This window comes from Lampetra planeri, chromosome 31 (assembly GCF_965212315.1).
Source record: "Lampetra planeri chromosome 31, kcLamPlan1.2.h2, whole genome shotgun sequence".
Taxonomy (NCBI): domain Eukaryota; kingdom Metazoa; phylum Chordata; class Hyperoartia; order Petromyzontiformes; family Petromyzontidae; genus Lampetra; species Lampetra planeri.
Genome location: NC_136137.1, coordinates 10,408,394 through 10,550,172, shown reverse-complemented (window position 1 = coordinate 10,550,172; position 141,779 = coordinate 10,408,394). Strand labels below are relative to the sequence as shown.

General features: G+C 48.9%; 9 protein-coding genes across 23 annotated transcripts in view; 4 read left to right on the top strand and 5 right to left on the bottom strand.

Annotated features, from left to right (window-relative positions):
• The window catches only part of LOC144729025 (angiotensin-converting enzyme-like), a 59,262-nt gene extending 9,931 nt beyond the window's left edge, over positions 1–49,331 (bottom strand). The window contains exons 1-18 of the mRNA XM_078608857.1: positions 48,920–49,331; positions 47,400–47,564; positions 46,540–46,639; positions 42,410–42,553; positions 41,335–41,526; positions 41,046–41,143; positions 38,945–39,117; positions 37,943–38,169; positions 36,006–36,153; positions 35,001–35,099; positions 32,920–33,042; positions 31,100–31,311; positions 14,448–14,584; positions 12,358–12,516; positions 10,573–10,657; positions 8,770–8,913; positions 7,973–8,164; positions 6,623–6,720 (exon numbers count right to left, since the gene is read on the bottom strand). Coding sequence (XP_078464983.1) covers positions 6,623–6,720; positions 7,973–8,164; positions 8,770–8,913; positions 10,573–10,657; positions 12,358–12,516; positions 14,448–14,584; positions 31,100–31,311; positions 32,920–33,042; positions 35,001–35,099; positions 36,006–36,153; positions 37,943–38,169; positions 38,945–39,117; positions 41,046–41,143; positions 41,335–41,526; positions 42,410–42,553; positions 46,540–46,639; positions 47,400–47,564; positions 48,920–49,162 — 2,739 coding nt within the window. The 5' untranslated portion in view covers positions 49,163–49,331. The remainder of the gene's footprint in view (positions 1–6,622; positions 6,721–7,972; positions 8,165–8,769; positions 8,914–10,572; positions 10,658–12,357; positions 12,517–14,447; positions 14,585–31,099; positions 31,312–32,919; positions 33,043–35,000; positions 35,100–36,005; positions 36,154–37,942; positions 38,170–38,944; positions 39,118–41,045; positions 41,144–41,334; positions 41,527–42,409; positions 42,554–46,539; positions 46,640–47,399; positions 47,565–48,919) is intronic.
• Positions 49,332–53,064: 3,733 nt separating this feature from the next.
• On the bottom strand, positions 53,065–63,327 carry C31HXorf38 (chromosome 31 CXorf38 homolog). The gene is made up of 8 exons (XM_078609287.1): positions 62,982–63,327; positions 59,705–59,839; positions 58,945–59,073; positions 58,019–58,168; positions 57,306–57,503; positions 56,567–56,708; positions 56,123–56,263; positions 53,065–55,258 (listed from the first exon to the last, which is right to left on the bottom strand). The coding sequence occupies exons 1-8, from the start codon at positions 63,174–63,176 to the stop codon at positions 55,203–55,205; spliced, it is 1,146 nt and encodes a 381-aa protein (XP_078465413.1). The 5' UTR covers positions 63,177–63,327; the 3' UTR covers positions 53,065–55,202.
• A 3,411-nt stretch (positions 63,328–66,738) lies between these two features.
• RPL15 (ribosomal protein L15) lies at positions 66,739–70,646 on the top strand. Of its 4 annotated transcripts, none has more exons than XM_078609283.1 (4): positions 66,739–66,823; positions 68,468–68,649; positions 69,281–69,417; positions 70,117–70,646. In XM_078609283.1, exons 2-4 carry the CDS (start codon positions 68,478–68,480, stop codon positions 70,420–70,422), a joined length of 615 nt encoding a protein of 204 aa, XP_078465409.1. In that variant the 5' UTR covers positions 66,739–66,823; positions 68,468–68,477; the 3' UTR covers positions 70,423–70,646. The 4 variants fall into 4 exon arrangements, with proteins under 4 accessions (XP_078465409.1, XP_078465410.1, XP_078465411.1 ...); XM_078609284.1 differs by having other exon boundaries at positions 66,796–66,931; XM_078609285.1 differs by having other exon boundaries at positions 66,804–67,019.
• A 4,935-nt stretch (positions 70,647–75,581) lies between these two features.
• On the top strand, positions 75,582–81,276 carry LOC144729211 (uncharacterized). 2 transcript variants are annotated; one of them, XM_078609277.1, is made up of 6 exons: positions 75,583–75,941; positions 76,477–76,581; positions 77,627–78,135; positions 78,603–78,731; positions 79,175–79,264; positions 79,371–81,276. In XM_078609277.1, the coding sequence occupies exons 3-6, from the start codon at positions 77,649–77,651 to the stop codon at positions 80,264–80,266; spliced, it is 1,602 nt and encodes a 533-aa protein (XP_078465403.1). In that variant the 5' UTR covers positions 75,583–75,941; positions 76,477–76,581; positions 77,627–77,648; the 3' UTR covers positions 80,267–81,276. The 2 variants fall into 2 exon arrangements, with proteins under 2 accessions (XP_078465404.1, XP_078465403.1); XM_078609278.1 differs by lacking the exon at positions 76,477–76,581 and having other exon boundaries at positions 75,582–75,941.
• Positions 81,277–83,727: 2,451 nt separating this feature from the next.
• Positions 83,728–89,298, bottom strand: LOC144729212 (anterior gradient protein 3-like). Of its 3 annotated transcripts, XM_078609279.1 has the most exons (9): positions 88,927–89,298; positions 88,315–88,406; positions 87,070–87,177; positions 86,199–86,262; positions 85,810–85,862; positions 85,277–85,353; positions 84,964–85,027; positions 84,695–84,778; positions 83,728–84,218 (listed from the first exon to the last, which is right to left on the bottom strand). In XM_078609279.1, the coding sequence occupies exons 3-9, from the start codon at positions 87,167–87,169 to the stop codon at positions 84,169–84,171; spliced, it is 492 nt and encodes a 163-aa protein (XP_078465405.1). In that variant the 5' UTR covers positions 87,170–87,177; positions 88,315–88,406; positions 88,927–89,298; the 3' UTR covers positions 83,728–84,168. The 3 variants fall into 3 exon arrangements, with proteins under 3 accessions (XP_078465405.1, XP_078465407.1, XP_078465408.1); XM_078609281.1 differs by lacking the exon at positions 88,927–89,298 and having other exon boundaries at positions 87,757–88,320; XM_078609282.1 differs by lacking the exons at positions 88,315–88,406; positions 88,927–89,298 and adding an exon at positions 87,551–87,661.
• A 7,276-nt stretch (positions 89,299–96,574) lies between these two features.
• On the top strand, positions 96,575–99,849 carry CYBA (cytochrome b-245 alpha chain). 2 transcript variants are annotated; one of them, XM_078609275.1, is made up of 2 exons: positions 96,575–96,652; positions 98,148–99,849. In XM_078609275.1, the coding sequence occupies exon 2, from the start codon at positions 98,172–98,174 to the stop codon at positions 98,712–98,714; it is 543 nt and encodes a 180-aa protein (XP_078465401.1). In that variant the 5' UTR covers positions 96,575–96,652; positions 98,148–98,171; the 3' UTR covers positions 98,715–99,849. The 2 variants fall into 2 exon arrangements, with proteins under 2 accessions (XP_078465401.1, XP_078465402.1); XM_078609276.1 differs by having other exon boundaries at positions 96,628–96,705.
• On the bottom strand, positions 99,771–111,335 carry GTF3C3 (general transcription factor IIIC subunit 3). 2 transcript variants are annotated; one of them, XM_078609273.1, is made up of 18 exons: positions 111,114–111,335; positions 109,926–110,034; positions 108,729–108,898; positions 108,441–108,564; positions 107,729–107,920; positions 106,825–106,990; positions 105,682–105,829; positions 105,459–105,519; positions 105,179–105,279; positions 104,429–104,600; positions 103,507–103,706; positions 102,879–102,980; positions 102,567–102,696; positions 101,644–101,869; positions 101,321–101,511; positions 101,072–101,196; positions 100,484–100,636; positions 99,771–100,230 (listed from the first exon to the last, which is right to left on the bottom strand). In XM_078609273.1, the coding sequence occupies exons 1-18, from the start codon at positions 111,198–111,200 to the stop codon at positions 100,108–100,110; spliced, it is 2,580 nt and encodes an 859-aa protein (XP_078465399.1). In that variant the 5' UTR covers positions 111,201–111,335; the 3' UTR covers positions 99,771–100,107. The 2 variants fall into 2 exon arrangements, with proteins under 2 accessions (XP_078465399.1, XP_078465400.1); XM_078609274.1 differs by having other exon boundaries at positions 111,117–111,335.
• A 564-nt stretch (positions 111,336–111,899) lies between these two features.
• LOC144729208 (bifunctional coenzyme A synthase-like) lies at positions 111,900–129,775 on the top strand. Of its 5 annotated transcripts, none has more exons than XM_078609268.1 (10): positions 111,901–112,048; positions 114,431–115,138; positions 116,199–116,413; positions 125,211–125,342; positions 125,777–125,966; positions 126,776–126,840; positions 127,347–127,431; positions 127,761–127,858; positions 128,269–128,415; positions 129,391–129,775. In XM_078609268.1, the coding sequence occupies exons 2-10, from the start codon at positions 114,439–114,441 to the stop codon at positions 129,433–129,435; spliced, it is 1,677 nt and encodes a 558-aa protein (XP_078465394.1). In that variant the 5' UTR covers positions 111,901–112,048; positions 114,431–114,438; the 3' UTR covers positions 129,436–129,775. The 5 variants fall into 5 exon arrangements, 4 of the variants coding, with proteins under 4 accessions (XP_078465394.1, XP_078465395.1, XP_078465398.1 ...); XM_078609269.1 differs by having other exon boundaries at positions 111,904–112,015; XM_078609272.1 differs by having other exon boundaries at positions 111,919–112,019.
• On the bottom strand, positions 116,006–124,487 carry LOC144729206 (uncharacterized). 3 transcript variants are annotated; one of them, XM_078609265.1, is made up of 5 exons: positions 124,351–124,487; positions 120,537–121,173; positions 119,894–120,061; positions 118,673–118,947; positions 116,006–118,373 (listed from the first exon to the last, which is right to left on the bottom strand). In XM_078609265.1, the coding sequence occupies exons 2-5, from the start codon at positions 121,079–121,081 to the stop codon at positions 116,842–116,844; spliced, it is 2,520 nt and encodes an 839-aa protein (XP_078465391.1). In that variant the 5' UTR covers positions 121,082–121,173; positions 124,351–124,487; the 3' UTR covers positions 116,006–116,841. The 3 variants fall into 3 exon arrangements, with proteins under 3 accessions (XP_078465391.1, XP_078465392.1, XP_078465393.1); XM_078609266.1 differs by lacking the exon at positions 124,351–124,487 and having other exon boundaries at positions 120,537–123,271; XM_078609267.1 differs by having other exon boundaries at positions 118,279–118,947.
• Positions 129,776–141,779: the final 12,004 nt, after the last annotated feature.

Sequence of the window (141,779 nt, the reverse complement as noted above, 5' to 3'; positions counted from 1 at the left end):
AAGCCTCCTGAATACTTACTACATCTGGGGTCAGAAGTAAACGTTCAACGATGGACACACGAGGGACGACACGTACCAGGGAGTCGGAGATGGAGGACACCGCGGCCGAATCGCCACCAGAGATGGCCGAGGTCGGCTCGGAGCAGCCGGGGCCGAGTACACCCGCGCTGCTACGACAGGAAGGGGGGGATGCGTCGGCCGAGGGACTTCAGCTGGCTCACTCCCGCCTGGCGGAGCTGCTGTACGCTGCGGCCGCCGCGTTGGAGGAGATCACGCGGCTGGGGGCTGGAGGGGCTGCGCGGGACGACGACGGCAGCCGACGCGCGGCGACAATTCCCGCACCCCGACGCGGCTCGCGGTTAAATTTCCCGCCATCACTACAGTGCGAGCAGAGGGCGGGGCCGGCCCGCGTCAGGTGACTGCTGAGGGCCAAGCACAAGCCGTGACATCATCAACACCGGCCAGCGCGTCAACAACGGAGGGACCGGCGATGCCATGCTCGCAGCCCGCCCACACTGTAACGTCTGCTGGGAACGACGGAGCGCGATCCGCAGCCACGGACGTCGCGTTACAGCAGCGACTGCCGCCTCTCAAAGAATTTGTGGGCGCGGACGGAGACTGGGGCGGCTTCAAAAGGCGGTTCATCGCCCATCAGGAGATGGCGAACTGGACGGACGCCGAAGCACTACGCGCGCTGCCGGCGATGCTGGACAATGACGCCCTGGCTACTCTCACCTCGGCGCCTAAAGAAAAGCGCGCCACGCTGCACTTGGCGCTGCAGCTGCTGTCAGCTGTCTATGGCCCGCCTTCTGACTGCAGGCAGCTGTTCCACGATCGTCATCGGGGCGCCAACGAATTGCCCCTGGCCTTCCGGACGGCTCTCCTGGCCCTGGCGAAAGCAGCTTTCCCGCGGATGGACGAGGAGGGAGTGGACGCTATGGTGGCTGAAAAGCTGCTGCTACTCGCGGATGAGCTGGACGTCGCCGTCTTGGCTCAAGACGACGCAGAGATGTCGTCCTTGCTGGTCGCGCGCCACATCACGGGGGCTTGCGGTCCCTGCGTCGCAAGGCCGCCAAGGGGGTGGCCGGCCATGCCATGGCGGCCACCACCCTCCCATCGGAGGAGGTCTGCGGGGTGGAGCGGCGGGGGGAATGGAGATCGGCGGCACCACAGGCTCGGAATGGACCGAGCCGCCAGGAGCAGCCCAGGCCATCTGGGGCGCTCACACGCTGCTACAACTGTGGCCTTCAAGGCCACGTTGCTTCAGGATGCCGGGCTCCCCGTCAGCGCGGGGCGACACCTCGTCAGGACGCCGCACCGTCTCCACCCAAGCTCCAGCAGAGAAATACGGCGAGTCGTGGCACCTCACACGTTTGGCCCATGCACACATCCGACACACACTCACGCGCTCAACCGAACAGGGCTCGCAAATCGACGGACATTGCGTCCGATTGTTCTGAAATGCGGCGAGCGCTCCAACCGGGTCAGTGGTCGGAGCTCGCCCATCGTGTCGTTGCAGCGTCGGCGGGATCGTCGGTCGTGGTCGGTCATATTGATGGGGTAGAGGTGCGGATTTTAATTGACACAGGAGCGTCGGCGACCATTATATCTGATTTGATTTATAACATTCTTCCCGTTCAAAGTCGTCCCTTGCTCCCCGTTGACGTGCCATGCTATGCTGCTAACGGGGGCTCGCTAGGCATCATTGGCCAAATCCGCGCCAAAATATGCATTGGAGACATTAAATTATCCGGCCCTGTTTTGGTTTCCTCCTCACTGGCGGTTCAGTGCCTGTTGGGGACGGATTTCTTGGCCAAAATGCCCATTCGTATCTTGATCGACCAGGGGTGCATCGAGCTCCCGTCGGGTCGACGCGTAATGTTTTTGTCTTCCCCCGCCACGGAGCGTCAGGCATTTGTGACCGTGCAGGCGCTCGTGGCAAAAACTGTGCGCGTACCCCCGGGGGCTCAGATGCTCGTCCCTCTTAGGTTGCGTCGGCCGTTTGCGGAGGGGGTTGCGGATCGGGGGGTCTTGTTGGGACCATCTTGGGCCGGGGTCAATGGCCCCGATTTACTAGCGGCTCAGACCATGGTGAAAGGGGATGGGGACCCCTTCATTGCAGTCCTTAATGTAGGATCGCGAACGGCCGTGGTTCCTCAAGGGACCGTGCTTGCACACGCAACGCGGCACCCTATGAGGAACCACTCGTGGGTCAGGTAACCACCGATCCTCCGTCACGACCGCATTCGGACTCTGATGACGGATGGCTGGATGCACTTTGCGCGGGATCAGTGGACCTGTCCGACTCGCAGCGTGCGCAGCTGCGAGTTCTCCTGAAAGAATTTGCCGACGTTTTTAGTCAACACAAATTTGATATTGGTTGTACTAAATTGCTGCGACACCATATTGACACGGGTGACAGCGCGCCAATCCGCCAAAATCCCTTTCGGCTGAGTCCCGCCGAAAAGGATCATGTCAAATCGGCCGTTGATGACATGCTAGCCGCCGATATCATTTCCCCTTCCAACAGCCCGTGGGGCGCGCCGATCGTTTTGGTGAAAAAACACGACGGCTCACTGCGGTTTTGTGTCGACTTTCGGCGATTGAACAAAATTTCTGTGGCAGATGCATACCCGCTTCCTCGAATGGATGAGTCGCTCGATGCCTTGGCGGGGGCGCGATTCTTTTCCACCCTGGATTTACTTTCTGGGTTCTGGCAGCTTCCTCTGGATGACGAATCCAAACCTAAGACCGCTTTTCGTACATCGCAAGGTCTCTTCCAATTTAACCGCTTGCCGATGGGCTTACATTCTGCGCCGGCAACTTTTCAGCGGTTAATGGAACTGGTCTTGGCAGGCTTGCAATGGGGTTCGTGTTTAATTTACTTGGACGATGTCATCGTCTTTAGCAAATCCTTCGAGGAACACCTCCAGAGGTTGCGTGCTGTTTTTCTCAAAATGTGGGCTGCCAATTTAAAATTTAAACCGCAGAAGTGCCATTTGCTCCGCGAATCCGTGCGGTATTTGGGTCACATTGTTGGGCGCTCGGGGATATCCACTGATTCTGCCAAAACGGAATGCGTCAGCTCCTGGCCGATTCCCACCTCGGTGAGAGAGGTCAGGAGTTTCATTGGGTTCGCGTCGTACTACCGACGGTTTGTGGCTGACTTCGCTACGATCGCGAAACCATTGCATGCCTTGACGTCCAAGGGAGTCAGGTTTCATTGGGGGCCGGAGGAGGAGGCTGCTTTTCACGCCCTCCGGAATGCCCTGGTGGGGGCTCCGCCATTGAATTACCCCGATTTCTCACAACCCTTCTTGCTCGATACAGACGCAAGTAACACAGGCATTGGGGGCGTGCTGTCCCAGCTCATTGGGGGCGTAGAGCATGTGGTGGCTTACGGTAGTCGGGTACTGTCTCCGGCGGAACAACGGTACTGCGTTACCCATCGGGAATTATTGTCAATTGTTTATTTCATTCAGCAGTACCGCCCGTATCTGTACGGTCGGCGTTTCACCGTCCGTACAGATCATGCGGCTCTACAGTACGCCCTGCGGGTTCAACAACCATCGGGCCAGTTGTCTCGATGGTTGGAGATTCTCCAAGACTACGACTTTGTCACCACATATCGTAAGGGCGTCCGCCACACGAACGCTGACGCCCTGTCGCGGTTGCCACCCACTTCGGAGTGCACTTGCCTCTTGGGTTCGGGGCGTTGTAGGCCCCCGAACGTGACCACCGATTCGGTCCTCGTGGCCACCGCCGATGCGCCTTCGGCTTCGGGTCCTATCGAGCAAGAAGGGAGGGATTCGTTGCTGGGGTTGTCGGTCGTGGAGTGGGGACGCCTCCAAATGGAGGACACCTCCCTCCTCGCTCTGAGCCGTTGCACCGGGGGGGTTGGTCAGGGGGTGGCGAACGTTGACTCGTGGGGGTTGTTCCAGGGTCTTTTAATGCACTGAGACGGAAAATCCCGCCGCCAACGGCTCGTGGTGCCTGCAGCATTAAGGGGTAAGGTGGTATGGGCTGCTCATGAGCGGCTCCTGCACTTCGGGGTTCACAAGACCTTTGCCACGCTCCAGCTCGATTTCTTTTGGCCGGGCATGGCAAAGGACGTGGGGGATCTCCTGGGGTCGTGCACGCAATGCGCGCAGCGGAAGCCACCAGCAAGGGGGTCCAACCCTCCGCTGCAGTCCATAAAGGTTTCCCGGGTTAACGAGCTCATTGCTCTAGATATTCTCGGGCCATTTCCCGCTACACCCAGGGGAAATAGGTATTTATTGACAGGGGTCGAATACTTCACGAGAGGGCCTATGGCCTGGCCCCTGGCCAACCAGTCGGCAGCAGCCATCGCGGAGGCCTTTGTCCAGGGCTATGTCCTCGACAAGGGTGCTCCGGAACGGCTGCTGACTGACCAGGGTAAGAATTTTTCGGGGAAACTCCTCCGCGAGGTGTGCGACCTCTTGGGTACGGAGAAAATTCGGACCTCCCCATATCACCCACAAACTGACGGGATGGTGGAACGGCTGCATCGGACTATCACGTCCATGCTGTCCCAGCAGGTATCGGAATCCCAGACAGATTGGGACCTTCGCATTGCCGGTGTGTTGCAAGCCTACAGGATGGCTCCCCATGCGGCCACCGGATTTTCCCCTTTCTTTTTAATGTATGGCCGCGAGGCTAACCCCCCTGTGACGACCCAGCTGAAGCTCTCGGCGCCTCAGGCGAAGTCTACATTGTCCGAACACGTTAAATTTAACATCGGCAAATTATCTGAGGCGCGGGAAGCGGCCGTGCAAAATTCTGAACTCCGCCAGAAGGCGAACGAGAGGCTTCGGCTGGGGCGGATACATGTGTTCAAATGGAAACCAGGGGACAGGGCATGGTTGCACTGTCCCCAGGTGCCGCTGGCGACCTCGTCAAAGTTGGTACGGCCGTGGCGGGGGCTCGTGGAGGTCGTACAGGTCTTGCGGCCGCAATGTGTACGTGTCAAATGGGGGAGGCGTCGGTGGTACGTGCACCCCTCAAGGTTGAAACCGTTCATTGCGCCGCCCCGTGGTTCGCACACACACACGCATGGCCAAACGTGTGAGGGGTCCGCCGACTCCCCGACGTCGCTGCTCTCGCCTAACCTGACATCAACTGTTCCATCTCCAGGTGCAACTGGAGTGACGGGTCCATGACCGCCAACCCCCCCCGGGGGGGTCGGGGGTCACTCGGCAGCGAAACCAGACTCTCTCGCACCCGGACCGTCAACAACTGCCACTGAGGGTGCCGGGACGGGCCCTTGTGACGGGCCCGCCGCGAGAACGCGCGCCAAAACGCGCAGACTATTGTGAGGTCGGCCGTTGGGGGGCCTTTGCGGACGAGGGGGGGAGGCGTCCGGAGCGCGTGTATATATGTTGGTTTTGCGGAATGGGGTATTTATTCGGGGGGGTGCGCCGGGTTATTTTTTTTCTTCCTCCTGTTTTCTGTTGTTGTTGTTATGGTTGTCATTGTTCTTGTTAAAATTACGCGAGGCACACACGGTTTTGGGGAGGGATGCACCTTTATTCTGATTTTGTTGCAGCCGGGGACGGCTGCGAGCTGTACAGGGGGGGGTGATGTACAGGTGTAATTGTGTATGGGCGCGGATGGCTAACAAACACAAGGGGCGTGGTTAGAGCCGTACACAGAGGAGGTGCTCACACCAACGTCCGCACCTGCATCCCCCACGGGCCCCTCCCAGGGGCCGAGTACTATAAAAGGTGGTGAGCCGGAGGGCTCGAGGTCGAGTATCAGCTTAAACCAGCGAAGACTGAAGACCAGCTAGAATAGGCCCCGGAGCTCCCCTGGCTCGCTGTCCTTGTCAGGGCCGACCAGGGCAAGCCGGTGGCGTGGCCCCGAGAGCCCAGACTGACGTTCTTATAAGAGCCGGTCTGGAGACTCAGGGTGCCGGGATCCCAGCTTGACCAGGGCTGGGATAGGTAGCCTCCCCTAGCTCCGTAGTGGAGGACTTGGGCTTAGGTTAGCGGGGTTAGATGTTGTGTCTCCCTGTTAGCCGAGTGAAGGGGACAATACCCCCTTAAGTACTGTGTGTACCCGTTACTGTGCACAAGTTGGTGTTAATAAATAAGTGTGCCTCCGACCCCGTCGTCAAAGCCTCCTGAATACTTACTACACCTGCGGTCGGAATGCAAACAAAAAACACAACTCTGATAAATGTATGCACTGTCCTTGAAATTGATTGGTCATCTGGTCCAACACCATGTGAGACTAGGCTCTAAGGAAAGCTGTCTCGGGTGTGGACCAATCAATTTCAAGGACAGTGCAGACATTATCAGAGTTGTGTTTTTTGTTTGCATTCCGACCGCAGGTATTGTGGTCAATGCAAACATGACTCCTTGTAAAAAAAGGTGTCTGTTTTGTTGCCAGATAAAAGGGTAAAAAAACTATTTTCATATTTTGCTACTGGCAAAGGAGGTTCCAATGGTGCATTGAGGAAAGGTCCCGCTTTCCTCAATGGTTGGTGTTCAACTTTAGATAATTGAGCTAGATTCCGGAAGCGACCTGGGTGGGGGGCTCTCCTGGGTGGGGGGGGCTCTTGGGTGGGGGAGGGGCTCTGCTGGGGGGGGGGTTTCCTTGCCTTGCTCTGCATGGCTGGCGTGGCGTCCACGGCCGGCGCGTCTGGGTACGGCGTGACGACGTCGTACACGTTGCTCCAGCTCTGAGCCCACACGTTACCTGGGCACACGCGTGGCGCAGCGCGGTGTGAGGATCACGGTGGTGGCGTGAGCGGGAACGGATCGGTTCACCCCGGACCTTGATCCAACTGCTCGAGCCATGAATAGGAAGACTAACGTAAGGGCACGGATCTCCGACTTGTATTATTATGATTAACATGCTGTGCCGGATTAAGCTAGTGCAGAGCCTGTAGCATATGTTATAAATGGGCCCTAAATGTAAAATAAAATAATAATATTAAAACACAAATGTTTAACTTGCATACTAAAGTAATTGTACTTTTTCATTTGCTATACAGCCAGATAATACAACAAATCGCTAACCTTAAAAACCCAGTCATTCATAAAAGTTGAAGGCAGGATAGTACTATAGTAATCCATCTAGTGCAGAATCACTGAACCGGAATTGACAGCTTGAAAGCATTTGGCGTGGGGCCCTTGAAAGGGCAGGGCCGTAGCTACATATGTAGCTACTTGTGCTACTGGGATAATCCGGCACTGTTAACATGCTCGTTTTACCCAGAAAAAACCTCTCTGAGTCTGGATACTCTTTTTGAGGAGGGTCCTACCAATATTTTGCAGTAGGGGTAATGCTGCTATGTCTAATCCCAAGAGAGCAATTTGTATTTCGTTTCAGCTTTGGTAGGAACCCAAAGATCATGGGAGGAAACCCACGCAGAGCAGGGGGAGAACACGCAAATTCCACACAGAGAGGAATCGAACCCAGGCCCCTTCTTGCTGTGGGGCGCGAGTGTCACGACTGCATGCCACCACGCTGCTGTCATCCCGGGTTCCTTGAGACAACATCACGGGAAGGGGGCGTGTCGACAGCACGGAGCTACTAGGCCAAGATCACACTGCCACAGAGAAGAGCAAGGGGTGACTGGGAGAAAGCACATTCTCACTGGGATGTACTATTTTTTATTTACTCATTTTATTTTACCAGGTTAAGGCCCCACTGAGCTATACGAAGCGACCTGGACATCACAAATGATAGATCAACGAATTGGGCTTATCACGTGGAAATGTATAGCAGCCAAATACTCTAAACGCGTGATGTCGATTCTAAATTGTAGAAGGAAAAACCGGAGGACCCGGAGAAAAATCCACGCGCCCGCGGGAAGAGAGACACACAGACTCCGAATATACAGCAGCAGGCGTCAGGATCGACATCGAACCCACGACCTCCTGCATACCAGGCGAGGTAGTTAACATCTACATCTCCTCGCCACAGTGCCGCGGAGCAAACCCACCGAGCAGGTGTGCGGGAATGGGGCCGCGTAGGTTGACGAGCCGCTCCCCGTAGCGCCGGTGCAGCCTGCGCCGCACGTAGGCGTGCATGTGCAGGTAGAGGGGCCGCAGCTCATCGTACAGGCGCTCCAGGTCCGCCTCGAACGTCTCGGTCTCGTAGACGGAGCGCCACATCTCGCCGCCGTCACGGTAGCCTGACGGCACACGAACACGGCGTCACGGTGCCCAGCGCGACGCTCGCCGTGTCCATCACGAGCGCGCACAAAGGGGCACGACGCCGTGTCGGGCTAACGATTAGTCGTCCGTTCCTTCGCTCGTGATGGGCGCGCCGAATCGTGTGCGTGGGAACGTGTGGTATTTTATTTGTATACGCTGTACGCAAATAGGTTCACCGACCCCTGCAGCCACGAGAGGCGCTGTGAAAAAAAATCTGGAACCGCAACCCTGATAATGACAATTTATCAGTTGCCGTGGACGTGATTTATTACGCCATTAAATTAACAAAAAAGCGCCTCTTGTGTGGCTTACATGACTGGGCTGTTAAAGTGACATCAAGAGTGGTTCTGTGATGTCATCCTCTGGGGCCATTATCTAACACAGGCGGGTGCACGGCTCACTGCAACAGGTCCGAGTGGATATTTCTTCATCTCGTTATGTGGCTGACAGTTAGAATGTAATGCGGGGTGGGGGGGGGGGTAGCGAAAAAATTAAACAAGAAATGAAATCACGAAAGGAAAGCAAAGCCAATGTCGTTGTACATCGTGGTACTTTTTCCACCGTGAATTTAAATCACTCGAACCGTTGAGCCGGGCGGCCTCGTTGCTCAGCTCCACGTAGCGCGTGAAGTCGCTCCTCATCTTGCGCCCGGAAGCATTGCGCCATCCCTCCCAGTACCAGAGCAGCTCCTCGTGGTCCTGCGACTTGGCCATGGTGGCCGTGATGTCTGCTCACACACGGCAGGGGGCACGGTCGGACGGGCACGCGGACAGGTGAGGCACACGGTCAGAAGGGCACGTGCACAGACGGGCACGCGGACAGAGTGATCTAATGAGAATGGGAGGTTCATGGGTCCTTCCAAGGAAAACCCCAAGTCATCGTGAGTGCGCGCTCCGACCACTGTGTTGTGTTTCTCAACATCAAAACTTTCGCGAAATCGAAGTAGAAATCCAGCGGCCGCCCACAACAGGCACTTTCTCAGCCCTGCGGACTCAAAGGGAAACTCATCCCAGCTCGCTCGCTCAAATGAGGAACACCCGTCGGGCAGGACAACAAAGGCAGTGGTGCCTCCGTGCCAGATGTCGAGCCACGTCTTACTCTGGCCCGCCGCGCGCTTCCTTCCCCGCTCCGCACGTGCCGCACACGCACCACAGATCCCAGACCCTCCTCCCGGCACCGCGTCCCCTCCTCTCGCTGTCTCTCGTTCCGTGCGCCCCCCCCCCCATGCCCCCGTGCAGTCGTGAGCGGCGACATCCTCGCGGTGCTCATCGAAGAGCGGAAAGCCGCACCCCCCCCGACTCCTCCGTCGTGCCATGTGACCACCACATCGTGTGCACGGTGCTCTCGGCTTCCTTCGTTTCCCGTCGTGGTGAGCTGTTTCGTCGCTGACAGAAAGCGTCGGATTTGAATGACGCGGCAGCGTTGCCAAGCTGGGTGATGAAAACGGCAGGATCGCGAGTTTTAAGACGTCTTGACCGGACATCAATTTCGAGAGCGAGCCCGTGCACGAAGAAAGTCGTTTCATCAATTTAGAAGTCATCCCGTGTTAATGGGGTTTAAAAGCTGGCAGCTTTCTGCTTAAATTGGTAGGGCTGGCAAGCATGCAATGAGACCCATTGTGGAGCAATCCAACACAAACTAAACAACTATTAAAAAACTGTAAACGAGAAAAAGTGAAACTATTTTTTTTTATTTTACCAGGTAATGCCCACTGAGCTATGTAGCTCTTTTTCAGAGACGATCTGGCCACAAATGATTGCTCAGCGAAGTGGCTTATCACGTGGACATTTATAGCAGCCAAATACTCTAAACGCGTGATTGTTTCTAAATGTGGAGGGAAAAACTGGGGGACCCGGATAAAAATCCAAGCGACCACAGGGAGAGAGAGAAAGACGCAAACTCCAAAAATACAGCAGCAGGCGTCAGGGTCAGGATCTAACCAACGACCTCCTGTATACCAGGTGAGGCAGTTAATATCTCCTAGCCACCGTGATGATGATGAGAGAGAGAGACACGCAAACTCCAAATATACAGGAGCAGGTGTCAGGGTCTGGATCGAACCACTTGACCGTCTGTATCCCAGGCGAGGTAGTTGACATCTCCTAGCCACCATGATAATGATGAGAGAGAGAGAGACACGCAAACTCCAAATATACAGGAGCAGGCGTCAGGTTCGGGATCGAACGCCTCGACCGTCTGTATCCCAGGCGAGGGAGTTAACATCTCCTCGCCACTGTGGCACCCCAAACACAGCTTTAATCACATTCATCCAGCCCTGACCCATTCACAGAATTAATGACTCGTTACCGAGCACTGACCACAGTTGGCGTGAGGCGTCGTGGTACGGGTCATGTTAGTGTCTGCCAGCCCAGCCAGGGTGCCTTACCTGGGTCCAAGGGATGGCATTTCTCTTCCCGACAAACTTCCGCAACGCTGTACGTCATCGCCATCCTCGTCGTGATCTCATTGTACTGCGAGCACACAGTGGTGGCGGTGCATGTGATTATAATAATTAATTTTTAAAAACACATTCATTCATTACTTATTATTGCGTTCCGTCCGTAGACATCGCGGATTCAGCATCAGCTTTCTCTGTTTGCCATCAATACGCGCCATCTGCCTAACAATGGGAGGCAATGATCCCGTCACACTATTCGGAGGGGAAATAAAAGAGTAGGTCATCACGGTCCAAATGTGAAATTACGACACCGCAAATGACTGCATTGGGGAAAATGCCACGGCAATCCTCGGCCGCTCCTGCGAAAGCCTGGCGAGATACTCCTGATAAAGACTTGAGTGAGGGCGAGCCATTGCTGTGTAAACATGTAACCGTGACTTCATCAAATAAACTTTCAATAAGTAATATTAAAAAAATATTTTTTTTAAACACGCTTTAATGAAATGTACCATACGAGTAATGGCAGAACTCCACGACTCCAGGAAGTGGCCCCGAGGTTTGCCATAACGTAAGGGGCCGTGGTGATTTACAGACGTCAGTTGAGCGTGGACAATTAGACCCAAGCCGAAACATAACATATAAAAAATATTGTTTAAAATTTTTTTTTTTATGATATAATATAGTATTGTCATCAGTATGACATATGTATACCAAGTTTACAGTCGATATCATATTGGGAAGTGCGTTAAAATGAGTTAAAATATTTGAGGATACGACAACACCAGAGTTAATAGAAAGCATGTAAAAATATTGTATAAAAATACATATTTTTATGATAGAATATAGTATTGTCATCAGTAAGATATAAGTATACAAAGTTTGCAGTCGATACCACATTGGGAATTGTGTAAAAATGTAGTTACAAGATTTGAGGATACAACAACGACAACAACAACAGACAGTGAGCTAAATAAAAGCGTGTAATAATAATAAAAACAACCATTCCTTTGGATGTTGATTAACTGTGAGAAGCCAAGTAAACGTACTGCAGATTATCTGTATACGCTTAGATTAATATGTGGTGCCTACATAATGTTTAATGATGTATGTACCTTGTGTTAATCTAAGAGTGTATGTACATTATAGTTACATACATTATGTAATGTATGTATGTACGTTAGAATGTACTTACGTCATATATGTACATTGTGTTAATCTAAGAGTATTATAACTGTAAATAACCCAACTACTAATAGGTAGCCATTTTAATTTATATGACGACATTAAGCCCTCTTTGGTCTTCGCATCTGATAGGCTCACAGTGATGACATCACCTTCACCCCTCTATTTAAGACCGAAACGGGAGGAATTCTCCACATCTATGGCTGTCGCCTGATGAGGCTGGTTGCAATTACCAGCGAAACGTACCCAAATCGGAATTGTTGTGGGTTTACTCTCCAACACACAAGCGGTGTGCTGAACTAGTAACTAATTGGCACGTTTTGTTCACGTGACGAACCTTACTAATTGGCTGTGTCGGGTGGTGGCGGCTTTAATGACACATTCATATTTACGCGATCTTTCCCCAAAAAAACCCTATATTATGGTTAACATTGGTTGCGAAAGCCTACGTGTCAAACAAATCAAATTCAATGCAATTAATATTCGATTGCGCTTTGGGCATCAATGCAGCAGTTTGCTGAGAGCGCTCTACGAATGAGGACGAGGACGACGAGCAGGAGGGAGGACGCTGTGCCCACCGGGCGGACTCACCTCGTCGAGCTTGTCAACGGGCAGGGCGGCGACGCCGATTTGACCGATCCTCTTGAGCTGCCGCTTGATGCCCTCGTCCCGGAAGTTGCGCCAGTCGTAGCCCTTGGCCCTGAGTCCGTACTCCACCGAGTGGTTGGCCACCTGTAGGCTGGTCAGTTGCTGCGCGAGGCGACACCGCGCGCACGCCACGACATGTCAGCCGTGAAGTAATGGTAATCGTAACGCCCTCTATCCAACACTGGGAAGTTTGGCCAAATTCCATGAATGGGGTTTTTTTTTTCCACAATAGAGATTTTTTTGGGGGGTTCACATCGGTGTGTAAATGTGGTGGGTTTACTCTCCAACACGCCGGTGTACTGAACTAGTAATGAATTGGAATGTTTTGATTACGTGACGAACCTCACTAATTGGCTGTGTCGGGTGGTGGCGGGTTTCAACGAAACATTTATATTTCCGCGATCTAACCCAAAAAAAACCTCTATCATGGGTAATATCGGGCGCGAAAGCCTCCTCCGTGTTGAACGGGTATTTTTTTATCTTCATGAGGGAGAAAAGTAGAGTGCCCATGGGGATAGCACTCGGAAGGTCCACACAGATAAATGCAAAAATCCATTATCCGTACTGTCGTTTCCCGGCAACCACGCAGCCCAGCGATGTTGATAGCCGCGCAAGTCCGTGTGATCGATGGACACTCGGGTTGTACCACCACGTGTTGTTCGACACACAACGCCGGGAGCTTCTCCAGGAACTCCAGGAACTGAATTGACGCCGTGACAACCCAAGATCACATCAGAGAGCTACACGGTCAGAAACGCCTTAGCTGTTGTAAATGAACCCACCACGCCCAGGTCAGTGTCCCCTTCAGAGGCAATCCTTTGTATCTAGCCAGGCGGTGGTGATCATGCACGTGGCCTGTAATCCAGCACTGTGGAGGCGAGGGCTGATGGATCGCACAAACGTGGGCGCCGAAGTGCTATAACTCTGGCTCGCCAGAAGGCAGGATGGCACAAATGCAGTCTGGTCTCCGATAACGCGGTAGCTGCGTTCCTCAAGTACGCCGCGTTATGGGAAAACCGCGTTGTTATTATTAATCATATATAATACAGGGCAAAGCACAGTCTGCTATAACACGTGAGATGCGTACGCATCCTGATTTGAAGCTTTCGTGACTGCAGGAATCCATACTCTCTGGTTCTTTCCGTAAAGTCACGTAGGTAGAAAAATAAAATAAAATTATATATCACGACGTTTCGATCACAACACAAGCGATCGTCCTCAGTCTGTGTTCTTCCTGGTTCAGCAGTTCTACTGCTGGATTATTTTTCCGCCTGAGGACGATTGCTTGTGTTGTGATCGAAACATCGTGATATAATATTATTTTACTTTTCTACCTCCGTGACTTCACCGAAAGAACCAAAGAGTATGCGTACGCATGCTGAACAAAGACTGAGGTGCGTGGGTGGCATCCAGAAGCATCCAGCAGCATCCCACCTTGTGCGATGCCACGCTTATTCCTAATCGCGCGACATAGTTATGTTCATTCAGTCGAGTTATATCCAATTCGCATCCGCGTTATAAAACACGTGTTCCCCAATACATTCATCACGTTACATATCTAATTCGCGCTATAAAAACACGCGTGACAGGGGAACAGACTGCACGGATTCCACCTGCCGTCTATGAGCATTTCCTGCGCGCACGCGCAGCTTGTCTCCAGGTCCAAATGCTCACTCGTTGGCAGCGCTTGGCCAAATGTTGGGTGCCGGCTGCCTTCCCGCCCGCCCGTGGTCCCCGCAACTCTGAGTTGCCCTCTCCCCCCGAGAGCGAGCAAATACTGTGCGGCCCGTGCATTACGAGTCGATAAATTACGATTTGACGCCAAAGACCCATCTCTACGGAGTTGCGACGAGACGCCCGCCCTGCCGCCCGTCGCAAGGAGGCCCCCCGTCGTTCATCTGGCGCGAGTGCTCGTGGGCGTGCGTCGAGCCGCGTCCGCGTGGGTGCGTGCGTGGTCTGGTGGGGCCCCCACGAGGAGGACACCGCTGCGGTCAGGGGCCTCGCGCGGGGCGCTGGCCTGCGCCGGTTCGCACCACGAGCTGCTCGTTCTCCTTCGTGATGTTGGTGTTGAGAGCCCACGAGGCCTCGGAGAACGCGTTCCACTGTTTCTCGGCGGTCGCGCTGAACTCCTCGAGCAGCGCCGCCGCCTGACGCTCGTCCACGTTCTTGTCTGCGCGCCACAACAAGGACGAGGTCGCTGAGCCGGGCAGACTCGGACGATATTAAACCATGGCCTTCAGGACTCACAGGTTCATTCTAAGCAACCACCGCAGGTCCCGATGCGTACAAGCCAAGTCGCGTGGTTTAACCGGGTAAGAACTCGAGAGACCAGGAAATGCAAGAGTGACCCGGGTCACTAAAATGACAAAAGCCCAACAAATAAAGTACGGCAATAACGACGTGTTTGTGACATTGCGCCATTTCAATGTGGCACCCCCAGTGGCAGCTCTCCCTGTGCGCAGAAGGTGGCTCAGCACCTGGCATGCCGGTGGGGGGGGGCGGGGGGCGTGTTGTGTATTAGCCTTCTTCCAAAATTGAGATTAATAATATTTGATGATATTTTTATATATTATCTTTTTACTTGTTTTTATATAATGAATGAAAACACCCCAAAGCACAGCAGACTGCAAAACACCAGGTGTCACTAAGTAATGGACTGGAGGAGGGCTAGGATGGCAGAATTTGCAACCTTGCTTCAAGGAAGGAGGGGGCCTGATGAACGGGCATATGTCACCCGTGCAGGCGGCAGAGACAGTGGGAGAGTCAGCCAGACATAATTAAGGCAAAAAGCCAACCATCCTGCATGGTTTTAAGGAATTAAATTATTAAATCCAGGGTGAGTGGTCAAATGAAGTGGGTCAGCAACGCTGTGTGCACAGGGGAGGGAGCTGATTAACAACCCTGCACGGCTGTGAGGGGGCCTTTGACCTGAAATTAAGAATAACACTCCCAGAGCAGAAGGTTGGATGGCCACAGTGAGACGAATAAGAGCGTTGTATATCAAGGATGCAGACTCAGCTGAACGGCGAGGCTGCGGGGGTCACCAAAAGTTCGTGTTCGCCTAGTTAAGTCGAAAAGCTCAATTATTCTGTATTGCTATTACAGTAACGTTAAAGTCAGAATTTAACAACAGGGTAGGCTAAAGTTATTGATATTCACACCCACTCCAATTAAACCAGGCCACAAGTTACGCCTACTGAACCATCACCATCATTAAGTCAATATGAAATGTTATTTCCATACGTTAATATACAACTCGACCCAAAGCATATGACAATCAGAACCTTCCTAAGTCAAAATTGAATCGCACCCAGACAGGAGCGAATAGTCGATATAAGGTTGAAGAGGGAAGGAAATTAAGAGCACGGCGAACTGCAAACGTAAGCAAAAAAGCCGGGAACAACACACCAGCCAGCAACAGCGAGTCGGGCTTCGACAGGCCATAAAAGTAGGAATGATAACTCCCGGGGTCAGGGGACATCAGAAAAAGCAAGCAGACAAAAACCAGAACTGACTCCAAGGTTCAACCGCCCTCACCTACAAGGAGTGACGGAAATTAATGAGGCCTTGAGTTAACGGCGTCAGCCGGACAGCAACAACAACGGCGAGCAGAGACAGAGTGAGGCAAAAACCTGCGAGGCTATGAAATGCAACTTCATGTCAGTAAAGCCCTGACCAAGTTAAGTTAAAAACATCACAATACATAATATCGTACATAACATCAATGTGAACGCTATTCACCGTCAACTATATTCCGCTTATATAACCATGCAGACACCAAGGAATACGAATTCCTAGGATCAAGAAACTTACCCCTTAACCTAAGATATCGGAAATAAATTAATAATAATAAGCCTGTGCATGAAAAGACAAAAGTAAAACTTATGAAAAGCCAGGATAGCGGGATAAATCACCACCAGGTCGAAATAAAATACATAATAAAAGAGCGATGTTAAACCCAGGGTCGGAGAGAAAGGGAGATCCCGGCCGTCTTTGTATCCCCGCAGCGCGGGATGGGAGTGTGTATGTGCTCGGGGAGGCACCTCCACTTGGGTCAAGCACCACGATGGGAAACGACACACCTTAGGCTACATACAGAATCATAACTGGGAAATGGTAAGGGACAAATGTTAATTTAAAACTTTTTAACCATGTCTTTGTGTGCTGTGAGGATCGGAGGGAGTGTGCCCCTCCCTCCAGGTCGTGCAACACGGACAGAGACGCCTGTGAGACGATTTGTAACGTCTGTGTTTTGGTTCATGAAGAAGGCCAGACAAGAGATAATATTGCACCCAGACAGAGAGACGACTTCGAGGCAATTTGTAACATCTGATTGTTTGCTCATGGATTTTATGGAGGGAGTATGACAACGGAAAATACCGTGGGTGATGCACACAAGGACACACGGACGTACGGACACACACATGAACACACCTACACACGGACAGATCCTGACACAGTAAATCAAAAGAAAACCCCGCCTTGTGGGCAGGACCCAAAGGGATTTTTCGGCATAAAAGAAAGGACTCTGAGCATTGGAAACCAGTTCGACCAGGAGAGTCAACTCATCACGAGTGCGACCAACGGGTCGACTCATGAGCGAGCTCGACCGGAAGGGTCGGCTCGACTCATCAGCCGAGTTCGACCAGAAGGGTCAACTCACCAGCCGAGTTCGACCAGAAGGGTCAACTCACCAGCCGAGCTCGACCAGCGGGTCGGCTCGACTCATCTTCAGCTCGACCGAGCGGGTCGACTCAAGGGCGAGCTGCGACTAACGGGTCAGCTCGACTCTTCAGCTTCTGGGACTCAGCCGAGTTCAGATGGCTCTCGGGGCTCGACTCAAGCGGCTCCCCGTCTCCTCTGCAGGCGGGCAAGACCCGCTTGACAGCTCAACTCGGCCGCGACAGCCCAACCTCTGCCGAGTCGGAGGTCCCTCTGCTGGCCGCCAGCGTCGCGGTTTGGCGACGAGGTGACGACCCAACACTGCACGCCAGGAGCGAGCTGTGGGCACCACCTACCGACCGAGCATCCAAACCAAATTCCCCACGGCGACAGAGGAGCGACTAATACGTATGACGCGCACCGCCCCCTCACCACACGACCACCAGGCGTCTGTTTGACATAAAGAACCGACTCCGAACACTGACTATTGAAGACAACTCTTACCACTCAAACCCACTCGAACCCATAAGCCGTCCGTGGCTGTGAAGAGAACACTAGAGACCGAGTGATGGCCATCCGTCGTTTATAAGAGTATTCGTAATTTTATCTTTAATATTTAGTGGGCTGTACTCTTAATCGCATAAATTCCCAACAGATCCATCAATACGAATTGATTCTTGGCACCTCCTTCCGCCGAGCCACGCTCACGTGGGGAGTGGTGGCCGTGAACCAGATCCTTATCAGGTGATCTGGCCCCCAATTAGTAAATTTGATATAAGATAACGATCTTCGGAAAAGGAGCACCGTCGCAGGCCTTTACTCCGAGCCATTCTGCTGTCAGATAACCTGCCGATGTATCTGTTGAGATTGGTGCCTTTAAGAATAATAACTGTTTTGATTGTGTTTTTTTTTATCGCCGTATAATCTTTCAAGTATCTTTCAGTCATAATCGCCGCGCGTACTCGCATCCTATCAATAAGGAGCACTGTACTGCGTGAACAATATTGAGTAATCATTCATTAACGTTAAGGTTTTTCTTAGCATAGTATTTGCATGTTTTAACGACTCTCTCTCTCACTAACAACCATCGCGTTATGCGGGATCCATGTGCCGTTGTCAAAGTGAAATCAGACAATCATCGATGATACTGTATTGATGCCGTGTTGACGTTCCGGGATTGAGAGTTCGCATACTATATCATAGTTGAAGTTGAATTAGTAATAAATTGATTAATACAGAAGTGGTTGTGTGATTCTTTCCTGAAGTCTATGCATAAGATCTGCTTCTGCGTTGAGATCTGAACTTGGTGACCTTAATAAACACACTAACACATACTCAGTAAATGTTAAATCGATAACGGGGTGAACCGGGGACCTAAAGATAAGCGAGAATGAGACGAACCTAGACAACGATGCCCAGTTAATCTAAGTTAATCTTGCATACTTACACCACACCTGCATAACTGCATACGATTAATTGCCTTATTCCGATCAATAACCCACCCTCGTCACCGAGGCGGGGTCTGGTTATCATAACGACTTGCATTATCATAATTCCACCCACTCGCATAATTACTACGATTACCTCTCGAATTGGCATAATTAAATGTGCATAATTACATAAAATTAACATATTTCCGGATAATTACACATTTGGCCAAATTTCATTTGATTACTATTATTTTCACTGAATATTCATAACCCACATATACAACATAATAATTTCACCCACGCACGCATACAACACATCAAAATTTTCATACCCAACATATACAACATAATGGGGGCTCGTCCGGGATTTCTCGCAGACAGTTTGTGCATGAATTCAGGAACGAATCACTGTTGTGTTAATCAAAGTGTTGTGAACTAACGTTGCCTTGTGATTATGAACGGGGGTATACACGCGCTCTGAAGGGAAATACCAGAGTAGCAGAGTATAACAAAGACAGCTGGGCTGAAATTATTTGCTCGAGTTGAACTGACGCATCCTGTGATACAATTGTTTATATGTGCGCTGAAGGGGAATTCTAGAGTAACTCACGCCGCACATGAGATGTTAGAATTAAGATACACTCTTAAGTCTATTAACCACACTACGTAATAGAGATGGCGCAGGATCCACAACGTTCTGAGGTTGACACACCAACGCATAACACTGATACAGAGTGGACCTCTGAGGAGGAGATGGAATCTATGGAAAAACAATATCGGGAATTTGTGTTAAAACGTACTGGACGGACTGCTAGCCAGCAGACGGAGCAGAGAGATATATGGGAGGGGTGCCATACAGAAGATGTTAAAGCCCATAGAAGGAAACTACTTAAGGACGTGATGAAATGTGGCAAAGCCAAACGTGACGTAAAAATTGCAGAAATAGCGAGGGTAGACTCGTACCTCCTCGCACAGACAGACAGAGAAAGATTATGGAATGAGGAAAAATTTGAAAGGGAAAGACAAGAGAAACTGTCCTTAATGGTGCAGGTAGAGCGTCTGCACGCCCTCATGAGAGAGAAAGAATCCGCACTAAATGCACCAGTGAAACACCCAGACGCTGATACACAGAACACATACGGGAGTAACAATTTACCACACTCCGAGCCACGTGGACGTAGCCCAGGGCCAGATCCCACAATGAGTATGGCTACTGTGCAAAGCAATTTTGATGAAGTAACACCCTCGCAAATCGAGGAGAGAGAAGAGGAAATAATAATACAAACGGGAAAACATGAGGCCGACCACACCAACGTTAGAGAGAGACAAATAATTAACCCTAAGTCATCAGGATACACTGTAATGATAGGGCGGAAAAGGGCGGAGCTGGTGCAAGACGGGAAACATGACATAAACAGCACACCAGGCAGACGCACGCTACGCAAGTATGACCGACATGATGCAGAGGACAGGGACAGCTCACCAGAGAAACGCACCTCGCACAAACACGACCAACATGACACAGATGACAGACACAGCTCACCAGAGAGACACACCTCACGCAAACATGACAGACACAGCTCACCAGAGAGACACACCTCACGCAAACATGACCGACATGATGCAGATGACAGACACAGCTTACCAGAGAGACGCACCTCACGTAAACATGACAGACACAGCTCACCAGAGAGACACACCTCACGCAAACATGACCGACATGATGCAGATGACAGACACAGCTCACCAGAGAGACGCACCTCACGTAAACATGACAGACACAGCTCACCAGAGAGACACACCTCACACAAACATGACCGACATGATGCAGATGACAGACACAGCTCACCAGAGAGACGCACCTCACGTAAACATGACAGACACAGCTCACCAGAGAGACACACCTCACGCAAACATGACCGACATGATGCAGATGACAGACACCGCTCATCAGAGAGACACACCTCACGCAAACATGACCGACATGATGCAGATGACAGACACAGCTCACCAGAGAGACGCACCTCACGTAAACATTATCAACACGACAGGGGTAACAGAGAGAGTTCACCAGAGGGACGCATGACACGTAAATATCACCCACGCAAAATCACCCGCACCACAGATGACAGAGACAGGAATCCCGATAACCATGAAGCACGAGACAAACGTAAATACAACACCTCACCTAGCAGGCACCACACACGTAGTAGGCAGCATGAAGGTCAAGGACAAAAACACTCACCACATAGACACCGCTCAAGGAGATCACGCACACCAACCCACAAACACGAATCACAAGACCCACATAAGGAAAACAAGAGACACAGACACGGGAAACATGACAACAGGGATAGTGGAGACAAGGGTAGCTCAAGTGAGCACTCCTCAGGAACCGACACCACTGATGACGAACAACACACTTTTAACAGTAAGACACTAAAACTAATGGACAAAGCACTCGTGAGAATTCCCTACTTCGATCCACATAACAAGAACAGGGACATACACACTTACATAGCTACGGTAGAACAGGAGGCTAAGATCCGGGGTCTGGGTAAATCAGCAGAAAAGGCATGTTTATTATCAAGGAGCCTACATGAACCCGCCAGACCATGGGTAGCCTCCCTGCCAAATAGGGTGAAGAGTGACTTTAAACAATTGAGCCGAGCAGTAGTTAAGAGATTTGGGGAATACTTCACACTGTCCGAAGGATTGAACGCGGCAAAGTTGATGACCCAGCGAGTAGACGAAGACCCACGAGATTATCTCCTACGCCTTAAGAAAGCATATTACGCAGGAGACGGGGACAATGCCCAGGGAGATAAGACAGTTTTAAAAGTGATGTTCTTTCAATCATTGAGACCTGAAATAGTGAGAATAGTAGGAATGATGTTGGACCCCGAGACTGCCTCCCTACGCCAGATTGAAAGCAAGGCCCACACGGCCTGGGTGAACGGACGGAAAACCACTAGCATAGCCAAAACCCACATCGTCACCAGAGATAAAGAATGCCTCGATCTGGAGGGAAGCGAATCTCCAAGGAATAATATTAGCGCCACACGGGGTGGACATGAATTCCCCCAGGAGAGGGCGCCTAACCCAATAGAATCAACACCCGTCTACAACACGCTGAACAACGTTCCACGTGGGGGGAGGGACGAGTCAAGGGGAACCTGGCACCCACAGCCGCCACCACCATGGAATGCAGGAGAGGGCGGAGGCTGGAATTATGGAGGAGGAAGAGCGAGTGACGGGCCATACCTACCCCGCGGAGGCCGACGCCCATTAAACCAGTCACCATATCGTCCCCCACTGCCGCCTCCACTAACAATAGAGCATAGACCACCGTTAGCTAACAGGAATCGATATGCTCACCACATTAGGATGGAAAAAGAGCTCCTAGGGAGTATGAAGACTCCCATGCAAATAGCAAAGGGAAGAATACCAACTATACCCACACAGGAGGAGGACACACCCAGCGCAAAGGTAGCCCAAGTGAACGTAGGGAAGACAAGAAGCCCCGAAGCAATCACCGAAGTGGTACCAGAGGGAAAAGGGTACCATCTGGGGGAATTGATTCCCGTAGGACCAGTCGGACGAGTCCACGTGGAAGTAATACTGCAAGATACCCTGACCAGCCAGGGCCTTTGTGATACTGGAGCAGAAATATCCATGATATCCAGAGAATTATTTGACGAACTCCAGACTGCCCTCCAGAGGAAGAATGAAACACTACAGATGATGCCAAGTAACCTTACCTACTCAGGATGTGAAGGGACCCACATGCGACCATTGGGCAAAGTTATGACGAAGTTGACGTTCAACAAAATCAACATGAACCATCCCCTATATGTCGTACGGAGCCCCGGAAAAGAGTTGATCATTGGGATAGAACTACTGAATCGCCTGAAACCCATTATGAACCTTGAATCCCGACAAATTTGGGCACAGTCAATGCCGGAGCAACAAAGGGACTCAGAAGATGAAGACGTTATGAGAGACTCCACGGGAATCCAAGTGATAACACAAGAGCTCAACGACCTATCAACGACAACCAGGAACGAAGACGAGCTCCCAGCAGGAGTTCGGATCACTCAGCTAATGACTAACAGACTGAGAGAAGACCGAAAGGAAGCCGACTTAGAGTCAGTATCACCAAATGACCGTCCCCTCATGGAGTATATACCGCCCCCTGGAGGCCAAACCGACGAACTGCAAACTGATGAAGGAGAACACAAGGGCAAGAGCGTATTACCCTCGGATGAAGCCAAGGCAACTCAACCGATAGTAACGCAAAAGGAACTTTCAACCGAGCCGCCCGAAACCACGAAGGCCTTGGACCCAGACCCAGGACAAGGAGTCTCCCTAATAGAAGAACAAATCGAACAACAAATTGAAGCAGCAGACGCCCTCGAGAACGACACTCAACGAAATGAGCTTCGTCAACTGCTCCACAAATACCACTCCCTGTTCTCAGAAGACCCCTATGATTGCGGCAAAACCGACCTACACGTGGTATCTATTCCCACACTGGAAGGAGCGCCAGCGGTATATGTGAAACAATACAAGATTCCACTGGCTGCCTACGAATCCATCCAAGAAACCTTGGAGAACCTACTCAAGAAGAATATAATTCGAGAATGCAACTCAACCTACAACTCACCAATTTGGCCTGTATTGAAACCCACAGGCAAGTGGCGACTCACCATCGACTATAGGCAACTCAACAAAACGGTTCCCCTATCTCGATGGCCAATGGCAGAAATCGACCAGAATCTCAACCAAATAAAAGGCGCAAAAATTCTCACCACCATGGATCTATCAAATGGCTTCTGGACCATGCCCGTGAAAGAAGCGGATCAATACAAGTTGGCATTTACATTCAATGGAATACAGTATACTTGGAACCGATGTCCATTTGGATACTCAAATTCACCTGCGGACTTTAACATATTCTAGATTTGAAGCTTTCGTGACTGCAAGGAATCATCTTCTTAGGTTCTTTCGGTAAAGTCACGTAGAAAGTAAAATAAAAATAAAAAACAAAAATCACGACGTTTCGGAGGCAACACAAGTCTCCGTCATCAGGTGGGACCGTCACAGCCAGATTAGCTGTATCAAGTGGTAAAGTCACGTAGAAAGTAAAATAAAATAAAAACAGCTGATACAGCTAATCTGGCTGTGACGGTCCCACCTGATGACGGAGACTTGTGTTGCCTCCGAAACGTCGTGATTTTTGTTTTTATTTTATTTTACTTTCTACGTGACTTTACCGAAAGAACCTAAGAAGATTTAACATATTCCTACACAAGGCAATGGACGACGCAAAAGAGCGAGGTACCATCGTCTATGTCGACGATATACTGGTCAAGGACTCCTCCTGGGAAGAACACCTCGAGAGCCTCCAGCATACCCTCGAGCAGTTAAAGGAAGCAGGCGCAAAGATTTCAATACAAAAAGGACAGTGGGCACGCAAGAGGGTGGACTACCTCGGGCTCCAGGTCGGCACTGAGGGACTGTTACCCCAAACCAAAAGACTTGGAGCCCTCCTCGCACTCAAATCGCCCACCACAGTCACGACCCTTCGGAGCTTCTTAGGGATTTGCAACTACCTTCGACAGTTCGTGGACGACTACGCAGGAATCGTTCGACCCTTAGTCAAACTACTGCAAAAAGACGAACCATGGGAGTGGGGACAGGAACAGGAAGCCGCAGAAAAAGAATTAAAACGACAGATCACAGAGGCATCCTGCCTAGCATACCCAGAGAAAGGGAAAGAATACTACCTGGAGACCGCATACTCAGATCATAGTATCAGCTCGGTACTGTACCAGAGACAGGAAGCAGAGAAACGAGTTATTGCCTATGCCAGCAAAGCCCTCCGGGGAGTGGAGATGAAGTTCTCTGAGTGTGAGAAGGCGATATTTGGAAACATCTGGGCCATACAACATTTTCGGAACTTGTTAAACGGAGAGAAGATCATCCTGGAAACGAATCATGAATCCTTGGCGTACCTCAACAGTAAGAAGATTCGAAAGGGCCGCGTAACCAGCAGCCGAATAGCCAGCTGGGCACTGACACTCCAAGGCCTACCAATCACAGTGAAATACGCAAAAAACAAGAAAAGTCCAATGGCCCAAGGTCTTGCCGATTTACATGATTGTACCTTTGACAGCGTAGAAGCAGAGGACGTAAAGATACCTCCGGAGGACAACAGGTACTTGCCCTTCAGGAAGGAAACATGTTCCGACCTACCAGTGGTATACATCGATGGATGCTCCAAGATGAAGGAGAACAAGCTTCACGCTGGGTCAGGAGTCATTTGGGAAACTGGCCCACTCACAGGGATTCAAGAGGGATTTCAGCTGGGACCAAAGTCAAACCAGTATGCAGAATTGGTCGGGGTATACATCGCTGTCCAAATGGCATCCGATAACCAAATACGGACCATGGTGGTGTGCACTGATTCCAACTACGTACAGCACAGCTTCCTGCACCACCTACCCATATGGAAAAAAAACGGGATGAAGAACCATAGGAATAAACCAATTCACCATCGAGAACTATTCGAGGCCATAGATAAGATGGTTCAGAACAAGGATATGAAGATATTTTGGAAGAAAGTCAAAGGGCACTCCAAGATACCTGGTCAAGAGAAAACTGGGAACGACCAAGCAGATGCCATAGCAAAGGAGGGAAGCCTGGAAGGCACCCCGTGGAAGCTAGAAGACCAAACCGACAGAGACGGACAACAAGAGTCGACGAACCAAGACATCGCCGTGATAAGACTGGTCACAAGAAGTGGGAAGAACCCGGCAGAAGCTGGAACCAGAGCCCAATTGAACAGTGCCCAGCCTTCCGAAGACCTGATCAGAATGCAACAAGAGGACGAAACACTAAAGACACTCGCCGATCATATCCAAGATCCAGCAGGAAAACCAATCACTACTGACAACTTGAATGACAATAAAGAGCTCGAGATCATGCATAGCCAAATCAAAAGGTTCTCAATGCGAAAAGGGCTACTGGTATACACAAACGAAAAAGACGGTCGACCTAGATGGGTAGTCCCCTCTCAATATCGAGAAATAATGTTACAACACGCCCACAATGAACCGTGCAGCGGCCACCGATGCGAGGTGAATACGGGACAGATGCTGCGACAGGTGGCCTACTGGCCAAAAATGGGGGAAGACATACACAAACATGTGTCCAACTGTCTCGTGTGTGGTAAGTACCAGCCAACGACCTCACAGCATAGGGCACCCCTACAGAGGAGGGGAACAGATTATCCTTGGTCCAACCTACAAATCGACTGGATAGGACCTGTCAACCGATCAACCAAAGGGAACAAGTACATGCTAACTGTGACCTGTGCATTCTCTAAATGGACAGAGTGTTTACCAGCACCCAACAACACCGCGGAAACGACCGCTATCCTACTGATCAACCAAATATTCAGTAGATGGGGCCTACCGTCAACGATCGATTCAGACAAAGGAAGCCACTTCACAGCCGAGGTCATCACAGAAGTGTGGAAGATGTTGGGAGTAAAAAGACAATTACATGTCGCATACCATCCACAATCCTCAGGACAGGTGGAAAGAGCCAACAGGACCATCGTGAGCCTCCTAAAGAAATATGTGTCTACCACGGGCCGCGACTGGGATACGAAACTACCCCTAGTCTTGATGGCCATGCGAGCCACACCCAACCGAGCTACAGGCAGGACACCCTTCGAGATCATGACAGGGAGGCTAATGACCCTCCCAGTACACCTGTTATATGTCCCAGCGGAGGACGAGACCCCGACGGCAATGACGCCAACTGAATACCTGACGGGACTCAATAGTCACCTACAGAGCACATTCGCTATGGTCAGGGACCAGTTGCAAGTAGAGGCTCAGGGGAGCAAAGCATACTATGACCAAAAAGCCAGCCACGCAGAATACCAGCTAGGAGACCAGGTGTGGTACCTCAATTACGAGAAAAGAAAACAGAAGTGCAGGAAATTCCTGCCTTCCTGGACAGGACCACACGAGGTTGTTGACAAAATGTCCCCAGTCGTATATCAGCTAAAAATCACAAAGACAGGAAGAGAGCAGCAATACAAGTGGGTGCACATCAACCAAATCAAACCGTACCCTGTGCTGGTGGAGCAAGATGAGGAATAAAGGTGGAAAAAGGGGGGGGGGGGGAACTAAACCAATGGGCATATCACACTACAATAATGTGTAACATGTTTTCCAGGAAATGGCAGCCCTCCTGCTCACGCTCCTGCTAACGTACCTTGCCAAGCTAGCAGGGATAGAGCCAAGGCCTGATGATGCCACCCAAGAATAACCGTAGAAACTATCTTTTTAACGATGTCTCCTATAACACGTAGTCAATAGAATAATTTCTCCCTCCCTTATCGTTTTACGTTCCTTTAGAAATTTTTCTTTTTCCTCTCTTGTCACATATAATCATGTTAAGTTGTGACACGTACGCGCGCGTTGTAAGGAAATAGCAGCAAAACTTGAGGACAATCGATGGTTCATGATGGAAGAAGGGTATACATTTTTTTTAAAAATAACCCGTGGCCATTTGACCACTGGCCATTTTTAAAAGGGCGGAATGTTGTGTATTAGCCTTCTTCCAAAATTGAGATTAATAATATTTGATGATATTTTTATATATTATCTTTTTACTTGTTTTTATATAATGAATGAAAACACCCCAAAGCACAGCAGACTGCAAAACACCAGGTGTCACTAAGTAATGGACTGGAGGAGGGCTAGGATGGCAGAATTTGCAACCTTGCTTCAAGGAAGGAGGGGGCCTGATGAACGGGCATATGTCACCCGTGCAGGCGGCAGAGACAGTGGGAGAGTCAGCCAGACATAATTAAGGCAAAAAGCCAACCATCCTGCATGGTTTTAAGGAATTAAATTATTAAATCCAGGGTGAGTGGTCAAATGAAGTGGGTCAGCAACGCTGTGTGCACAGGGGAGGGAGCTGATTAACAACCCTGCACGGCTGTGAGGGGGCCTTTGACCTGAAATTAAGAATAACACTCCCAGAGCAGAAGGTTGGATGGCCACAGTGAGACGAATAAGAGCGTTGTATATCAAGGATGCAGACTCAGCTGAACGGCGAGGCTGCGGGGGTCACCAAAAGTTCGTGTTCGCCTAGTTAAGTCGAAAAGCTCAATTATTCTGTATTGCTATTAAAGTAACGTTAAAGTCAGAATTTAACAACAGGGTAGGCTAAAGTTATTGATATTCACACCCACTCCAATTAAACCAGGCCACAAGTTACGCCTACTGAACCATCACCATCATTAAGTCAATATGAAATGTTATTTCCATACGTTAATATACAACTCGACCCAAAGCATATGACAATCAGAACCTTCCTAAGTCAAAATTGAATCGCACCCAGACAGGAGCGAATAGTCGATATAAGGTTGAAGAGGGAAGGAAATTAAGAGCACGGCGAACTGCAAACGTAAGCAAAAAAGCCGGGAACAACACACCAGCCAGCAACAGCGAGTCGGGCTTCGACAGGCCATAAAAGTAGGAATGATAACTCCCGGGGTCAGGGGACATCAGAAAAAGCAAGCAGACAAAAACCAGAACTGACTCCAAGGTTCAACCGCCCTCACCTACAAGGAGTGACGGAAATTAATGAGGCCTTGAGTTAACGGCGTCAGCCGGACAGCAACAACAACGGCGAGCAGAGACAGAGTGAGGCAAAAACCTGCGAGGCTATGAAATGCAACTTCATGTCAGTAAAGCCCTGACCAAGTTAAGTTAAAAACATCACAATACATAATATCGTACATAACATCAATGTTAACGCTATTCACCGTCAACTATATTCCGCTTATATAACCATGCAGACACCAAGGAATACGAATTCCTAGGATCAAGAAACTTACCCCTTAACCTAAGATATCGGAAATAAATTAATAATAATAAGCCTGTGCATGAAAAGACAAAAGTAAAACTTATGAAAAGCCAGGATAGCGGGATAAATCACCACCAGGTCGAAATAAAATACATAATAAAAGAGCGATGTTAAACCCAGGGTCGGAGAGAAAGGGAGATCCCGGCCGTCTTTGTATCCCCGCAGCGCGGGATGGGAGTGTGTATGTGCTCGGGGAGGCACCTCCACTTGGGTCAAGCACCACGATGGGAAACGACACACCTTAGGCTACATACAGAATCATAACTGGGAAATGGTAAGGGACAAATGTTAATTTAAAACTTTTTAACCATGTATTTGTGTGCTGTGAGGATCGGAGGGAGTGTGCCCCTCCCTCCAGGTCGTGCAACACGGACAGAGACGCCTGTGAGACGATTTGTAACGTCTGTGTTTTGGTTCATGAAGAAGGCCAGACAAGAGATAATATTGCACCCAGACAGAGAGACGACTTCGAGGCAATTTGTAACATCTGATTGTTTGCTCATGGATTTTATGGAGGGAGTATGACAACGGAAAATACCGTGGGTGATGCACACAAGGACACACGGACGTACGGACACACACATGAACACACCTACACACGGACAGATCCTGACACAGTAAATCAAAAGAAAACCCCGCCTTGTGGGCAGGACCCAAAGGGATTTTTCGGCATAAAAGAAAGGACTCTGAGCATTGGAAACCAGTTCGACCAGGAGAGTCAACTCATCACGAGTGCGACCAACGGGTCGACTCATGAGCGAGCTCGACCGGAAGGGTCGGCTCGACTCATCAGCCGAGTTCGACCAGAAGGGTCAACTCACCAGCCGAGTTCGACCAGAAGGGTCAACTCACCAGCCGAGCTCGACCAGCGGGTCGGCTCGACTCATCTTCAGCTCGACCGAGCGGGTCGACTCAAGGGCGAGCTGCGACTAACGGGTCGGCTCGACTCTGCAGCTTCTGGGACTCAGCCGAGTTCAGACGGCTCTCGGGGCTCGACTCAAGCGGCTCCCCGTCTCCTCTGCAGGCGGGCAAGACCCGCTTGACAGCTCAACTCGGCCGCGACAGCCCAACCTCTGCCGAGTCGGAGGTCCCTCTGCTGGCCGCCAGCGTCGCGGTTTGGCGACGAGGTGACGACCCAACACTGCACGCCAGGAGCGAGCTGTGGGCGCCACCTACCGACCGAGCATCCAAACCAAATTCCCCACGGCGACAGAGGAGCGACTAATACGTATGACGCGCACCGCCCCCTCACCACACGACCACCAGGCGTCTGTTTGACATAAAGAACCGACTCCGAACACTGACTATTGAAGACAACTCTTACCACTCAAACCCACTCGAACCCATAAGCCGTCCGTGGCTGTGAAGAGAACACTAGAGACCGAGTGATGGCCATCCGTCGTTTATAAGAGTATTCGTAATTTTATCTTTAATATTTAGTGGGCTGTACTCTTAATCGCATAAATTCCCAACAGATCCATCAATACGAATTGATTCTTGGCACCTCCTTCCGCCGAGCCACGCTCACGTGGGGAGTGGTGGCCGTGAACCAGATCCTTATCAGGTGATCTGGTCCCCAATTAGTAAATTTGATATAAGATAACGATCTTCGGAAAAGGAGCACCGTCGCAGGCCTTTACTCCGAGCCATTCTGCTGTCAGATAACCTGCCGATGTATCTGTTGAGATTGGTGCCTTTAAGAATAATAACTGTTTTGATTGTGTTTTTTTTATCACCGTATAATCTTTCAAGTATCTTTCAGTCATAATCGCCGCGCGTACTCGCATCCTATCAATAAGGAGCACTGTACTGCGTGAACAATATTGAGTAATCATTCATTAACGTTAAGGTTTTTCTTAGCATAGTATTTGCATGTTTTAACGACTCTCTCTCTCACTAACAACCATCGCGTTATGCGGGATCCATGTGCCGTTGTCAAAGTGAAATCAGACAATCATCGATGATACTGTATTGATGCCGTGTTGACGTTCCGGGATTGAGAGTTCGCATACTATATCATAGTTGAAGTTGAATTAGTAATAAATTGATTAATACAGAAGTGGTTGTGTGATTCTTTCCTGAAGTCTATGCATAAGATCTGCTTCTGCGTTGAGATCTGAACTTGGTGACCTTAATAAACACACTAACACATACTCAGTAAATGTTAAATCGATAACGGGGTGAACCGGGGACCTAAAGATAAGCGAGAATGAGACGAACCTAGACAACGATGCCCAGTTAATCTAAGTTAATCTTGCATACTTACACCACACCTGCATAACTGCATACGATTAATTGCCTTATTCCGATCAATAACCCACCCTCGTCACCGAGGCGGGGTCTGGTTATCATAACGACTTGCATTATCATAATTCCACCCACTCGCATAATTACTACGATTACCTCTCGAATTGGCATAATTAAATGTGCATAATTACATAAAATTAACATATTTCCGGATAATTACACATTTGGCCAAATTTCATTTGATTACTATTATTTTCACTGAATATTCATAACCCACATATACAACATAATAATTTCACCCACGCACGCATACAACACATCAAAATTTTCATACCCAACATATACAACAGGCGGAATGATTGCTGGGTGTGCACAGAAGTTCGGGGACCAACCCAGGCTCCCGGGGTAGTCGTCCGGCACGGGGGGTCTCCAGTCGTAGTCGGGCCAACCGAGCACGTCCCCGTTGCGAGCGTTCTCCTCCCGGAGCCACTCCACCAGCGGCTGGAAGTACTTCACGAGCGGCAGGGCACTCAAGGCCTCGGCGCCGGTCGCCTCGCGCAGCGCCTCGGGCCACGGGCGGCTGGAGCCCGCCTGCAGGGTTCGCCTGGGCGCGTTGCGCGGAGACAAAGGTGGCTCTGTATAGCCTTTAGCAGACTCGTCGGCGGACGCGAACGCTTGTTAGCGAACGCCCTACGACGGCGGGACGGTGCGTCACGCACCGAGGGGCCGGTGTGGTCACCAGCCATGCAACAGCCACCCCTGTCTCCCTGCTCCTGTCGTTTAGCCACTGCGGCAGCCAAGTTATTATTGTTTGGTATGGCAGGTGAGTTGATCTGGGCGAGGCTCAGAACTGGTTAGGGCATCACTTGTTAGCTGTGTTGTGAATCGATCCCGGTTCACCCGGCACGCTAACCACTCTCCGGCACACACACGCACACACGCGCAACGACAAAGGGATCGACCCGTGTAGCCCGCACAGGCCGTTGGGGCAAGTGCTGTTAGCGAGGAACCCTATAAGACAATTACGCAGGCGCGCATTCACAGAAAAACACAAATCACTAAACGATTTGTTTTGTGACACAGCGTAAGTCGCGAGTCTCAGAGCGCTTTACATCAAACGTCTCATCTCAACCATTTGAAAGGGGCAAACCCCCCCCCCCTCCACCCCGAGTGGCAGGTTTCCCTGTGGGCACGCAAGGTGGATGCAGGGAATGCTGGGGCTGGACTCTGCGCTACCAAATCTCCCTTTGGCTGCCCGAGTTCACTGTGATCATGGTGGGGGGAGGGGGGCCCCAACTCCCCGCCCCCCCCCCCCCCCCCACAACAACAGCTCTACCGTTCCCACCCCAGCTAGAGCCGGGCTCTGGGGCGTGCGGAGGCATCGCAGGTGCGTTCCTCGCTACGCCGCGAGCCGGGGAGACAGCGACGACGTGGCAGAGGTGGTGGGGCCCCACGCTAGACGGGCCAAGCTCATCGGATTCCTCCTCCAATATAAAAAAAAAATTCAGATTCTGAAGGAAAAACTAATTCTGATTCTCATTAACACGGGAAATGGTCTCGTGCGCGAGATGAAGAGGCTGCGCGGTTTGCAGAGTGGGGAAGCCACGCCATGGCCACCTCCGCCTCGTTCATGCGGGGCCCCCTTGTGTCCTGCACGTGCAGCTACAGCTTCTCCTCCACGAAGCGACCGCCGGTCTTAACCGATTCATTATGGTCATGCACGAGAGTTGTCTCACAGCCGACAGTGTTAACAGTACAAAACTGACAGCCAGAAATGTTTCTTTTACCAGATAAGGCCTACCACTGAGATATGAAGTTTTTTTTCAAAAGCAACCTGGCTATCACAAATAGTAGTTCAACGAAGTGGCTTATCACGTGGAATGTATAGCAGCCAAATACTCGAAACGCTTGATTCTAAATTGTGGAGGGCAAAGCCTGAGGACCCGGAGAAAAATCCACGCGACTAGGGAGAGAGACACGCAAACTCCAAATATACAGCAGCAGGCGTCAGGGTCGGGATCGAACCCACGCGCTCCTGCGAGATGTTAACCCCCGTGACCTGCATGGCATTGGAAGGCCGTCGCCCCCATGTCCTGCGTGTCTGCGTGGGTGAGCGACCCGCTCCTCGTGCACCCGCATTGGCAAGGCTCGCTATGCGGTGTGCGCGTGTGTGTGTGGGGCGTGCGGCATGATGAAGACGACGACGACGCACGCGAGCAGGCTGCCGGCCTCCACGGAGCCGTGGATGTCGCACGTGTGCAGGGGCCCCGCGTGCCCCGCGGCCGTGCACAGCGCCTCGTGCAGCTGGAACTGGAGGATGAAGCTCACGAAGTACCTGCGCGCGGGCGGGACGGCAGGGACACCGCGGTCTCCAACTGCTGTCGGGCGCGTCGTTGGCACACCGATTGGCGTCGGCTTTATCGTCATTGCCACGACCATCGCCGTGATTGGCGTCACAGAGCTTCTGAGGATTGAAGAGGCTCTGTGACTCCACGCCAGGTGACCGTGCGTGTGCCGGTGGATTCACCGAGGAGCTGGAATGTGCCGGCAGTGACTTCATCATCGGCGCTTTCTCCACCACACGGGCGCGCGCGTGCTTCCGGGACATCGTTGCCAAATTGCCTGTGCAGTTGAGTGATCAATGAATCATCAATGATCAATTAATCCACCTGCACGTGGCACCTGAGACGACCAAATCAATCCGGGGTGGCATTTATAGCCTCCTCGGAGACCACCTGTGATACTTTGACGTTGAAAAAAACTGACAGAGATCAGATATTGACATTTAAATTGTATCGCAATTATAGAAGGAGGCTGCATCGAAGCTGGACCCAATGAGTGACCAACGTAGAAGAGAATGGTGGCACATAGAAGAAGACAACCTGATGATGCAGGCAGTGATGAGAAGGAAAGTGGCAGTATTTGGACACATGTGTAGGATGGACAATACCAGGAACATTAAAAGTGTTTCATGGAACCTCCTTTGCCAGTATAAAAATATAAGAATAGGGTTTCCCCTTTCTGGCAATAAAACAGTTGTGTTAAGATGTAAAAACACCAAACTGAAACCTTTAGCAAGGAATCATGTCTGCATTCACCACATATACTTGTAGTGAAAATACAAATAAGAAAACATGCTCTGACAGTATATGCATTGCAAACCTATTCTTATATTTTATTAAAAGTGTTGTTATTCGGAATAAGTAATATTTCAAAAATACTTTTTTTAAACACGCTTTAATGAAATGTACCGTACGAGTAATGGCAGAACTCCACGACTCCAGGAAGTGGCCCCGAGGCTTGCCATAATGTAAGCGACCGTGGTGATTTACAGCCAACGTCAGTTGAGCGTGGACAATTAGACCCAAGCCGAAACATAACATGTAAAAAAGATTGTTTACAAATATATTTTTTTTCAATGATAGAATATAGTATTGTCATCAGTATGACATAAGTATACCAAGTTTGCAGTCGATACGACATTGGGAAGTGGGTAAGAATTGAGTTACAAGATTTGAAGATACGACAACAACAACAGACCGAGTGAGTTTATAAAAAGCGTGTTAAAGAATGTTTTAAAATGTGTTTTTTTTATTTGTATGATAGAATATAGTATTATCATCAGTATGACATAAGTATACCAAGTTTGCAGTCGATACAACATTGGGAAGTGGGTAAAAATTTAGTTACAAGATTTGAGGATCAACAGACAGAGTGAGTTAATTCTCGATTTGAAGTTTTCGTGACTGCAAGGATCCATACTCTTTGGTTTTTTCGGTAAAGTCACGTAGATAAAAAAATTAATAAATTAAAATGAAAACAAATAAATGAAATCACGACGTTTCGGAAGCAACACAAGCAACCGTCATCAGGTGTGACTGCTCCAGCAAAATTACTTCAGTAATTTTCAGGTGTGATAGCTCAGTCACACCTGATGACGGTTGCTTGTGTTGCTTCCGAAACGTCGTGATTTAATTCATTTGTTTTCATTTTTATTTATTTTAATTTTACCTACGTGACTTTACCGAAAAAACCAAACAGTAGAGTGAGTTATATAAAAGCGTGTAAAATAAAAATGGAAGGAAGCGGACAGAGAAAAAGACCTGAACAGAGAATGGCTGGACGACTACATCACAAGAGATTGGTGATGTGGCCACTACTTGAGCATACTGACACAAGACAGAGAGGAAAGTGGAAACAAATGACGAAATGTGCAGTGCCCACCTACGGGGGCTGTCTGCCCAGGCAGCGTGATGAGCATGACGACAGAGCTCACTGGGAGCGCCGCGTTACCTGATGTAGGGGGAATTTGCCGCAACGTGGTATTTGGCACCGGCATCGAAGTCCTCCTCGGTCCTGGGGACCCCGGGGCAAATCCCCTGGTACTTGGTCCTGCAAGATGAGCGAGCGCATTCGGGGGGAGAGGGGCTCAAAAGTGACCCCCACGTCGTTCCACGGCGGTGGCGTGGTGACGTCCTCACCGCTTGAGACAACCACCAGCCCAGCGGGGGGTTGTGTCTACACGACACAGAGCCGAGTGGGACAATTAACTGGGCCCTCCATTCCAACACTCTGCACGGAGGACTGGAGGGAGGAACAAGGGACGACTGCCACCTTAGAAGGTGGTCGTACGTCATGGACCATTTTTAACAATTTGCCAACCACTATTCTTGACGTACATTGCATTTAACATTGATTCCACACTTCATTTGTATACTGTCAACGTCGTTTTGCCGAAAGGAGCGACTCTGTGTGTGTCACAGCGGAGACAGTTTATGTCTCACACACCCCCCCAACTACCAGTTCCGTGAGCCCGCGCAAACTCCACCACCGACTAAAATAAGTCTTTTTTTTACTTTTTAAAAACACGCTTTTGTGAAATGTACCAGTAATGGAAGAACTCCACGACTCCTGGAAGTGGCCCCGAAGCTTGCCATAACGTAATGGACCGTGGGCAATTACAGCCAATGTCAGTTGACCGTGGACAATTAGACCCAAGCCGAAACATAACATATAAAAAATAATGTTTAAAACTATATATTTTTTATGACAGAACATAGTATTGTCATCAGTATGACGTGAGTATACCAAGTTTGCAGTCGATACCACATTGGGAAGTGGGTTCAAATTGAGTTACAAGATTTGAGGATACAACAACGACAACAACGACAACAGACAGAGTGAGTTAAATGAAAGCGTGTAAACACAACGACCGAGGGAGACGCGTGGGAGGGCCTCCTACCCAGTGACGCCCACCCTGTGGGACCTGATGCCCCCCCCCCCACTCTCCCACCCTACCTGAGGTGCCACCAGTCCTGGTTGTAGCGCTCGGGAGGGGTGTGCCCACTGAACACGTCCCAGCGCCACTGGTCGACGAGGAACCCGAACGGCAGGAAGGCGATCTTCCCCAGCGCCATCCACAGCAGGAAGTTGATGTCGCTCTCTGCTTGCGCAGGGCCGAGATCAGGACTCGTCAGGTCAGGATGTGTCACATTAGGACTCATCAGATTGTGACTCGTCAAGCCAACCAGTGCCAAGGTTCAGCTCCATCTGCTTTTCTATGAGGCCCTTTTTACGATATGTTATCATTTTATACGATACTAGCTTTACTATCCGGCTTAGCCCGGGACTTGGATTCTTGTCTTGGATTAATAGACGGCCTACGCGGAGGGTGGGGGTGCGTGACGTCAGCAGGCACACTGCGTGACGCTGCCGCATGCGGGTGACATCACAGATGTGACGTCACCGCTCACTTGCCGTGAAAAATATATCCATTATTGCCCCCCCCCCCTCCCCAAATACAAAAGTCAATTTTTATACTTTTTGCATTGTATACAGTCTGGAAGCTACCCACATGCCAAATTTCAAGTTTCTTGCATGTTGGGAAGCATGCTAAACATCTCTAACAGACACACATTCACAAATTTCCCTTTCATATATATGTGATATGTTATAAATATGTTATCATTCACAATATGTAGTAATTTTTTTACAATATGTTATACATGTTCCATCACGTCGTGGTTACTAATACATAACTTTCCCATAGCTTTGTACTTTTTTCCCATTTTTATTTCATTGTTTTTGTGCTTTACTTCGCACCTTGGATTAAGGCGCTATATAAATCTACATAAGATAAGCCTGCCAGACGTGTTCTAATCATCACAACGTTATAATCCACAGCACGTATCGATGGCAGTCGCGAAATAAATCATTGGTTACCCGAACTACCAAAATCACATCATATAAACACGTGCCGTCAATTACTCCAGAAGAGCTTTGCGCCGCTGAGAGGAACATCGGACATTCGAAACTGGCCAGCCACACCATCTCACTCCGCTGACCACCGCAAACCTCTGCATCCTACAGGGCATGCCCAATAATCTGCTTATCTTACCTAGAACCATCGGGCCGAGCGGTGTTTCTCTGTAAGCCGCATCATCATCTGGAACTTTCTCCCAACGCACATTTGCAGGATCCAAGCACCATCCACCGTCAAGCAGCGACTCAATGCTCTCCTGTTCAGGGCCTTACCAGTTCTATCTCTCACCTGTCCAGGCTCTCACCTGTCCAGTCTCTCACCTGTCCAGGCTCTTACCTGTTCAATCTTTCTCCTATTCAGGCTCTCACCTGTCAAACCTCTCACCTGCTCAGGCTCTCACCTGGCCAGGCTGTCACCTGTTCAGGCTCTCAGCTATCCAGACAGACGTATTTGGGACTTGGAGCTATGACTCCGCGCCTCCGAGTTCGCGATCGAACATTGCCTCTGATTCTTCAAATGTGTGGTCATCATGAATCGTGTTTATTAACATTATTACAGTTGGTTCTCAAGTCAGGTGAGTTGATGGGCTCAGCCCGGTCATTAAATACTGCACACGAAAAATAGTTCTGCACTTGATTTGATTAAATGCCAACTCTGAAAATAAAATGTATCAGTTTGACTGTCATGCAACCAACATTGATCTCAAATGCAGAGCGGGTGGTAAAGTGACCTCTGGCATGCGAACCAGCGGTCACTTCAAGGAATCTCAGAAGTAGCTCTGTCACAGCCACTTCTGTGGGCCATTAAAGAGGGTTGCATTGCTCTGCGCGAGTTTCGAATGGATACTCCTTCTCACGACATGACACGTATAGCATAACTTGCAGAAAATTGGGAGGGGAAAAAAACTAAAGATTGGCACAGACCAGAAACATCGGGCCGTTGCTTTCCGCACGCCACGAGTGAATACGCTTGCCTGGATCCTCGACGTAGCTGGGCTCCAACAGCCCGATCTTCTTCAGGTGACGCGGCGTGGCCACGGACAGCGCCATGACGTCGCCGATGGCCTCGTGGAAGCCCGGGTTGGCTCCGCGCCGGAACGGCACGGGCTGCTCCTTGTACTGCAGGAAGTACTGCACGTGGCCCATCTCGTGGTGCGCCCTCACAAGGTCGGTCATCGTCACCGACGTGCACTGCTTGATCCTGCGGAGACGGAAGCCACGCGTGGCCTGGCTCACGGTGGTTGGAGTGGCCGGGTGGCGGTGATGGAGCGGCGGTGCGATGGATGAGTGTGGCTGAATGAGTGAATATTTCATGTAAAGACAAATTACAGATTGACTTTCAGCAGATATATATAGAGAATGCGTGTAATTGTCCGATAGCCATGATGTTTATTTACATTGGCAAAGGAAGTGATGTGTTTTCCTCCAGTTTTAACCCATTTGTGATGTCGGCATACTGAGACAGAATCTATTCGCGATGCTCACGAAGCTTTACATTTTAAAGAACGGCATGCAGAAGGAGATATCACAGAACTTCTTCTGAAATCCTTTCAACTGACCTCTATACCACCTGGTCTGCCACAGATACATTTTGGTTGCATGATAGTCAAAAATATATATTTTGAATCGTTAGAAATGGAATAAAGCCACAGTGGAAAGCCATATCCAGTTTGTTGGCGTTTTTTCGTGATGTTATTGGTGACCAGGCCGGGACCATCAGCTCACTGCGCTTGAGAAGCTCAGAGTGGAGTGACTGCGCTTGAGAAGCTGTGTGCGGCTCTGAGCCACCCGCTGTGGAACAGCTGGTGCCAGGTTGGCCCGGCAAGGCTACCGTGGAAACTCTGGGCTGAGCCCACTTTCCCGATTCGAAAGAGCCGATGAGAGCTCCATTTCCCAGTTGGTCGTGGGGAAAGCGGCATCAATTAATTCGGCAGCGCATGACGCGGCACCGGAGTACGTGGTGCCCCGGCACTCACCTGAAGTCCTTGCGGTTGTAGAAGTCCCAGGCGGAGGCGTGGCACACGACCTCGCGCCCGTCCGCGGGCTTCTCCAGCATGGAGCCGTTCCAGAACTCGGGGGGCATCTCCATGAGGCCCAGCGAGGTGAAGAACTCCTCCGAGACGCGGAACATGTGCGTGGCGTTCCACCCCTGAGCCGCCCGAGTGAGGGGGCGGGAGGACAGCAGCCTCGGGTCACTCCACGGTGGCGAGATATTGACTACCTCGCCTGGTAGACAGCAGGTCGGGGGTTAGATTCCAACCCTGACGCCTGATGTATATTTGTAATTTGCCTGCGTGGATGTGGTCGCGTGGATTCTTCTCTGGTTTTTCCCTCTATGTTTAGAATCGGCACGCGTTTCGAGCGACTGGCTGCTATAAATGTCCACGTGATAAGCCACTTCGCTGAGCTATCATTCGTGGCCAGGTCGCTTCTGAAAAAGATCTATATTGCAGTTCAGTGGGCCTTACCTGGTTAAGTAAAAAGAGTTTAGTTTCGTGCCGCTTGAGGCGTGTGGTGGCAGCCTCTCCGTGGTCCAGTGCGAAGCTGGCGCTTAGATAGAGGGCTTTGCGATTCACCCCTCCAGTGGTTGGATGAATATCCAATGATTCGTGATCATCTTTTTTATTGCAAGAAAATACAGCCATAAATGTAACCTTGGAATGCAGTGTTCACTTCACTCATGTCATCCAACAAAATAATAAACTCTTCCACATGATTTGACGTGCTCGTTGTGGGTCCAAGCGTCGATTTCGTTTGACGATCCGACCGACTGTAACAGGCCGAATCCCCCAAGAGACGAAGGCCGATGTGTACGGCTCTCGCAGCGGCACCGGAGTGGGGCCCGCGTGCCCGCGTCCAGGCCGCAGCGTCCCTGACGATGCAGACCGTGCGTCTACTGCTGATCTCTCCTCATAAGCAACGGCGTGGAGATGGGTGGCTCGTGCAATCTTGAGACTCCACCCCCGCTCCTACCACCACCCCTTCATGGGGAGCGCCATGGTGGCGAGATGTCAACTACCTCGCCTGGTATGCAGGAGGTCGTGGGTTCGATCCCAACCCTGATGCTTGCATATTTGGAGTTTGCGTGTTGTCTCTGCCCATGGTCGCGTGTATTTTTCTCCGGGTCCTCCGGGTTTTCCCTCCACATTTAGAATCAACATCACACGTTTAGAGTATTTGGCTGCTATACATTGCCACGTGATGATGATAAGCCACTTCGTTGAGCTATCATTTGTGGCCAGGTCACTTCCGAAAAAGAGATACGTTGCTCAGCGGGCCTTATTTGGTAGAAAAGAAATAAAGACGAAAGAATAAACCTTATGATCAAATCACCTGAGGAAGCTAAGCAAATGTTGAGCCTGGATAGGACTTAGATGGGTGACCACCATGCATGACACAGCTGTTATTGGGATATACGCTGTCAGCGGAGGTCAGTGCAGCATAAACCATTATTGTACTGTACTATGCTTCAGCATCTATGATCTCCGCCTTCGTCAGCCTGCGCTGACCAACGTGGTGAAGCATCGTCAAATAACGCCCAATACCCACACAGCATGGAAGGGCCCTCATCCAGCAGTGCATTGTGAAAATGGGCTCGACATATATAGAGTCTGTTCTCCGATAACGCCGCGATTATTTCATAACGCGAATTGAATATAACGAGATGAATGAATTAAGGGAACACTTTTTTTTAAAATATAAAATGCAGATGCGAATTGGATCTAACGCGATTGAGTGAACAGAACTACGTCACAGCGCGAGTAGGAATAAGCGGTTGTACGGCTGCCTTGGCGTAGCATCGCACAAGGTATTGGGATGCTGCTGGATGCTTCTAGAGGCTACCCACGCGCCTCAGTCTTTGTTCAGCCTGCGTACGCATCACACATGTTATTGCGGACTGTGCTTCACCCCTATATTGTATATTATTTATTATAATGCGGTTTTTCCCGTAACGTTCTTCGGGAGCGCAACTACCACCGAGTTATGGGAGAACTGACTGTACATCAAAAAGAAAAGGTGTCCTGGAATTCGGCGGAGCAGGCACTCTGCCAGGAGGGAGAAAGGATAACGCTCTACCTGCTGCACCATGGCGCTGGTGACGTCCACGCTGGTCTTGCCGGGGTAGGGCATCACCAAGTCGTAGATGCCTTGCCACTGCTGGGCCCACATGTCACCTGGGGTAATGGTGGGTGAGGGAAGGTCAACAGGGGGATCGAGAGGGAGTCTGTGCACTGCAGGAGAGGGCTCCACACGACCACGGTGGGGAGAGAGACGCAAACTCCAAATATACAGCAGCAGGCGTCAGGATCGACATCGAACCCACGACCTCCTGCGTACCAGGCGAGGTCGCTAACATCTCACCCACCGAGCAGGTGTGCGGGAATGGGGCCGCGCAGGTTGACGAGCCGCTCCCCGTAGCGCCGGTGCAGCCTGCGCCGCACGTAGGCGTGCATGTGCAGGTAGAGGGGCCGCAGCTCGTCGTACAGGCGCTCCAGGTCCGCCCGGAACGTCTCCGTCTCGTAGACGGAGCGCCAGAAATCGCCCGTGTCCGCGAAGCCTGCAAATGGTACGTACCGCAGAGACAGTCTGTCCCCCCCCCACCCACCCAAAAGTGACCACGTAAAGCCCCCCGAGGTCCAGGGTGACAAGAGGTGATAATGGCTACAACCGTGCTGATGAATCCTAACAAAGATGAAACCGGAGTACGATTGACTCATTGACCTGCTGCTCCTGCTGCTGTCTAAAATGATAAGGCCACGGATTTTTACTTTTGAGTTGGTGGACGTAACACAACGCCCTGTGCGGTATGGACACGCAGTCCAGCAATGTCACCTGACGTGCAAAAAAACTGGTAACGGCCAAACATCCCGATACTGAAATGTGACCTGGAAATTACTCAACGGGGATCATACATGGCAGCAAAATCGCCCCCCCCCCCTACCGCACAAAGTTGGTATAACACTCCTGACATAAGAATGCCAGACACGACGGGAGGACCGATCTAACAGTCACAAGACGCGCCACGTGCCAAGTGCCACAAGTGGCTCAGGGCACGCAGTATCTTATCGAGGATTTCAAAAGAGCGCTTTTGTCAAAGCGCTTTACAAGAATTAACAATGGACCATCAGTTACTGGCTGACGGGGAAAGGGAATGGGATTTGAGTGCTGGGGAGGGGAAGGCAAGGGAGGATGATGAGAGGGAAAGAGAAGGACGAGGTTAGGAAGGGGGAGGATGTAAAAGGCGTTTAAGACGAGGACAGGAAGTAGTCGGGGGATCAAGTTGCTGCTGGCTACCAACAAGTCCGCCGCGGGTTACGGCGCGGCATCGAATCCGCTCTGTGCACCCCGCGGCTATCGAGCGGCGAAGCTGCGCAGGTCACCTCCGAATGGGGGTCGGGGGGGGACACGGCGCCGTAGGGGAGCGGGGGGGGGCACCGTACCGTCGGCACGCGACGCCTCGTTGCTGAGCTGGACGAAGCGCGCGTACGGAGCGCGGAGGGGGCGTCCCACGGAACTGCGCCACCCCTCCCAGTAGTAGAGCAGCTGCGTGTAGCTTCGCGATGTGGCCATGATGTCGTCGAGTTCTGAGCGACCACCGCAGACAGCGTGACCTCAGTTTAACGCGGAGTAGTAGTAGGCTTTCGCGACCAATATCGTCCGTAATAAAGGGGGATTTTTTTTCGTTGGGTTAGATCGCGTAAATACAGGGACACCTCTACCTATGAACATTTTACTTACGAACTTTCAGAGATACGGACAAACCTGTCCGTATGTCAAGTTGCCTGTTCGGATTGCGAGTCGTAAGTTCAGATGGCAGTGGTGGCATCTACATCTGCAGAACATGAAGAACCAGTGGCATCTACATCTACAGGAGATTATACAACTAGCCATTCCCCGTGTTTAGTGTGCACGCCGTACAACATGTTTGGAATCGCCAGGAGTAAAACAAATCGACTTACAAACAGACCTCTGGAACCTAACTCATTCGTAAGAAGAGGAGTACCTGTATACATGTCATTAAAGCCGCCACCTGTCCGACACAGTCAATTCGTAAGGTTTGTCGCGTTAACAAAACATGCAACATCGCCCCCTACTGTGAAAAAATCTTGGCAAGAACCCTCCAGCGAGAATGAGTGGAGACTCGGTGCCAATTAGTTAGATCTCCGTAACTCCCCGGTGTGTTGGAGAGTACACCCACAACATGTACAATTCGAGTACGACGTTTCGCTGGTGATAACAAAATCAGCCTCATCGGGCGACAGGCAAAGTTGTGAAGAAAGTCCTCCTGCCTCGGTCTTAAATAGAGGGGGGTAAATGTGATGTCATCACTGTGGATCTATCAGGTGCGAAAACCACAGAGGGGTTATTGTCGTCATATAAGTTACAATAGATCATGTTAATCTGAGAAAATGCATTACCTATTATTGGTTGGGTTATTCGACAAAAGCTCAGCCCACGAGCACTTTACGTTGATTAATGTGTGATTAAATCTTGACTTAAAGCTTTCGTGACTGCAGGAATTCATATTATGTGGGTCTTTCGGTAAAGTCACGTAGATAGGTTCAAATTAATTAAAATAAAATAAAAACGTTAAATAAACAAAAAAACGTCGTAGTTTTTTGTTTCTTTTATTTTTTATTAATTTGAACCTATCTAGGTGACTTTACCGAAAGACCCAAAGAATATAATGTGTGATTCATAATAGAGCTAGGCCACAATAATTATCTGAACAATTGTGTGTCTTTAAGAACCCTCCACCACCGACAGCCAATCAAATGTCATCGCCACGTGTATAGGCGTTGACACGCCAGTTATTATTTCGGTCCACCGGTAAAATTGAAGAACAATCTTCATGACCAAATGTAGCAAACAGACACTACGGCGTTTCGCTTGAATAAGCATCACCAGGACAAGATGCAAGAAGTAACTATTTTTTATCTTGAAAAATCTCTTGATGAATGTTGAAGGTCAACGTTTGAGATGTGGTTTAGTTATTGCCCAGGCGTCGACTGTATTTTTTGAATCATGAAACCTTTCACCTGGATGGAACATCTCATTTACAAGGGTGTACAGAGTGTCAAGTGAGACACCCACCCAAAGCAAACTCGTAATGATGGCGCATTTACGCACGCACACTTTCAATCCTGAACGTATGCCGTTTGAATTTATACAATGAGCATCACATCCAGTTGAACACGTAGACTAATAAATAAATGACGTATTTGTTTTTGGGTTAGGTCACATGTTAGTTTTAGGATAAAATTAATGTCAATAGCCCTCCACCACTTAACACGGCTGTCACGTTTACAAAGATATCGATTACACGTGTCACTGTATTGATCAAATTGTGACCAATAAAGCTCCTTCTACATTTGACGTTTTCGTGACTGCAAGGATCCATACTTTTTGGTTCTTTCGATGACGGAAGCTTGTGTTGTCTCCGAAACGTCGTGATTTAGTTATTTTATATTTTATTTTCACCTACGTGACTTTACCGAAAGAACCAAAGAGTAATAAAGCTCCTCTTCCCTGGTGGCCTGAGACCCACCGGTGGCTTGGGGCTTTTGGTGGAGGGCCAATGACTAAAACTACCACGTGGCCTAAACCCCAAAAAAAAACGCGGATCATTGCATTTGCTACGAGAATGTACGTTTTAAGTAAAAAAAATATATAAACATTGCGGTAAGCACTCGCACTGGAACTGCTGTGGATTGTATTTTATCTTTTTTTATGCAGTGGTCAACTTGCCAACATCTTCTTTGGCTCATGGTCTCGTTTGAATTAGATTCCGTATTCTCTCAATCGAGGACACCACAATTAGAAGGGTTTAGTTATCTTGCCTTTGATCGTTGTCACGCTGCACTTCTGAATACGTTTGTTTTTTTTATTTTATAAAGCACAATATAAACGATAATGAAAATGTTACGGGACCTTTTTTGCCAACATCAATGTATGAAAAATAAGAATAGGTGTTACCCTTTCTGGAAATAAAACAGGTGTTAAGATGTTCAAACACCAAATAGAAACCTTTAGCAAAGAATCAAGTTCGCATTAACCCCACGTATTTCCTTACGTTTTGTTTTTCCACAGATTTGTGAGTTATTTTACTTGACTGGATGGCCAGCACATTGACGGTAGCATGATTTGAATCTGTAGAGGCAATGTACGGATATTTTGAAAATAAAAAAGGTTGTTTGTGGCCCCTGGCCCAAATTCCACTGTAGTGTAAAATCCATTTAATGTAACAATTGTGGCTTCCAGTCAAAGATGGCATGCATGGTCTCCTGAGCTAAGGCTGACTGCACCATTCCATAAACCGGGGCTGCCTGCCTGCTGTTCGACATCATTGCGCTCATTATCCTTTGGTTTCCATGCCACGAAAAAAATATGCTCACGAGAATTGCAATAATTACTGCACCCTAATCAGCATCATTTACGGGCCAAATGTCATTTGGTTAATGGGCAAGCACAGTGCAGCTGACAACCATCATGGGCGGTATTGCGACAGTGTGCGCCTCATTGGATATTCTCTCTCGAGCCGTTTTGAAACCGCCCTGCCAGCGGGCCTGAGATGCTTTCGCTACCCGTAAGAAGACTCACAATCTTCTAGATCGGAGGCCCTCCCTGAGACGCCAGGAATGGTCATAGCCTCGCTCTTAGCCACAGTCGACAATGTCAGTCAAAACAATGGGCATTCAGGACTATTGGCTAGCCATGGAACAAAGATGGTCACTGCATCGCGCGCTTTCAGACGCGCTTATGTGGCCGTCTGGAACGCTCTTCCTTCCTATATTAGGATGCCACTGGAGCTATGCACTTTTAAATCGAGATTGAAAACAAATTTCTTGAGAACTGCTTTTTGTTTTTAGTTTGTTGTCCTTCCCTGCATTTCCAATTAGCACGGTTGGCTACGTACAGTGCAAAAGAAGTTCAGCATACATGCATACAGATGATCCAAAATGAGCCGAATCTCGTTTTATTCCTGAAGATAATCAGGGCTGAGTCTGCATAGTTCTTGGATGGGCGACCACCACGCATAAAGAAATAGGGCTTACGTTGTCAGCAGAGGGCAGCGCAGAGGGCAGTGCCCTTCGTGGGGAAGTATGGTCAAAAAACCCCCTTTACCCGCACGGTGTGGTGAGGACCTCGTCCAGCAGGGGATTGACAAAAGGGGCCGTACATGAACGATGATGAAGAGGATGACGGAGCAGTGGGTTTGAAACCCCAGCTGCTGGTGTTCACACAGGGCCGTATGTTGGCCAGCGGTAGCACCGGTCCTCAGTGCCAATTTTCTCGCTCGTTATTTTGCGGAATGCTGCTGGGGTCTGGCATGGAATTGTGGTTTTTGGCGTAAGGCACCACCACTCGAGGACAAGCAAGAACCATCCATCGTAATCATCATCATCATAAATCATTGTACCCGATACTCCTGTAACCATATAAGGACAAAACATGTATCAGGAGGACAAAATAAGGCGAGATGACAGTGGCTTGCTGTCATCATTCCCGGAACAGCATTCCAGGCTGTTGCAGCTGAATTTAGGTGGTGGTGGTGGTGGTGGTGCTTCACCTGGCTCCAAGGGGAAGCAGTCAGGCCCTGAGCTGTGGCCCGGCTTGCACACCGCCCCTGTGCTGTGCGTCGTCTGCATCTGCAGAATGACCCGGTTCAGCTGCACGACAAACAGCGACGAGAGCGGTGAGAGTTAATTTTGTTTGTTTGTCATCGAGACGCCTTCCTCTCCGGGGCGTCTCTGAGCGCTTGACACGCTGACTAAGTGGCTTACCTGACATCTCAACACATTCGAAAGGGCATGCCCGCTTGGCAGCCGTCCCTGTGTGACGTAAGGCGACGCAGCACCTGGTCCGTAAGCGGGGCATTCGTGTGCCAGTAGGGGGCGATTTTGTCTCAGTGCAATCTCATTTGAGTAGAAATCCACATTCGTTGCCGTTAGACCAAAGTTTTCAGATTTGCGGAATATTTTACAAATTTGCGAATAAACGGACTCTCATCGCCGGATGATTTCACTCATCCACGGTGAATTAAACAATAATTTTATCTCATCTTAACGTCATTTATATAACACCTTAGCCCAAGGCGCTTTCCAGATAATTAAGAACGGTACATATGAATGTAATGGTGAAGATGAGGTGATTAAAATAGATTAGATGAAGCAATGGGGCAAATCTGTGCTGCGTGAATTCGGTGAAAGGCAAAACTGATGGCAGTCAATGATGATGAATGGATTGAAAAAAAGGACAACGAGTGATTGCCATATCTTGAGAATATGCCGACGGAACAGCGCCAGTGGTGGTTATGAAGGGGTGGGGATGTGGGGGTGCAGCCTAGGGACACACAGGAGCAGCGTGCAGCGTGGAGACACACGGTGACACGCGGTGACACGTGGCCACTCGTGTGCTGTGCAGAGTGACCTCCTCTCTGGCCGCGGGGTCGAGGTTGGCACTGCCCAAGATCCTCATCTCCCTGAGTAAGCGCCTGAGGTCGTCGGGGAAGCCGTCCCTGATGTCGTCGTACAGGTACTTGGTCTTCTCGCCCCACGCTTCGGTGAACTCCTGCATCTTCAGCCTGGCCTCCACCTGGTGGCGATCGATCATTTTAATGGGCAGCGCTCCCCGCGAGAGAAGCCCCAAGTTGTGCGGACGTAAAGCTCTCTAAGCCATGCAGACGCAGGTCACCCGCCCCTGAGGTTTGGTTACACAAACGATCCAGACCGATGTCACCTGAGCGATGATTGAACATTGCGCAAAATTTGACGCGTCTACTGTATTGTAAGGAATGTGACCTATAATTGGTTGTACATTGAGCGCTAATTGAATATTGTATATTAATTATGTCATTGCACGTTGTACCATCAATGTAATTGTACATTGTTTGTCCGTTGCAAGTTCATGAGAAACATAAGCGCCAAGTCTAACGTGGGTTATTATTTTTAGAATATGCTTAACTCTTCGCTTTAATGCACAACGCACGATAACTTGCTATTTGTACACTTCATTTACTACACAAGGGGCTCAAGGAACTCGGGGGAAACGAGGGGCTACGGGGAAGACGAGGAACTCAGGGACGCGGAGACTCAGAATCTGAATATTTATTGATACTGGAGGAATCCGATGAGCTTTCAAGCTCCTTTTTGTGCAGATGTCCAGTAGCGACGGGTCAGAGAGTTACAACAACAAACAATGCAATACATTTTGACTTAAAGCTTTCGTGACTGCAGGGATTCATCTTCTTAGTTCTTTCGGTAAAGTCACGTAGAAGGGAAGTAATAAAATAATATAAATATAGAAGGGAAGTAATAATAATAATAAAATATAAATATAAAACATTTATATTATTGTATTACTTCCCTTCTACGTGACTTTACCGAAAGAACCAAGAATAACAATACAATAGCCGATTAAAATGCAAAGTATAGGAAAGTTAAGAAATCACTAAAATATATATTTTACCAGGTGACCCCCACTGAGCTATTAACTTATTTTTCAGAAACGACCTGGCCACAAATTACAGCTCAACGAAGTGACGAACATCACGTGAGAAAGTTTAAAGCAGCTCTAAACGTATTCTTGGGTCTTTCGGCAAAGTCACGTAGATAGGTTCAAAGAAAATAAGCAAACATAACAGAAAACTACGAGGTTTCGATCTCAACGTAAGCGGTCGTTTTAACCTGAAGACGACCGCTTGCTTTGCGATCGAAACGTCGTAGTTTTCTGTTAATTTCGATTATTTTCTTTGAACCTATCTCCGTGACTTTGCCGAAAGACCCAAGAATATGAATTCCTGCAGTCACGAAAGCTTGAAGCCCTAAGCGCTCTATCCGCAACAACTCAGAGACACAAGTTGACGCAGGGCCCATGGACAAGAGGCAAACGTGGAGACACGACAGAGGGCGAGAGGTCAGGGTCGTGCAGTGGAGATCGTGCAGCGGTACCAGTCGCTCCAGGTTGTCGGCGGTCATGTTGGTGCTGTGACCCCAGGCGGCAAGGACTGCTCGCTCCAGCACCAGCTCGGCCGCGGCGCTGTGCGCCTGCACGAAGCTCCTCGCCCCGCTCTCGTTCCGGCCAAACTCCTCGTCGGGCAGAGGCAGCTGCTGGGCTCGGCTCGGCTGCACGAGCTTCTCGACCACCGCCAACACTGCCATCACCACCACCACCACCATCGGCACCTTCGCCATAGCCAGCGGCCCGCTGCGCTTGGGAGGCTCGCCGTGGATGAGGTGACCACGGGGAGTCACGGGACACTGGGCCACCTCTTCTGCGCCGAGTTCCTGGGTTGACCGGAACGCTCCCTGTGCCCGTGATGCCTCGCCGAGCGGTGCCCTTAAGTGGTTAATGATCAATTAGCGCCGCGCCTCTTTGTGAGCGGGGCTCCCGTGATGGACGGGGCGAGCAGGTGCCGTGGGACGCGCCGAGCTATTCTGGGTCCCGTGCGCAGGCGGAGAGGAGCAGGAGGAGGAGGTCGAGGAGGGAGACTTGGTGCAGAAGGGGCCTCTGGAGCCGCGCCCCCAATGGGAAGGGGATGGGCACGTCCGCGGTGGACGTGAGACGGTGGAGGTGACGATACCGATGCTGGTGATGGCGGTGAAGGCGATGGTGATCATCATCATATTCTTAGGTTTTTTCACTTGATACAGCTATCGTGCTGTGACGGTTCCACCTGAAGACGGAAGCTTGTGTTGCCTCCGAAACGTCGTGATTTTTATTTTTATTTTACTTTTATTAATTTTAATTTTTTACCTACGTGACTTTACCGAAAAAACCTAAGAGTATGAATCCTTGCAGTCACGAAAGCTTCAAATCCATCATCATCATGATTGGTGGTGCCGATGATCATGGCGATGGTGGTTGTGACCCTGATAGTCGTGGTGGTGATAGAGGGTGGTGGCGCGGTCATTAACACGCTGCGCTACGAACCCGGCGACCCGAGTTTGATTCCCGCTCACGGCCAATACCAGTGACGACGATCTGAACCGGTCCTGGGCCTCCCCTAGGTCGACTCAGCCTAAAATTAGTACCTAGTACGGTGTGTAAACATCACCACTGGGGAGACAAAGGCGGCCGGGCGTGGTGTTGGCCACCCACCCCGCTCGTGTTCCGTGCCGGCCTTCATAGGTGCTCGCTAACAGCACTTGCCCCAACAGCCTGTGAAGGCTATCCGGGTGAACTTTGCCTTTGGTGGTGATGGTGCCGGTCATCACGACGGTGATGTTGAACGACGGTCTTCCCTTCTCTCCCGTATCCTCTTGCCCGGGTGTGGAGGGGAGGCCCGCACGCGGGAGCGTTGACCAAGAAGAGAGAAGACGCTCACATCCTCGGGCGCGTTGGCGTCGGTAGCCCAGTCGCGTTTCTCGTCACCCGACAGGGATATTAAAGCGAGAAGAAGAATCCTTTGCCTGTAACGTCTGGCAACTTCGCCAGCACGAGTTAAGCAAAGCCTGACTCTGCTGATGAGGCACTGTGTCTCGCCACCGATTCCAGAGGTTGCTTGTACTGACTGAACCAATCAATGCCTGCTGACATGATGCACTCCCAGAAGGAGCGATGGGTTGCGTAAGGAATACTTTTAATTCTATATTCGTTTTTCTTGGCACTCGTTCCCATTCGCAAGGCCCTGTCCGCACGCGCTCCGGGTGTCCTGGGTGCCACCGAGGACGTCTCGGTCCCGGGGTTTCACGCTGCTCGGCTGTGATTGCATTTCACGCGAGAGGACACAGCCATATGGGAGGGGGGGGGCTGTTTAAAACAGCTTTGTTGTTGCAAATAGGACACTTGAGCGCACATTTAGATCTGTTGTGCGTGTGTCGTGACAATGTCCATCACAGCTGCGATCGGCGCAAAACGTGTGGTTCAAAAAGCTCTGCCATTCGAGACATCTCGATCACGCTCATTCTAAAAACTCTGCCGATGCCGTCTCGCGTATACGTTAAGCTATAATCGGCGTTGTTTGCATGGATATTCTGTTCGGTATTTTTGGCATTTGAAGAGGTATTTGGCTCACGGATATTTCGCCAATGCGTGCGACACCCAAAATATCCACGCGTTCGTGGAAGTGGCGGTATTTTTACAGCGCGGACACCGCGGGTGAATTGTCACCCAGCCTCTACCCCGCAGCAAGGCCGTGACCCCACAGCAACACCGTGACCCCACACTCACCAGAACCCCACAAGCCTGATCCTGACCCCAAAGGCAGACCGTGACCCCACAGCCAGACCGTGACCCCACACTCACCAGAACCCTACAATCCTGATCGTGACCCCACAGGCAGACCGTGACCCCACAGGCAGACCGTGATTCCACAGCTCCACTGTAACCCGCACTGGGGCTGTCTCTGCCACTCTCTGCAATCCACAATTTGACTCAATAATCTAACGTATGTTGAACGTCTTTCGCACAATATGTCGCGAATTGTGCTAATTGGGGGTGCGGTGGCAGGATAACAAACTAAACATTAAAAAATCTGTTCTACAGAAATGAGTTTTCAATCTGGATTTAAGCGTGCACAGCTCCAGTGGTTTCCTAGTAACGGAAAGAAGAGCGTTCCAGACGGCCGCAGAAGCACATCTGAAAGCGCGCGATGCAGTCACCGTCTTTGCTCAATGGTTAGCCAAAAGCCGCTGCGAGGATGACCGTAGTTTGCGTGGTGGTTAATGCTCCTTGACGAGATCAGCAAGGTACTGTGGTTCATTAGTGGCAAGCACTTTGTGTGCAAGGAGCGTGACCTCATAATACAGGGTGCTTCAAACAAATGTTAACACTTCTGAGAATTTGCAATAATAATACCACGAGAAATGTGCTGCCTACGGGCTCTGGAGGCCACCTGAAAAGGATTCCAGGCACGTGTTGACAATGATGACTTTTTGAAGCTATTAACATACATTTGTTATATGTGTTAACTTTTTTTTGAAGCAACCTGTATATTCGTTCGGCAACCGGTAGCCAATGCAGGTCAGCGAGCGTTGGACGGATATTGTCGGATCTTGCAGTGCCCGTCACGACACGTGCCAGATGATTTTGTACACGCTGCAAAGCTTGGTGTCATGTTTTTGGCAGACATCCCATCGAGTAGTGAGTTGCAATAATCGAGCCTTGTCGAAAATATGCCACACGTCACCGTGTTGTCTATGTACGCCTGTCATAGCAGGCAATACACAACGATCACACACGTATGTTTTCATCATTAAGTTCCGTTTTCCAAAAGCTCTGCAATCTGCTCTCATCCATATCTTGAATTCATGATGATCCCAGTCCACCTCCCACAAATGTCCTGGGTTGTTTTCCAGTTGTAACCCTCTGACAGAGGATGCCTATTGTCTAGCCAACATGCTATGCATGACAAGGTCATGGCAATTACAACTTTGTTCACATTTTTCTTGAGGTTCACTTTACAGCGTCATTAAATATTAACCATTTTAAAATATGAACGTTTTTCGCGAAGTATTAACCGTCCTAGATTGGCTGATAAGTCATTATATCAATGGAAATGAACAGCAGAGCATGCATTATTGTACTGATATGAAATGTCGAATTTCCCCTTCCTCACTTCGTTTTCCTTTAAGACCACCTATGAGTTGAACGTGATTGCTGCAACACAGAACGACCATTGCTTCAGTAAACTTTTGAACACTGAGTAAAAAAAAAAGTATTCTCTCCAGTTACTTTTAATTGTCACTTGAGCAGCACCGAACACATTTCTAGCAAGTACATCCTGGTTTGCTCTGTTCTGTTCCAGTTTTTATAATTAGCAACACATCAATTCAACTGCAATGCATTAGAGGCGAACATGATATGAGTGTGGGGAGTACGTCCCTCTGCAATAAACATTTACAGTGCCATAAACATTAAACCTATGTAGGTGTGATGAACAAGCCATTATTTTGTTAGTGTACTGGGCAAAGCAAACTCATTAATGCTTATTAACATTTAATATTTGGCAGCTAATTTTTGCCCAAAAACTACAGTTCTGGGTATTGGCACTGGTAAGCCATGTGGTAAGCTTTGTAGCAATGTGGTCAAGTTTTTTTTATACCTGAAAACACTGGAGGTCGAATCGACAGACGTAGCCTTTAAAACACAAGCATTCAACAACGACGTCCCATTTATTTTAAAAGTCAGCAGACATACGGGTTACAAACGCGCCGTGCGCCCAGCATGGCACAACTATTAAAGCTACAGTTCGAATGCACTTCATCACACGGGATGACATCAAAGGGCCGGTTTAATATGTTGCATCCAACACCAGAAACCTCGGGGGCAGCCACTGCCTCTCCCATGCCCAGGGGCCCTTGCATTTGCATGACGAGGACACGTGGCATTGTTTGGCTTCTGTCACAAACCAACGCATTATTACGGGCACAACTGGATAAAAATGTCAGTTTGGCCACAGCCCTTATCAAACCCGTTTTTAAAAAAACGTGCGGTTAGGAGTATTTCGCTGCTCTAAATTTCCAAAAGCTCAGCCACAATTCGTTGAGCTTATCATTTGTGGCCTTGTCGCTTCTGAAACAGAGCTGTGTTGCTCAGGCGGGCCTTAACCTAGTTAAATTAAAAAAAAACCTTCAATAGTTTAGTTTAATGGTTTAAAAAGTTGTTTAAAAGCCGCAATGAAAATTACTCTTTCCTACATAATCATCACGGTAATGTCGGTCAAATCTGCCGTGTTGGGGAACTCCTACTGGCAGATTAACACGTTGCTAAGCCAATTTGACTCCAGCCTGGACCGGTGCAGCCAGAAGAACTGAACTCTGTGCCTCTGTGCATTCACCGACATTTCTGTACAGAGTTATGCTGGCAGCACGTGGCTTCAATGCGATACACACACTCGCCATCGCGCGTTGGGAGGAGCAATTATGCATCTACAAGAGCAACTAACAGGCGGTCTCATTAGCCGGCTTCGTGATATGACATTGCTCATACAGAGAATACAGCTTGTTTTTTTATTACATCCAGTATTATACTTTCGTTTGAATACCTTACATGGAAAACAAACAACCCATTGCAATATTTGAACAGGAAGTGCGATATAAAAGTTTGTATTATAAATTGCATTTTCTACGAGGGAAGCTTGGCTACTTAAGCGGTTGGGTGGACAGGTATTAATGTACGTTCTTTGTTGAAAATACCACAGTGGTGATTTAAAAAAAGAACATTAATACCTTAAAAGAATACAGTACAAAAACACACCTCATGTGCAATGTAGATAACTCGTACCTCTTTTCCACTGCACACCTGTGCCACGCCATTGCTGTGCTCAGTGAGCCCAGCGCGGCTCCAGAAGCAACAGGTACATTTTTTTACCGCATTATACGACCGGTGCCGCTGACGTCACAAACGATTGCCTACGCCCCTGGCTCTGCTGCCCCCCCCCCCCCCGCCGAGCTCGAGCCAGATTCAGATGTCTTGTGAGGCCAGTTGGGCCGGCAAATATCCAGTGGGAAACTACCCATACCTTGAGGGCCCCCCCCGCCCCAAGCGCTGGCATGGACCGGATGTGCCAGTTGAAAAGGGGTTTCAGTTCGTGCAGGGCGTGTGTGGATAGGAGGCTGCCGAGTAGGTGTGCAGGTTGTGGGGCGTTGCCAAGTGTGCAGGGTGTTGTGTGCCTCGATAAATCGTGCTCCACCAGAGCTCGGTAGCGGCAACGCTTGCACACAACTGCTCAGTAAAATCCACCCCTTGCGTTGTTTTATAGTGTAAAATTACGTACTCTGCATTCATCTTTTGAAGGGAAATAATTATTTTCAAAATTATAAAAATGTTTTTAAAAAACCCCACTACACTGCATTATTTGGAATGTATTTTTGTAAACATTACACAGTTACGTGTAAACAAGCGTGAATATAAAAAATCAAAGACTGCTAAAAATGACATTATTGATTCAATCCAATGCTTGAAATATACACTTCACGATCACCCTTCCCCTTCCCAATGTCACGTGATTATATCACACATACGTCGTACAAAAGTGGCCTCATCATTGTCGGGATGGAGCTAAGTAAATGCGAGTAATGGAATTTACAAAGCACTCCGGTTTCATCGCGAAGAAAAGTCTTTCGCCACGAATTGGAAGCCTAATGCAGAAGACGTCTCTCGCGCGGAGTGGGGGAGGTTTTTCACCGATTGTAGACGGGCCAAAGCCGAACCTTGGCCGTCCCCGTGGGAAACGACCCCCCCCACCCCCGGCCCCCGGCGCCCACCGAAGCGAAATGATGTGGTGCCACTTCACTTCTTTACACCGTCGGCCTCCGAACTTGCAGGTTCCAGTTCCTGACCCGTTTCTAAACAAAAAAATAAGACATCAACCACGACCGCAGTGAGAAGCATTTTGCACGTAAACCCTGGCTTCACGCCAGCAATTGTACATCACCAAAATTACGAATGCAGTTGAACATAAATTTCGATTTAAAGCTTTCGTGACTGCAGGGATTCATCTTCTTGGTTCTTTCGGTAAAGTCACGTAGAAGGAAAATAATAAAATAATAAAAATAAAACATAATAAAATAATTCTCACGACGTTTCGGCCACAATGCGAGCAGCCGTCTTCAGGTGGAAAACAGGTCTTCTCGACAGATCTGTTCTCCACCTGAAGACAGTTGAACATAGTTTAACGCGCGTACTTTAATCAACGTGACAGACAGTTCCTCGACTGTGCATTGTTACCACGCACTTATATAAGAATGTATTAGAATGTGGTGGTTGAACTCGCAAGGAGATTACGATTGCAACACAGTTTACTCAGGTTTATCTACATACATTTCTTTCTAGGCTAAAGTCAAATGTGGGATTCTATAGCAAGGTTTGCCAGGGCTCTGTTGCCAACCCTTTCAGGGCAGGTGCCTCAGCAGTAGATCGAGTGGCTCGCAAATCATGCTGCAAGGTCATATCCTGGTTGAGGGTCGACTCAGCTCATCATCCATTTGGGGCCATTAAAATGAGCACTACACTTTGAAGGGAAGTCAACGTTGGATGTCCTATGGATTTACTCGCCACCACCATCGGAATCAGGAATTTCCACAACTGGCTCAGAGCTGTAAGCAGGAGACAAGCACCGCCTGAATTCCCAATTGAGTGGGAAATCACTTTAGACTTTCTCTCTCTCTCCAGCATTGCCAGGGAATTTTTTGCGCCACCCCTTCCATTACCGGGTTTCGAGGCGGCCGCCACCGCGCTCTGGTTGGAGTTTGTCTCTTCCTCGCTCTGCGGAAGGGAAGCGCCGGGTCCTTCTCCGTTCCCTCCGGGCGGGAGAGACCCCTCGCCTGAAGCCACCGCTTCCTTGGAAACGCCTGCAACCGCAGCGCAACTCTCAGCTAACTGAACCACAGTCGCCGTACAGAAAAGCTGTCAACGCATTTGTTGTTGGTTGCTGCTACTGTCATCATCGCTATCGGCCACGAAGGTCTTCCGCAAGCCAATGCCATCTCTCCCGTTGCTATGGAATAACAATTCAGCTAGCTCCCGCGTGCTCTCTCCCTCGGCTGCCACTCCATCATTAGTCTCGACCCGCCAGCAATCATTTATTCGAGCTACGTGTCCCGCCCAAATTTCACTCGCATATAAACTCGCCAAAATAGTAAAACTCCAATCACCTGCTTTTCCGTCGGGCTCAGACGCCAGTGCCACTCCAAACCTCTCGGCCAGAGCCTGCAGCATAATGACCTCCTTGGCCAGGCCTCCGGCTGGTCCTCCACCCAGCAGTAGGGGCCCCAGGCTCTGCATGCACTGTATGTCCTGCCACAGCACACAAACAGAATAGACACACACTCCATTGCATACCCACGGCCATTCGACTAGGCCCATGTACAGAAAATTGGCTTGAGGGTAAGAAAGGTGTTTAAGTGATTAACCATGTTTTTTTATGAAGTCTACTTAGAATGCGTGATACGCAAAGTGGAAACTAACCCATTTTTGTAATGCTCAATATGTTTTCATTTATTTTAAAGACTTGCTGGCACTATTCAACCTTCACCACACTTCCGCTAAATCAACGATTTTGTTTTTCCTTAATTTCCCTTTTAGTTGTATGCATCAACAAAAGATAGATATATTTCTACATTTAATATTGTTAAGAATTAATTAAATTACATTCTTTCCCATTTTATATTAAACTAAAGCAGAGAGCCACTGTGTAATGACAATAGTTAACGAGATAAAGCAACCGGCCGCTTTTCTGAAAACTTTGCCGAAGGCACTTTTACACGACGTGAGGTGGCACTTTCTTGACAACACATTGCACAGAGAAGGTTCGCACAGACACGAGCGCGGGCTTGTGCCTTTGACAGTGAGCTATAAGCCACATGTGTGCGTGGCTCCTGTGAAGGCCCGAACCTCCTGTGAGGGGGAGTATCCGTCCTCTTCCGCAGATGCGCACAGCTCCTGCACGCGTTCTCTCAACAGCTGCTGCTCCAGCTTAAGCAACCTTTCCCCTTCCTGGCACCCATCCTCTGAGTCTCCGTCTGCCTCCACCGTGTCCCCATCTGGCCAGTCGCCCTTGGGGAACACGATCTCAAAGGACGTGTACTTTATCTGCGCAAAAAAAAACGAAGCAGCGCTCTCAGTTTCGTACGGATATAATTACAATTGAAACGTTACTCCAAAACAACAAAATGTGGTCATTTGAAAGGTGGCAAAAGTTTACTTTTATGAGGAACGTATTTTGAAGATCCAAGAAAGTTATAAAGTTGCTTGTTTGATGGCAAAAGTGAAAACAATGTTTCGTAACTGACTTCTACACAATGGCGCTGATTGTGTAATTTTTTAAGAAAACAGGTTTTATATTTTCTCAGAAACCCTGGTATTCCTTATATTTTGAAAAAATATAAACTTCTACCACAAACTATATCAGAAACATTCACAAATGTATATTTCATCACAAGGCTAGGTGACTTAAATATTAAAATGTTACCATGGGCTAAAAATGATCCAATGGTTTTTGTGGTGCCAAAGTCTCTTTAAAAGTTGTTTTACAAAACCGAAAGCAGCAACAACAAGCCTGCGATTAAAGTCTGGGTGCCTTAGCCGTACACGACAGCTGCGGCTACCTGCTGTACGTTCCATGCCACCCATTTAGCCTTCTCGAGATGATGCAGCTCCTGTAAGAGGGCCAGGATTCGGCCCACAAAGTCGATCATCTCCTCCTGGGGAATCCGCATATCCACCGAATGCATCACCTGGTTTCTTACATTTATTACCTATTGGGATGAATGACAACACGCACACACACAAACACAACTTTAGCACACTCATTCAGCACAATGTTTGTGTCAAAACAAAGAACTGTTCCATCGATTCCTTAAAGCAGTGCTCTTCGCTAATTTTCCTAAGGGGGCCACTTTCGCCGATAAGACATCCGTGTGAGGGCCGCCACACATTTGAAACCGTTGGGTTTGACAGCATGATGGGGCGTTTTCACATTTATGTATTGTTGGGGGCTGCACGTCAGGGGCCACACTAAAGGCCAACAGGGCCCACGGGCCTTGCAATGAAGAGCACTGCCTTAAAGAGTACACAGACACACATGAACATAAACATATCCAACGAATACATCACCTAGTTGCTTACATTTATTACCTACCAGGATGAATGACACACAAACACAACTTTAGGACACCCAAAAAGCACAACGTTTGTTGTGTCAACACGGAGAACTGTTCCTTCTATTCCTTAACGAGTCTACAGACACATGTGAACATCCATAATAGAGGCTTTTGGGTTAGATCGCGTGAACACATTTTTCGTTAAAACCCGCCACCACCCGACACAGCCAACTAGTAAGGGTTGTCATGTAAGCATAACGTGGCAATTTGTCACGAGTACAGCACACCGGTGTGTTGGAGAGCCAAGTCACAACATTTACAATCTGAGTACGACGTGTCGCCAGCACTTACAACCAGCTTCATCAGGCGACAGCCAGATTTGTGAACATGAACAGGTATAATCACGAGAGTAGACTCATAAGGGGCCTCACCGCAGACACAGTCATTGGAGTCACAAACTGGTGGAAATGCTTGCAGTTGTGCATGAGGTTGAGCAAGGCGGCGCAGTCACTGTGGCTTGCCCCTTGGTGCGCGTCCTTCTGTCCCCGCGGCATGTACACCTTCACACGACGCACGTGACACAAACTAGGAACCTCGCATCGGCGTGACCAACTTAGTCTAAACAAAATCTGTACACGTTTTTTTGTTCACGTTGATACACAGTTTTCTGAAAAATAATCTCGATCGTCAATGCACAACAAGTTGAAACGTATTTCGGCAGCACAGCATTATGCAAAATACCCGCAATACCACACACACTGCTCACACCGCCTGTGGCCGTGAGGTGTGCGGGGAGCGGGAATGATAGCGCAGTAGTTAGAGCACTATGCGATGAACCCAGCGACCCGAGTTAGACTCGCGGCAATGGCGACCACAAACCAATCCTCGGCGCCTCCTTCACCAACCAGCACTGACCAGCCGGGTGACGTAGAGTTAAACAACCACCATGACAAACATATGCCTTCATCCAGTAGTGGATTGACAAAGGGCGGAAAGTTAGTGTATTGAGAAACAGGCTCACACAAGCCTACGTGCAATATATTTCTTACCACATTTGACCTTTGTTGGTGTATTAAACATTTGCACATGGCAAAGGAACCAACATTTCCATATTTATTGACTTTCTGCGTGAATAAAACAAGAGGCCAAGTGTTGTGTGTGTGTGTTTTTCCGTGCGACTCACTCACTCACTTTGGCCACTTCCCAGTGTCGCACCGCCCAGAGACTAGGGTTACTGTTGCCCCAGTAGACCATGCCGTTAGGGTTGGAGTGATACTGGAGGATTGCTGCCTTCCAGTCAGTACACACCGCACAGGCGTTTTCAAGCTGAAAGGCAGAGAGAGCAACACCATTTACGCCTGAGCAAAGTTAACATTAAAATTTTACAGCGCAGTGGTTGGAATCAAATCCAAAGTTTACATTTAAGGAACGGTGAAATGTATTTACGAAGATTTTACAAACTGTTAAAAAGTGCTTTGTTCTACAAATGTCAATTGGCTTACAGCATTAACAGCATTCATCAGCTATGATCATTCACTGCTGGATGAAAGCCTTTCTATGGTGACACCATCTCCCACGATCTTGTCATGCTCCATCTTCTGGGTGGATGGCTTCTCGCATTCCAATCCTTGGCTGCCACTCCATTATTATCCTTCACCATCGTCCATCATCATCATCCCTTCTTAGGGACTTGTCCTGCCGCAAGCCCCGCTAACCTTTAACAGTAAAGCAGCCGATGCTGTAAACTGCGTGCGTTCTCTGATCCACGTGTTCCTCTTTTAAAGCATTAGTATTCAGTATTGCACCATTGGAACCTCCTTTGCCAGTAGGCGTCATCTGGTCCAACGCCATGTGAGACTAGGCTCTAAGGAAAGCGTTCTCGGGTGTAGACCAATCAATTTCAAGGACAGTGCATACATTATCAGAGTTGTGTTTTTTGTTTGCATTCCGACCGCAGGTATTGTGGTCAATGCAAACATGACTCCTTGTAAAAAAGGTGTCAGTTTTGTTGCCAGATAAAAGGGTAAAAAACAATGATCATATTCAGTATTGCTTACGCAGTACAGTACATAAAATGCCAGTGTTAACGAAGGCCACGTGCGCATGGCAATTTGAAAGACAAGGAACCCAACTTCATAAAAGTTAACAATTCAAACTTAAAGGCGCGTTGCGTAGTAAGCTCCCTTGCTTTTGTTTCGCGTGCCTTGTCACGTTCACAATAAAGCGGGTGGCTGATGAAGCTGGCGGGACAACCTGAACAACCAAGTGGGCCCTCCAACTCAGACCATATAAAAGTGTCTTGAGTTTGAATTTCAATCGCATCAAGTGATGTAGGCGGCACACATGAGATGACACATCACGGTAGAAGACTTAGTGCACTTTTAAATCTCGTTTGGAAACTCAATTTCTTTGGAACTGCTTGTTGTGTTTAGTTTGTTGTCCCCCCCCCGCAACTCCGATGAGCACGGTTGGCTACGTACGGTGCGAAAGAAGTTCAACAGACAGTACCGTACATGTTGACACAATTGCCAACAATTCTGGGTCGTCACTCTTGGTCGTGATCAAAGTCACAAAAGTTAGTTTCCACTCAAACGGAGTTGGGGGCGGGTGGGTATCTTCTGCTTAACCCCTAGAGGCCAAGTGGTACAAACTCCACATTAGCATGGCAAGGGTAAGTAAAGACAACACATATGTAGGTCTCCCACTGCCGATTTTCCCACCCGGGTGGAGATGAAAGTCACTCCAGTACGGTAGACATCTGTAACAACCATACCGAAGTAGGTCCCTGCATTCCAACCAAATAAACTATTTTTTTTTATTTCACCAGGTAATGCCCACTGAGCTACTTTGCGCTTTCTCAGAAGCGCCCTGGCCACGAATGATAGCTCAACGAAGTGGCTTATCGCGTGTAAATTTATAGTAGCAGCCAAATAGTCTGAACGCGTGATGTTGATTTCTAAAATGTGGAGTGGGGGGGGGGACCGGAGAAAAATTCACGCGACCACGGGGAGAGAGAAAGAGACGCAAACTCAAAATATACAGCAGCAGGCGTCAGGATCGGGATCAAACCCACGACCTCCTGCACACCAGGCGAGGTAGTCAACATCTCCTAGCCACTGTGATGATGAGAGAGAGACACTGCAAACTCCAAATATACAGCAGCAGGCGTCAGGATCAGGATCGAACCCACGACCTCCTGCACACCAGGCGAGGTAGTCAACATCTCCTAGCCACTGTGATGATGATGAGAGAGAGACACCGCAAACTCCAAATATACAGCAGCAGGCGTCAGGATCAGGATCGAACCCACGACCTCCTGCATACCAGGCGAGGTAGTCAACATCTCCTAGCCACTGTGATGATGATGAGAGAGAGACACCACAAACTCCAAATATACAGCAGCAGGCGTCAGGATCAGGATCGAACCCACGACCTCCTGCACACCAGGCGAGGTAGTCAACATCTCCTAGCCACTGTGATGATGATGAGAGAGAGACACCGCAAACTCCAAATATACAGCAGCAGGCGTCAGGATCAGGATCGAACCCACGACCTCCTGCACACCAGGCGAGGTAGTCAACATCTCCTAGCCACTGTGATGATGATGAGAGAGAGACACCGCAAACTCCAAATATACAGCAGCAGGCGTCAGGATCAGGATCGAACCCACGACCTCCTGCACACCAGGCGAGGTAGTCAACATCTCCTAGCCACTGTGATGATGATGAGAGAGAGACACCGCAAACTCCAAATATACAGCAGCAGGCGTCAGGATCAGGATCGAACCCACGACCTCCTGCACACCAGGCGAGGTAGTCAACATCTCCTAGCCACTGTGATGATGATGAGAGAGAGACACCGCAAACTCCAAATATACAGCAGCAGGCGTCAGGATCAGGATCGAACCCACGACCTCCTGCACACCAGGCGAGGTAGTCAACATCTCCTAGCCACTGTGATGATGATGAGAGACACCGCAAACTCCAAATATACAGCAGCAGGCGTCAGGATCAGGATCGAACTCACGACCTCCTGCACACCAGGCGAGGTAGTCAACATCTCCTAGCCACTGTGATGATGATGAGAGAGAGACACCGCAAACTCCAAATATACAGCAGCAGGCGTCAGGATCAGGATCGAACCCACGACCTCCTGCACACCAGGCGAGGTAGTCAACATCTCCTAGCCACTGTGATGATGATGAGAGACACCGCAAACTCCAAATATACAGCAGCAGGCGTCAGGATCAGGATCGAACCCACGACCTCCTGTACACCAGGCGAGGTAGTCAACATCTCCTAGCCACCGCGGCGCCCAATAATTGACCCTCGTGTGGCCCCGGACCTTTGCCTGGAGTCGCCACAACGTTCAAGCGAGGTGACCCCACTTGGCCTGGGTTGGGGAGTAAGGCTCGCGAGGCCACGGCTTCTAGACCACGGGGAGAGGGGGGTCCCCCCTTACAACGCACCCGGTGTCTGCGGACGGGGCAGTCCGTGGCGCATCTCCTCCCGGGGCCCAGGCGCTGCGCCAGGCGGCGGTGGAAGCGTCGCGCCTCGGCCTCCGTGAAGGGGACGAGGGCGTCCCTCAGCAGGCCCAGGCAGTGACCGGCGCACAGCCAACGCTTGTAGCCGCCGTCCTGAAGGCGCCTGGTCATCTCCTCCATGGCTGCTGATGCTGTTGCTGCTGCTTGAAGGCTGGCTGGTCCCTCCACACGCTCCTCACTCCGAGTGTCCGCCTCCTGCGCTCCCGATTCGAGGGCCCTCTCTGCTTCCTCGTTCTCCTGCCGCTCGGCGGCTGCGGCGGTGACTGCTGAGTCGCTCTCCTCCACCAGGGGGCAACCACCGACTTAGTCGCCGGTAGCACCACCCACCCACCACCCACCACCACACCGCCGCTAGAGGGCGCATCCCCCAATTGTTGCAGCTGTTGGTGGATGATGTAATTTTGTTTTATGTAAACACACTTTTATGAAATGTACTGTAGTAATGGAATAACTCCACGACTCCGGGAAGTGGCCCCGAAGCTTGCCATTACGTAAGGGGCCGTGGTGATTTACAGCCAACGTGATTTGAGCGTGGACAATTAGACCCAAGCCGAAACATAACATAAAAAAGATTGTTTAAAAATATATATCTTTTATTTTAATGATAGAATATAGTATTCACATCAGTATGACATAAGTATACCAAGTTTGCAGTCGATACGACATTGGGAAGTGGGTTAAAATTGAGTTACAAGATTTGGGATACAACAACAGACAGAGTGAGTTTATCAAAAGCGTGTAAAATTATGTTTCAAAATATGTTCTTTTTTTATTTTTTACGATATAATATAGTCGTATCATCGGTATGACATAAGTATACCAAGTTTGCAGTCGATAGCACATTGGGAAGTGGGTAAAAATTGAGTAACAAGATTGTTTGAGGATACGACAACAGACAGAGTGAGTTAAATAAAAGCGTGTAATAAAAAAATATGATACTATTTTATGGTCTTGTTAAATGCCAACCTATGGAGCACGTGGTAAACCATTGTAGTCGGCGCACGTTCAACGGAGGAGGCATATGCAGCATTACACAGAACTCTCTCCTGAAGCCCACTCGACGTGGCTAAAATATCTCTGGGACATTGTTGGCATTTAGCTCGTGGACGTATTTGCTGCTGAGATCGATCATTCGCAATCACGGAAAACCCTTTGACATTCCACGCTGGTTTGGCCATTGGGGTTGTTTGACCATACTTCACTACGCTGATCAGTGCCGATTGGGTGAAGGCGTGCGGCAAAACTTCCCGGTTCAGATATCACTCGCCACTGATGCTGGCCGTGGACTGGAATCGCCACGTTCATGAACTAAACTAAAAACGAAACTATTTTATTTATTTAACCAGGTAAGGCCTACCTGAGTGATACAGCTCCTTTTCAGAAGCGACCGGGCCACAGATGATAGCTCAACGAAGTGGCTTATCGTGTGGAAATTTATAGCAGCCAAATACTCTAAACGAATGTTTCTAAAAGTGGAGGGACATCTTTTGTTTCGCCGCCAGATACTCTAAACGCATATTTCTAAATGTGGAGGAAAAACTGGAGGAACCGGAGTAAAATCGCCGCGACCACGGGGGAGAGAGAGAGAATATGCAAACTACAAATATACAGCAGCAGGTGTCAGGGTCGGAATCGAACCCACGACCTCCTGCATGCCAGGCGAGGTAGTTAACATCTCCTAGCCACCATCTATAGAGAGGACTTCTCCAGCTCCTGCGCCACAGAAGTACAATACAGTAATAATAAAAACAACAACGCTCTCCATCCACAAGGGCATCGCCAAGTGTCCGGATTCTGTGTCAGGAGGGCTCTGTTACACTGGCAACTCTGGCCAATTCTACGTATGAGTGTTTGGATAAATCTTGATCTTGTTTGAATTAAACTCACCATGCATACGAGGAGACAAACACTGAAGGTCGCGCCCAGATGAATTCATGAAACCTGTGCTGTCCCCATCTCCTGGCCACCACCTCGCAACCCAGCAGGGTTTAGACCAGGGGTCGGCAAGCAAAATAACAAGAGCTATTTTTACGAATTCGGCAACGTTTTTACTGAATTCGGTATTTTTTTTTTACAAGGCCATTTTTTCAAAATTCGGCAATGTTTTTACTGAATTTTATTATTTATTTTTCAGGAGACATTTTTTTCGAATTCGGTCATGTGTTTACTGAACCCGGTATTTTCTATTTTTTTACAAGAGCCATTTTTACGAATTCGGTAACTTTACTGAATTCGGTATTTTAATTGTTACTAGAGTTTTTTTCTTACCAAATTCGAAAACAGAGGCTCATATTTTCAAGAGCCGCAATACATGTGAATTCCAGACGGTCCTTAATGACGTAAAGAAGCAGTCCTTGAAGAGCCGCATGCTGCTCCAGAGCCGGGGGTTCTTGACCACTGGTTTAGTCTTTAGAGCATCACCTTTCGCGCAATTCACCAATAAATTAAAAGCGTGTGTGCGTCATCCATTCAAGACCTGGAGCCTCTTTTCAGGGAAATATTACTGGTTTTCATGTCCACGTGTTTGTGTAAATGTGAGAAGAAAATGTGAGAGCTCACAACCAAGGCTTCCTATCGCATCTCCGATTAGCACGGTTACCCTACGAACGTTGCGAAAGAAGTTCAACATACTGTACATAAATTTGTATTTAAAGCTTTCGTGACTGCAGGGATTCATCTTCTTGGTTCTTTCGGTAAAGTCACGTAGAAGGGAAGTAATAAAATAATAAAAATAAAACATAATAAAATTATTTTAAAAATAAAACATAATAAAATTATTTTATTATGTTTTATTTTTATTATTTTATTACTTCCCTTCTACGTGACTTTACCGAAAGAACCAAGAAGATACTGTACATACATATCGAATCCACCACTCAATGGGAGTTCTTCTCTGCTAACCCCATAGCCTGGAACACCCTCACCCCAGCCATCAGCTATGTGGACATCTTGCTTCTGTTCCGTTTCAGGCTCAAAACTTGTTTTTCCTCTGCCTTACGACCGTCTCTCTACATAAAATAAATATGCCCATTGTTTCTGCACAGGGTTTTGAGCTGTGGTCTAATTTCGGACACGATACAAATATACACACGTGGTATAAAATCCATTCACCAACTCTTATCAAGCAGTGGATCGATCATAGCTGGCGATTATGGAGCTGGTCATTATTATTTGTCGTTTGTGATGTTCTCATTCGCCCCTGCTGAAAAATCTGCGAAAAAACGAGCTTTATAGCTCATCGGATTCCTCCAGCGTTTATAAATATTCTGAATCTCATTGAATGGGAGAAACTTGTGTGACTCCACGTGCTTCCGTCTTCAGGTGGAACCGCCACAGCCACGACAGCTGTATCAAGTAAATGAGAGATTGCAGGAGCTACCACTCCGTTTATATAATGGTTGGAGAGGGGGGAAGGGCCAAGTACAGCACACTTTTCATATGGTAGGGTGAGGCTAAAGAGGGTGAGCCTTTGTTATGGTTTGTGACAACTAAACATGGTGAACATGGTAAACATGGTACACCTCGTCGTGATTTGTATTTTATTTTTATTAATTTTAATGTTTTTACCTACGTGACTTTACAGAAAAAACCTAAGAATATGAATCCTTGCAGTCACGAAAGCTTCAAATCTAGAATTGACTCCACGTGCTTCCGGCCTCCTCCCTGCCCCCTGATGGCCCCTCCCCTCAGCACCCCCTCTTCGCCCCGCCCCTCCTCGCTAAGGACGCTGGGAAGCGCAGCCTCTTTCTCTTCCGGCGGCCATAGCGGTGAGTGTGTCTGGAGTGGCGCGGCGCGATAGGAATCCATCGCGTATCGCCGCCATCCTCGCGTCTCCTCGGGCGAATTCCCTCTCGAAGGGTCGCACGGAGTCCACGGCGAGTCCCGGGCCCCGTATCGGAGTGAATTGCCGCGCCGGGCCCCCCAGGGTTCGGGTCTCGCCGGGACCCCTTCTCGGTCCGAGCGGTGCTTTTGGGTCCACGGGGAATGGCGCCGTGGTTAGCGCGACGCGTTGCTATCCACTTGGAGCGACCTGGTTCCTCCTGTTAGCGGCCACGGCTTGATGTCCGCGGCACGTGTTGTCGGAACCCTCCTGGGGACGGACTCGGCCTCAAAACACTTAAACGACTGGATTGTGCGATTACTAGGCAAGCAGGCAGTAATATCTGGTGCTGTTTTTGGCGTTAATAGGCGCTGGATGAACATAGTTTGTTCCAGCCCTTGCTATGCGGGGAAATGCATGCACATTTATCTGTGTTACAAGTCCTGCCGTGTCGGCCCGGATCTTCCACGCCACGCGAGTCGGGGTGTGTGTGAAGGGGGTGGACGCGCTAGGCCTGGGTGGTAAAGAATTGTTTCCAGTAGCGCCAAAGCCTAGGCGCGTACCTCGTGTGGTTTAGACCCTGGTACAACTCGTAGGGGTTACTGGCCTGTGTGCAAATCGCCCGGGTTGAGCCCAGTCTTACCAGAAGGATGGGCAGGGTTGAGCCTTGGATGGTGCTTGGATTGACGGCCACCGTGCTTTTTGTAATGGACTTGGATTGCTGCCGCTCCGTTGTCGGCAGAGAATAGTGCAGAACAATCCATTGTACAGGGTATTGCTGCTACAATATTTATGCTACCGCGGCTTTTAACAATCCTCACTGACCAGCGTGGTGAAGTATGGTCGCATAACCCGCATGGCGTTGGGAGGCCCTCGTCATACATTGTATTGGCACAAGGGCTGTGTAGATCCACACGCAGTGCTTTATGTTCGTCACAGCTTAAAGGAGCACAAACAGTGTTGGGGATTTACATATCTGGCATTATAAATGTGCATATAACAAGTGTTGATTGGAATATTTATTTCGGTTAAATCACAGGTACTTTCGGAGCCTTCTGACCGGGCATAACGATTCGTAAATTAAAATATAACGCTAGTGGTACATGGATAGAATATTGTGCGGACGAATTGTATCGGATTTACTATATGTAATCGGTTCACGCAGCTAATATATGTTGCATGCACCGTAATTGCAAGACAGACCTATTCTTGAGCCATGTCTTGGAATTTACTACAATCACCTGCAATTGCATGTTGACTTCACGAGGGCCCGTAGGTTTGGTTTATTTTGGCTCTGGTGAAATCCATTGGGGCAATTAATGCTCGTTTTGTAAGGGGACCTGTTTCCACGATGGAAACCTGGTTACAGCAAAAAACTACCTAAAGACACGAGTACTAGCTCAAGTTCCTAATGGCAAAGTCGTGCATCGGCATACAACCACCAAAGAATACAAGGCTAGTAGAACACATCACACAAAGCGTATTGGGTAAAAAACAGCACCGAGGTCGGTGTGAGTGTCATAAAGTGTCTGTAGGTGACCCTGTTTCGCACAACCCATAACACATGTGCTGATGTGCCTCTTGTTTTCAGGTGAGCCAAGATGGGCGCCTACAAGTATATCCAGGAGTTGTGGCGCAAGAAGCAGTCCGATGTGATGCGCTTCCTGCTCCGGGTTCGTTGTTGGCAGTACCGGCAGCTGTCGGCCGTGCATCGTGCACCGCGGCCCACCCGTCCAGACAAGGCCCGCCGGCTCGGCTACAAGGCCAAGCAAGGTGCTTCCCAGGGCTGCGTGCGCATCATCACCTGAACCCCCCCCCCCCCGCTGAGAGGAGATTGCTGGAAAAAGAGACTTTTGATATCGCTGACGATGTGACGTGGATGGGCAACCTTGGACCACACTGGCAGGGAACAGCCTGTGTGGACATCTGTGAAAGAGATACAATCGCTCGGCAGATTCCTCCAATATCAATAAATATTCTGATTCTGAATTAATTTCGCGTGGCCTGTTTACATGAGGTCTCCCAAGTCGAATTGGCTGGCAAGCTAAATCGGTCACTGCACGCATTTAAGCAGCGCGAACCCTGTAATAGGGAATGTGTTTTCACTTGGCTATGCTTGCTAATTTTAGTACACTTAAGTCACCTGTTGAAAGTGAACCCTAATTGGTCATTGTATTGGATAATGCTAAGCTGTCCATTTAAACAGTGGCCCACCAAAAGTGTTTTTAAAGTTTTATTTGGCCCTCCTTAAGGAAAAGGTTCTCCACTGCAGTATAGGGCTGACCATGGCAATGTGTAATTTCCTCCCCTGATTTGGGGCCACCAATTGAGAGTGCTGCCTTGTGCTTGACTGAGCATGGGAACGCGGAATATGCAATTGCTGAACTCGTCTCTTCCTTTACAGGCTACGTAATCTACCGCGTGCGTGTGCGCCGCGGTGGCCGCAAACGCCCCGTGCCCAAGGGAGCCACCTATGGCAAGCCCGTCCACCAGGGTGTGAACCAGCTCAAGTTCGCCCGCAGCCTGCAGTCCGTTGCTGAGGTGAGAAGTTGCTCCTGTGTGTTGGCGCAGGATGTCAAATGGAGTGACAACGCTGCCCTGGAATGTATTTGGTTCCTTTTGATAGTTTTATCCAATGTATGAATGTGAATGACTGGTAAGGCGCCATCCATTTAGTACATACGCAAACATCTGTCAACTTGACCCCCCCCACCAGCGTATGTACGCTTGACCCCTCCCCCGAATCCTATAGAACGGCCTATATCTAATCCATGCAGAAACGATAAAAGGATTAATAATATTAACGTGTTTAAGCAAACAGTCCACCGCCAGACTATCTAACTCAGAAGGCTAATGTAGACATTATTATCAAGGCTTCACCCCCCCCCAGTTTCCTATACGTAAGTACATTGTCAGTAGACCCCCCCCCCCCCCATACGCAAGCGTACGCATTTGGGTTAACTCCCCCCCCCCCCCCCCCCCGGGCTGTGAGGTGTTGGAAAATGTACTGGTGAACCTGTGCAGATTTTTTAGCATATCCCTCCCGCATGCATGGATCTTCTCCAGGTTTACATCCACAATGCAAAATACTTAAAATGGAATTGGCCTAACCTTCCAAAGTGGACTTTCCTGAAAAGGTCTTGAAACAGACATCCCAATTAAATGAATAAATACCATTAAGGCATATTTAAATAAAAGTGACATAAGACTTTGCTGTTGTCTGTCTTCATGCGTGTGTAGGAGCGCGCCGGCCGCCACTGCGGTGCCCTGCGTGTGCTCGCATCCTACTGGGTGTGCGAGGACTCGACGTACAAGTACTACGAAGTGATCCTCATCGACACCTTCCACAAGGCCATCCGCCGCAATCCCGACACACAATGGATCACCAAGCCGGTGCACAAGCACCGCGAGATGCGAGGCCTCACTTCAGCCGGCAGGAAGAGCCGAGGCCTGGGCAAGGGCCACCGCTTCCACCTCACGATTGGCGGCTCGCGCAAGGCCGCTTGGCGGCGTCGCAACACGCTGCAGCTGCGCCGCTACCGCTAGGCTGCACCACATCGGGCCCCGGGCCCTGCTTGACTCTCCTTCGCTTCTTGAAGCTGTACCTGGCTGGATTGACATGGGTAGTTTATACCATGTCCGCGTTTGCCTGGTTGTATCCAATCGTTGTGAAATCTACAACCACTTCTTGAGCTGGAGCAGTGCAGTCTGGCAGGTTTGGGTGAAAGCTGTTGTGTATTATTTCAAAATAAAGTACAAAACATCCCTTGCCCTTGAGCAGCCTGTTGTGGATTTTTACCCAAGATACAGCACTTAACTTGTGTTTCATGAATTGGAATGCATGTTTAAAGAACGGTTTTATTGTCAGTAATCATCAGTCCACTGCTGGATGAATAGTTCCCTGAACATGCCTGCATGCAGCTAATTTAATCACTCCATAATGATTCCATTTGGATGCTTTCTCTCTTGGCTGCCACACCCACCAGCAATCACAGATGTGTTCTGCCCAAGCCCACGACACAATTGACTTTAACTTGTATACTCTTGTTTAAGGCCAGCCTCGCTCTAATCTCAGAAAGAATAAGGCTGCTCCGATTTGAACTTGATGATTTAGACAATACTCTTCCAATCACATTGGGCATTGGCAGACAAAATGTCCACATTTGATTGGGACCATGTAGATAACATGACTTTCTTCAGCTGCTTCAATGTCAACCAAAACAGAGTTAACCTGATTGCCAAATTCAACCTGTCAAAAAAGAAACCCGAACCACACTTGGTAAAGTTAGATGTTAAGATTGTTATCACAGTAACAGCCCAATTTCTGACAGCCTAAAATCGGTACAAGCTAAGGGGTTGAATTTCAGTCCGTCCCCCCCCCCCAAGCACATCCCAGTGGATTACATCATTGCCCAGGTTGACGTCGCCCTCAAAGGTCTGGGACACAACCCGGCAGATGTTGCAAGATCTGAAATCGCTGCTATCAAGAATGCTAAAAAAACCCATTAGCAAGGACGAGCGTTTGCAACTCTCAGCCGACAAGGGCAATGCCCTTATGGATAAAACCACACAACAAAATTCAGGACCTCAATGATGGCTGCTATATTAATAGAGACCCTACCAATAGTCTGGCTACTAAAACCAACAAAATCATCACTAATTCGACTTCCCTAATCGAATCCACCAAACAGCTCTCTCTAAAACCGGCTGCTCGACCACCCAGATTTTACGGCCTTCCAAAAATCCATAGAGGGCACTCCACTCCGTACTATCGTCTACCATTAACTCGCCTACTTATACTGGCACGATTTCTGTCTGAGTGCTTCCCTTCACGGGCAAGACCGCCTCAGCTGGAATTAATTCGGCCCACTTGGTTTCACTGATCAAGTACACATCATTGTTGCCGGAGGATTTGCTTGTCAGTTTCAATGTAGTCCTCTTCACCAAGGTACCTGATACTATTGCAATCGATGAAGTGAATCCTGATGTACCTTCGTTGGTAAGGCACTGTCTTGCCAACACTTCACCTGTAATGGTACTTTCTACAAACAGAATAAAGGTACCCCAATGGGATCTCCCCTATCACCAGTGGTAGCGAATGTTTTCATGGAGAAATTTGAGACTGATGCCATCCAGACATCCACCCGACGTCCTTCCTTGTGGAAGAGATGTAGATGACACGTTCATCATCTGGCCACATGGCCTGCCGGCACTGTACCAATTTCTCAACCACATCAATTCCATACACCCATCTTATTAAATTCACCATGGAAGTGGAAAATGATGGCAAGTTTTGATCGAGAAGAGACCTGATGGCTCATTTGGACTGTCTATAGGAAAGCCACCCACACGGATTAATATCTAAAGCCTGGCTCCCACCACCATCCAGCCCAGAAGAATTCCCTCATCACAACACTACGCCATAGGGCTCGTTGCATCTCTGACCAGCACCACCTAGCCAGTGAGCTTGAGCACGTACGCCAGGCTCTCAGGAGGAATGGATATTTTGACCGCACAATCTACAAAGCTGCAAACCCTCGGGCGACCATCAGAGATTTGTTCATGAAGCCGTCCAGATATACAAACACAGACAAAACTTTAATCGAGAAGATGGATTCAGATTGAGCAATCATTGGAAGGACGTGATAAACCACGTCAAGTTTTAACTGCTGTGATTCTCACTCTTCCACCCGTGCTGTTTTCGTTTACTAATTCAAGCTCATGGACATGCTAATTTCTCCAGCCCCCACCTGTCCCTGCACGCCACAAACCCTCCTCCCTCCGTGAACTCCTGCAGCCACGACTACAACCCCCCCCTCCCCGTGCCTATATAAAGCCACAACAGCAGACCATTCTTTCTCACCTGATGACGGACGCTTGTGTTGCGACCGAAACGTGTTCTTTTACTAATTTAATCACTCCATAATAGTGGATTCCATTTTAATGCTTTCTCTCTTGGCTGCCACCCACCCACCAGCAATCATCACTGATGTGTTCTGCCCACGACACAATTGACTTGTATACTCTTAAGTACTGTAGTCGGGTGTCCAAGCTTACACCATTTTCTGATCCTCATAGCAGGTACTTTGCATTAATTGCAAACTTGGCAAATGAGTATATTGCTTTTCATATATTTAAGCTTTTAAAAAAAGCACACCAACCTGCTCTGCCGCAAATTCATAAATTTGTTAAAGTTACTGAACAGAGGATACATGTTGTCCACAATAGAGGTTTTTTGGGTTAGATCGCATAAATAAATATTATTAAGCCTGCCACTACCCGACAGCCAACTAGTAAGGGTTGTCACGTAAACAACATGCTGGTACATCACACCGGTGTGTTGGAAAGCCAAGTTACAACATTTACAATCGGAGTCCTGTTGTGGCTTGGCTGTGAATATGGCTTGGCTCTTCAACACACCGGTGTGCTGTGCTAATGATGAATTCACATGTTCTATTTACGTGACAACCCTTACTGGTTGGCTGTGTCGGGTGGTGGCGGGTTTAACGACACAACATTTACGCGATCTAACCCAGAAAACCTCATGGATGATATTGGTCGCGAAAGCCTGCGTGTTAAACTATATACATTTTGTGTTTTGCATTTCTCTGTGTGCATGCATCCCCTTTTGTATTAAGTTCATAACGTATGGATAAAGAGTGCCATGTGCATTCTGCGCGCAGTGTTTGACGCACAAAGTCGTTTGAAATGAGACTTTTGTAAAAATACATAAACTTGACATTAGGAAATGTAATCTCAATTGGCTAACCTGTTCATAAGGTACAGGATCAAGAACAACGCGGTGGACTCTAATCGGGATAAAATCACACGTAAATATAATGGAGTGGTGGTCCACTGGTTAATGGACTCGTAAACCTAACATCCTGAGTTTGAGTCCCCAGTGATAACCGGTCCTGGGCTTCATGCCAATGTGGTGAATTATGCCATAACACATTCCTGCGGAGGGAGCTGGTAGGAACGTTGGGTTGCTCGGTCAATGGCCAGGGTCAACGGCGGCGTGATGTATTCCGCAAATATGCCCGACTGTGAGGGCGGGCAAAATCCGGCGTGAGTAGGTTAAACGTTGAGTTTGATAAGGGCACCACGGGGTGACCAGCCCCTCCCCACCCAGCCCCACTCCTCCCACCCCTCAACCAGCCCCACCCTCCCCCCTCCCCACCCAGCCCCTCCCCACCCAGCCCCTCCCTGCACGACGGACGGACACAATAATCCCCTGTGGGCTGGTGTAACCAGGAGGTTCCTACCAGTATAACCCCCATGACTGGAATGGTGAGAGTAGGCCTCGAGTGTACTGACAAAGACTGGACGTTAAATAAGTTAACAGGTTTTATCAAACGGTAGAAAACAATCAACGGCCAGGCGAGCCCTCTAATAAGTGTGGATTTAAGCTGGTTAACTGAAGGGTGGTTTTCATGCCGACTGGAGCACTGACGAATCAGCAACATGGCCATTGATAGTATGGGTGGGACAAGTGGTCTAAATTACACCCAATAATCAGGCAATAAACAACGCACATCACAACATTGCTAGGATACGTGCGCTTGAACAAATTCTATCGCAAGAATTAATGTTGGACGAAACGGGTGATTCCTGGGAGTGCTACCACCGTGGAGATGGGAGCTGTGAGATCAACTCGTCAACGAGGGGCGCTGTGGCGAGATGTTAACTACCTCCTCTGGTACACAGGACGTTGTGGGTTCGATCCCGACCCTGACGCATGTCTATTTGGAATGTGCGTGTTCTCTTCGTAGTCGCGTGGATTTTTTCGCCGTGTCCTCTGATTTTTTTCCCTCCACATTGAGAAACGCGAGTGTCAGAGTTATTTGGCTGCTGCTATAAACTTCCACGCCGTTGAGCCATCATTGGTGGCCAGGGCGCTTCTGAAAAAAGCGATGTAGCTCGGTGGGCCTTAGCTGGTGAAATGAAAATGATGTAAATTATTTTATAGATGAGATTGTGACATTGCAGCAGCGAGAGTGGATATACTCGCTCATGATCACAATGAAGATGATCGTGATGCTCACGTGCCATGGAGCCATGATATCAGTTGTTGTGATGGTGTTTGATGACTCGCGCTCATTCAGCAGTGGATAAAACAACGGCGACTGCAACTGATGATCATCACTTATCAAAGTCCTCGATGTTGATACCGTTTTGCTGATGAGGATCCTGCTGCTGTTGAAAGCCCGAGTTTGCTGCTCATGTTGGAGTAGCTGGTGATCCTCCTCCTGCTGCTGCCGTTGATGCTGATGACGATGGTAATGATCCTCCTGCTACCGTTGATGATAAGGGGCCGTCCATAAATGACGTCACGCACCTAGGGGGGGGGGGGGTCGGACATTTGTGACGGGGGGGGGAGAAATGTGACGTCACATCAACATGCGCAACTTTAAATAAATATAGACAACACGTTTTACTTAATTAAATAGACGTTTTAATAAATGTTTTCTCCTACAACATCAGAGTGCAGCGCCATATTAAAAACGCACTACAATGACAAGAGTTTAAAGCGATTTGAAGCATGTTTTATTTTTTTTGGGGAGGGGGGCAGAGTTTTGTGACGTCATATTTGAGGGGGGGGGTCTGACTTTTTGTGACGCCGTGTGACGAGGGGGGGGGTCAAAAATCGTCCAAAATCGCGTGACGTCATTTATGGACGGCCCCTTATGATGATAATGATCCTCCTGCTGCTGCTGATGTTGCCACTGCTGCCACTGCTGATGGCCGCATGCCGAGTGGCGGCCCCCACCGCCAGCCGTGGCACAGACGGCCCGTAATAATCAGCACACTCCCCCACGCGGGTCAATTGCGCGCGGCCGCCGATGAGTCTCGCCGCCGCCGCCGCCAGGGGGAGGCCGCGTTCACCAGGCCTGGGCCCTTCCCCGAGCCTCCTTCCTGACTCGCAGATTCACGTGGGAGACGGCGGCGGTGGTGGCGGTGGTGGCTTTCAAGGAGGCGGGCTGGGGTGGGAGGCCGACTTAACGTCCCCGGGGGTGGGCCACAGGAGCGAGGGAGGTGGTGGAGTGAGGAGGTTGTTGTAGGAGGTGAGGAGGTTATCGTGTGCGACGTGGTTGTGCTGGTGGTGGTAGTTGTGCTGGTGGTGGTCGCTGTGTGGTTTAAGTTCGTGCAGTAGCGGCCACGCCGAGTCGCGGAGAGGGTCTCGGACCGCGACTGTGGGAGCGGTCTCTGTGTGTGGATGCGCGGGTTTGCGGTGATGTTTCACTCCGGACATGCCTCGCGTGTCTTGCCGTGGCTCATGCACCGCACTGGTGTCTCATGGAGGTGACGAACACCTGCAGTTGTCCGTGACCTTACAGTGCAGTGGTTGTCCACACATGGGCCCCCTCCAGCAGTGGATGAACGCACGCCTGCGGACATTTGTAAATGGCGATGCCGCTGAGCACGTTATTGAAACGTGGCTTTTGGAATAACAATTTACATTTTATTTATTTTAACGTCACCCGCTTCGTTGCTTTATACGGCAAAAGCTGATGCCCGTTGTGATTATTATAGAGTCGGGGAGCAGTTGACGAGAGGGCCTTGCGATGTTTGGTTTAATCCCATTAATTATCCCATCAGAATCCAGATAGGTGCATGCTGTCCATCTCCTGCTCACCTTCGAGCCAAGTCTGAAGACACCTGCAGTCGGCTCTCTCTCATCCAGGTGCAGACTGACACATTAAGGTCAGTTTAGCGCATAGGCTTTGGCTATCAAAATTATATCCATAATATCGGTTACTCTTCCCAACTCGTAACTAATTAGCACGTTTTGTTTACGTGATTTGGCCGTGTCGGGTGGTGGCGGGTTTAACGACACATTTATATGTATGTGATTTAACCCCCCCCCCACCCCTCTGTTTTGACATTAAAATAACTGACCATTCCCGGGATCAGAGGAGATGATGGTAGCAGCGGACTTCAAGTGCGGTACTGTTCTAAGATGGGCTGGCGTCAGAGTCCCTGTGCCACCCACCGCCCACTGCCACCTGCTCATGCCATGCGTGTGGCTACGTTGTGGTCAGCAGAGGGCAGCACAGCGTAGTACAGCAATACCCCGATTCACGTCTCTCCCCCCCCCCCCACTTTTGCGTTGTTTCGCTAATACGTCGACACTTTATGATAAACACCTCAACGTGATTTGCGTCGCCTCAACCCCCACGCATCGTCCCTCCTTTCTCGTTTTCCGTCGCCTCTCGGCCTCCGTCTCCACCACCTCCTGCCCTGTAAATCGCTTCGATTGACGCCGTTTCGATATTCACGAACGCATCACGTGACGTAAACCGGGGTATTACTGTACTCTACATTGTACCCATATCCATGCTCACAGCCTTCACCAACCCGCGCTGACCCAGCGGTGAACTATGGTCAAATAACACCCAGGACCCGCACTGCAGAGGTCGCAATCGGGTACCCGATACCCGTACTCTACCCGATACCCGGCTACCCGGCCGGGTACGGGTACGGGTACCCGTTTGCGACCCTGGTGCGGCCGGGTACGGGTAGGCCGTGAGTCACTGGTGAGTAACCGTTTGTCACTCATTTCGGGTAGGGAACGGGTACGGGTACCCATTTGCGACCCTGGTGCGGCCGGGTACGGGTAAGGAATCAAAACCCGTTTGCGACCTCTGCCGCAAGGCGTGGGGAGGCTATCATTCATCAGTGGGTCAACAAAACGGCCGCGTGTGTGTATGCGTCAAAAAATGTCCTCCATCTGTTTCCGATTGCGCAGGGTTACGGTGACGACCTGCAAGATGGCAGCTGGGGTGGCTGTTGGCGGCCCCACGAGTTTTTCAGCGTGGCTGGGCACGCAAGGCGCCAGCGCAAGCATGGCGCTCGCGCTCGAGCAGGAGCTGGGCATCGGCAGCGAGGATACGCTGCTGGCCTGTGCCGAGGACCCGCACATCCGGGCCGAGTTGCTCTCCCTCGCGCGGCGCCGGCTGCCCTTCGGCTCGTACGCTGTGCTGGCGCGCCTGCTGCGAGGGGTTTGGCGGCTGCGGATTGCGGCGGAAACGTTGGGGGGCGCGGAGGCGGCGGTGGCGGCGGCGGCGCTGCCGACGGACTCGTGCCAGCTCCGCTGCGGGGAGCACAGCCTGCTCAGCAGCCTGCTGCACGCCATCGTGATCACGCTCAGCAGCTTGAGCCAGGAGCTGCAGGAGTCGGCGGAGAGGTTCAGCTGCCTGGACGGCCTGCTGCAGGCGGGCGCCAGCCCACGGGGCACAGGCTCGCCGGTGCCAGCAGGTCTGCGAGCGATGGGCACGCAGGGCTGTTACAACGACCAAACTTTGCGCAAGTGTGCACTGGCTGCCAGCGGATGGCACTTGCGGTGAAATCTTGTGCTGTGTGAGAGGATAGGCCCTTATGTGTGTGCACGTATATGTGTGTCGTTGTTAGCGGAGTGGTAGAGTCGTAGTTAGCGCGCTGCTCTACCAACGCAGCGACCCAGGTTTGATTCCTGCTCACGTTCCACACCAGTGATGATTATCTGAACCGGTTCTGGGCCTCCCCTAGGTCGACTCAGCCTCAAACGAGTACCTAGTGCGGTGTGTAAACATCGCCACTCGGGAGACAGAGGCGGTCAGGCGTGGTGCTGGCCACCCACCCCCTCGTGTACCGTTCCGGCATTCGTAGGTACTCGCTAACTGCACTTGCCCCTACAGTCTGTTAAGGCTATACAGGGATCTTTGTCTTTGTGTGTCATTGTGCAGAGGCAGTGGACAGCCCTGTTCCAGTGGAGTCTTCGTCCCCTGTGGATGCTTTCGGAGCGCTCGCAAACGAGGAGCAAAACCCATCCCGTGCATGGGATGTAAACATCAAAATGGAACCGGTCAGTGAAAGTAAGTCTGGCATTCGTAGAAATTGCAGTGGGGCCTTGTTTTCTTTCGAAATTAGCCACGTGGATGGTGGTGAGTGAACCAGTGGACGGCTTCTGGAGTAGCCTGATGAAAAATATCTGAAAGAGACTGATGGCTAATGATGGAAGTAGCGCTACTTTCTGGTCCATGGTTTTTGATCGGTGACTGCAGTTGCACTGTGGGCTCGCCTGAATTTTTCCATCGGTGTAAGTGGTGGCTGCATCTGCTGTCCAATTGTTGCATGTGATTGAATACAAAGTCACAACTGTGACAACACAATGCAGCAATGTAAGCACTTGAGTGCAGTTGAAGGTGCCAACTTGGCTATCGTCGTAATTATTGACACACATTCAAAGTGTGAAAAGCTTCAAGTGATGTTCGATCATGTAAGGTGCCATTGGGCTCTTTCGTGTGCTGCGATGTAGGTACACCTGACAGCTCTGATGGGGTTTCTGGCCACAACTTGGATGTGTCTTTCGTGAAAGTGGAAGTGGAAACCGATTGCCTGGAGAACGGTGGGTCCAGCTCATGTTTCATTCTAAACTGGGCATCTATAGCATTAATGTTTGAACAGTTGTGTGTCTGTGTAATGTTTAGCGTGCTTGGTTCTCCTGTGTGTAGGTGATGTGCCAGAGTCCAGTAAGGAATATTGCAATAACGTAAATACGTTAAGGCAATGGAAAGCAGCCAGACCCACATACAAGTGGAATGACGACCAGGGCAGGTCACCGGACTGGGCTGTTGATAAAACGTCGCTCATGAGGAATAGCAACAATCCACGCTGTGGCAAGGGCAGTGGTAAGAAAGATTTGGGAGAATTCTGGAATCCCAACCTGACTCTTGATCAGAGCGTGGTTCTCATTGAAGATGACAATCAGTTTACGGCTGAGAACAGTCTTGGGTATCAACACCGAGTGCATGCGACTCCAGGTGCTCAATCGCTGACGATGCACCTGGATAACGATGGCTCGCCTGTGCAGATATTCACACAGCCGGAGAGGACTTCTGCCACGGAAGACGAAGTTCATGGCACTGAAAATCAAGAAGACGCTGTTTCACCAATGGAGCCGCCACCGTCTCTGGGAGCAGCACAGGCAGAGGATGTGCCGTGTGTTGGCTGTGCGGAGTGTGGCCAGGAGTTTTCGCTGCCGGCTCAGTACGTGGAGCACGTTCGTTGTCACCGACGCGGCGGGGACGGCGGCGCGAACGACGGTGCCGCGGGAGGCGGCCGTCCCTTCACGTGCCCGCTCTGCGGGGCTTGCTTCTCGCACCTGTCGGCGCTCAACCGCCACCAGCGCACGCACACGGGCGAGCGGCCCTTCTCGTGCGAGGATTGCGGCAAGCGCTTCACGCAGTCGTCGCACCTGAACCGCCACATGCGCACGCACACGGGGGAGAAGCCCTTCAAGTGCCTCCACTGCGGCAAGGGCTTCCTGCAGTCGTCCGACCTCGCTCGTCACCAGCGCACGCACGCACGCCGCCCCCACAGCCACCAACGCGATGATTCATCAGCATAGTCAACGAAGGACCGTTGTGCCAAACGCGTGACCTCTTGCGACAGCATTTGCATTAACTGATCTTGCTGCCATATACCAGTGTCTCAAGTAATTTGTTTGATCCACGTATCACAATGGCGGTGCCATTCGTTTGAGGGTCGCAGTCCACCTCAAACGTTAACCGCCAACTGAAGTGCACAATTTGCTGGAGATTGTGCATCCAGACAGGCGACGTATCTAAAAAGTGACAGCAATCTCCCTCCAATTGCGAGGAGACCGGTCGCAGATGCTAATGGTGACATTTCCGACGAAGTTGAACCATCGGATGCCAAAAAGACATCTTTGGCATCGCATGTGGAAGAACTGTAGCCGATCCAAATGAGCTTGAAGCAATTTCCAGCCCTTCGCACGATACAGAAAAACTGACAACGCAGCTCTGCAGACTCTCAGTTTGGTGCCCAGACTGAAACGTTTCTGGGACCGAATGTGGCTCAGACCTTTCATTATTCCTGAGGCCAGGCCGATCCGGCGCATAACTCCAGGTCTACGTCGTCCATCAGTGGTCTGTTCAGATCCCAGGTAGAGAAATTCCTCCACTGCTCCGACAGCATTACCATTAATTATGCAGTTTGCTTCTGGAGGTCCAGAGCCTAAGTTCAGGAATTGAGATTTCCACCCGAGATTGGGGTGGCTACAACATATCTCCACGATTGCCAAACGTCTTCATTTCAATAACATTGACATCCCTTTGACTTCACCGATTTTTATTTTGTTTGAGTGTTCACAGACGGCGTGTATTTTATTGTTAATACACATGCAGTATTAACCAGGGCAGCCTGCCAGATTCAAACCACAAACCTCTGCGGGAAGCAGAAAATCCAACCGACCAAACTGAACACATAACCATCGTTTTGCACTCGTCAAAAACAAAAATGCTTTTTATATGATTGCTTTGTAACAGTTCTTATGTGTGCCAGCATTAATATTTGTACCAGAAACTAGCAGGAATAAAACTTTTTTTTTTATAGAAAGGGATTTGTTTGATCTTGAAATTGTATGCACTATCACAGTGGAATGTGAGAGAATGGCTGAACGATGGGCTAAGATGTTTAATGTGCGAGTACATGAGTGACATTCACAAACTCAATCCAGTGAATATTCGCTGCTTGCCAAACACTGCCAATAAAATAAAAACTCACCACTATTGTCAATATTGCCTTAAAACAGAAATATATATAGTGGGCTAAAGTTTTTTGACGTTCGCCCCTAAAGAGATACGATCATTAGATTCAATGTTGCACTACACTGCCTACTACCTTCAAATATTAAAGCTGATTTATCGACAGCATTTCCATAAACGGATGTTGAATAGCGAATCCACCCACAAAATTGTTGATAAACTGGTTTCACCGAGGTTTTTTTTGTTATCTCCAACTAGAATCCAATCTGTCATCTACTCTAACGAAGGTCCATTTCCCGAAACGGCCGATTACTGGAAATGTTTTTTTTTGCGACATTGTTAACATGCACTGCTGCCAACACTTGTCATTTCGCTACTGAAGGCTCTCCCTATGCCGTTTCAGTCAATGTACCTTAACCAGCAAGTTGAAGTATGGCGAATACTGCGTTGTGAGACCATCTAGCAGTGAATTGACAAATGACGATATGCAATTACGCTCCATTCCTAAAGCATACGAACATTTCGACGTGATTTACTTACCAGTGATGTTTAAATAATAGTTGCGGGGCGGGGTTAGGGTGGAAGTGTCCAGGACATATGACCCTGATGGCGGGACCCTGGGGTCCCGCCATAAACGGAAGTCTAAATCGTAATTATTTTCCTTATTTTTGGCGACTCCGTCCCACCGCGCACACAAACGCCGTGACTCACCTGGCGCAGATCATTCTGTTGTCGCGTCGTCCAAGCGCAGCAGCGAGGACGAATGCGCAGAAGAAACAACACTTTTATACTTTGATTAGCGCATCGTGTAGAGCTCGTCGACAGGAATAGATTGCCGTATCGTTCGCCTTCAACAGACATAAAAAGACGTTGCAACGCAGTTTATGCGAGAGCCGGGGGCATGTGGGACCTCGGGGTCCCGCCATAAGATTCATATGCGCTGGGCTTGAGACCAACAGTTTTAGATGTGATTCAGAGGCAAAGGGTTTGGCTTGGTTCAAGCAGTAGGTGGCGACACGAATACACTCACTGTAACGCCGTATCTGGCAATCCGATCTTTCCTGTGCCCGAGCTCACAGCGCCACGAAAGAACCAGGGGGGGTACACGATGCACACCTCCCTCAGGGCGGATGTAACAGGAATAGGGCCGCTGGCGAAGACACCGGCGGGCGAGACCTGTCCATGATCCAGACGCATCCACCCGTGTTCAGTGGAAATTTACCAGCGTCCCGACCGTGAAATACAATGTTCTTGCAGTCCCCGTGTTCAAATAATGCCTGATTGATGAGCATTTACTGGAATTGCCCTTCCTGGAAAGCTGGTTGAAATCTCATTTCAAAGCACCCGAGCTTTGCTTTATTCTCCACAAAGGCCCTTTGAGCTAATGAAACCCAATTCGGCGAGTCGACCAGGCTTGCCCTACCCCCACAGCCCCCTACACACATCACCCCCCCTACACACGCGAAAGGGCGTTGATACGATCAGTTGCCATGGGTTATGGCCAAGCATGATGGTGCTTTGGAAGCAAGGGTTGGTGGAACACGGAGTATTGAAACTTCAACTCAATGGGCAGAGACAGCCAGCACAGCAAGTAGGTTCTAGAATCCGTCTGTGTTTACTATTGAACATTATCTCCTCTTACGTGTGGGTTTTCTCTGGTTCCTCCCTGGCACGAACACCTCTTAAAATAAATGACTCGAAGATCCATCTCAAAAAGGTTACGAGTCAGTGAGGGCTGTCCTGGGAAGTCATTAGCGCGTGCATTTCTATACGCGTTCACGTCACTTGGCTGTACCTGGGGGAACTGGAAAACCAGGCTTCCCCCACCCCCCAGTTGCATAGCTTAGAGCAGAGTCCAGGAGGCTCGGTTCTGCCCGTGTACCTACCTGGTTGACACACCGCTCCCTCTTTCCTCAGCTGAATGGGGGTAGCAGTCGCTTTGACCTTTGCTAGAATGCTCAGGGGCAGGGCAATGCGCACTTTGAATACTGCATTCGTTTTGTTTGGAGCATTGGTTGGCGTTAACGCCCTTTCCAAACACCTCGTGTAACTGCACCCCCCACTCCCTCCTCCTGTGCAACGAGGCCATTCAGTTCTGCTGCGATGTCGACAGCAGTTAAAAGCCACCCCGTGCCTTTAACACAAGTGCCGGCAAGGTGCAGCTGTGCGCCTGTCAAAATTGTGGCTCCTCCAGAGCCACACAATGCACACTGCTGCTGGGTCTCGTGAGCTCATATGTATCGGGGGTAAAAATGATGCTACTCTGTGGAATTGTGCACAGAATACGATCGCACACGATGGCCACACGGGTTTTGACTTTTATTTTAACAACCAGACACACTTGCACGCACCTAGAGATGTCCACGTTGTTGCTTCAGTAAGTTTCCATTTCATTACTGCAAACATGTACTTCACAGATGCGTGTTAAAATAAAAATGTCGCATGGGATGATTTCGGTGAAAAAAAAATTACGGAGGCATTAACCTGTAACACAAAATACAACACTTAGAAAGCACAATTGCGAAAGGGGGAAAACAAAACATGCTTGTAAATCGATTAGAGAAAGAAAAATAACATACAAGGCAACAGACATTTATCAGTGTGTGCTTGTTATTTTGTGTGCGTCTTCTGTAACCCTTCCCCGAGTCCACGTTAGGGATACTGCAGGCCAGAGGCAGCGCACAGACGCACGGAGGCACTGCACCGTGCCACCACGTGCGCCTGATGGGAGAGGGCCCCTGCCCTACAGCTCGTTCTTGAGCAGCTGCTTGGCCTTTTTCATGTTGTCCATCACTGGAGGAGAAACCGGACAGAGGCAGTTTTAAGACCGGCACATAGGCGAAGGTTGGGCACACACGGTTTTTACATTGTACCAGCTCATTGTATTGATCCACTGCTGGATGAGAGGGACCCTCCTCCATGCCATAGAGGTTGTGCGGGTTATGATGTTTTCATATTTTGCGTGGGATCAGTGAAGGCGGGGATTATGGACGTGAGAGGATAGATGTGCAGTAACGACGACGTATTTCACCGAGTGCCCTCTCCTGCTCACCTTGTCATCTCAGAGCCCCTTACAACCCGTTTATGGGTGGTGCTCACCCAGCCAAGTACAACGGAGGAACAAACCCAGCTTAACTTCCTTCATCCGAGGTGATCAGGCACATTCTGGGCGGTTTGGTCATAGGGGAAAGGGCATGCATTTACATCGAGGAAAATGTACTGTAGGGTTTCTGTGCAACTTGGCAAAACAGGGCTGTGGTGGTACTCACGGAGATCGATGTCCTTGGGCTCGTAGGTGTACAGTCGGTTGTGGTAGGGTCCCGTGATGTCAGCTCTCACCGTCAGGGATGGATCTGCCACAGAACATGAACGTCATCACCACCGTCTGCTACAAGACTCTACAGACGGCAGCAACAAAGCTGACATATTTAGACAGTTGACGAGGTTCTCTGAGGGTTTCCCTGGCTGCTCCTCTTTGTGCTCATGACAAGGTGTGTGTGCGTGTGTGGCTCAGCAGACCGTGCTGGGAATCACTCACCCACAAACATGATGCGCGGCACGTAGGCCCCGTCCGGGCTCAGGTTCTTATCCGTCGTCTCGTGCTGTTGGCGCGCGCGCACGTGGGACACCCTTGTGCATTAGTCGCGGCACAACAGGACGCTCGCAGCGTCGTAAAGCAACCAAGCAGGAGATGATGCTGTAATCGCATTAGCAGCATGTGTGCCTTATTTCTATTGAGTAAAATTGCAATGTGACATACACAGTCCTCTGGAGACGCAAGAGAGAGTTCTCTTATTCTCCCGCACATTTTCCCCCCCACAAAATATGGCCGCAAAAAAAAGACCCTTTACCATGAGATTGAGCATGATGAAATCTTCATCTGCCATCTTCTGCAGCCCTTGTGATGAGGCAAATGCTTTTTTGAGGGCTGGGCAGAAAGAAACATCAATGAACGGATGTTTGTGATTTGACCGGGCACACACGAGTTGAACATTATGAGACCTCCTTTACCAGTGGCAAAATATAATAATAGGTTTTTACCCTTTCAACTGGTACAAAAACTGACACCTTTATACAAGGCATCATGTTTGCAATAACCACAACACAAGCAGTCAACGTCATCTGGTCCAACACCAATGGAGACTAGGCTCTAAGAAAAGCTGTCTCGGGTGTGGACCATCAACTTCAAGGACAGTGCATATCATTATCATCATCGGAGTTGTTTCTTTTTGTTTGCATTTTGACTGCTTGTGTTGTGGTTATTGCAAACATGATGCCTTGTATAAAGGTGTTAGTTTTTGTACCAGTTGAAAGGGTAAAAACCTATTACTAGAGTTGAACATTGTGCCATGATGGGCCGGTGTGTGTGCCAGTAAAGACTTACACTGGCAGTATTCGCAAGACTCCAGGTGATGAATCACCATCAGTGGCTTGTTGCTGTTGGGGGTGAGGAGAGGGCAGGGTCACTTTACACCACAGCCAAAGCTGAGAGCAAAATGGGACACAAAGGCCTCCTTAAGGGCATCACACACAAAGTGGCCATGAAATAACTGCCCACCGTTCATTTATCAGAATATTTCTTTATTCTGGAAGAATCCGATGAGTTATAAAGCTTTTTTTCACATGTCTAGTAGCCACGAGGCTCCCCTTAAGTGCCCAACGCTGATAGAAATGTTCAAATCAAGGAAGCGATTGGCATTTGCAGTGAACAACCCTTAGCAGGATACAATTGATAACATTTGCAGATAAAACGGAACTTTGAAATGAACTTACGAATTCTGGCTCTTGAAGAGCCCCTCCTCGTAGGTCTGCACCCACTCGATCTCATCGCCCCACCCTGCCAGGAGACGGTGACAGAAGCGAGGAGGGAAGATCAGAGGAAGAGTCAGAAAGGGTGGCCAGTGGAAGCAATACAATTCACTCAATAGCAGCAAAGTGATTTTAGGATGGAACTTTCTGGTCTTTATTTCCCCAATCAAAGTTGCCGAGCACAACAAGCCCAAAGGTCCAAAACACCAAGCAGTCAGCAACCACAAAGAAAACTATTCAAGTTGCATTTCTTGACTAAAGCAAGGTTATAAGAGCTCTGGGGAAAAAAACCAACGATGGGAGGGAATTCCGAACAATGTTGCTAGGAGAGCAGGGGAACGCACGACGTGCATCTACTTGTTTGACTATGTTCCCTCAATCCGCTTCGTATGGATATTGATTTTCTTTTGCACCGTACATAGCCAACCGTGCTAATAGGAGGTGCTCAGTGACGAACTGGGACTAAAATCGGCCCAGGCACCGGTCCAAATTGGCCTTTTGGGCTGATAAAAAAAAACAAATGGGCAGGTGAGGACGAATCTTTGGGGCTGCCGAATACGGGGACTCAATGCCAACTGAGAGCTTGAATAAGCAATGAAGCATTCACATTAAATGTGATAAAATATTTTTTACTCCGATTACATTTTTTCTTTCCCCACACATACCGGCCCACCGGGTATTTGCCCTATGGCCAATGCGGGCCCGGAGAAGTGCTTCACCAACAGATCGCCGCCGCTCGTGTGATCGACACGTTTTGAAATCAAAATTGGAGGTCCTTCGCTGCACCCTCCCGGAAGAAGGCCGCAATGGCCGTGTCTGGATGCGGGTAGCACACCTCGAGAAAGTGTCTGCGGCTTCCTCTTGGTCATGGATGCAGTGGCGACCGTCAGCACCGCCGTCAGGCACATCACCAGGGTTGTAATACACAGCTTCATGGTAGCAGCTGCGATGGACAACACAACACAGCAGCGTGCTCAAGCACCAACAGCAGAGGAAATAATAGCCTCGATCACCGTTTCAAACAAATTAAATGTTGCTTAGTATCCTTGATTTGATTTAAGCAGGAGATTTTATAAACGCACAGCACCGCGGTTGTAGCGCAGAAGTGAAACGGTTGCTTCGTTGGTAAGGATTTCTTGGGTCACCTGAACTAACACAATGTTTTTTAAATATACATTTTAATTCAACACGTGTAGGTGAAACGTTACAATAGATTAATACAGCACAATGCGAATAAGGCCAAGTAAAAAGAAAATCTAAATAGCAATCACAATAAAAAATACTGTATGTACAAAAATACCAAGGTGGCTATTTACAAAGGAGAGTGATGAGATTTCGGCGACTTAGGTAGTAGTGAAGAAACTTTTTTTACACGCAATCTCATCAAACGTGCACCGGCTTAGGTAGTCGGGGTGAATAAAAAAACCCGAAAACGAGCGTGGGTCGTAGCATTCACTTAAACGTTGCGGTCGAGGCCAATGCTACGTCGAGACACCCAGTGGTGTTTGTCGAAATCGCGCACCTGACGAGGAAGGTTCAAGGTGATCTCGCTCACGTTGAGCTACACGAGGAAGCGCGTCTGGCGACTTCACGCCGGGATGGGCGGACACCACCGGCTCTCTCGCCCACCACTTCGACGCAAAGATGGAAGGGAAAGAAAAAAACCCCAAGCCGGCTCACAGACACCGGCCACTCCACCCTGGCACTACTGCCTACATCTGATCAAGTAACTGTAATGGTCTATTATTAGTTGTGGGGGTGGGAATGCTTGCCACTAACCGCCCAAGGTTTTCACGATTACAAAAGGTGGTACAGTATATATACGCGATACTGTGTCGATCACGTCCTGGCTTCTTAAAACTTCGCATGACCGAATTTAACATCAAACTGGGGCGACGTTTCGCTCAAACTGCTTTGAGCTTCGCCAGGTACTGTGTGCGGTCTTACTCGCAAATCTAGCCTGTGGCCGAAGGTCGCTCTCTCTCTCTCTGCTTGCACTACACTCTCATCGTCTCCCTCCCTCTCCTGCAGCCTCGCGGCCGTGAGTGCAAGCAAGCTCGGCCTCGCCGTAAGCGCTCACCTGCTCGCAGGACGAGACGACAGGTCGGACGCAACGAGGAAGCCGGCAGTCTCCCAACTTCTTCACACCTGGAGCTGCGTGTGGGCGGTAACCTGTGCACGCCCACACACACCTCTACACGTCGACACGTGCACGCCCCACACACCTGTACACGAGTACACGCCCCACACACCTGTACACGTGTACACGTGTGCACGCCCCACACACCTGTACTACACGTGTACACGTGTGCACGCCCCACACACCGGTACACCTGTGCACGCCCCACACACCTGTACACGTGTACACGTGTGCACGCCCCACACACCGGTACACCTGTGCACGCCACACACTCCTGTACACGCCCATACACACAAAGACCCCCCCCCCCACCACTGCCCGAGTGTTTAACACACTGGGACCTAGGTACGCATTTAAGGCTGAGTCGACCTAGGGTAATCCCACAACAAGTTTATGTGTTCGTCGTCGATGTTGACTGCGAGCGGAAAACGAACTCGGGTGGGCGGGTTCGTAGCGTTGTGCGCTTACCGCTGCACCACCGCTCCCCTTTGTAGAACATTTTAAACAAACTCACACCTGGATACTGCCACGCGGTGCGAGCCTCCGTCTCACCTGTAGTGAGTCCAGGCGTGGTGGTGCACACCTGTGAGACGGCGCTTTTGAAGGCAAGGGTTGGTGGATCACGGAGAGATTCGTGAAGCTCCCAACGCCTCCCCTCCCCCTCCCGTGTGTCCCTGCAAGTCTCTACGGGCTGCCGAGTGTTAGCTCCTGGTGCACGTAGTGGGGTTTTCTCCAGGTGCTCTGCATTGCCCGCACGCGAAGCAAAACGCCGAACATCCCAATGCAGAGGAGACTCGATTGTCGACTTACTGCGGCTTTTATGGACAATTCGATTAAATACGATGATGATAGTGCTTGCTTATGAACCGAATTCAACATTGGCTGAGAAACAGTAGATGTTGGTACACTGCATATGCGCCCGGGAATTTGAGTTCTTATAAAATAATTAACCACGCGCACTAATCATTGACTGGGCCGCCCTTCGTCGTCGTCTGTGCGTGTGTGTCACACTCCAGTCGAGTGCTACAGCCGAGTGTGTGTGTGTGACAGTGGAGTGGTTTTAAGTGTGTGTGTGTTTTATGAGCGTGTGCGTATTCCACGTGTGTTTTCTACGCGTGTATTTTATAGCGAGCCGTCTATGTTGGACTGTGTGGGGGTTATCAGCAAGGTTTGTGCAACAATTCATTGAATCAACGGGTTTGGGTGTTTGGCCAGAAACCACTCGAGCTGAGAGATGGGGGAGGGGGGCTCCGTTGCCTGTAGTGACGGCAGCGGCGTCACTCCACGTGGCCGCGGGGAGACGCCACGGGGCGGGGCTTAGGCGCCCGGAGGGCGGGGCTTAGCGCCTGAGGGGCGGAGTCCCCTGGCGCTGTAAGGATGATTCGTCGTTGTGTGATTGGCTGGCCGTGGAAGGTGGGGGGGGGGGCGGGGGAAGAGGGCCCTCCCCCTCACCCCGGCCCGAATCTCCAGGCTCCACGAGGCGGCCCCCCAACCCCTCCCCAGAATCCAGAGTCGATGCAGGAGACACGTGTTGAGTCGGGCACGTGTGTTGAGGCGGGGTCGTGTGTTGCGTCCAACACGTGTGTTGCGGCGGTCACGTGTGTTGAGACGGGCACGTGTGTTGCGGCGGTCACGTGTGTTGCGGCGGTCACGTGTGTTGAGTCGGGCACGTGTATTGAATCGGGCACGTGTATTGAATCGGGCACGTGTGTTGAGTCGAGTCGGACGCGTGATGCGTCGGGAGCGTGTTACGGCGGACACACACAACAGCGGGGGGGTGGGCGTCAGCTGGCATAGCCGTTGCTGAGCAAAAACTGGCATAGCTGGCTCAGCTGGTAGTTTGGCAAAGCTGTTCAGCTGGTGCAGCTGAGCAGGTTTCTGAATCTGAATATTGATTCTGGAGGAATGCGATGAGCTATGAAGCTCTTTTTCACAGATGTCCAGTCGGGACGGCTCAGAACGTTACAACAAAAACACGACAGGAGTGTAGCATATAGGAAAGGTAAACAAATCACTCTAGAAAAGATACGTAAAAATAAACGATTTTTTTCTGACCAGGTAAACCCACTGAGCTATTAACTTATTTTTCAGAAGCGACCTGGAAACTAATTATTGGTCAACAAAGTGGCATACCACGTGTACATTTATGGCAGCAAAATTATCTAAATAAGTTTGATGGGCTGCCTAGCGTCATTCATCAGGGATGCGTGGCAATCACCTTCCGTGCAGCTTCCCGCACTATGTAGTATATCGTAACCGGTCTACGTGATGATAGCAAATGGACAAGGCTGGTATCGAAAATATGAGGCCAACGCGCCCGAGAGAACGACCGCATCGGAGATGGGGCGATGAGAAGGAGCTTCGTTGTGTGGACGAGAGATGGATTGCGCCATCGCAGAACTTCGAGATATTGATGGCGTGGGGGGCCTTCACTTAGCAGTGGATCGATCATGGCTGACGATGAACCGGCAGCGGGCTTTGCTCGCTTTCTTCTGGATATCCGGCTTTAGCGTCCACTCCACCGGAGGCGAATTACGAGGTTCACCGATTATGCCGATCGTGTATGTGTAGATGTTTATCACGAGACATAAGTGATAGAACTTTAGGCCAATTCTGATCTGCCATATGAGTGAATCCGTAAATGTTGGTTTCGAATTCGTCCCCATATATTTGAGTGCAATATTGGCTTTGTAGCACTGAATGTAGAATTGACACCACTCTATTGCACATGCAATATGGTGGGATTATTGAATAAAAAAACACATCTTTATATTCTGCATAGAAGGCGAACAAGGGTGAGGAATGAAATCAAACAATGCGCTCAAGACGCGACGTTTCCTGGCAGTGCTTTAGATTACACAGGCGATAGTCGAATACACAAAACGCCATCTGACTCACCCCAAAATCTCCCGCCTGCAGGATTTACATCATTGTATACAAATAAATAATTGACAAACCAAGCTTTCAGTGTGCAACAGAAGTGAAATACAGCACAGACATCAGTGACAGTAATAAGCTCTGGTTGTGGGACTCAGTTTATTGTATAATGGACTGAGGTCAGAGAGTTCCAAGTTATGATTTCCCACTTGTGCTAGGCTGGCTTAAGAGTATGGATTATTAGCGTAAGGCACTAACCAATAGAATACATAGTACGCCGATGAATAACAATCCTATATTATTGTCCTGTCACAATATAAACTGGATTCAGAAAAAATAAGGCGATATGGATGTGGCGTGTTAAAATGAGTCCCGGATTAGAATTCGAGACTGCTCCGGCTGAGTTAAGGCCTGGAGAGTTCCATTATTAAAGATTGCGTAAATATAAATGCGTCGTTACCCACCACCATCGGACACAGCCCATTAGTAAGGTTTGTCACGTAAAGGAAACACGCCAATGTGTTACTCCGTCAGCATACCGGTGTGTTAGAGAGTAAAACCACAACATGCACCTCCGATTTGCACGTTTGGCGTACGTACGGTGCAAAATAACTTCAACATACATACAATACAACATTTATCCATTATTAGAACAGATAGTTCTACACAACTACTGTGGCATGTGCACACTATCAGAGCCCCTGCTGATACACGTGTGAATGGACCGCACTGTTGTACACTCATCTACAAGCCTTTGTCTGGTTTATTTTGTTTAGCCGGGTGAGAACTCAAGAGACAGAGAAAGTCTCATTTGCAAGTGACCAGGCTAATTAAAATTACAAAAGCAATAACAAGGAACTAAGTACAACAATTAATCAAAAATAAATCAGTGAAATAACAAAATAGAAATCAAAGTAAAATAATTGCATTACAGAATAAATCGAAAATACAGCACGAACTGACGAACATGAATCAATACCGTATTAAATGAAACAAACTTTCTGTAACGTAAGTTGTCTCGGAAAAAAACTCCTAAACGACGTTTATAGTCAAATTTTATTTGAGAAATATTCACCTGGAATAAAGTTGAGTATCGCACTCGTATTTAAACATACGAGGACATGACATACATGACAAAGTTGGATTAATGCCGTTGCCGATGATGGTGGTTCCTCGACCATACTTCACCGCGCTGGTCCGTGCGGGTTGGTGAAGACTGTAACCCCACACAGTTATTGCATCTTGCCCGTGGGTAGCAATGTTCTCAAGGCACGGCATGGCCTAGTTCCGCGGGGAATGCGAGGAATGCAGCAACTTTGAAGGGGTGCCAGGAGGCGAGACGGGGAGCCAGGAGGCGAGACGGATGAATACCATCGCTAGATAATGACCCGCGGGTCCCGTCCATCAGTGGCGGCAGAACACGAAGTCAACTTTTGCTGTCCGACGCTCAGAGACCCCCCCCCACTCCCAGGGACAAGCCCGTCCAGGTGAGGTGTCCGTGCAACAGGTGAGTGAAGGGTGAATGAGTGGGTTGGTGAAGGCTGGGGCAGTCAGACAATTGAGACGCACGCATACAGACATGGAGACGCAGGTTATGGAGCAACCGGATATAACCAGATATTAGAGATACACACTAACGAACATGTTCACAGACTGGTACCCACGCTAAACATACAGGGCGGACGGGAAGTCTCCATATCCCTTTACCTCTGTGTTCAAGTAGAACATGGTGAGGCGCGGGTATAGGGACTTCTCGCCCACCCTCTAAACTCTACAGGCATGCACACCGAGATGGAAGGTGAGATAAACATACCCAACACACAAAGACTCGCACACACATATATACACACACAAGCCTGACCGACAAAAATACATGCATGCATACAAAACAAAGATCCCCCGTATAGCCTTAATAGACCGGTTGGGGCAAATGCTGTGAGCGAGCACCTATGAAGTCCAGAATGGCACACGAGGGGGTGGGTGGCCAGCATCACGCTCGACCGCCTTTGTCTCCTCATTCGCGATGTTTACACACCGCACCAGGTACTCATTGAGGCTGAGTCGACCTAGTGAAGGCCCAGGACCAGTCTCAGCTAATCGTCACTGGTGTTGGCCGTGAGTGAGAATCGAACTCGGGCATTCAGGTTCGTAGCGCAGCGTGTCAACCGCTATACCACCGCTCTCCACACAATCGCAATACACTGGCTTGGCTTTATGTCTATCTATCTCTATGGGTTTATATGTATCTATTTGTCTCTGGGTTTACTGTAAGGTCCTTAGTTTGGGTTGCATGGCCGTGAATTGTCTTTAATGTGTCTATATGGGTCTCTGTGTCTTTATTTGTCTCTATGTATCTCCATGTAGTCAATATGTACGTCTTTGTGCCTCTAGAGGTTTACTGCGTGGTCTGCAGTTTGGGATGCATGGCCACAATCGCTCTCCAGTGGCTTGTGTCTGTAATTTCCCATGTACGCAGGAGATGTGCGCAGGAGATGTACGCAGGAGATGTGCGCAGGAGATGTACGCAGGAGATGTGCGCATCGGCCGTTGACGATGTTCCGATGCGGTTGATGGTTCCACTGGTGCCAATTCAGAAATTGAATATGTATTTATACTGGAGGAATCCGATGAGCTTTCAAGCTCTTTTTTCACAGATGCCTAGTAGGGACTGGTCAGAACGTTACAACAACAATAAACATGATGAGTGCAAAGTTTCTGAAATATAAGTAAATCACTAAAAAATATATACAAAACACTAAACTGTTTTATTTTACCAGGCAAAGTCCACTGAGCTAATGGCTTCCTGGGATGATACACCGCCGCGGACTGCCATGCAACTTGACAAAAGAGTATTGGGACTCGCTGAGCCTTTACTGGGGAAACATGGCAACGAAAAATAATCTTGTTAATTAAACGATTGTAAAATTCATCATGAGGCCTCCTTTGCCAGTACCAAAATATAATAATAGGGGTTTTCCCCTCCATGCGCCTTTTGGCATCATCTGGTCGAACACGTATGAGACTAGGCTCTAAGGAAAGCTGTCTCTGATGTGGACTAATCCGTTTCAAGGACAATGCATAAATTATCAGGGTGTGTTTTTTGTTTGCATTCTGACTGCAAGTATTGTGGTTAATGTAAACATGATTCCTTGCAAAAGGTTTCAGTTTTGTCGCCAGAAAAAAGGGGAAAACCCCTATTATTGATTGTCAATTCGTTGCTCACAAGAGGATTTACGTTAAAGTGAAACATTCCTTGAGGGCCCTGTAACTCGCTCTCTGCAATATTGAGGGCTTTTTTCCTTCGTTCCATTGCTGCCGCACTCAAGCACTCGGGAAACTGGCTAAACAGGGGTCCCTTAATTCGTGGTAAGAAAAAAATACGTACGGTGCTATCTTACCTATATTTGGTGTTTAAACATCTTTACACATCTCTCTGGTGTAGGCCAATCAGTCTCAAAGACAATGCATATATTGTTACACTATGTAACACAATTTTTGTTCCTGGGTACTAAGTGTTAATTTTTAATTGCTTATGCCTAAGAAGTATATAAACTGGCTATTATTCCTCACAAACTTTGCTTTTGTGACCAGGACTTTACGTGAACGAAAGACACAAACTCGCCCGTTTTCTCATTGAAAATAAGTACATTTCAAAATATCACTGTCTTGGTCACAAAAGCAAAGTTTGCGGGGAATAATAGCCATTTTCTGTACTTTTGAGGCATACGCAATTAGGAAATAACACTTCCTACCCAGGAACATTTATTTAGTTACAGTGTTATCAGAACACGTTTTGTTTGCATGCTCACCACACGTAGTGTGTGGTTAATGCTGACTTGCCGCCTTGCAAAATGCATCTATTTGGTGTTTAGAACATCTTAACGCTTCCTGTTTTATTGCCAGAAAGGCTAAAACTTATTCTTGATTTTGTATTTATTTTACACGCTTTTATTTAACTCACTCTGTCGTATCCTCAAATCTTGTAACTCAATTTTAACCCACTTCCCAATGTGGTATCGACTGCAAACTTAGTATACGTATGTCATACTGGTGACAATACTATATTATATCATAAAAAAACATTCTTTTAAGCAATCATTGTTTATATAGTAGTAGGTTTTTACCCTTTAAACTGGTGCAAAACTGACACCTTTATCTAAGGCATCATGTTTGCAATAACCACAACACAAGCAGTCAAAATGCAAACAAAAAGAAAAGAAACAACTCTGATAACATTATCAGAGTTGTTTCTTTTTGATGCCTTGGATAAAGGTGTCAGTTTTGTACCAGTTTAAAGGGTAAAAACCTACTACTATAGTTTGCCACTGGTAAAGGAGGTCTCATAGTGCATTGTTTATATGTTATATTTCGGCTTGGGTCTAATTGTCCACGTTAAACTCACGTTGGCTGTAAATCACCACGGTTCCTTACGTTGTGGCAAGCTTCGGGCCCCCTTTCCTGGAGTCGTGGAGTTCTGCCAGTACTAGTACATTTCATTAAAGCGTGTTTTTTAAAAAGTATTTTTTAATATTACTTATTCATTCACTTTCCACGGGATCTTTAAACTTTGTGAGCGCAGCGTCGATGGAGTCACAGCGCCACCTACCCTCAGCAGCCGCAAAGCTTCAGTCGCCGTCCGTTCGATCCACCTCCAGCCATATCGATCCGGATCAAATAAACAAACAACAACGCGATCGATAATTCTCGTTCACATTGCTCCGCAACTCGGCCCCGTTCTCTTCGTGCCCCTATGCGTTCACACACTCTCACTTTACTGCTGCTGATGTTACTTCTGCTGTGTTCTGGAGGATTTGCAGGAAATATCTCCCAAGCGATCGATCCCGACGTGCGCGCGTTGCCTCTGCGTGGGATCGGGAACACGATCACCGATTGATCGATTGACGCGATCGCTCCAATGCGCCATCGCGAGTCATCAATGCACGGCTTCGCTCGTGCCCCGCGTCGCGATACAAACACCGCGATGGATCAACTTAAACGACGCCTCCCACGATATCGAGGACTGTAGTTGGAATCGGTGCGAGGAAGAATCGATACCCGACTCGTAGTCGCGTATCGGCGGCGAGTAACGGAGCGCACCCCCCCCCTCGTGCCCCCCCCCCCGCTGCCCCCCCCCCATCTCCCCCTGCCCCCCACCTCCCTCTACCCCCCCCCCATTTCCCTCTGCCCCCCCCCCCTCGTGTCTCCCCTGCCCCCCCCCACCTCCCTCTACCCCCCCACCTCCCCCTGCCCCCCCCCACCTCCCCCTGCCCCCCCCCCGTGTCTCCCCGGACCCCCCCCGGCCGCCCCATGGCCGCCGCTGCCACCACCGTCCCGGGCCCCGCTCCTTGGCGCCGCCGCCGCCGCCCTTGAGGCGGCCCTCGCTGCCGCTGCTGCCGCAGCGGTGAGGACATCTCCCCTCCTCCTCCATCTCCTCCTCCCCCTCCTCCATCACGAGTGAGCAGCAGGAGGAGGCGGCGGTCGCGAGGGCAGTCGTCTGGGTCGGTGGTCGCTGTGGGGCGCGGTAGTGTCGTGGTTAGCGCGCACGGGGCTCCGAAAGCCGACGACCCGTTGGTCCACTCGGTTTCACACGGGGAGCTGGTGCCACGCGTATACAACGCCGCGAGGGAGACAAAGGCGGCCGGGCGCGGTGCTGGCCACACACCCCGTACCGTGTGCCGTGTTGGCCCTTCGTAGGTGCTCACGGAACCATCAGTCTGCTCCGGCTATACGGGGGGTGGGGGCATCTTTGTCTTTTGCTGGTAGTGATGATGGTGGTGGTGATGATGATGGTGGTGATGATGGTAGTGATGATGATGGTAGTGATGATGGTAGTGATGATAGTAGTGATGATGATAGTGATGATGGTGGTGGTGGAAGTGACGATAGTGATCGTGATTGGTGATGGTTGTTGATAGTGGTAGGGATGCTGGTAGTGGCGGTGTTTATGATGTTGATGGTGAGGATGATGGTATTTGGGTGGTCGTGGATACTGGTTATGGAAGCGATGCTGATGTTCAGATGGTGGTGATGGGGGTCGTGATGATGGTGGGTGGTGATGTTGATGGTCATGGCGGTCGTAGGCATGATGGTCATTGTGATAGTGGTAACGATTGTGCGGTTAGCAAGTGATGATTGAGAGTTTTCGCGGATATTCACGAGATGTTGGTGATGGAGTGATGGCTTAGACGACGGCGGTGATGTTGGTTAAACGTGAACGTTCATATTGTTAGACTGATCGCGGGGCAGAGTGAGAGTTGAGAGCTGTCATCCTGATTGCGGGGGTTGAAGTGTCAACCCAGTGCATCGCTTGGGATGGGAGAGGAATGGGGGTTTGCATTACTTCCACAAGTTTTCGCAGGGCGACATCTAAACACATGGCGCTATGCAGCATGTGTCCTTGACGCGTCTCGCCGAGTCTCCGGGAGGAGCACGGGGCGATGACAGAACGACTGCTGCAGGAATGTCGCTTTGATTGTCGCGGTTCCGCGTGTTGTGCGCCAGATGGCAGTGCAGTAAACTTTAAAAACAATTTCCACAGGTAAGGCCCACTGATCTATATAGCTCTTTTTCAGAAGCCGACCTCAACGGATGTGGCTTATCATGTGGAAATGTATAGCAGCCAGATACTGTACTCTCAACGCACGTTTATAAATGTGGAGGGGAAAACCCGAGGACAGAAAAATCCACGCGACCATGTGGAGAACATGAAAACTCCAAATATACAGGCAGTTAGGGTCGGGATCAGTCCCACGACCTCCTTCATACTAGGCAAGGTAATTAACATCTCGCAAAAAAATGCAAATTTATGGTAAAAACAACCCGGACAACCTGAACGGTGTGGGGAGACCCTCATCCAACAGTGGATTAACAATTCTCTCATCCCAATCTCCCTGCAGGTGCTTGGGAGGAGAGGCCTCGTCATGGGCGAGTGGGGGCCGTGGGCCAACGAACAGGCGCTCGCCTCGGGCCTCATCCTGGCGGCGGGGGGGCTGGTGGCGGTCGCGGGCCGCTTCAGCAGCTGGGGCCTCGCTGCCTACGCCGTCGCGGCCGGGGCCCTGGTCGTGCTGCTCGAGTACCCGCGCGGTCAGGCGGCCTCGGGCGGCACCGTGGAGCGCGACGGCCAGCGCTTGGTGACGGCGGCCGTGGCGGCCCTGGGCCCTCTGTCCAGGAGCTACTACGCGCGGGCCGCGCTGCACATGTCCCTGGCCGTCCCCGGAGGCCTGCTGCTCTCTACCGTGCTGGGGGCCATCTGCCTCGCTATCGCCAGCCTCGTCTACCTGGTGGCGGCCATAAAGGGCGAGGTGTGGAGGCCCGTCGGCAGCCGTGGAGTGGCAAGCTGGCGGGGGACGCGGAGGGAGCCACCCGGAGCCCCTTCGCCCGTGGAGATGGGACAGCTCAACGAGACTGCGGTGGTCGTGCCTGCCCTGGTGCATGCCACGGCGCTAGATATCAGCTCCATGTAACACTATTCTATTTAAGCACCACCCCCCTTCCCACTGTTTCTCCGTTCTCTGCGGTGTTAGCATGTGACGTGTGAACAGGCGTGTGGGAATGATTTGGAATCTGGGGAGGCGAGAAGCCACCGGGGCGCCTTGTTAAATAGCCAAGGGGAGAACCATGAGGTGGCACAGTAAATGATTGGGCCCCCTGTACAAAAGTTGAAAGTGCACCACTGTGCCTCCCTGCTGCTGGTGTTCCCACACCTGTTTTGCACACGAATATGGATGAATCTGCATGTTTTTTTAGGCAGATAAGTGTTGACGATAACTATTAACTGTGGATTTCTTGCCCAGCTTAATCCAGTCTGATTTTATAATTTTATAATGTATTTCTATAGCTATTATATAAACCCGTATGCAATTAGCAGTGTTCACTTTTTACATTTGCAAGCCACTGAACTGGCAAATTAGTCTGTTGTACTCAATACTGTAGTGCCTTTGTTATACCTGATAGTTTACCTTGCATTCATATTATATGATACTAGTTTACAAAGAGCTGTCACTTTGTTTTCAATACACTTTGGCATTTTAAACTGCAAGTGACAAATTATTCGACGACACTACCTGTGCTGCTCTGTTCCCTTTCTACAGTGTTATCACTCGCCACATAAGCTAGCATATTTTTACTTGCACCACTGGGCCTGCTGCACATGGTTTTAAGGACATGGGCATTTGTAAGCATTTAAATTACTGGCTATCCACCCACCCATCACAGTGCCTTTTTCCTCCGTGTCCTCCTCATGGGCTTGCAGCTGTGTGGCCTGAGTCCAGCGCACGGAGAGCGTTGCCTGGAAGGCACCAATAGCAGAGCAGAACCGCTGCTTGATGCGCTGGATAGCAGCACTCCATGTGGAGGCACACTCTCATGATGGAGCTGTAGCGGGATTAGCGAGGAGTGTGCGAGACCCCAGTTTCTGTTGTCCATCACAGCTGTCTCAACTACCCTTGCTCTCATTGTCTGGGGTGAGTGGAACACACCGTCAGGGGTGTATAAAAAAATATATACTTTTGAGTGCTGCATGATATTAAAAGTGCTTTAATATGTACATCATGAAGTTGCTTGACCTATGCATTTACAATAAAGATTAATTATATAATGTATTGGGCTTAAATAGTGTGTCATTTAAAATGCTTTGTAACTGTCAGATTTCTTGTAAAAGTACATGTTAATGCAGTATAACCTACACGAGTTGTAATGTGAAAAAAACTAAACATGCAGTTCAATATGGAGATTATTGGTAGAACTTATTCTCTGCTGAGGAATAACCCGATACCAAAAGAATGCACAGTCCATGAATGGAGGGACTTGAGATGCTGCCAATGGAAAGGCACCAATCCCCCGGCAGGCAAATGTCCATCAAATGACAATATATTTGTGGATGGTAGCCCGGGCCATATCAGGGTTGCCGCTGCTCTGGTAGATCAAGGAGAGGTTGTATGCAGCCTCCCTCCTCAAGTCCAGCTGCTGTGGATCCATTCCCTAGAACGAGTACAAAACTTTCAAAAACAGTCTTTTGTCAAATCAACGACTGGATGAAGGCTTCCCCATGCCATGTCGGCTTGCGGCTCTACTGCCTTCCCTCGAAGTTTACGATGGCAGATAAAACCACCAAAGCTCAGTCATGTATTTATTTTAACGTTTTAACATTTCTCACGTGGCAAACGGATAAATGATGCCACTGAAAGCATGCCTTCAATGTTGCGAGCACATTGCAAATTCGTGCGTGGTTCACCTGGCACTGTGGGGGCGGGCAGGCGAGGGTCTGCTGGTAGTAGTGGATGGCGAGGTGGGTGAGGCCCAGCTGATGGAGAGCACGGCCCACGTTGTAGTAGCTCTCCTGCCCATGGCCACGCAGCTCCAGGTACTGCATCAAGAAGGAAAACCCCTGCAAGCACAACCCGCACATCCTCCCTGAGCAACGGCATAGGCTGTGCCATTTGGGCAAGGAGCAATTCATTGATTAAAATAGGTAATTGTGCTTGTGATAATCGATTATTCTTAATTCATGCAAATTGAATATAGATTACACAGGCTAACGATTGAAGCAAATTAAATGGGATAAATTAAAGCCCAAGACAAAAAACTATTGATTATTGGAATAAAATGTAACAATAAATGGTGGCAATGTATTTATTTACAGGAGGTAAATCGTTACATGACTCGTTTCAATGCATCATCAGTTTATGAGTGTCAGGTCGTCTGCTTGGTTTGTATTGGTTACTCAGTCACTTTGGGTGGCCGCCCGGTTATCGACATTGAAAAAGTCAAACGTCACCTTGTAGTCGAGCTATGGCTGCAACAACACGATGTGCATCATAACCTGAATGATGAGCGGATGCCTTTTGTTGGCGAACTTCTGAGATGCCATATGAACAAAGGTTAGGCCGATACACAGGCAGAACATGGGCTCCTTCGTGTTAGTCCTGTAGGCTTGAACATATTGCCCTGAAATGAGAAACATGTCAACGTAATGGGCAAAAAGACGCAGATGAAATCGCACGCCTCGTGCATCTCGAATACGGCATCTCGGCGCCTGTGCCTGACCTGCGCTGTCTGCATGAACACTCACCCAGTGCGTGTTTGAAGCTTCCGGCCACAAACGCGTTGTGCCCATTGAGAATACACAGCGGCAAGTTGTCTGGGTTCTTCAGCAAGAGGCGCAGGCAGAACCGATGGTGTCTGATGTCCTGGGAGTTTGCCGTTATCTGGTTGAAGATGTTCCAAAGCTGCGGCTTGTTTAAATTCTCCATGAGGATGATTCTACGAGTTAACAGGGTTATATTATTACAGTTTTCCATCTTTGAAATAAAGGTTCATCATTAAAAATAACCAAGTCTAGTACCTGATGGCGCCATACATAACAACGTTTAAATAACTGATGCGGTCGCTAACCGAATGTAGTTGTACGCCTTGCGGAAGTTTTTGCTGAGGAACGCAGCGGAGAGTCCGAGGCTCTCTAGCTCCTTGCGCTTGGGCCGGTCCTCGTAGAAGTAGTAGAACTCCAGGCCGGTGTCGCACAATAACTCGGCCTCGTCGTGGCGGCCCAGGTTGGCCAGCTCGCACACGGCCCTTTGCAGCAGGTCCCACCAGATCTCTCGGCCCAGCAGGCTGGCCTTACCTGCCCGAACACGGGGGGATGAGAAAGGCTGGAGGACCTGAAGCTTGACGGTCAGTGGGTACAATAAGTCATAAAAGCGCACGTTTGCATAAATTATGTAACGCTTGCCAGCATGCATTCGTCTTTGAAGTAGAAAACCTTTTACCCATGTCACGCCACGGGAATGGGAGTAGGATCAGTTGCAGAAAAGGGCAGAGGCCAAGATGACCAGAAAAGGGGGAAGACAGACATACAAAGAGGGCATTGCTCAAGATGAGCAGTAGAAAGAAAGAAAACGCGTCAGGCAGGAAGGGGGGGAGGATAAATGACTGGGCTGAGATGTCGGAGATAAGAGAGTGTTCAAATGGGAGGGAAGAGGGAGAAGGTGCAAGCAGAAGTGAGCTGCACAGAGCAGTGTCTGTGGGGAGAGGGCAGGGATTCAGTGGGGGTGGTCACGCATAAGCCAAGTCCGTTACGAGAGACTTGAGCCGATTTAGATATATCCATGTAAATTCGCAGTGCCGAAACCGACGGAGCAAAATGCTACAACTGTATTTGCAAACAGTCCATTTCCTTCGTTTTGCATCTCCAAATTTACGCTAACCCATCTGATCAATTTGGGCGGTTTTCTTATCATTACAGTAATGCCCCAGGGTTAGAAGGAACAGACAGGCAGACCTAATGCGGTCACGCATTGAACCTAAATTGAAAACTCCACCTTGCATGTTGTCCAGCACAGAGCTGGTGCCCTTCTTAGGCGTCTCGTCGGACCTCTTCAACAGGTAGAGGTGCCGGGCGCCATCCTTGGTGCTGGATACCACAGACACCTGCGACCTGACCATGGCCCCCTTCCAGCCATCGCACAGCCACAACACCGCACAGGTTCAACAAAACCTTCTGAGTAAACATACATCTGTAACGAGATACTTCCCCCAAAGGAACTTTGCATTGTGTTGCATGAAATCGCTAATCTTGGGGAAAACTAAATGTAATGATGATGTCAATGAGGTCAACGGATGGTTATCGGTACCTTCAGGAGCATCGAGAGTAACATGAGGTGTGTGTCCACACAGTCGGCCATTTTCCGTTGAGAACATAGCAGAATTGATCGGTGCAACAGCAACTGAATTTCCTGAAAACACAAGAAATGCACGCTTTATTAGGAAAAACATCCTCAATTAAAAAAAACCGTTTTTTTACGTCAGAGCTGATCATTATTTATATTTGTTGTGCTATGAAGGTCACTGCTCGAACTGTAACCTGTTGGAAACTTTTCCTTTTTAAGGCAGTGTTGTTGACGAATGTGTTGAATTATGTGATTATATGTATGTATGTAGGAGTGGGAGAACACCAAACTAAACACAAAAAGCAGTTCATGTTGAGTTTGTGCAGCACTTCCATTGCAAAGCACCAAATAATTAGTTTCATTATTTACCTGTTAGGTTAATTATATTATTTTCAGTAGCTCAATAAATATACGTACAAACATTCATGGGCAAATTAGATTATATGGCCTGGGGTAGCGCTGCATGGCCCTGGTTGTGATCTGGTGAAGTCCTTGTTTAGCATTTCACTGCATCTTCTCAGCAATGTCACAGCGCCTTAGTGTGTCCTAGGCTCTGCTAGTGGCTCGAGAGGTTCTACTAGTCCGGACAGACCTGCTTTGCGGTGTCCTCGCAGTCGGACAGCTCGTCTGTGTGTGGGGCGTTGAGGGCCTCCAGCGCCTTCTCGGGCTGGCCCAGCTGCTGCTGCAGCGCGGACAGAGACATCCGGGCTCCCAGGTGCATGGGGGCAAGGGCCACCACCTGGTTGTAGCTCTCGGCAGCCCGCTGCGTCAGGCCCAATGCATTCAGGCACTCTGCGCAGGTGGCACGGGGGAGGATAGAACGGAACGCCGTCGATATGACAAAAAATAACTATCCGCAGCACAATCCACATAGGGTGAAATAAAAGTGTGCGTATAATGTTATTTGGCCATTCACTTAATGTTAGATGAATGCCTCTTTGAAAGAATGAGGCATTCATTGCAATGACTTGAACTTGGAGTGAGTGCAGGATCCTGAACTTGAAATTCTGCATTTGATATTGTATTTTTGCAATGTCCAATATCTGTACCTTTGGAACTATCGAATTGTGTTAAAACAAATTAAGCACTAGACGTGATTTATATCAAAACTACAAAACACTTAAGCACAAAATGATATGTAAAAAAATATCCTTCTTTGGTGGTATCTCGTGTATTCAATTGTCCTACTATCTGTACAGCATGTTAAGGTATAGCTGCATTTACACACAACCTAAATAATTCCAGTTTTGTATAACTGCAGCGACCTTGCACCTTTCACGATAACTTTCCTGAAGGACAACTCTAGCATTGGCAAAACTGACGGTGAAAATTATGAATGAGTGTCACGTGTTGGCATGACGGCAGACAGATGGCAGCAACGAGTCTAGCACTGGTGAAACTGACGGTAAAAATCATGAATGGGCGTCACGTTCCGGTGTGACGGAGCCAGACAGCGGTGGTAAATCTGGCATTCGTGAAACTGACGGTGAAAATCATGAATGGGCGTCACGTGCCGGCATGACGGAGCCAGACGGCGGCGAGGTTGTATCGCTCGGAGCAGACAAGGGAGGCGAGCAGCGGCAGGGCCGAGTTGTACTCCCCGACCTCCAGGAAGGCCTCGGCTACGTCCAGGTAGAGGTCGCCCATGTCCTCGGGGTTTTGCTCCATCAGCCAGGAAACCAGCGTCTGTGACAAAACCACCCACGTCACGCGCGACCACGCCCACGGCGGATATGTACGCATCCACAGAGGAGGTGAGAGACTGAATCAAATCGCCCTGAATACACCCAATCTCGTCAGAGCTCGGAAGCTAAGTAGGGTTGAACCTGAAAAGTGCTCGTATGGGCTAGTGACCGCCTTGCTTCAAACAGGTCTTATGGGCAATAGAGAGCAGTGCAGCAAATACTATTTAATGTAATATGCTCCCAACGTCTATGCTCCCCACCTTTAACAAATGTGCACAGATCAGCGTGAAGTACGGTCAAATATGTCCCATGACCAACACTGTATGGGGAGGCCTCATCCAGCAGTGGATAAGGGCTGCACATGTACATAAAGGTGGTCTGGTTTTATGTTATGGCTCTAGACTGAGATTTTACTATTGTGTTATTGTTTAGAAAATAACAAAAATGAAGACCTTCAAAAATCGAATGATATTGGCTGTCACGTTGATTTTAATTTGGAGTTTAACTACATTTCTTTATAAGATTTGTTCACTACTACAGTAAATACAATTGCAAGTAGGAGGGGGGTGTTCCGCTTACCTTAACTGGACCCATAATCTTCAGGTGAATGAGGCACACCATTAGTTTTGCCTTCACATCTACGGGGATGTTCTCTGGAATTGTGCACGACTTTATCTCTCCTGGAGACACACACAGCGGAGTCGCCACTTAGCCACTGACACCACACTCACGCGTGCAGCAGGTATGTATGTTGAATTTATTTCGCACCATATGTAGCCAACCGTGCTAATCGGAGGTGTCAAAAATATCAAAGGTGCAAGGAGCTGATCGGACACATCAGCAGTTAACACATATTTACCTGCTTCAGCCTGTCCATCCTTTTCTTCTTCCAGGTTGATTTTTGCAAATTTTGTTATTACCTGCACCACACATTGAAACAATTTAATACAGGTGTTAACGATTAAATCCATGAAAATAACAGCAATGTCACAAGTCCAACTTGTAAATCAATGCTACTGGTGGTATGACAGCAGGCAAGCTTGTCCCTGTGTCTGAGCAGTGTGACAGGGTGGCAGCCGCACCTGCAATGCCTTCTCAAACTGCTTGCTGACAATGTACAGCTCAGCCGTCATGTGCAGATCCTCCATGGTGACCAGGTTCGGGTGCTTGAGCAGAGCATCTTCCATCAGACCAATGGCACCAGCCACGTCCTTGCTCTCGTAGTAACTCCTAATGGAGACGCACAAGTTCGTGTGAAGCCCGGGACCAATCACTGAGCTCACGTTATTATGGATGCCGACATAATTCAGGAGACGTGGTACTGGGAAACTAAGAATCAATACTTCAAGTGGTTGTCCCTGAAAACTAGCATTTTAATATTCTCCCATGGCAACACATTTGTAACTGATCAGGTGGCTCAGCAGAAGAGTGAGCTGCTCTCGTAATCAGAATGTTGCGAGTTCGCATCCTGCTTGGGTGCTGAAAACCCATCATTCCCCTGGGGTCGATAAAATAAATACCACTTTGTGGGGAAGTCAATAATAATGGTTGTCTGATGGATAGACTCACCCACGATAGTAATGTGTAAATTCCACTACTGGCTCATGGCTGTAAACAGGAGATGAACACTGCCTCAATGCTAATTTATGCAGGAAATCACTTTGACTTCAGACGTGTAACACATGCATTGGTAGCTACACCAGGAAAAGCACATCAGTACAGAGTAAGAGTTTATTTGACTGGTTGTGAACTTGAGGCTACTGCATGGGCTATTTTGCAAAGCGAACCTGGATGCGATGGCCATGGAATTCAAATGGAGAGATAACACAAGCAGCCATGTATTTCAAGTGATCGTAAACATAGATGCAATGTGCAACAATGCACATTATAACTAACAACAACCGCCATTCGCCACTAAGTGGCGGTGACATTACCAAGGCACCTGTGCCAGGCTATGTGCACTTTAAGGCCAAGTAAAGTATTGAATGCCGGCTGGAAGGTGGTCACGGGACAGACCTAGGTGCCAACCAATGGTTGATTGACTGAGAAACTAACCACTGCAACTAACAACGGCAATAAGTATGACAGCCAATGGATTGCAGCGGACAGGCAGTTACGAGAGGTGAATGAAGTTAATGGATTAATGCAAATCAAAAAAATCCGCAAGAGCAAAAAACGTTCCAGGGTGAGGATCGAGTGACAGCGAGCTTGACTGTGCCGCTCACTTGGCCATGTCGCGGGTGATCTGCATGAAGTGTTCGCCCTCGGATTCCGGCAGCAGCGCCAGGATGCGCCGGTAACCATCCATGGCCTGCTTGTGCTCTCCCAGCTGCTCGTAGAGGTTGGATCGCTCCCACAGATACTGAGTGTTGCTCGGCGAGTACTTGATGGCTGCCAGGGAAGAAAACGAAATGACGTCTCGAGTGTGTTATGTTTATAATGATGTTTGGTGTATATAAAACTAGTATGTATTACATTATCTGTCAAACTATAAACAAATTTTCGTTAAATATTAATTGTTTTTATTTTAACAGGTAAGGCCTATCGAGCTATTCAGCTCTTTTTAGAAGCCATTTGGCCCACAAATGATAGCTCAACAAAGTGGCTTATAAAGTGGCAATTTATAGCAGCCAAATGCTATAAATGCATGTTGATTCTCAAAAGTGGAGCGAAAAACCGGGGGAACCTGAGAAAAATGCCCACATCCACGGAGAGAACATGCAAACTCCAAATATACAGGTGTCAGGGTCGGGATCAAACCCACAACCTCTTGCATACCAGGCAAAGGAGTTAACGTCTCGCCACCGAGATGTTATCTGGACTAAAGGTTATAGATGAGCATGGTGGCGCACAGCTGTAATATATCACGTTGGAAGTAAGATTGAGTGGATCGTGGATGGAATGACCAAACATTTCCATGCAAGGCCCTGATGACACAGTGTGTTAAGACGCAATGAGGCACTTCAAGATAAATTAATTTCACGTAGTCACTGCTGGATGAGGGTCTCTCCACACCTTGTCGGGTATGGGGGAAGTGTTTGACCAAATGCTGGCCAGCGAGGGCAAGTTAAGACTGACAAAATGGTGTAAATGAATTAATTACATTATTTGAAGGTTTGCATTGCCCACCTTTGGTGTAACAGAAAATGGCTTGCTTGATGTTGTCCTGCTCCAAGGAGAGCTCGGCGAGTTTGACCCATTCCTCGGGGTCGCTGGGGTTCAGGTAGGCGGCGATGAGGCCGAACTGCAGAGACTTCTCCATGTCCCCACAGTCCTCGTACAACATGGCCAACGTGGAGAAGGGCTCATGGGCCAATGGAGCTGCCACACACACAGATACACGATGATTAAACGGTTGATCAGAATCAGAATGTTTATTCATGTGGCGATGCAATGCCTGCAGCCATTAATCGACAAGCACTGAAAGATTAATCATGGGAAGATAAAATATTTTGATAATAGAACAAAATATTACAATAGTTTCTCATTATTCACTTTCCCCAATTATCATTGTTGACGACTACCTGCTGCTGTTCAGGTCAAGGCTCAAGACTTTCCTTTTGTCCCGATGTCTATGACTGACCACCTCTCTGAATTAAATAAATGTGCCCACTGTCTCTGTACAGCATTTTTAAATACAGTTGCATTTAAGCACAACATAAATCCAAACTGTATTGTATTATCGCACCATCAATTACAAAAACACACGACTGTTTTAATCCGATGCTTGCACAGACGTCTGCTCTTACAGCACTGGATAAATAATCATTCTTAGAGAGATTTGAGTGTCTCTGCGGTGAAACAAACTATCCCATGTGTCCACAATTAACGAACCACATACCTTGCCGAATAATTTCCATGCACATCTTGATGGTTTCCTCGTGTTCGCCACGTGCAAAGCGAATATTTGCCTCCCCCATCAAGCCTCGCAGTACCTTTGGGAGTTTGCTCCGTGGAAGTCTTTCCTATCCAGGAAAAAAAAGTATAACTTTAGCATTACCTATAGTATCCAGCAGTAACAATAACAAACATTTCCTTAAAACACAACAATCCCCTACGGATGAACTCTGAGCACAGGCGAGCTCACATTGTAAATGCAAAGGCTTTCTCTCGCTCGTTTAAAACAAACCTTTTGCAAGCGTTTGTGCTCCCTCTGCAGCTCCATCTCGAGAGCAAAGACATCTCCTGTCTCGAGGTCCTCGTTGTCTGCCACCTCCTCCTCGCTCCCCGTCACACGGTTCTCCATCATCAGGTCAAAGGCCCTCTGCACCTTCTTGCTGACGCCATCTGCAGCCTCGTCTATTGCGACATCGGATAGCGCTCGCAGCTCAACAACGATCAGCATAACGGCGCAGCTGCAGTTTAATTTATAAACATTTATCATTCAATACACAAGACTACGACGATCTACAAAAGACATTACATCATATAAGAATGATTCTTAATGGGATTAAAGTGTGTTATTGTTGACCGAATAATCTTCATATGCTGTATACTAATGTATATACATACATCAGAATCAAAATATTTATTTATACAGCATGGGTGTTTACAGCACAAGAGCGCTCACAAAAGGACAGTACGACAGAGTTCAGCCGCTATGCCTCATGCATCATTTCCACTGATGCTGGACACCGTTTTCGTGGAATTTTAAATGTGAAGCAGCCAGTGAACTTGGCAGGGCTCTGTGATGAGTTCCAGGTGCTGTGGTTGGGATGTCAGCAGAGGTTGCAATCGGGTACCCGATACCCGTACCCTACCCGTACCCGGCCGGGTACGGGTACCCGTTTGCGACCCTGGTGCGGCCGGGTACGGGTACAGGTAGGCCGTGAGTCACTGGTGAGTAACCGTTTGTCACTCATTTCTGGTAGGGTACGGGTATGGGTAGGGAACGGGTACCCGTACCCGGCCGGGTACGGGTACCCATTTGCGACCCTGGTGCGGCCGGGTACGGGTAAGGAATCAAAACCCGTTTGCGACCTCTTGGATGTCAGTGAGGGGGGTAAATTTTCACGCTAGACCCTTGTGTGCAAGTCGTCAGCACTTTGCACCATGGCAGCCATGCATTAAGTGCTTTGTCCATGACCCCTTCAAATAGATTCAGGGATGAATTTCTCAATACGTTCTGGCTTGCAAGTTGACCAGATTCGGCACGTGACAAGGAGCCACAATCACAGCGGGCCGTATACTGGATGTTGTGTGCCACACGTGGAAATATTTTCTGCTTTGCCAACCTGCTCAGAACGAGTTGAAGTTAAGCCCTGTAAAGATACGAAAGTACACTGCCGGAGTTGCTGGCACCCGGCCTCCCCAGGTCCCCCCTCACCTGATGACCCGTCAGAGTCCGAGGGCTTGCGTGAGGCGACAACCTCCTGTAGACGAGCCCGACTTGAGCAGCCAGGCCGCTGCTCATCATCTTCTCCTCCCACCAAGCCCTGCCGGCCCACAAGACAGCCTTCAACACTCACGCCTCTATGCAAGGCCATATGCTGCTGCTCTCTTTAGACGCCTATAGCCACGGCTGCGGTGTGCGAACGTGCGTATTCGGCAGCGCAGTGACATGTTTCATACGTTATTACAAGACCACGAAAGACAGCACTGAGACCACGTGTAGCTAAGGTGAATGGAGCTGTGATTCAAGTGCTCCTAGGCTGTCGCATGGCTCCGTGGTGACGTCGTCCACTCACAAAACGTCGACATACATATTGATTTTTACGGTGTATCTGTAAAGTCACGTGTAAAGGCATTCGCAAACTAAATAAAGTGCTCCTTTGACATCAACCCACTGCGTTATCGGAGCGTAATCATCCCTGCACGTGCGTGACTGTCCCAATGGGCAAAGTATCGTCCAGGCCATTAAAACTCTTCCTCTAATGCCTCCACAAGTGGCAAGCAGGGGGCGAGAGAACGGGGAAGACACAAACAAGGTCTTTCCAGGGTCCATGAATGGGAATTGTATGAAGGTTTTGCTTTACATTTGGAGTGGTGACGCAGTGGTTCGCACATTGAACTCTGAACCTGTCGTCCTGAGTGGTGAGATCCAAGCCACGGCAAACATCGCTCCCAACTCATTTCCCTTGGACGCGTCTGCCACGGGGTTGGAGATAAACTTAGCTCGTGTGCAGGTGCCATGCTAACTATTATTACATGAAATGGTTTTTTTTCATGTGTACAAGTGATTATATATATTGAATTGGTATTGAACCGGGACTCGCTGCCTCGCCTGATGTGCAGGAGGAGGTCGTGGGTTCAATCTCTACCCTGGCTCCTGTACATTTGAAGTTTGCATGTTCTCCCTGTGGTCGCGTGGATTTGTTTCTCTCCCCTATCCACATTTAAATTCAACACGCCGTTTAGATTATTTGGCTGCCATACAGTTCCACATACGCCACTTATTTGCCTATCATCATTTGTAATCGCCGGGTCGCTTCAGAGAATGACCTACACAAGAGTATAGGTCGGTGGGGACCTTAGCTGGTAACAATAAAGAGTGAACATTTGTAGTGGCACTCACTACCGCGTCTCCGTGCAGCCTTTCGAACTCCTCGAACGAGATCCTCCCCTCCAGGTATTGCGTGAGCCGCGCACTGAAGTCGCCCATGGCGAGAGAGAGAGGTCGACCCCGGCCTCTTCCCGCACCTCGTGGGGCTCACTACTTGCCCGCGAGTGCCCCTAAACAGAGGCCTGCCCAGCGGGCAACATCCACCGCAATGACCACGACACTTGTAGACAACCTCCGGTGACCTTTTGAAGAAAAATAAAAGACTAATTCTTGTCTGTCGGTCGCACGAGGCTCTCTCGCCTCGGTTAGCAGGCGGAGCTCCCCCGCTCAAGCATCACGCCCCGCGACTAAGGGAGGTGGGGCGCAAGCCTGCGACGCTTACACACCACGCCGCTCGTTTCGGGCTGAGCCCACCTAGACGGGAGCCGGACACGCGGAGGCCACGCCCAGCTCCTCTCGACCAATCAAATTCCTCGGCCGAGCCCGCCCGGGGGTCTGATGTCATCGGGCAGCGACCGCGGGTGCCAAGGCGGTTGCCGTGGAGACGGAACATGGCGGATTTTCAGCGCACGCGCTTGTGATGACGTCCGGCGTGACCGCCTACAAATCCCCCGAGCCCCCCCCCAGCCCGTGTTGGACGATACCACTGCGCGCGAGACGCGTAGGGTAGATACCGGGAGAGTCCACTTCTGCCCCACCCCCCCGACACTGCTCAGGTGAACAATTCCACTGCGCGCGAGACGCGTGGGGCAGCAACTGGAAGAGTCTATTTCTGCACCCCCCCCCTCTCCCGACACTGCTGCTGTTCCTGCTCAGGTGGACGATACCATTGCACGCGAGAGCCGTGGGTGTCGCTCCTGGTGCTGCCCGTGCTGGTGTTCGTGCACAGGCCGGGCGCACTGCCGGGCGAGCGGGTGGGTGAGCAGTGTGAGTGAGCGGGTGAGCAGGTGGGTGAGCAGTGTGAGTGTGCGGGTGAGTGCCTGTGGCCACTGCAGACGCGGAGACGAGGGCCACGTCTCGCGGGCACAAATGTACAGTCGTAAATGACATGTGGAGCTCGCTATAAGTCAGGTCTCCCTCTTACGTGGATCTCACTGTGGTCAGATCTTGCATGGTTGCTGACTATTGTGTGGATCATCTCACCGCGATCAGGGCACGCATTGAGCTCGCTACGAGGGCTTCTACGTAGCGATCTGGTGCATGCTGCACCTCGCACTGGCGTGGTCGCTCAGCTTTGCTGCATAACTGTGACCGTCTGAGGCAAGGTGACCTTGACACGTTAACCTCTTGACCTGAACATGATAACCAGAGGCTGGAGCTTAGCCCTGTTTGAGTTCATGCGATTCTGTTCCACGGACGTTGAGCCAGTTCCCCGGCTATTTTACGAGGGGGATCTGTGGTTTGTGAGCACGGGAACAACAAAAGTCAACAACAACAAAAGCATTCAGTATTGCGCAGAAACGACTACAGGATCTTGAAGGAAGATTTACATACTAACAAAGGAAGTATTTAGCGGTGGTAAAGGAAACACGCGAGTTTCATCAGGCGAAACGTCGTACTCGGATTGTAAATGTTGTGGCTTGGCTCCCCAACACACCGGCGTGCTGTACTAGTACACTACACTATACACTACACTATACACTACACTATACACTAGTGCTGTACTAGTACACTACACTATACACTACACTATACACTACACTATACACTCCACTATCCACTACACTATACACTACACTACACACTCGTGCTGTACTAGTATACTACACTATACGCTACACTATACACTAGTGCTGTACTAGTACACTACACTATACACTACACTATACACTAGTGCTGTACTAGTATACTGCACTACACTATACACTAGTGCTGTACTAGTATACTACACTATACACTACACTATACACTAGTGCTGTACTAGTATACTACACTACACTATACACTAGTGCTGTACTAGTGACGAATTGGCACGTTTTGTTTACATGACAACCCTTACTAGTTGGCTGTGTCGGGTGGTGGCGGGTTTTAACGACACATTCACGCGATCTAACCCAAAAAACTCTATTATGGATGACATTTGTCGCGAAAGTCCCCTGCTACGTGTTAACTTGAAGGGAGAGAACCAAACTGTGGATGAGCGGCAATTACTATTCTAGCATGAAATGCAATATTTTCAATCGGATTATTGGAGCCACTTCTGAGTCCACGGGACGGAGTTAGATGAGCTAAGTGGTCCTTTAGGGGAGTGACAGATTTGAGTTAATTTGCAGGTTGTAAGGATAGCTTCTATAATAATAATTCCATTTATGTAGCGGCTTTTCATCAAGGATCTCAAAGCGCTGTACAGGACGCAGCAGCAGAAGCGGAAACTCGGCATACCAATAATTATATCACAAATACATTTTATGAATCCATTTACTAAATGAACTAAAATTTTTGTAAGTGGAAGCGTATAAAATAGGTTATAAGACGCATTTTAAAAAAAATCTCCACAGACTCGGAGGTCCCTGATATTTCCTGGGAGAGCGTTCCATAGCCTGGGGGAAGGTGTGAAGGGCAAGATCGATAGCAGAGTGGTTACGGTGGTAATGTGTCATGGAATGAGAGGTAAGGTATAGATCAGGGGTGGGGAACCTTTTTTCTGCCAAGGGCCATTTGGATATTTATAACATCATTCACGGGCCATACAAAATGATCAACTTAAAAATTAGCCCGTTATATTTGGTCAAACATTTAATTAACTCACCCCTAATGTGATGGCTGGAACTGCTCCTCTTTGGTGAGACGTGTGATGTTAGCTGGTATTGATGATGTTGCTACTCGCAACTGCTTTTCCAGGTTTGCTCCTAGAAATGTTGAATTTCGAGTCACGCCTGCGGTTGCCTTGGCAGGGCCAGACCAAATGACGTTCCCCACCCCTGGATTATAGATGGTGCCACAATAATCAAGTATGGGCAGGATGGTTTGCGACAGAGTCGATGTGGAATGCGGCGTTTGTTTCTGAATATGAATCCAATTTTGGTAGTGTTTAATGAGTTGCGTGTGGTGATGCTGTAATGTGTTGAATATGGATCGGTGAGTGTTGGCGTGATGTGTTGTTGCATGTGGATCAGCGAGTCTTTACTCGTGTTACGTGGTGAGTTATTGGTGTGATATATTACGTGTGGTTCAGTGAATGTTGGTGTGATGTGTTGCATGTGGATCAGTGAGTGTTGCTCATTAAGTGTTGCTGTGATGTTTTGCGTGTTCTGCATTGAGTCTTGCCGTAGTGTATTCCGTGTGGTTCAGTGAGTAAGTACAGTGGTGCTGTGTGATATGTTGGAAAGCGTCACCCATGGCTCGCAAGGAGTTGTTCCGGACGGGGCTGCTCGTCCTCACGTCGCCTGCAGCACAGCTGCCGTTCCAGCTCGGTGGGGCCCTGCGCTCGGCATCGGAGATGATTAACGGCACTCTGTACGTGCACCTTCACCCGGGCCTGAGGCCGCCCAGCTCGACCACGTCCCCCTGCAGCAGAGTGGCCCTGTCTCCCGTGACGTGGGAAGTCTCCCAGATGGTCTCCAATGTCTACACGAAGGCCACGGATATCTGCAGCCACCTGGATGTGCGTGTCTTCCTCGCCAACATTAAAGGGCACGGCGTGGCTGGGAGCGTGCCCGCTGCCCTGCACACCCCCTGCCACTCGCCCGAGGTGGTGCTCACCGACTACAGCAGCATCAACGACCTGAAGCGGCTTCACGACGTCGAGGCGTTCTTCCGAAGCTACGTGCAGAATCGCTACGAGTGCAATGCTTCCATCAAGCTCTTTGTGCCCGATGTGGGCTCCAAGGAAGGCCAGTCTGCACCCGGGGAAACGCAGCAGCCCGGAGAGAGCACAGTGGGCTCGGCCGACGGGGGGCCGCCCAGCTACTCGGACGTGGTTCTCGGGGGCACGTTTGACAGGCTGCACAACGCGCACAAGATCCTCCTGAGTACCGCGTGCTTGTTGGCCGAAAGACGCGTGCTGATTGGAGTTGCAGACGGGGCGCTTTTGCAAGGTCATTGACGCTTGCTGCTCGCAAATATACATTAGACAATTCGTTTCATCCAATTTTATTTCAAATGTGCTGCCGGCATTAAGTAGTAAGACTTAACCGTTTGGATTTCTGCCAAGGGAGTTCGTCACCCCTTCTGTTAGAGAATGGCCCAAAGAATAAGGTTTCATGTAACTGCTTTAGAAATATCTTTAAGTGATATCTTAGCCACACATTTATCGGGTGCACTGACACTTAAATGCTCGTCGCATGGCAGGTAAACCAATGTTTTAATTCTCTGATCTGGAAATTAACTACATGAAGTTAAAAACTCCTTTAATGTGGTGTTTTTTTCCATCATTGGTATCCGGGCTGATATTATCAACTCAATACACTTGAGAACCAAGTGTATCTATGGGGTGGCTACACAGATTTAAATCCACAATCTCAGCCATGCCGGCCCCATACTCTGGCCCCTTGAGCCATCTTTCACACATCATAAGTTTAATGTTCATTTCAAGGGAAAAAATGTTCTCGATACATTTTTGACGAGAACACGTGATACTCTGGGTGCGTTGAATAAGGGAAGCATGGGGTGGGATGAATGGAACTTGCTTCTGCCTGTATGTGATCTGCTTCATTCTCGAGTGCAACATGTGGTTATCCAGCAGCTGGCATGGGCTGGCTGCCTTACAGCTCGTTCAGGCGAGTGACCACGTGTTGACTCTGTGGGAGTCATTGCTTTCCCTGGGTGAATTATTGCATATGTTGGGCAATCATAAGCACATTCAATCGAGTTCATTTGCATTCCACCGACAGGGACAAAAAGGCACGTTAAATGGTATGATGCAATGGCCATGAAAGTGCTCGAAAGAGTCGGGACACATTAACTGCGAATTTCACATCTCGTTTTATTGAATTTATTTTACATAGGCAATAACATTGATGCTATAATGCTTTAGTGTGCTTGAGGTGTGTGTGTAACAGCACTTGCTTCTGCAGTATGTTAAGGTTGTACTGGGAATCTTTGTTTTGTACGTGATTTACACCGCTTCAAGTGACAATGCAATGTTCTTGTCGACAGGGAAGCTTCTGAATGAGCTGATAGAGCCGTATGAGCAGAGGCTCTCAGCGCTCCGGAGCTTCCTGAGCGACGTGCATCCTCACCTGTGCTACGACATCGTCCCCATCACGGACCCCTTCGGACCTGCCATCACTGACTCTCTTCTGCAGTGCATTGTGGTCAGCGAAGAGACTCGCAAAGGGGGGCAGGCTGTGAACCGCAAACGTGAAGAAAAGGTAACCAGTGCTCCACCAAGCTGAAGTTTGGCTATTCCACTTAAGCGTGGGGCTCTCAAGGGTTTGAATACAATTCACGCGCAGAAATCCAAAGCAGTTCTGTGTGCTGTGAAACCATGGTGCGCTGCATGGATTCATAATAACTGAACCTCCACAAATGTTCACCTGTTTGTGGCTGAAAATCTTTTGGTAAATTGGTTTTATGGTTAAAATGTACAGCCACTAATAATTGGATTACCTTGGAAGACTACAAAGCACCAGACTATAATACAAAACCACCCATTCATCCCTCGCATAGGCAGTGGTGGCTTCTTCCACTGAAAAACAGTGGAGCAGTTTTTTTATCGTAATGCCTCTCATGCAAAACATATTGTCATGGATAAAGAATAGACTGCATCTGTAACTTAAGGGTGAGTTTTCCCTGGCAACTATTGCTTTGAGGGATTGACCAGTTGCTTAGCTTTTCTCAAGTTGTTGAATATCTCTCTCCACATGTGCAGTTTTTGGATTGGATTGGTGTTTGTTGTATAGTCCTTGTACAATTCCTTGGCCAGTAAGGCGTGATGACAGTCCCTGAGCGCTGGGGGAATTTGGTCGATGGAAATGGATTCTGGGTGAAGGCACAGCAGGACGCATTGCTTCAGGAGGCTGCACAGACTCGTGGACAATTTATCGGCCACAAAGTCTGGGGTCACCAGCACAATAATTGCATTGTATTTCTCTGTTGCCTTTTTCAAGAGATCGTTGTACGACTTTCCAGCAGGCATTTCAGAATAGTTAACGAACTCTACATCGGCAACTTCCTTGGCTAGTTGCTGGATGTTCTCAGCTAGCACGGTGTCTTCATGCGAGTCCATTCTGTGAAAGATGTACATTCTCTTGTCTCTGCTTCTGTCCATCAGAAGGACCTCGTACGCCTCGCACATACTCTGGCTCGACAGCGACAGTGTGGCCGTGTGTGTCTCGGCTGCGCCAAAATAAATGCTTTCCAAAAGGTCACTGTCAATCAGATGGTCTCCAGATTCTGTGGATCTGAGGAAGGCCCAGTACATGAGCGCCTCATCATACTGCTTCCTGAAGGCCAGGTTCTTGACCAGGCCAAGCAGGGTGTCAGGATCTTGTGGCTGGATAGTGTCTGCCTCCCACAGTGCACTCAGAGCCTGTCCATGAAGGCCCACGAGTTCATAAAGTTTGGAGCGAGAGCGAAGCATTTGAGGTGTCTGGCCTTGAGATTCCTTGAGTTGCTCTATGAGACTGTCTAGAGCCACCTTGCGTGTGCTCTTCACCTTGGCAGCACTTTCAATCGCTAATCGGAGTAGTTGTTCGCTTCTCTGCTGATCGCCGCGTTCTTGCATGTTCAAACCCCAATTCTCGAATGTCCGCGCACAAAAGAGTTGGGAGACGTATTTGCCTGTCTTCATGGACCTGCGGAAGCAATCATCAGACTCCTCCGTTTTGCCAAGTGACACATATATCTCGGCCAGGGTCACCAACAGATGGGGACCCGTTTCTTTTGACAGCTCAATGCCCTCTCTGAGGTACTTAATCGCTTGGTCTAGAAGTTCTGTGACATGTGGATCTTTGACTTCTCTGTAGCAATTGAAAAGACTCTTTCCTCTTCCCCGTCTGTGGCCACGTGCCTGCGTGTTCTCCGGGTTCTGCGCTGCCCCACCAGGGAAATAATGCGACTGCCCTCGCATTCGTCCGGAGCTGCAGAAAGGCTGTCTGCCCCCTCTAGGCCTCCTGCTGGGAAATAAAGGCCGCCTGACTCGCAATGTGCACTCGGGCTGCCCATCTTCCCCACTAGTGATGCTCAAAGCAGCAAAGTCTGCGCTCACATCGCAGAGTTGTGTCATTGGCTCATATGTGACAAACAAGTCCTGGCCACGGCCAGCTGCGTTTGCTGGCCGCCAAGGGTGTCTTTGACCTCTGAAACCCCTGCCATATCCTGCTGTAGGAGCTGTAGAGACAAATAATAATGAACTTACTCAAAGGATTTCAAGGGAGAAAAAAATCCATTCTAAAAATGTTTTGGTGAAATCTCACAGTATTTTGTTGCTAAAGCTACATTGCTGATAACTCTAATTACACAGAGTGCAAGGCCGCAAACTTATGTCGTTTTTTTTGGTTGGGCCAAAGCTGGAGTGTAGCTTGTTTAAATGATAGAAGGATCTGTGAGAATGCAGTAGGGAGAAATTTTAAGTAGAAACACTTTTTTCAAGTTTAGGTGTCTTCGTAAAAGAAGAAAATTGATCTCACCATCCAGGGTCCTCGCATGAGCTTGATCTGCTAGGGTGCGGTAGGTTAGCCCGAGGTGGTGGAGAGAAAAGGACGAGGGGCAGAGCGCGTAGGCTTTGCGCAGGAGCTCCAGAGCTCGGTCGTATTGGCGCATGTGCCTCCAGTGCTTTCCCGCCCTCTCCAGCACCCAGCGGTCCTGGGGCGCAAGCGCGCAGGCCCTCTCGAAGCACTCCGACACGGTGAGCGCCTCGTCGCCCACCTCCACGATACGAGCACTCTCGAAATCCCTGACATTCCTCGTGTTTTCGTAAGAATCAAGGACATCGGCAGAAAAGCTTTTGTGGAGCACAACACTGGCAAGTTTATGGTGACAGATACAGACAGTCTTTCATAGTAATATGATGATAACGGGTAGAGGAGGCTTTTGTTGTCCATTTCCGAAGTACTCATTTATTCTGAGCTGCGTTTTATTGAGCGGCCTGTTCGAGCGCTCTAACAGCGCTGCAGCCTTGGTAAGATTGGGGCAATCTAATGAATAGTGACCGATCAGGTGGCTCAACGGTAGAGTGGCTGGCAGTTGGAAAGTTGTGCGTTCAGTGCTGATTGGTGGCTGATTCAGCCCAACATCCATCTTTCGGGGTTCTTAAATTGAATACCACATTATGGGCGAGTCAGCACTTGTTATTCTATAGATCAGGGGTCCCCAACCCCCGGGCCGCGGATCGGTACCGGTCCGTGGCCTGTTAGGAACTGGGCCGCACAGGAGGAGGTTACCGGTGAGTCCGTGCGTGGCCCGCCCATTATTTTATTTACCACTTCCATCCGCGCCTCTTTCCCGCACTGCGCACTTGTCTCAGTCACAGTTTTGGTAAGCCCACAAGCTGCTAACCCCTAGCCAAAATTAGTAAAAACCAAACGTCGCTGGAGAGTTTCTTTGAAAAGGGAGAAAGACCCAATGATGAACCCCCCCCTCCCCCCCCCCCGGTCCGTGAAAAAATTGTCTTCCAGGAAACCGGTCCCTGGTGCCAAAAATGTTGGGTACCGCTGCTATAGATGGAATCGCCCTCAGTATAGGAATTAGGAATTTCCACCACTGCTTGAGGGCCGTAGATAGGAGATGGGCACACCACCTCATTGATATTTGAGCAGACAATCTCTTTGATTGTTGATTTAAATTGCAAAACACATCAACTACCACATTAAACCCCACGTTAAAAGTGCTTTCAAAATACAGCAGTTTACCTTTGGTTGAAAAATTTCTTGGTTATCTGGCCCAAAACTGCGAAAGCTTTGGCCTTGAAAAATCTGTTGTCCGTGTGGACAACGTGTGCAAGGGCTTCCACGGCTTGTTGAAAGTGTTCATTCTTGTCAAAGTCGGGGTTCTCTCTCAAAATGTCAATCTCAAAGACCCTGCAAAAGAGAGCCATAACACGTAATTGCCAACGTAACGAGCGAGCCTTAACAATTAGAACCGTAAAAAAGATTGTTTAAAAATATATTTTTAAATTTTCAATGATAGAATATAGTATTGTCATCAGTATGACACACCTATACCAAGTTTGCAGTCGATACGACATTGGGAATACGGTTGAAATTGAGTTACACGATTTTAGGATACGACAACACAGAGTAAGTTAAATAAAAGCATGTAAAATGTTTAAAAATATATGTTTTGGATTTGTTATGATAGAATATAGTCTTGTCATCAGTATGACATAGGTATTTCAAGTTTTCAGTCGATAGCACATTGGAAAGTGGGTAAAAATTGAGTTACAAGATTTATTTTTTGAGGATACAACAGACGGAGTGAGTTAAATAAAAGCGTGTAATAATAATAATAAAAAGGAATAATTTACTCTCGAATGCTGCAGGTGTGCCAACTGACCTGTCGAGGTTTAAAGCCAAGCCGTACTTCCAAGAAACAAGCTTGTCAGGAGGGCAGTGACCGTGCCCCATCTCGATGGCCTGCGAATATTTGTCGATCGCCTTGAATTGTGCCACGGGACCCAGACGGGAGAGGCAGTAGCCCTGCTCGGCCAAGGCCGTAGCAAGCGCTGCCTTGTTTCCCTTCTGCCTGTCCAGTGCCTCCGCCACTCTGCTGGCGGCCTCGAATTCGTAGCGATGCAAGTGAAGCTCACACTTGTTGGCCAGTGCCGTCACACTGCACGGCTCCTTTATTAGGGCAGCTGTCACTGACGACTCGGCTTTGGCCAGCTGATCTTGCGATAGGTAGAAATAGGTGAGGCAGTTCAGGGCGCAGACGTCGCTGTCAAACTCTTCTGCGGTGGCTTCGTGCGCCTGTTTGCGCTCCAGTTTTGCGATGACAATGTTGATGTACGTGCTGCCGTGCGGTAGGTCGTGTGTCAGCTCAAAGAGTGTCGGGAGCTGCTCGTAACGCTCCCGTATCTCTTTTGTAAAATTGTTATCCATTGCACACCGGTTTGGTCAAGCAACCGTCTTGAGTGGAGTGCTTTTAAGAACTAGAATACTAGAGCAGAAGCGAGGAGTTTACAGTGTAAACTCTGAAAAAGACACAAACAGAACATTTTACTTCTGTGCTGGTCTTCCATTCCTAATCATCTCTGCTGGTACAGTACTCCATCTACAGCCTCTTTCTTTTTCAAGAATCAAGAGCAAATTGTCATTTGTGACAGACCAATCAAACTTAACGTAGGACTCAATAAATACCTCTAGCCACTGGTACCCAAGGTACGCTCAGTTGGACATTGGAGCATGAATAGTGTACGTTATTTTCTCAAACATTTAATACGAGTTTTTTTGTTTCGTTTAATAAGTAATGTTAAAAAAAACTTTTACAAAAACACGCTTTCATTAAATGTACCGTACTAGTAATGGAAGAACTCCACGACTTCAGGAAGTGGCCCCGAAGCTTGCCATAACGTAAGGGGCCGTGGTGATTTACAGCCAACGTCAGTTGACCATGGACAATTAGAGCCAAGCCAAGAACATAACATAAAAAATAATGTTATAAATATATGTTTATTTTATATTATATAATATAGTATTGTCATCAGTATGACATGTATACTAAGTTTGCAGTCGATACCACATTGGGAAGTGGGTAAAAATTGAGTTACATGATTTTAGGATACATCAATGACAACAACAACAGACAGAGTGAGTTAATAAAAAGCGTTTAAAAAAGGAACAATGTGAGAGAGAGAAAAATCATGAAAATAAAGCCACAAGCTTCTGGACACTCCAGGCAGAGCGAGGAGTGGTTGGACGTGGAGTCGCGAACCCAGCACAGCCTGCATAGTAGTAGTAGTGTGCACACTTCCGTGTCGGTACGTGCCGAATATGTGCCGCTGTGTGTGGTATGTACGTACTAAACCCGAATGGAATCCCAAGTATGGCAACAACATTGGACTGGATAATTTGCATACGTTTGAAAAAAGAAAACCCAACGTATTACAAAAAAATATTGATATTCTTGTATCAGATTACTTGATTGGTTCTTATTAGATTACTATGTGGACTGAGATGGCATCTTAGATGTATAAAAATAGCGTTGGTACTTCACTTCTCCGAGAAGGCTGTGCCAACGAGAAAATGGAGCAAACCGTTTAACACGTAGTAGGCTTTTACGACCAATATCATCCATAATATAGGTTCTTTTCGGTTAGATCGCGTAAATATGTCGTTAAACCCACCACCACCCAACACAGCCAATTAGTAAGGTTTGCAACGTAAACAGAACATGCCAATTCATTACTATTACAGCACACCGGTGTGTTTGAGAGCAAATCCACAACATTTACAATCTTGAGTACGACTTTTCTCCAACAATTAAAACCAGCTTCATCAGGCGACAGCCAGATTTGTGGAGAAATCCTCCTGTTTCGTTCCTTACATAGAGGGATAGATGTGATGACATCACTTGTGAGCCCTCCACGTTTGAGGGTGGGGCATTATAATTCATCTAAATTACAATGGGTATCCATTGCCGGTTTACGGTACGGCAACTCCTCGCTTAACGTGTGTTCACACAACGCGTTTTTGCTACAACTTGGTTCTTCTACGAGGGACCACTTTTCGCACAACGCGGAAACGCGCACGTTATAACGCGTTTGGTGAGCGGTCAAGACAAACTACTTTGTTCAGCTGCGCGACGGCTGAGCGGAATGATAGAGTACACAGGATGGTAGGGCACGCGGCGGCCGACCCTCGCCTCGGCTCTTTTTCCCCGCTGTACGATGATCACAGGCTGATTTTATAGCGCAAATATGATTGGGTAACAGTAATTCCCTGCTTAACAGCACGGTTTTTCGACGTAAGGCGGCACTTTTCAGGAACGCATCCAGCACGTTAAATGAGGAATTGCTGTATTTCTTTGTTCACGTGACAAAATAAGAGTTTGGTGAAGGAGATCAAATGGTGGCGATTCCCTCCAGCCTGTTTCGTCTCGTCAAGTTATCGTTCATATTTATTCGTTTAACCAGAACTCACAAGAGCACGGATATTCTCATTTGCAAGAGTGGCCCGAGAATGATGCGTTGTTTATCATATTTAAACAGTTGAAACATTCCTAAATGGTCTTCTTGGTTCTTTCGGTAAAGTCACGTAGAAGGGAAATAATAAAATAATAAAAATAAAACATAATAAAATAATACACCATCATTTATTTCGTTTTATTATTTTGTTATTTCCCTTCTACGTGACTTTACCGAAAGAACCAAGAAGATGAATCCCTGCAGTCACGAAAGCTTTAAATCGAAATTCCTAAATCGACTAAATATGTGATGCACAGTGCCGCGGAGGCGTTTGTCATATCCCATATTCACCCGCTGAAGAGCCTGTCTCTCTCTCGATCTCTTTGACCGAGTAAATGTTGACACGAAGACGAGTGTTGGCAGGACACGATCGTTGCGTTGGGCCTTTCGTCTTCACCGACTGACAACTCATGCCCCCTGCCACTGGCGATGTCGACCTCTGCTGCGGTAGTGGGGTGTGGAAAGTGGACGCGGGGCCGTGGTGTACTAATAAATCATCATACAGTATTTCCTCGTCATTGACAAACTCGATATTCGCGAATTTGGCTATCTGCGAATCGCATAAGGAACTGTACACGACTGCATCGAGTGGTAAAGCGATGAGATTACTTTAATATTTATTTGCCAATGTTGTTTTGTTATGATAATTTCCATGTATTTTTTAGCTGATTTATGTATTTATTTAAGGTAAATAATTTCGTAGGCAACATCATTATCCGCAAAATGCACTCTTCACGAGCACCTTCTGAACGGTTCCCTTGCGAATAACGAGGGACTACTGTACTATCAACATTTTAAAAACGGTATCGTCGAAACTTGTATGCGCATTATATTTGCGTGCGGCGTGTGCTTCCAACGAGACGGAATCAAGTTGAGTGTCTTTCCGCACGTTCGCGTGTGACCCTCACGTGTGCAGAGAGGCAAGGGTGGTGCCCCCCGTGCATTCCCTGACGGCCCCCCCTGCCCCAGCGCGTGAGGCTGCCCCCCTGTGCCCCCCACACCCCTCCTCCCGAGGCCTCCAAAACGAGAGTTCCGTGCCAATTGACAAATAAGTTCAGCAATTTTAATTCAGCACGCTGATCAACAGCCAACAAAAGTGTTTCGCGGCTTTCCCTTTGAGCCCCGTATATTGTTGGGCCGTGAAATTAGTTCAGTTGTAAGCGTGCGTGTGAATGCAGCACGTACCTGGCTGTAGAGGCACACACGCCTTGCAGACACGGGGAATGGGCGACAGCTCTTGACCATGCACACAATGTTTTGGAAATCCCCTCCACTCAAACAACAACGAGCACTGTGGGAATTGTTGGACGCAAGCCACATGGGCAGGGATGTTGAATGCTTCCAGACTGAATTTTTTTTGCTGCACGCGCACATTTCGTGACGTTTTTTTTTAACATCCGTCTTGTGCGCCGCTTAAAGGTTTTTCAAACTCGGAATCTTTCACTGGGTAAATGCGCCACGAGTTGAAGTTGATTATTGGTGAATAACCATTACTTTCCGGCGTGGAAGTGCAGTCATTTGCTTGCACTTGCACACGCCTGATCTCACCGCGCCTATGTTAGTGGGTGGAAGACGGTTTTGATACATTTCGATTTAAAGCTTTCGTGACTGCAGGGATTCATCTTCTTGGTTCTTTCGGTAAAGTCACGTAGAAGGGAGATAATAAAACGAAACGTCGTGAGAATTGTATTATTTTATTGTTTTATTTTGATTATTTTATTATCTCCCTTCTACGTGACTTTACCAAAAGAACCAAGAAGGTTTTGATACAGTTTGCGTGTCCTCCATTAGATTCGTTCTGTTAGGCACTAATTGCAGGGTTAACACGTCAGGCAATGCTTTAGCGGTGTAGATGGTTTCATTAACGTTGACGATTTTAACATGACTTGTATGTGTGTTGAACTTCTTTCGCACCGCAGGTAGCCAATCGTGATAATTGGCGCGGTGCTAAAAGCATGTAATAGGCACTGCACTGGAGTGTGTTTCATCTGGGCGAGTTTTCTGTTTTGGGAAAGTGGTCACTGGGAACATCCTTCCGCTGCCAGGGCCTGCCGGTGCTGGAGGTGCACGAGATCAAGCTGATCGCCGACCGTCACCACGCGAGCCACGAGGAAATGAAAATCAGCTCGTCGAGTCTGAGAGCACGGCTGCTGGGCACCCTGTTGAAACCGCCACAAGTGAGGCGCCGTCGCGTTTAGAGATGGAGCGCTTGGGCTCCTTGACGTTTCCCATAAAAAGTGAAGTTCTAAGAAGTGAAATGCGACATGCCGTTGCCGCCTGCGCCGTGCCCCATTCCCAGGAGATGTGCATGGTGCTGTGTCGTGTGTGTATGCGCGCGTTGGGAGTGGTAGCGTCATGGTTAAGGCGTTGCACTACGAACCTGGTGACCCGAGTTTTATTCCGGTCCTGGGCCGGCCCTAGGTCGATTCAGCCTCAACTGAGTGACCCCGTGCAGTGTGTAAACATCGACACTGGGGAGACAAAGGCAGCCAGGCGTGGTGTTTGGCCACCCACCCCCTCGTGTGTTGTCCCGGCCTTCATAGCTGCTACTCGTTAATAGCACTTGCCCCAACAGTCTGTTAAGGCTATACGGGGGATCTTTGTCTTGCAGGTGAAACCCGACATCCCACCGGTGCCCTTTGTCATTGGGCTTACGGGAATCAGCGCTAGCGGGAAGTCGAGCGTCGCCAGGCGTCTGGAGGCGCTTGGGGCCGTGCACGTGGACTGCGACGTGCTCGGTCATCAGGCCTACCTGCCAGGCACCAGCGCCCATGCCAACATCGTCGAGGAGTTCGGAGAGGGTGAGTCGCTCTGGCGGGACGCGCGCCCTGCGTTTCGATTGGTCGTCATTGCTTCACACGTTCTGTTTCTGAATGTGCACTTAACTAGGTGGCTACTGTAAAGGTAATGAGTTATGGTGCTTGGCTGTGTAAAGTTTGTGTCTACTATCAAACCCAATATCAGTGGAAATGGTCAACATATTAGACTTGCAATCCAGAGGGTCACGGGTTCAATTCCATCTCTCGAATCGACAGTTGAAACAATTTGCCAAGTCTCTCTGAAATCTCCCCCCACCACCGCCTTTATCCACCCAGAAGCATAAATGGGTCCGCCACGGTTAGTCGATCGGCAGGTTATGTATGGTGGGGTAAAGTGTGGGTACGCCCACCTCTTCTAATACATCTACTCAGAGTGAAAGAGTAGACCTAATATCCTCTGTTGTTTGCTGTAGTGGGGGGTGCTTCTGCCAGCAGCGGTGCAAGCAATTGCAGGGATGCACCTTTACCTTTTTAACTGCATGTAACTATGGGACGATTAATCTATCAAAATTGATTCGTACTTTTATGGTACACGCATTGGACCGTATGTGTGAAAATCATATTAATTATTCATCCTAATGGAGCAAATTCTGACAATTCATCAAGTCGTTGCAGAGTGAATGTCTCGTGCCAACTAGAAAGCAATTGCGGTTAAAGCAATGTTCACATTTAACAGCTGATTATATATACTAATTTATGATATAATGCGGCCATGTGGATACATGGCCCATTCTCAGTTTAGCATCGGATTTCCATTTTTACAGTACCCCTTTTCTTCCACATTGTTACAGATATCTTGTCAGAAGATGGAACCATAAACAGAAAGGAGCTGGGGAAGAAAGTGTTTTCAGAAAAGGTGACCGTGGCACACAGTGCCGATTACAAACTTGACACTCCAGTATTTTTTTTATAATGCATGGGTACGTACCCAGTTCATTGTATATCACATATATATTCTATTAAAATGTTTTAACTGGATAATCCCTGGAGAGGGAACATCTCGTTTGCAAGGATGCCCAGGGTGTCAAATTACGTACAAACACACATGTAATGACGACTTGTATACACGCGTACGAACAACTTACACAGCATTGTATGGATGTTGGACTTTTTTTGCGTAATACGTAGCCTACCGTGCTAATCGCGGAGGTGCATTAATACCAAATCAAAAACATTTTTCTAATCAAGAACATACACCAGATAGCACACATGAAGATCACACTACAGACAAATATAAATAAATGGTTTACAAATGTTAAGCAGCTAATTCTTTCTGATGTTGCCAGTAGCAGAGTAGTTTATGGGTATGACTTAAAGGAAGTAACCCTGCTAAGCTTTGTGCGCTCTTGCCATTTTTGCCAGGATAAACTAAAAAAACTAACGGACATTGTTTGGCCTGAAATCGCGAGGCTGGCCAAGAAAGTTATTGCTGATTGTGCAGAAAAAGGTAAGTGGCCCTCACCCCTTTAGCACCTGCAGTTGAGTAGATTTTGTGGCCCTTCGATTATGTTGGCTGAGCGGTGCGGAAATTATAATATCTTGGTTCGAGATTAATTACTTAAAAACACATAGATCTATCGTACAAAAATCGACCGTACATGAACATTTGTTTTTGACATTATTTTTAGACGCCCATGACATCGACAGTTTCCAACTGGAAATGTAACTGTCTGAAATATTTGACGCTTATATTATCATCACTTTTATTAATTTCAGAAATGCCCGTGCTTGTGTGCTTTGTGCGAGTGACCGAGTGCTGCTGCGTTTTCGATGCAGGTGTGCGTGTGTGTGTCCTGGATGCTGCGGTTCTGCTGGAAGCCGGCTGGATCAACATGGTCCATGAGGTCTGGGTGGTGCTCATTCCGGAAGACGAGGTGAGCTGCATGCGTTGTGTCCAATCGTCGACGACGACAACCGGTACCACCGTTTCCTTTCTGGATTAAGGAAACAGTTTTGGCCCACGGTTCAATAAATCATCATCACGGTTTTTAACCTTCACAGCTGATACAGCACTGTCAAAACACTCACAGACCTCTTGTGTGAATGATGATAACAGCTGGCTGAATAAAGAATTGAATTCCCTACATTGACATTCGAGCTGTGTATAACTCAGAGCTGCAGACACCCACTAAACTGAGATGGGAATACTTTCAGTAAATTTGGTATTCATGCCATTATAGCACATGAGCTATCACTTTAATATAGAACTGAAATGAGTCAGCTCGTAGTCATAGTGACATTTCCTTTATGTGTCACTTTCTGCAATATGTTTTTTTCTTCACAGGCCGTCAGAAGAATTGTGGAGAGAGATGGCGTGACGGATGACAGTGCTAAGAAGAGGCTGTCCAATCAGCTCAGCAACCAGCGCAGGGTAGAGGAGGCAAATGTTGTGCTGTGTACCTACTGGCAGCCTCAAGTGACACAAAAACAGGTATGGGAGTGGGGTACTCTCTATAGAATACTGTCTGCTGGCTTCCAGAGCCACCAAGCATGATTGTTTTTTGTAATTGCGACCACTCAAAGAGTGGCTATCCCAACAGACAGCAGTGAAACAGACACAACGGTAAACCGGTATTAATTTCAGGACTTGATCAGTAGAGTCACCAATGTTGGCTACTGACATCTGCCTCGGATGTCACGTTTTCTCACCTCTTTTGAGTTCTTGGTATCAATGACAAAATGTCCACATTGTGTGGTCTTGATAAAGCTTTTAGTACATGCAAATGCACTGCATTTTGTGTTGTTAAATCTGTTTGTCGCGGTGCCACATTGATGTTGCTGTTGTGATGGGTTTCCTCTCGTTTACACATTTAAATCCCAAAGCAGGTGTGGGTACTTCTCCCTGGGGAGTCTCCATGATGGAGGCGGGTAGTGTGAACACGCTCGTCATGCTGCACGTTCACATGAAGCACAGGAGGGAACTAGGGTTTTTATACAAATGCATTTTGATGCGACCTAAATTGCTTGTGAATAAAAATTTGTATCTGAAACCATATGAACAGGATATAAGTTAATACCCATTGTAAACATTATTGTTTTTCTAGGTTGTTTATGTTGTATATAATTCGTTCACATTATCCCTACAGCCATTCGAGGCCACTGCATTCACAATGTGACAAATACTTTTTTAATAGATTCACGACAATGAATCCTGACGATTTAGTAGGGCAGGTGCGGAAAACCATTACACCGCTATTAACTAGATCAGTGTGGTAACTCCTGCTCCAAGTTGGTATTTATAATTCCCTCGGTGACACTGCACATTTAAACAAGGGTCTTTTGGTTTGCTGCCTCAAGGCATGTCCATCAGTATGCACTCTCCATCGGTCCTTCCAGTCACTACACACACACACCTCCATGTCACAAGCTCACAATAGGTGTACATGCTGTTGTGTTTTCCATGAAGGTTGAAAAAGCGTGGAAGCTCCTACTTGGAAGAATCACAAGGTGAAGGTCGATCGCCTGTAACTGGACCAATGTGGAAGAGCCAGAAGTGTAGTTTATTGGGCTGTAAATTTGTTAGGAGTTTGATGTCGGCTTCATTAAATAACTAATGTGGAAGCATAAAAGTCTGCAAACTGGAATTTGTGCTTGTGCCATTTTATATTTTGACTTGAAATATCCTTTGTTTTGCAGGCATACAAATTAAAATCTAACGGCTTCAGCATAGACTGCTTTCATAAAGTTACCAAAAGTTTTAGACAAAGAATTGTAATACTAAAATGATGGTGAATGGTGCAATATGTGAAATTTTACACATTCAATAAAGTTTCCTTAAAACTTTCATAAAAGATGCTGTTCTTTGATGCATTTACTTTGCAAGCTTGAACATCTCATGGGATTGTTGTGCCTGCTTGTTGCAAATCACCCCTGTTCAAAAACACTGCTGCACACACCTGTAATCCACCACTTTTGAGGCAAGGGTTGGTGGATCACGTAAATCTGTGAACCTCCCAAGCACCGCTGGTTTGCGAGGTAGTGCCAGCAGTTGACAGCACAGCAAAGTATAACTTGGGAAGCTTTATCACCTGACACTCATGCGTTCGTTTTCCCTGGTTACTCTGATTTACACACTTGTGCCAAAATACTCATGGAATTGGCCAAGAATTCCAGCGCAGGGCCCTCATGGAAAAGTCTTCAAGACTCGATCATGCTTCGTGGAAAAATACAGCGTGTTCCATTATTAGATAACATTTAGTGGACGACGGGCACAACTCAAACCCACCACTTGAATCATCGATACTGCATTCATATCTTAATATTTAGGGTAGGCTTGTGTTTTGGGCAATGGCCCAAAACACAAGCCTACCCTGAAGAAGGGCTCTTGCCTCAAAATGTCAGACTATGAGATACTTGGCCAATGTAGTCATAGTTATATACATATGCTTGTGTACCCAGAAAAGGCTTGAATCAGGAGGGTTCCTGCCTAGTTTTGGAGGACGGAGCGTTATTGCTGCTTTTGTGGTCCCAATTATAATTTGCAGGTACATTTTCAGCATTGGAATTTTTGGCTCATACCAATTACAGCACATTGGTTTTATAGTTTTATAGCTAGTGACCCCGGAGTAAACCCACGCACAATAGGAGTGAAACATCCACACTCCACGTAAAATCGCACTCTACAGAAAGGTGCCCCAGACCAGGAATCAAACCCAGGGGCTTGCTGTAGGGTGCAAGTGGCGAGATGTTAACTATCTCAACTGGTATACAGGAGGTCGTGGGTTCGATCCCGACCCTGACCCCTGTATATTTGGAGTTTGTGGTATCTCTCTCTCCTTGGTCACGTGGATTTTTCTCCGGGTCCTCTGGTGTATCCCTCCACATTTAGAATCGACATGCGTTTAGAGGATTTGGCTTCGATACATTTCCACACGATAGCCCCTTCGTTGAGCAATCATTCGTGACTAGCCTTTTGCCCGTCCAAGGACGGGTGTATTGCAGCAAATCTGAAATTTTGCAAGCGAAAAGCAGAGCGCAACGTGATGTTCATTGCATCAATTCGCGTGCAATTTGTAGGGCCGCGGTGACAGACACTGGCGGAGCCAGTGGGGGGGTAGGGTGGCACGTGCCCCCCCAATGATCCGATTGAAATCCCTAATTTCGATCGCATCATTGAGGTTTATTAGTAATAAATCGGCATTTTGCGACCCCCACTGCCACTATGTAGCATATTATTACGAGCCAGGGACTGAGATGATAGGACAATAGTCTGAGTCCATAATTGGCAATAAGTAACGGCAAAGCGGTTATAAGTGACTCAGAATTGTGCGCAGTTGCGTAACCAGTACACGACTTCCCTGAAGGCATTCACCTTCAGCGAGCGCGATGCCGATCACACAACGCGGTTCGAATTCGACCCTCGATCGACGGCTGCGCCATCGCCGCACACGCGTCGAATAAAAAGCAAGGGACCAGTCCTTACTTACGAACAACTCCTCTATCATTTTCCATTGCTGGAGGGGTTGCCCTCCCTACCTGAAAATCCTGGCTCCGCCATGGGTGACACAGACCTATTTCAGTGAAAGGTTATAATCCCTTGTTCATCTTGACGTCCTTTTTACTTCGATGTCTCAACAGCGTGACGGAGATTACGTGACGTGAGGGTTGTGAGTTGACGCCGAGGAGGGGGGGGAGGAGGCGCCCCACCCCCATGTCGAGTGTCGTCACCAGGTCATGACTTAATGAGGGGGGGCTGTTCGATGTGGCGTGCCGTCACCTTCGCGTAATTATTAATGGATGGGGGGGGGGGGTGCATGTGGAGTGACGTCACTAGCTCAACATTATGAATGAGGGGGGTGCTCCATGCTTGGTGACGTCACCCGACATGATTATTAATGACGGCGGAGAGGGGGGTTCCACGTGGAGGACCCCACGTGCTCATGATTATTAATGAGGGGGGGGTTCGATGTGCAGTGACGTCACTCGCTCATGATTCTTAATGAGGGGCGGGTCCATGTGGAGGACGTAACCTGTTCATGATTATTAGTGAGGGGGGGGGCTGGTCTACGTGGCGTGACGTCACGCGCGTTACACACTCACATTCTTGGGTAAATACAGGAGTCAATATCCAGGTCGCTTCTGGAACGAGCTACATAGCTCAGTGGGCCTTACCTGGTGCATTTAGAACAGTTGTTACTGGTAGGAACCACCTGGTTCCACCAGCCCACAGGGGATTATTGTGTCCGTCCGTCCGTCGTGCATCCAAAAATGGGAGGGGTGGGGCTGGGTGGAGAGGGGAGGGTGGGGAGGATGGGGAGGGGCTGGATGGGGAGGGGCTGGGTGGGGAGGGGAGGGTGGGGAGGGGCTAGTTGGGGAGGGGTGGGGCTGGGTGGGGATGGGCTGGTCACCCCGTGGTGCCCTTATAAAACTCAACGTTTAACCGACTCACGCCGGCTTGTCCCGCCCTCACAGTCGGGCATATTTGCGGAATACACCACGCCGCCGTTGACCCTGGCCATTGACCGAGCAACCCAACGTTCCTACACCAGCTCCCTCCGCAGGAATGTGTTTTGTTTGGTTTAAGTGTTCCTACCACATTGCCACGCTGACGTTCTCAGACTGCACACCACAGCACACGTGTCAACCCCTGTGGCTTGGCACCAGCTGTAACAACACTCGGCATGGGCCGCTGTATCATTTAATTTCGCGTTCTTGGCTTTGGGGCCGTCCATAAATGACGCCACGCGATTTTGGACGATTTTTGACCGCCCCCCCCCCCCTTCGTCACACGTTGTCACAAAAAGTCAAAGCCCCCCTTCAATATGACGTCACAAAGCTCTACCCCCCGCCCCCCCCCCAAAATAAAACATACCTCAAATCGCTTTAAACTATTGTCATTGTAGTGCGTATTTAATGTGGCGTTGCACTCTGATATTGTAGGAGAAAGCATGTATAAAAAAGTATATTTAATTAATTAGAACGTGTTTATATTCATTTAAAGTTGCGCATTTTGATGTGACCACCCCTCCCTCGTCACACATCGTCACGAATGTTTGACCCCCCCCCCCCCTAGGTGCGTGACGTCATTTATGGACGGCCCCTTTACAAGGCTGTAAACACCCCCTATGAGCTTCACTCGAAGCCTCTTGCTCCACACGAGTGGCCACGCAGGGGCGCTGTGGTGATGCTCAAGATCCACCACACGTGGAATCCACGTGTTGATCACGGCCACTCGAAATACATTAAAGCGACATAGAGCACACGTCGCTATACACAGCACACTACCCACACACACTACTCATACACACCTCACCATACACACAGTGTACTCAACACCCACACACACTACTCATACACACCTCACTATACACACAGTGCACACTACCCACACACACTACTCATACACACCTCACCATACACACAGTGCACTCAACACCCACACACACTACTCATACACACCTCACTATACACACAGTGCACACAACACACACACACTACTCATACACACCTCACCATACACACAGTGCACACAACACACACACACACTACTCATACACACCTCACTATACACACAGTGCACACAACACACACACACACTACTCATACACACCTCACTCTACACACAGTGCACACTACCCACACACACCACTCATACACACCTCACTATACACACAGTGCACACTACCCACACACACCACTCATACACACCTCACTATACACACAGTGCACACTACCCACACACACCACTCATACACACCTCACTATACACACAGTGCACACAACACACACACACTACTCATACACACCTCACTATACACACAGTGCACACTACCCACACACACTACTCATACACACCTCACTATACACACAGTGCACACAACACACACACACTACTCATACTCACCTTACTATACACACAGTGCACACAACACACACACACACCACTCATACACACCTCACTCTACACACAGTGCACACAACACACACACACACTACTCATACACACCTCACTCTACACACAGTGCACACGACACACACACACACTACTCATACACACCTCACTCTACACACAGTGCACACAACACACACACACACCACTCATACACACCTCACTCTACACACAGTGCACACAACACACACACACTACTCATACACACCTCACTCTACACACAGTGTACACAACACACACACACTACTCATACACACCTCACTCTACACACAGTGCACACAACACACACACACACTACTCATACACACCTCACTCTACACAAAGTGTACACAACACACACACACTACTCATGCACACCTCACTCTACACACGGTGCACACAACACACACACACACACTACTCATACACACCTCACTCTACACACAGTGCACACAACACCCACACACACTACTCATACACACCTCACTAAACACACAGTGCACACTACCCACACACACTACTCATACACACCTCACTCTACTCACAGTGTACACAACACACACACACTACTCATACACACCTCACTAAACACACAGTGCACACTACCCACACACACTACTCATACACACCTCACTCTACACACAGTGTACACAACACACACACACTACTCATACACACCTCACTATACACACAGTGTACACAACACACACACACACTACTCATACACACCTCACTCTACACACAGTGTACACAACACACACACACTACTCATACACACCTCACTCTACACACAGTGTACACAACACACACACACACCACTCATACACCCATCACTCTACACGCAGTGTACACAACACACACACTCACTACTCATACACACCTCACTCTACACACAGTGTACACAACACACACAGACACTACTCATACACACCTCACTCTACACACAGTGTACACAACACACACACTCACTACTCATACACACCTCACTCTACACGCAGTGTACACAACACACACACTCACTACTCATACACACCTCACTCTACACACAGTGCACACAACACACACACTCACTACTCATACACACCTCACTCTACACACAGTGTACACAACACACACAGACACTACTCATACACACCTCACTCTACACACAGTGTACACAACACACACACACACTACTCATACACCCATCACTCTACACGCAGTGTACACAACACACACACTCACTACTCATACACACCTCACTCTACACACAGTGTACACAACACACACACACACACTACTCATACACACCTCACTCTACACACAGTGCACACAAAACACACACTCACTACTCATACACACCTCACTCTACACACAGTGTACACAACACACACAGACACTACTCATACACACCTCACTCTACACACAGTGTACACAACACACACACACACTACTCATACACACCCCACTCTACACACAGAGCACACAACCCCCACACTCACTACTCATACACACATCACCATACACAGTGTACACAACACACACACACACTACTCATACACACCCCACTCTACACACAGAGCACACAACACACACACACACACACTACTCATACACACCCCACTCTACACACAGTGCACACAACACACACACACTACTCATACACACCCCACTCTACACACAGAGCACACAACCCCCACACTCACTACTCATACACACATCACCATACACAGTGTACACAACACACACACACACTACTCATACACACCCCACTCTACACACAGAGCACACAACCCCCACACTCACTACTCATACACACATCACCATACACAGTGTACACAACACACACACACACTACTCATACACACCCCACTCTACACACAGAGCACACAACACACACACACTACTCATACACACCCCACTCTACACACAGTGCACACAACACACACACACACACACACTACTCATACACACCCCACTCTACACACAGAGCACACAACCCCCACACTCACTACTCATACACACATCACCATACACAGTGTACACAACACACACACACACTACTCATACACACCCCACTCTACACACAGAGCACACAACCCCCACACTCACTACTCATACACACATCACCATACACAGTGTACACAACACACACACACACTACTCATACACACCCCACTCTACACACAGAGCACACAACCCCCACACTCACTACTCATACACACATCACCATACACAGTGTACACAACACACACACACACTACTCATACACACCCCACTCTACACACAGAGCACACAACCCCCACACTCACTACTCATACACACATCACCATACACAGTGTACACAACACATACACAGGGCCCCACAGCTGTATGCACACCACACACCCCACACCACGGACAGCTGCAGCACAACGGGGCTCAACAGCGAAACTGGAATTGGCGTGCAGGTCAGTCTTGCACTGACCTTTAAAACACATCATCTTCATCTCTCTCACTGTTAAGCAACAGCACTCTCCGCTGTATTTGGTGATGCTGTACTGTGCTGGCAGTGGTGCACAAATAACAAGCAAAAAAACGCACGTGCTTGGAAAAAGGGCCGTTACCTGAAACGTCACCTATTATATATTTGTTTTACTTTTATTTTTACACTGTTATTGACGAAAGTGGTTGAGTTCCAAACAAAATCTGAGTGTATCACAGTACGCCGAGAAGACATCATTAGCATGAGGGCCACCACACATTTCAATCGATTGTTGGTGTTGACAGCAGCACGTTGATGTGGTGGGTCAGGGGCCGCACTAAAGGCCACCAGGGGCCCTACTAAAGGCCACCAGGGGCCTCACTCTTTAAACAATACGTTCACCGCAGTTCTATCTCGATTTAAAGCTTTCGTGACTGCAGGGATTCAACTTCTTGGTTCTTTCGGTAAAGTCACGTAGAAGGGAAATAATAAGATAACGTTTCAGCCACAACGGAAGACAGACCTGTTCTTCACCTGAGGACGGCTGCTTGCGTTGTGGCCGAAACGTCGTGAAAATTATTTTATTATGTTTTATTTTTATTATTTTATTATTTCCCTTCTACGTGACTTTACCGAAAGAACAAAAAAGACGCAGTTCGATCGTTAATGGATAGTGAGTGGCAAGTGCGGGGAATGGTTCAACGGACGGACGCGTGTTCTATCGCTGCGGATGTGGTCGTGACTCGGTGGAGATGAGAGCTCAGGTCCCTTGCCCAGGCTTTCAATTCGTGTACGAGCATTGACCACGGGTTGGGGGGGGAGGGGAGTGTGGCGAGGGGAATGAGAGAGGATCAGAATCTTTATTTATCTTGGAGAAATCCGATGAGCTATTAAGCTCTTTTTCGCAGAGAAATTTCCTGTCAGGAGGTTTTAGGAAATTCAAATTTCCTTTGTGGGGCGAGGTGACCCCCACCTTTCATTGGCTACGGGGCAATTCCCAATGTTGCATGCACGGTGCCTGCTGCTTTTGGCCACATTGTAAAAAAAAATGGCATGTGTTCTGAGCTGATTACATCTAAGGGTTTCGGGTCAGTTTCCCTTGGTAAATGTGACTATGAAATCTCGTGCCTGCCCAAGTGTGCGACAAACCAGGTGCTGCTTGAGTTTCAGTCAAAGGGGGAAATGTTTCTGCAGATGTGCAACACTGTGGACACGGTGTCTGGATCAGGGCTGAGCTACACCAGGCCTCGCAAAGCTGACTCGGAGCGACTCCGCGTGCTCGCATTGAGGTAATGAAGGCAGCTCGTGTGTCCGTAGAGGCCGCTACGGTAAATTTGGGGCCTTTGTAGTTGCAACTTTCACTGGCAACGCATATACGCGCAAGAGGATGGTTGCCCAAATGCTTATTATAATTAAACTAAAACACGTTTTTTTGATTTGACCAAGTAAGGCCCACTGAGCTATATAGCTCTTTTTCAGAAGCGACCTGGCCACAAATAATAGCTCAACGAAGTGGCTTATCGCGTGGTAATTTATAGCAGCCAAATAGTCGAAACGCACATTTCTACATGTGGAGGAAAAAACCGGAGGACTTGGAGAAAAAGCCACGCGTCCATAGGGAGAGAGACACGCAAACTCCAAATATACAGCAGCAAGCGTCAGGGTCAGGATAGAACCCACGACCTCCGGTATGCCAGGCGAGGTAGTTAACATCTCCCCACCATGGCACCTCAAATATTATATTATGAATATAATGGGTCAAATATCACAATGCAGGACCCTGCTGAAAACGGCTCGATGAGGCTTTCCTGGCTAAATAATTGCCGTTATTAAAACGTATACGGAAGTGGTACAAAGTTGGAGTTCTGTCGAGAACACAATGGAGAATGGCATGGCAACTATGGCCTACTACTGTAACAATTGCTCATGAGAATTGCCAGAATGTGTCCCCAGTCTTCCTCTTTCATACGGCGCGGAGTTGATCAGCAACGTTTGTACGTTCATGTGGAGGTTTGTGAGTGAGCCAGTGGATGGCTTCAGGAGTAGCCTGGTTAATATCTTTACATAGAGTCCCATAGACTCATGTACAGAAAAGATAAAGATCCCCCGTATAGCCTTTACATACTTTTGGGGCAAGTGCTGTTAGCGAGCACCTATGAAGGCCGGCACGGCACACGAAGGGGGTGTGTGGCCAACATAACTCCGGCCGCCTTTGTCTCCCCAGTGGCGATGTTTACACACCACACACTCATTTGAGGCTGAGTCGACCTAGAAGCCTAGACACAAACACCTGGTGAATACGTCAAAAACGCTGCCGGCGAACGATCTCAGCGGGCAGCTGCGTTGTCACGTGGTCCACAGTTTGTGAATGGCGACCGCGGTGGCAGTGTGAGGCTGCTCTTAATTCTGAATTTGACCTCTCGGTTTTGGTGATGGTCACATCCTCTGTGCGAGTAGATCCGGTGGTATAAGTGGTCGTTGGGTGCCCGTGTGGGCGAGGGAAACCTTGGTTCACGCTGGCGGGTCACGGGACGACCCACAGAACCAGAGTAGCGGGCATGGCGCGTTTGGGAGCGTGCTTTTGGCCGTGCCCCGGTTGTCTTTAATGTTCATCTGCTCGGTCACCCCCCTCGGTGTGCGCTTCCCCACCGCTAATGAGATGTCGGGTAATCGTGCATCGGGCTGCGGGAAGGTTTAAGACCCACCGCTGTGGCGGAGGCAGCATCGCCTGGCAGATGGGAGGTCGGTGTGTGACTGGGCTCGTTAATGCAAGTCGCTCGTTTAGGAGACCAGTGGCCCAGCCAAATAGAATGTAAATACAAAACAGTTCACTTCGGTGTATTGTAAGAATGTTTTTACTTATTATTATTATTATTTTAACTGACATTACATTTTGGGGTGAGTATATTTTAAAGCTGATTTCCCCAAATGCCATCACTCCATTTGCACCATGTCATTGGGCTGGACACTGCATCTCGGAACGGAGGCAATGAGTACTTGAAGCCTCTTCTCTGTGTGTCTCGTCTTGTTGTTCACAAAATTCTGCTTTGATCTTGGCAGTCGGGATCTGACCAAGCCATCCTCCAGAAGCCTCGAGTGGACGAGTCGACTGAGTAGACATGGAAAACAATGCATATCAGACCCAGTCCCTGCCACACCGTGCACTTGCAACAACAACAATAACAACAACTGCCATTCAGGCCTGGTGCACCTTGAGGCCAAGTGAAATGTCGAAATCTCACTGCTGACAAGAGGTCACGGGACAGACCCTGGTGTTATGGATTAATTCACTAGGACGACTGACAGATACATCAGCTGCACCCCCCCCCCCACCACTGTGCCATCCTGTGATGTAGGCGCCTGGCACTCCACTCACTGTTGTGAGCGTCACTCCTCCGCCCTCCGTGTTGTTGGAAAGTGACTGCAGCCAACTGCTCAATACGGTAGCGTCCTTCACGAGCCTCCTCCAAATAGTCAAATTGTTTACACCGCTAGTACCTGTCGTCGGCAAGTGCGATCAGCTCAGAATCTTCCAGTCCCACATCAGCCCATCTAATCTCACTCGCGCCTACACTCACACGCACACGCCCATTATCCGCTTTGGCATATAATGAGCTTCAGGGATGTAATATTGTGAAATCTGCGTTGCACAGACGTCACGGACCCTGTGATTGCGGTCCAACCCCCCTGTGTCGTGCATTAGGTCTCCATCAATACCCTCTTCATCCATTGGCACTTTACTGCACGAACGAGGTGTTCACAATGCTGTGAAGATGTGAGTTCAGTGGGGTGGCAGTGGCCAGCTGTAGCAGTGGGACCGCAGTGCGTGACCTCAGCGCACCCTAAAGGTGAGCTCCCACGTTAGCGCTGCACCAAGCAAGAGCCGAGTGGCGTCACCGCCCAGACCCCCCCCCCCCGACTCACGCCGCATGCCGCTCTGACTGTGTTGCCCGTAGCAGGGCACGGGAGAGTCGAGGGAACGCGCGCGGCCGGCCGACGGACGCTGGAGAGATCTTGGAGCGGACCAGCACGTGAGAGGAGCAGGTCTCGTACCGCACACGCTGCGTGGTAAGCGAACGATTTCCCACGTTATTTTTCACGGTAACTCGTGGGACGTGCTTGAGCATTAGTTCTGGCGAGTGGTGTCTTTATTCGAACTCGTTTGTGACGCCAGCGGTACATTCACAACGGTCGCTGCAACCGAACGGTCAAAGCCGCCTTGCGTTTGGCGGTTCAACGACCGTGTAATCTAATCGGGAAGTTGCTCCGCTCTAAAGCTCTGGGAAACGTTGTTCGCGCTGCCCAAATGTACGTGGGGGAGAGGGTGGCTGGCTGATGGCAATCTGAGGTCAAAACCCACACACACGTGCTGTGCTCTGCGTTCATTTCTCTCGAGAAATGAACGCACGGCCTTCGGGCTTCGGCGTGGTCTGCCGCATGTTTCGCGGTTTGAACTGCGGTCAATCGCCGTGTGAACCATGAGGCAGGTTTAATACGATAATGGAAATAACGTAGTGGATTCTGCGTGAGGTCTTTGGAAAGGGCATTTACCCCTGTGAATTTGAAAACTTTTCTTTTGATTAAGTGCTTTAGTGTGCACTTGCATGCATTGCCGATATTTAACCCTTGACGTGGAATTGCCACTGGGTGTTTTTGGCAGTGCCCATGTTGCTTGAAAGCTTTGATGACGGTTTTGTCTCCGAGCTTTAAACAAATATATGTGGTTATACCTCGATATGCGTACATTCGAAAAAAAACTGAAAGCTAAAAATGAAGTAAAATAATACACTGACATGAATACATTAATAATACATTCATCGGTACTATATGAATAATAATACAATTATGTTTCTTCACTGTGTTTATTTTATTGATGTATTTTTATACTGTACAGGATAACATTATTTTCATTATAAATTGTCTTTGTTTACATTATGAATGGTAAATTTTGAAGTGTTTATATTATGAAATGCATCTTCAAAGTGCTAATGTTATAAGTTACTCAGCATACGCAGTTTGAATAGACGAACGAAGCTCCAGGAACGCATCTCCTTCGTATATCGAGGTATGGCTGTACAGTATTTAACTTCTCCCACTGCCACTGTGCCCACTCGAATCACGGTTCAGTTGCGGGAGTCGATGGAAATTTGATTTGGATGCACGGTGCTCTCGGATGCGAGATTGATGTTGAACGCGCGCGTGGTTGCTGTGAATTATTTTGCCACACTGACCGATTGTGTTGATCTAGAATATGCCTCACCGTGAATCACAACGGCTTGCTCAAGTCCTGTTTTTTTGTTGTTCACGGTATATGTTAAGGGGGGGGGGGAGAGGGATTATGTTGTCGACAGCTGGACCACGCAGATGTTTATTACTTACGTTTTTTGCTCGTGATCAAATTAAAATGTATCGTCAAATTTAGTTTTTTTGCAAGCTGCGCGTTTAATTTGAAAGCACTGAGGTGAAAAATTGGGAAAGATAACTC

Excerpts from the sequence above, each read along its gene's own strand:
- C31HXorf38 (XM_078609287.1), bottom strand. The coding sequence starts at position 63,176 with ATGGAGGAGATGACCAGGCGCCTTCAGGACGGCGGCTACAAGCGTTGG. Across the intron at positions 56,709-57,305 it reads GATACTCCCCCTCACAGGAG|GACATACAGTGCATGCAGAG; the intron begins GTTCGGGCCTTC and ends GTGCTGTGGCAG. Across the intron at positions 56,264-56,566 it reads TGAGCCCGACGGAAAAGCAG|GCGTTTCCAAGGAAGCGGTG; the intron begins GTGATTGGAGTT and ends CTGCGGTTGCAG.
- RPL15 (XM_078609283.1), top strand. The coding sequence starts at position 68,478 with ATGGGCGCCTACAAGTATATCCAGGAGTTGTGGCGCAAGAAGCAGTCC. Across the intron at positions 68,650-69,280 it reads CGGCTACAAGGCCAAGCAAG|GCTACGTAATCTACCGCGTG; the intron begins GTGCTTCCCAGG and ends CTTCCTTTACAG. Across the intron at positions 69,418-70,116 it reads GCCTGCAGTCCGTTGCTGAG|GAGCGCGCCGGCCGCCACTG; the intron begins GTGAGAAGTTGC and ends ATGCGTGTGTAG.
- LOC144729211 (XM_078609278.1), top strand. The coding sequence starts at position 77,649 with ATGGCAGCTGGGGTGGCTGTTGGCGGCCCCACGAGTTTTTCAGCGTGG. Across the intron at positions 78,136-78,602 it reads AGGCTCGCCGGTGCCAGCAG|AGGCAGTGGACAGCCCTGTT; the intron begins GTCTGCGAGCGA and ends GTCATTGTGCAG. Across the intron at positions 79,265-79,370 it reads AACCGATTGCCTGGAGAACG|GTGATGTGCCAGAGTCCAGT; the intron begins GTGGGTCCAGCT and ends TCCTGTGTGTAG.
- LOC144729212 (XM_078609279.1), bottom strand. The coding sequence starts at position 87,169 with ATGAAGCTGTGTATTACAACCCTGGTGATGTGCCTGACGGCGGTGCTG. Across the intron at positions 85,354-85,809 it reads GTCTTGCGAATACTGCCAGT|CCCTCAAAAAAGCATTTGCC; the intron begins GTAAGTCTTTAC and ends CTTTCTGCCCAG. Across the intron at positions 85,028-85,276 it reads TCATCATGCTCAATCTCATG|CACGAGACGACGGATAAGAA; the intron begins GTAAAGGGTCTT and ends GCGCGCCAACAG.
- CYBA (XM_078609275.1), top strand. The coding sequence starts at position 98,172 with ATGGGCGAGTGGGGGCCGTGGGCCAACGAACAGGCGCTCGCCTCGGGC.
- GTF3C3 (XM_078609273.1), bottom strand. The coding sequence starts at position 111,200 with ATGGGCGACTTCAGTGCGCGGCTCACGCAATACCTGGAGGGGAGGATC. Across the intron at positions 108,899-109,925 it reads GGACTCTGACGGGTCATCAG|ACGAGGCTGCAGATGGCGTC; the intron begins GTGAGGGGGGAC and ends ATGTCGCAATAG. Across the intron at positions 100,231-100,483 it reads GCCCGCCCCCACAGTGCCAG|GGAATGGATCCACAGCAGCT; the intron begins GTGAACCACGCA and ends TACTCGTTCTAG.
- LOC144729208 (XM_078609268.1), top strand. The coding sequence starts at position 114,439 with ATGGCTCGCAAGGAGTTGTTCCGGACGGGGCTGCTCGTCCTCACGTCG. Across the intron at positions 115,139-116,198 it reads AGACGGGGCGCTTTTGCAAG|GGAAGCTTCTGAATGAGCTG; the intron begins GTCATTGACGCT and ends TCTTGTCGACAG. Across the intron at positions 127,432-127,760 it reads TGCTGATTGTGCAGAAAAAG|GTGTGCGTGTGTGTGTCCTG; the intron begins GTAAGTGGCCCT and ends TTTTCGATGCAG.
- LOC144729206 (XM_078609265.1), bottom strand. The coding sequence starts at position 121,081 with ATGGATAACAATTTTACAAAAGAGATACGGGAGCGTTACGAGCAGCTC. Across the intron at positions 120,062-120,536 it reads TTGGCTTTAAACCTCGACAG|GGTCTTTGAGATTGACATTT; the intron begins GTCAGTTGGCAC and ends TCTCTTTTGCAG. Across the intron at positions 118,374-118,672 it reads TCATGCGAGGACCCTGGATG|CTCCTACAGCAGGATATGGC; the intron begins GTGAGATCAATT and ends TTGTCTCTACAG.